This window comes from Castor canadensis, chromosome 7 (assembly GCF_047511655.1).
Source record: "Castor canadensis chromosome 7, mCasCan1.hap1v2, whole genome shotgun sequence".
NCBI classification, from domain to species: Eukaryota; Metazoa; Chordata; class Mammalia; order Rodentia; family Castoridae; genus Castor; species Castor canadensis.
This window is the reverse complement of record NC_133392.1, coordinates 153,658,357-153,801,928: the sequence shown is the minus strand read 5'-3', so window position 1 is coordinate 153,801,928 and position 143,572 is coordinate 153,658,357. Positions and strand designations below refer to the sequence as shown.

The window sequence follows — 143,572 nt, the reverse complement described above, 5'->3', positions numbered from 1 at the left end:
TCAATCCCATTTTCCTTAATGCATTTTGTTCTTCACATTTCCTTATTCCCATTGCTGTGCCTGTGGTTCCCCATAACCTGAGCATTCTGGATTCCACCCTTTCTATCACAAAGCCATTCTGTCTTTTAGAGTGGGTCTGAGGTGCTCACTTTAGCTGACAACCTTGTGTACATTAATCACTAACCATCCACACACACGTGGTGCCATAGGTGCCTAGAGAGAAGGAAGCATAGAAGGTGGTGATCAGCCTGGCTCTTAACTGCTGATGTCACAAGGTCTTGGGCTTCAGCCTCACTGATGCAGAGCTCAGGGCCTTTGCTTTCCCTACAGTCACAGGACATTTACACTGGAATCCAGGTGGATCTGCCATGGAGGTGAGGAGGGTTTGCATCAAAGTTCATTTCTGACCATTTCTCTATGAACATCCATGAAACGCCAATGCCCTCCTACAGCTCTCCAGCCTGAAGCCACATCTGCACATTCTGATTCAGATTTCTGACTGCTTAAGACACATGTCCTAAGGTCCCATCTCTGTCTACTTAAACCTGTCCCACCCAAATCCAAACCCTCCTCCATCACCTTTCCTATAAACACACCCATTGGGAAGAAATTATGTTTTGTATTCCTTGACCAGATCCCTAGGCATTGACCTTCACTTCCCACTACCCAGAAGAAAGCTTTTGATACTTGCAGTGATCTAGGCAGGCAGCTGACAGCAATGTAGACTCCCGTCCATATTATAGACACATCTGTTGCCACTTTGAGGGCTGAGTTCAATACTGAACAAGACCATCTTGGGTTGCCTTAAGGCCCTCAGTGTATCCATGAGCTCAGCACAACGTTGTAAAACTCTCTCTGTGCGCACTGCCCTGAGCCTACCATACTGCTCCAGAGGATCAGTATATAGCTCCTGGCTCAACTGACTCAGCATGGCAGTGTGGCACAGCAGGTCCTTCAGGACAGTCATGGAAATGTGGTTCCTAAAGAAGATGAATGTGGTGAACTGGGAACAGTGGCTCAGGACAGGCAGTAAGGCAGTGAACTGGGGGGTCCCAGAGCCAACAGTCTCCAAGTCCAGGGTGTTCAGGGTGTCTGCAACTCTCTCTAGGAGAACTTGGATGGGCTCAGAATGCAAATAGCTCAGTGAGACTGCTCTCAGATCCAGGTGTTTCAGCTGGTGATGCTCAAACCTGGACAGACACTTCACATCTGAATCTGCGAAGTGGCAGTAGAGTTATTGACAGGAACTCCAAGGGGGTCTTCAGGCGCCTGAGGACAGGCCAAGAAGTTAGTTCTGGCTAATGGAGGAGGGTGAGGATTGCGGTCAGAGATCACGACCTTTTCCACCAACACCCAAGGTGGATTGGACCATCTGGACAAGGTCCTCAGTCACCTGAGGACAGACCAAGAAGTTAGCTCTGGCTAATGGAGGAGGGTGAGGATTGAGGTCAGAGATCATGACCTTTTCCACCAACACCCAAGGTGGATTGGACCATCTGGACAAGGTCAATACCAAGGATGCCACATGTTAAAGTGTGTGCTCTTTATCCACCCCATCTGGGCTGAAGGCTTTCACCATCACTGTGACTGGCTCACTGCCTCATCTACACAGCTCCCTTTCCTCACTGTCACACACAATGCCCCAGCTGTGATCAATGGAGACCTGCAGGAAGGACAAACCCAGGCAAGATATGGAAACCTGGCTGGGTTGCTTCCTGAGCTGCTTACTTCCTCTGCATCCCCAGCACAGCATCTGTCACTGTCCACTTACTCACTCCTGGTCCACACCCAAACCCTAGTGCCACACACTTCCCATCCCTCCCTCTCCTGCTTGACCTCAATCCCTGCATTCACAGGAGGGGTCTTAGATAGGCTCCTTCCTGCTCACTCTGCTGCAGGGCTCAGAGCTCCCCTGGTGACCTGTGCAGGTATAAAGTGCTTCCCTCCTTCAGTGCCCCCTTCTCCTTCCTATTTCCACCACCTGAGGTCAGACATGTCTCCTGGGAAAGAATTCATAGCCTACCCTCCCTACACCTGAACCCTACACTGTCTTCCTAACCTTCCTAGCCTGGTAACTTTTTCCAGGCCAACTACCATGATATATTCCCTTAGTTTCCTTCCTTTCTTTCTTTCTTTTTCTTTCATTCTTTTTCTTTCCCTCTTTTTCTTTCTCTCTTTCTTTCTCTCTCTCTTTCCCTCCTTCCCTTCCTTCCCTCCCTCCCTCCTTCCTTCCTTCCTTCCTTCTTTCCTTCCTTTCCATCTGTATTTATTCTTATCTTTTTTCCTGAAGTGTTGAGCCTCAATCTCAGAGCCCCATGCTCAGAAGTGTAAGTCTTCTCATCTGGGCTTCATGGGCAGAACTCTCACTTCCTTTTTTCCACCCCCTTCCTTCTGGTTCCTACTTCTAACACCAGTGGGAGGACACAGCTACAGCTCCTTCTGCCAAACACACATCCGTCCTAAACAGTCTTCCATTCCCAGAAGGACTTTTCTAGGTGGAGCTCAGCAATGCCCTGGCCTTTCTAATTTCTTCCTTTGCTCCATTAGATGTCTCTGGCCCACCACTTTCCCCATGTCTCTATGTCCTCAGCTCATAGACCCCAGTCCCCTGCCTTCCATGTTCCCTAAGTCACACTGACCATGGGTGAACCTGCTGGCCAAGCAGCATGTCAAGGCTATCCAAGGTGAGCTTTATGGTCTTCAGGTCTAAAATCTTAATCAGGGTCCCTAGGAAGGGCTAGGCCTGCATCATGGCCTTCAAGGTATCAGTATTTCTTCATAAGAAGGCCTCCATGGACAGCAAAGGGAAGAGTTTCAAGAGGAGGTCCTCTAGAACAGAGATGGCTAAGGCCAAGTTCCTCAGCAGGCTCTGCCCTGCCAGCTGCAGGAGGGTGGGTGGGGTCTTCATGCTCATTCTGAAGGATCTGTAATGAGAGGCTCCTGCCAAGCATCCAGGAAGACATCTGCTTCATCCCAAGGTCAAGAAAACCCCTAATCGCCTTCCAAGGACCCATCTCAGGATCCGTGTCATTGCTCTGGAATGGTGGAAGAGGCCTCAGTTTACCCTATTTACGTTCAGCATCTGAAAGCCACAAAGCCAAGCTCTGTGAAGTCGGCAGCAGGATGAGTGTCTCATCAGCACCAACATGGGCACAAGTTCACCATTGCCCATGCATCTCCTACACTGCCTATGCAGGTTCAGGTCCCCCAGGAAGTGACACCAAGAAGCCATAAGCTCACCCCAGTCTTTTTGTTATAAGGTTTCTGATCGTCACTCAAGGTCCTAAAACCAAGGCAAGGGAGACCCTTTGTGACCATCCTCCCATGGAATATGCCATGTTCAATCATAATTAACCTGGTTGGGAAGGAGGGAGGTTTCTCAATAAAATGGCACCATTCATTCTCTTTACCAATCACTGAGTAAGTGATTGTAGAAGAATATGAAAGGCAGCATGTGGAAAATGCTGAGTCTGAGGTGGAAAGCCTGAGCCTAAGGCAAGCTCTGAAAGGTAGATTCCTATGCACCAGCCCTGCTCCTAGGAGCACTGAGGTCAGGGAGAGGAGCCTGGGAAACCTGGGTCAGAACAGGGGACCCCTTTAAAGTCTGCACAGGCTGGGGAGGAGCTCTGTGAAAGAGGATTGCCTGGCTTGCAGGAGAAGTGGAATTGGTGCCCATAAATAAATAAAATAAATAAATTGAATATATAAGACACTGTGCCAAATGTAAGAATCAGCTTAGGTTGGGTCTTTTCTGTCAAAGAATTTAATCAGTGGCCTCCATTGTTACAAACATGAGTCTCACTAAACATTTCCCATATGCTCCTTCATAAGCTCTGCTTAACGTGATAAAAGTTCCTATCAAGAACAAAGAGTTGTTTTCCATTGCTGGGCAAGTTCCTGTTTTCACTAAATGCCCTGATACCAGAGCTGATAACCTAAGACAATTATTGCTTCCCTGAACTTTTAAACTTCTTAGTCTCCAAAGCCCTTTCATCGATCTGTCCCCTTTTCAATTAGCCAACCATGTAGACTGTGCACATGAAAGTTGTCCAATCCAGTTGAGGGACAGCATTGTGTTAGAGATAAAACTCAAGTGGACTTCCTCCCCGGTGTTCTTGTTTCCCAGGCTCTTTGTCAGGTGCACACCTTTCTGCAGATGTAAATTTTGCCTTGCCTACTGACTTCTGAGTTGTGTCATCTCTCTCATCACACCCCAATATCTTAAAGATATTTCTAACAATGTGGGCTGCGGATATCCCCTCCTCATGGGAGACGCATCCCGTTGCCTTCTTGTTGTGGCCTTAGGGCCAGGGGAATCCAGTATATCTGTGACCAACAGTGAACATGAAATCGAAAGTCAACTGGCAGCACAGGGAAAAGGGGCCAGCCCAAGCCAGAACCACAGTGGACCAGGTTAACTCTGTGCATGGACCAAGGTAGGAAAGTTGAGTACTACTTTGGTGGTCAGGACATCCCAGAGGCTGTGTGAGTGTGACTGGGACTTGTCTCAGACACAAAGCAAGTGCCAACTCCAGATTTCCTACCCGAGTAGCCTGAAAGGGAGCTGGTGAAAGACAGAAGAAGCATTTTGGGTAGAATATATGAAAACTTCAATATGGGGGGGGGTTGAATGTTCTCCTGGGAATATGGGTAAAATATAAGAAACTTCCAATATGGTGAGTTAAATATTCTCCCAAGAATAAGACAGCTAGGATTCCAGGATGGGAAATAAAAATTCAACTTTAGGAAAGGAGATCCCCAAGAAACTAGCCTCATCTTCAATTCCTCCAGATAGCCCCCTCGGTCTCACATGTTACTCTATTAGGTCACAAATCTTAGGACAAAAGATTTTAAAAAGTGATTAAATATTCCTCTTTCATTTGTACACAGGAGCCAATCTTAAGAACTTCTGTTTTCTGGCCTAAATTTGGCCCCCAAAAAAACTGGGTATGCCAATTACTTATAGTATACGCAAATGATACAAACCAGTAAGCCAGGAGGAAATAGATTATGCCCTCTCCTGGCAGAGGGGATCTGTGACTTTGTTCCCACTTAAAGTGTCCCCAAAAACCCTGAATCAGAAGAGAAAGAAAGCAAGGGGGAACCCCTTAATTTCCTTCCTCCCCCTTATGGACTCGAGGGCCCTGCCCTTGAATCTTCTCCATATACAAGGCCAGGGAGCCCATAGGCAAATTCACCCAGGGAGGGAAAAGAGGTAGAGAATGAGGGCCTGTGGGGAACAGCAAAAGTCTCAGTCCCTCCCTTACCAGGCACTTCCTTCTCTGGACTGAGAAGAGAATTAAAGCAATGTAAACAATATATCCAAACTTTCCCTTTCCTCACATCCAGGGAAAATTGATCCCAGACACTATATCCTCTCTGGGAGTTCCCTTAGAGGTGGGGGAATTGGGTTTGTTAATACCCCTCTCACTAGCTTGGAGATGACAAATTGAAAAAGGAAATTGAGGTCTCTGCTGGAAGATCTGCAGATCAACTTGACCAGTTCCTTGGCCTACAGATTTACACATGGGCTGAACTATGTCCATTCTGAGCATCCTGTTCTCTGGGGAGGAGTAAGAAATAATAAGGAGAGCAGCCATGATGGTTTGGGAATGCGAGTATCCTCCTGGTCCTCATGTCCTCCCCGCAGATGTAAAGTTTCCCAATCAGGAGCCCCAAGGGATAATAATGATGCCATTCATCAGGGTTACATGAGAGATCTCAGAGATTTAATTATAAAGGAAATCTGGGAAGCAGCACCCTGATCTCAAAATATAGCCAGTGCCTTTGATGTCCAAAAGGGCAAAGAGAAAAGCCCAGCTGAAATGTTAAATACAGATGAGCAAATACTCAGGACTAAATGCACAGGACCTCCTAGGTCAGGGTGTACTAATACTGCATTTCATAACAAATCGCTGGCCTGACATAACAAAGCAAAGTTACAAAATTGAAAAGCTGGAAAGAAAAAAATATGAAAGAACTATTAAGGGAAGCCCAAAAGGTTTATGTAGAAAGAGGTGAGGAAAAGCAAAAGCAAAGGGCCAGGATAAAGCTGTCTACCATAGAGCAACTGATGCTTCAAGGTAAAGTGCGTCTACAGGCCCAGGAACAGTGGGCTCCCCAAAGAGGACACCAGAAAGGGCAACACCCCAAGGGAAAACCAAGGGAAAAAGGGAGAGATAAATGGTACAAATGTTATAAGGAGGGACACTTCAAGAGAGAATGGCCAAATTGGAAAAAGGAGGAACAGGTGATACCAGTCTTGTCATTTGATGAAGATGAGAGGTACCAGGGGCTCTTTTATTTTATGGGATCCTACCAAGAGCCCTTGATAAATCTAGAGGTAAGGTTTGGACTAAATGAAATAACCTTTTTAATTCATTCCAGGACAGTCATTCATCTTTATAATTCCATCCCCCTTGTATGCAGTTGTCATCTGATGGATTATTAGTTTCTGGAATGAAAGGAGAGGAATTCCATGTCCCCTGATTCAGTAAACTCCCATATGATATAAAGATAGACAAAAGTAATCTTTCTCTTTGTTCCTAAAGCAGGGACCAATCTCTTGGGTCAAGACTTAATGTAAGAATTGGGGATAGGATTAAATGAGTATTGAAAAGAGATTCAGGTATCTCTCAGTCTGTTATCCCTGGAGGAAGAACAAAATTCTTCTGGAGGTTTGGACCAGGGATGGAAACAGAGGAATACTGAAAGTTCCTCCAATTCACATTGAAATGAAAAGTAAGGGAGAAACTGTCAGGAGGAAACAATATGCAATTTCCCTGAAGGGAAGGCCGGAATTGCAACCCATCATTGAAAAACTACCCAAGGATGGCCTCCTTGAACACTGTATGTCCCCTAACTACACCCCAGTCCTTGCAATTAAGAAGTTTGACAGCTGCTATGGATTAGTCCACAATCTAAGAGCAATCAACCAAATTGTCCAAAGTAGACATCCAGTGGTCCCAAATCCTTTACCCTCCTCAGCAAGATACCACATGATCATAAATGGTTTAGTGTGGTAGACTTAAAGGATGCCTTTGGGGCCTGTCCTTTAGCTGGGAAAGCAGAGATCTCTTTGTCTTTGAATGGGAAGAGCCCCAAACAGGAAAAAAAAACCCAACAATATAGATGGACAATTTGGCCTCAGGGACTCACAGAATTCCCAAACCTATTTGAACAATTCCTTAAATATTGAAGACTTTTAACACCTCCCCCTCACAGATTAAGTTACTTTAATATAAAGATGATTTGTTAATCTCAGGGTCAAAAAGAAAAGGGTAACAGAGGCAACTATTGGCTTGCTTATTTTCTGGGTCACCAGGAACTGAGAGTGTCAAAGTCCAAACTACAGTTTGTAGAAAGGGAAGTTAAATACTTGGAATATCTAATTAGCAAAAAAAAAAAAAAAAAAGGAGACCGAGCCCAGAACAAATTTCCATAATAATTAGTGTGCCCCTACCAACTACCAAAAGGGAACTGAGGAAATTTTTGGGCCTTATTGGGTACTGTAGATTATGGACAGATTCGTATGCCCTTAAGACAAAGGACCTTACCTTAAACTTTTGGATGAAGAACCTGACCCTCTTCTTTGGAAACTGGAAGAATTATAATCCCTAGACAGCGTATAGTAGGCCCTTGTCATTGCTCCAGTGATAGCTCTGCCCTCTGTAGAAAAGCTGTTTCACCTACTTGTAACTGTTGATAAGAAAACAGCTTTAGGGGTCCTACTGAAGGGCCATGGAGGCCAAAGGCAGACAGTTGCCTCCCCCTCCAAGATCTTAGATTCAGTCTCATGGGGGTGGCCAGAATGTATTCAGTCCGTTGCAACCACTGCTTTTCTAACAGAGGACAGCAGAAAATTGACCTTTTGGGGAGCCCTAATTGTAAGTATGTCTTACCGAGTTAGGACAATCCTTAACCAGAAGGTAGGTTGATGATTAACTGACTCAAGGATTTTTAAATATGAGGCCAACCTGTTGGAGAGGGATGATCTGCTACTCACCTCGGTTGATTGCTTAAGCTCAGCTGAATTCCTAGTGAGAGGGCAGTCCTCAAGTCCTATTGAACATTGCTGTCTAGATAATATAATATATAATATGCCAGACCAAGATGAGACCAGACCTACGAGAGACTTCATTTGAGGCTGGTGATAAGGTCCTTATAGATGGTTCTTCCTGGGCAATAGAGGGAAAGAGACATAATGGATTTCAGTGATAGATGGAACTCTCTTAACTGTAATTGAATTGGACTGACTACCTAATAATTGGTCAGCTCAAACTTGTTAATTATTTGCACTTCATCAGGCCCTAAATCTTTTGGAGAAAAGGGAAGGAATTATCTATATGGGCTCCAAACATGCATTTGAAGTAGTATGTTCAGAAAAATTTGGACCAAATGAGGTCTGATTAACAGTGAAGGGAAAGATATTGTTCACAAGGAACTTATCACCCGAGTCCTAAAAAGCTTAATGAAACCCGAAGAAATAGCAGTAGTTCTTATATCACGACATGAAAAAGGGCATAATGTGGAGGCCCAGGGAAATAGGGTGGCTTTTGAGGCTGCTAAAGAAGCTGCCTAGAAATCCAAGGCACCCATTTTCCATCTTACCCCATTTGTACTGTTGAGGGAGTTTGCTAGCTGAGATATGGGAATCTTGAGGCAATTAGCAGGAAGCAATGTTTTATTGTGCCAGCACAGACTCAGCAGACTCATGTTCAAAGGCTGAGCCCTGAGAACAAAGGGGATCTCACCTTATATATCCTTGCAAGCAGGTTACAGAAGCAAAAAGCAAGGTCTAATCCATATATGGTTATATTTAATTTTATTAGCTACTTTACCCTAGTGCTATGTGACTTTCTCCTCCCTGGTGCTACGTGATCTTCCTAATGTTTATATTTCTCAGGTTTTATCTTTCTGCTATGCCATCCCTACCTCCCTGCTGCTTTCTCAGGACTCAGGCCTAGACTGTTTTCTTCTGATCCTCTTCCCTGCTACAATACCTTCCCTTCCATTACCTGCAGTTGTGTCTTCAAGTGGAAAAAGGATTATCAGAACTGGGGGCTTCCAAAACTCCCAAGGGAGGATGGATTTTGCCTGATGGTACAGAAATGATCACCAAACCACTAATGAGAAAAATAATGCCTTATCTACATAAAGAAAGTCACTGGGAACCTTAGGATGTGTTTTGTAATCTTAAGGAAATATGATTATGTAGCAATATATACCATAACTAAACAAATAACTGACAGTTGCCTGACCTGTAGAAAGGTCAATAAGCAAGATTTAAAGAAACATCTCTAAGGAGAAAGGAGGCCAGGATTAACACCATTTCAAAGTGTTCAGGTCGATTATACTGAGATGCTCAAGGTAGGGCACATAAGATATATCCTAGTAATAGCAGATCATTTGACTAATTGGGTGGAGGTGAATCCACTGTCCAGTGTCACCACCCATAATGTGGACAGGTATTAATAGAATCCATAGTTCCAAGATTTGTATTAGTGAAAAATGTAGACTCAGACAATGGGAATCATTACACTACCACCATTGTCAAAGATCTTACTCAAGCTGTAGATATGTCACGCTCCCTGGTGCCCTCCATCCTCTGGAAGGACAGAAAGAATGAACCAAACCCTGAAGAGACAAATAACCAAACCAATACTAGAGAACGAACTTCCATGGACCAAATGCCATCCTATAGCACGCCTCACAATTAGAACAGCCCTTAGGAAAGATATTGGCCTGCCTGCATATGAGATGTTATATGGGTTATCCTATTTAGGAAGGTCCTCAGATCTCCCCAATATGGTAACAAAGGACTAATTTCTCAAAAACTATATACGGAGTCTCTCCTCAATTTTACTTTCTCTTAGGCTACAAGGCCTTTAGGCCCAGACTCTTCCCCTTGAATTCACAGCTCACTAAAACAGATCTGGAGACTACGTCCTGATAACAACTTGGAAGGAGCGCAAACTCGAACCCACTTGGGAAAAACCTTTTCAAGTCTTACTTAGGACTGAGAGGACTCTCTGAATGGCAAGACGAGGTTGGACCCATTATACCAAAGTCAAGAATTCTCCTGATCCTTGCCAAGGAGAACAATGGATGGCCACTCCACATGTGGATCCTATGAAACTGATTATAAAAAGACTATTAGAGCCTGCCTGATAATCTTAGGTGCTATCTTCTGTGCTCAGGCTTTACTACCTATGTCGTACGAAGATCATAAATGGCCTTTGCTATCCAAGATAGGATGCACCCTATAAATTTGGTTATAAATATTAGTAAATCCCTAACCCTCGGGTTGTCTGCTTTGTTGCCTGTCTAGCTCTACCATGTGGAGATTTAACAAAGGAGATTATCCCAAGAGAACAAATATTTGTGTCCAGAAGGGAAGACCTCTAATGGGTGAGGACCTTGTCTGGCCTGGGATGATGTTTGCTGGACCATCTAACTTCATGGATGAACGCTTATCACAAAACACCTAGCCATTTAAGTGGCCTATCTCCTCTAAAACCAAAGTCTAACTAAAGGTATTCCACCCCCAAATTGCCCACATCTCCAGTGTAATCCTCTCCTGCTGACCATCCTTAACCCAAAGGCTGCATGGGAGAGGCCACAGGTTGTGCCTCACATTTATGAAACAGGAGTCTGAATCTCCAGGTTTGACTTTGTAGGCAGACTCCACATCCAAATCAGAGAACCTTCTCAATCCTTCTGTGCATCCTCAATCCCCACCCTACTCCAGAGGAGGATAACAGGGAAAAGTTACTACACAATCTTAAAAAGGTTCATATAATAATAGTAACTGACTTAAGACCAAGCTTAGAGATAGAGATTGGATATGGGGAGACAAATGCCTGCTTGGAATGGATAAAATATTCTGTATGCTCCTTAAATAAATCCAATTGTTACACTTGCATTGCAAGTAGACTAGAGACTCAGGTGGTCTCATTCCTGCAAGGATGATCCTCAGACCCTAATGGTGTGGTGTGCATGATATCTCTTTATCAGGAGGATTCGATCAGGGAAAACGAATCTTGCAAGACCTCATTACTGAAGAAAAGCAAAAGCAAAAAACTAAAACAATGCTATCTACCATAAAGCAAGTGACCCATAATAAGGTGGCCCCTGGATCCAGGGCCAAAGGACTCCCCCAAAATAGCACCCTAAAAACCAATAGGCCAAAGGACAACAGAAAGAAAAGGGAGAAAATAAATGTTACACATGTGGAATGGAGAGGCACTTCAAGAGGGAATGCCCCAGTTGGAAAAAGAATGGGAGGTGCCCTTCATGGCCTTTGATGAGGATTAGGGTAGTCAGGGGGTCTTTTTCTTTAGGGGGTCCTACCAAGAGTCCTTGATAAACTTAGAGGTGGGACCCAACAGGGAGGAAACAACTTTTCTGGTCGACTCCAGAGTGGCCCATTCCTCCCTAACCTATGTCCCACAGAATATGCATCTGTCTAATGAGTGTCTGCTAGTTTCAGGAATAAAAGGGGAGGAATTTAATGTCCCTCTATTTAAAAAGACTCAAATAAGCTACAAAGACGAACAAACAAAGAATCATCCTTTTTGGTCCAGAGGCAGGAACCAATTTGTTAGGTCAAGATTAAATGACAGAATTGGGAATTGAAGTAAAAATAAACCAAAAAGAAATTCAGATTGCTCTTAACCTCCTGTCCACAGAGGACAAAGAGAAAATTTCTCCCGAAGTTTGGACCAAGGAGGGAAACAGAGGAGGACTAAAAATCACTCCAATTCATATTGAACTCTAAAATAGAGAGGAAACTGTACAAAAAAAATGTGCCATACCTCTTGAGAGGAAATTGGGATTCAGCCCATTTATAGCCCTCTCTGTCCCCCTATATCACTCCAATTTTACCAGTGAGAAATCCAGATGATTTTTACCAGCTGGTTCAGGATTTAAGGACAATTAACCAGATTTTCCAGAGTAGGCACTCAGTGGTTCCTAACCCCTACACTCTCCTCAGTAAGGCACCCGGTGACCACGAGTGGTTTAGTGTGGTTGACCTGAAAGATGCCTTCTGGGCCTGTCCACTGATGGAGGAAAGTAGAGATCTCTTTGCCTTCAAATAGGAAGATCACTAAACAGGTAGAAAACAGCAATATGGATGGACTGTCCTTCCCCAAGGGTTCACAGAATCACCTAACCCATTTAGGCAAATTCTTGAGTAAGTATTAGAAAAATTTGAAGTTTTCCCGTCAAATCAGGCTTCTTCAATACATAGATGACCTACTGGTTTCAGGAGACAATAGAAACAGAGTCACTGAGGCCTATAGGCCTGCTAAATTTTTTAGGACAATAGTGGTTGAGCATGTCAAAGAACCAACTACAAGTTGTGGAAAGTGAGGTAAAATATTTAGGGCATTTAATCAGTGAAGGAAAACAAGTTAAACCCAGAATGATTACATGGCAGAGTGGACATGCCTTTACCAAATACCAAGAAAGAACTTAGGAAATTCCTGGGGCTAATTTGATATTGCAGTTTTGGATTGATTCCTATCCACTTAAGACTAAAGATTTATATTTAAAGCTTCTCGACCCCCTCATCTGAAAGCCTGAGGAATTACAGTTTATAGATTTCCTAAAACAAGCCTGGATTACTGCTCCAGTGTTGTCCCTATCTTTCTTGGAGAAACCATTCAATTTATTTGCCACTGTAGATCAGGGAATTGCCCTGGGAATTCTTACTCAAGAACATGGGGGACAGAGACAACCTGTGGCTTTCGTGTCAAAACTCCCTGACCCTTTTTCAGGGAGTGGTCAGAATGTGTACAGGCTGTGACAGCCACTGCTCTGTTGGTGGAAGAAAGCATAAATTTGGCTTTTGGAGGGTCCTTAATAGTGAGTACACCACATCATGTCAGAAGTATATTAAATCAAAAGGTGGGAAGATGGCTAATGAATTCTCAAACCCTAAAGTACAAAGATACCTTCCTGGAGAAGGATAATCTAATACCACTGATAGCTAGCTAAATCCTGCTGAGTTTCTGATTGGAGGGACATCTTCCTCTCCCCTTGAACACCACTGCTTAGACCTCATTGACTATCAGAAAATAATTAGGTCTGCTTTACAAGAAGCCCCCTTCTCAACAGGTTCCTGACTTTTTGTAGATGGGTTCTCCCAGATGGTACATAGAAAAAGACACAATGGGTATTCTGTGGTAGATGGGAAACAATTTCATGTCTTAGAATCTGGCAGACAACCAAACCATTAGTCTGCCAGATATGTGAATTATTGGCCCTAAATCTGGCTTTAAAAATCTTACGGGAGAAAGAGGGAACCATTTACAAAGACTCCAAATATGCATTTGGAGTGGTACACATATTAGGAAAATCTGGACTGAAAGGGATTTAATCAACAATAGGTAAAGACATAGTCCATAAAGAATTAATCCTCCAGGTACAAGAAAATTTGATGCTGCTCAATGAGATTGCTATTATCCACATACCTGAACACCAGAGAGGGAATGGCCTATCAGACCATGGACATAGAATGGCTGATGAAGCTGCAAAGGAGGTTGCCTTGCAATCCAAAGCACTTACCTTTCATCTCACTCTGGCTCTTCCCCCACCCCCATCAGCCACTCCATGGTTTAACCCTCAGGAGGAAAAACAATTAGTAGAATTAGGCAACTGAAAATACGGAAGGAAAATGGGTCCTATCTGAATATCAAACCGATTATGAGAGAAATAATGGCCCAGCTGAGGGCCTCAGACCATGTGTGATGTGACCCTAAGGATTTATGGGTGCTTGGGAGTACATACAGTGGCCAAACAAGTCAGCAAAAGCTGTGTTGTCTGCAGGAAGGTCAATAAGCAGACCTAAGGAAAACAACCTTCCAGGGGAAGGTCTCCAGGGTTGAGGCCCTTTGAGTGTTCAGGTGAACTATGCAGAAATGCCTACAGTAGGGCGACTCAAATATTTACTAGTTATTGTAGATCACCTAACAAATTGGGTACAGGCAATAATGCTGCCTTGTGTAACTACCAATAACCTTGCTAAGGTATTATTAGAAAGCATAATTCCTTGATTTGGACCGGTGAAAACATAGATTCAAAACAATGGGAGACATTTTACAGCCACCACAATCAGAGAGCTTACAAAAGCATTAGATATAAATTGGGGCTATCACACTCCTTGGCATCCATCCTCATTGGGAAAGGTAGAAAGAAAGAACCAGACTTTAAAGAGACAAATAACAATACTAAGGTCGGAAGCAAAATTCCTTGGACTAAATGCCTCCCCATTGTGCTCTTGTGCATCAGGACTGTTCCCAGAAAGGATATTGGGCTCTCCCCTTACGAAATGTTATATGGTTTGCCCTACTTAGGAAAATGTCTTTCCTACTATGGAAACAAAGGATCAATTCCTTAAGAAGTTATAGACTGGGTATCTCTTCTACTTTTCTTTCTTTCAGGTTGTGAAGTCTTTTAGCCCAGACTCCTCTAGAATTCCCAGCTCACTCTCACCAACCAGGAGACCACATACCAATAAAAGTATGGAAAGGAAGTATGTTGGAACCTTCTTGAGAGGGACCCTACCAAGTCCTGCTCACAACTAGAACTGATGTTTGGACCACCAAATGAGGTTGGATCCACTGCACCAGAGCCAAGAGCACTCCAGTTTTGGTCACTGCAGAGAAAGAATGGTGGATGGTAGTCCCACAAACAACCTTACAAAAATAACTTTAAAAAGACCTAAATAATTCGTCTATTCATGATGAATGCTTACTCTGTTGAAGGGATCGTCCAAGGATGCACTCCAGATAAACTTTTTCCTATCAACCTGATCATAAACATGACCAAGTCCCCCAACACACGGGTCATAAGGTTTGATGCCCATCAGGCCCTGCCCTGTGGGGACTTAAATTATCAGAGGCAGTTATCACAAAAGGACAAATTCTTATGTCCTAAATGGGAAACTAGTACAAATAGGAGGGGCCCATGTCTATCCTGGAGTGATGTCTGCTGGACTATTAAATATCAGGGATGGACTGCTGACCCTAGTTCTAGGTACTTACCTGCTTTGGCAGTCTTAAAACCAAAGTTACTTCTGACTAAAGGCACTCCACCAAAACATTGCCAGAACCTCCAATGTAATCTCCTTATATGAACCATTCTCAGCCAAAAAGTCTGGGAAAATCTTAGAGTCACTCCCAGATTTATAGCCTTGGAATCTCGGTGTCAGAAGACCTCATTGGCAGATTCAAGATCCAAGTCACAAAATCTCCTATCTCTCCTGCAACTACCTCCACAGGTCACTCTCCTCCAATCCCAATGCCAGACCCCTGGAAGGGTTCCTTAAATCATCATGAAAGGTTGTGATAAAGGGATTACAGACCTAAGATAGACTTTATAAATAGAAATAGGATATAGGGAGATTCCTGGATGGAATGGATTAAATATTCCATATGCACTCTAAATAAGTGTAGTTGCTTTGCTTGGGCTGCAGGGAGACTGAAAATTTTGGTGGTTCTATTCCCAATTGGTTGGACCTCAGACATTATGGGAAAAGACTACATGATCTCTCTATACCAGGATAGTACGGTGTGGAGGAACTCATCCTGCAAGAACTTCTCATTTCTATTTCCAACAAGCAAGGGTCAAAGCAGGGACCCAACCAAGATTGTCTGGTTACCCGTACCTGGTACTAACCATACCTCCTCCCTCTGCAGGTGTGTGTGGGGTACAGTATTCAGTTTTCATGGGAAAGTTGTCTGGATGCATTGAAGATTGACTAATAGAGGAGATGACAAACAAGTCGGCACTAACCATCCCCCGAGCAGAATTCTGGTGATACTGTGGAGAACTGTGCTTGGTACTCTACCAGTTGATTGAAGTGGGACCTGGACTTTGGTCCAATTGGTCATCCCTTTCACCCTGGCATTTCACCAACCCAGCCAGTTGGGAGAAAGCCTCCCATTATGAATGAAAAGGATCAGTGCTGTGACTGATCCTGGTGGTTCTTTAGACCCCACATTTATATAGATGCAACTGGAGCCCTCCTGAGGACCACCAAATGAGCTTAAAGCTAGAAACCAAATAGTGGCAGGATTAGAATCAGTCTTTTTCTGGTGGTTTACCATTAATAAAAATGTAGACTGGATTAATTGTATCTATTATAATCAGCAAAGGTTTGTCAATTACACCAGAGATGCTGTTAAAGGAATAAAAACAACTAGATTCCACTAGCCAAATGGCATGGGAAAACAGAAAAAGACTAACCTTAGACATGATCCTAGCAGAAAAAGGGGGAGTCTGTGATGGTCAGTGCTGTACTTTCATTCCTAGCAACACAGCCCCTGACAGTACTATTACTAAGGCCTTACAGGGGTTGACTACTTTAGCTAATGAATTAGCGGAGAACTCAGGAATAGACGACCCTTTCACTAATCTGCTAGAACAATGGTTCAGAAAATGGAAGAGTATAATGGTGTCTATTTTCACTTCTGTCATCATTATACTGGGTGTAATGGTGACTGTAGGATGTTGTATTATTCCCTGCATAAGAGGACTTGTCCAGAGATTAATTGAGACTGCTGTCACCAAAGAAACTCCTGTTTCCTATCAAAACAACCTCTTCCTTTTGGACACCACTGAATGTAAAAGTCAGTTAATGTTAATAGAAATTGAAGAAAAACATAGATGAGTACAGAAAAGACAGGATTTAGACCTGTCTTTTCTGACAAAGTAACTTAACCAAACCATTGCCATCTTGAATCAGTGGCCATTTTAGTTTCATGGACTTAAAATTTCATTTCTTTAAGTTTCATATTCCTGGAACCTTGAGTTTCATTTCCTTCCTGAGCTGTAAATGTCATCCCCTCCCCTACCCCAGACAATAGCCAATCATGAAGAGTTGTGAAACCAAGCATGGAGCAATCCCATGAAGGGCAGGATTGCATTAGAGATAAAACCTGAGTGGACTTCCCACTTGGTGTGCTTGTTTACCAGACTTCCTGTTGGTTGTACTCCCTTCTGTAGAAGTAAAACTTTTGCATTGCTGAGTGACTCTTGAGTGTTTCTTCAGATTGCTCTCCAGGAATCCCAAGACCCCAGATCCTATTCCAAACATCATTCTCAAAGAAAACAATTGATATGTCAGTGAAATGGTCACTGTATGCTATGCCAGGTGGTCATGGGCCACTTTGGGAGGCAGAGGGAGCAATGCTGAGAGTGGAATTGGAGCCAAGATCTAGGTGTAGCCTTCTTTGAAGGGGATCAGGACTAAATGGCACTGAGAGATCAGTGTGAAGGCTGTGCTGTTGGGTGGAGTGATCATAAGGGGATCCTGTGAAAGACCAAGGACACCATAAAACATGTGAGCTTTCTTGAGGGATCAAGGGATCAGTAATGGAAGACTTTGTCTCCATAGATGCAGAGATTGAAAGGAGAGACATGCACAGGACTGCACAGTCTGTTAATCCCACATTGAGCTCAGGGCAGGGAGGGAGATATAGACTGTGGTTTCCCCAGGAGGTCAAGGATCAGCTCAGCCAACTGACTGAAGATAAAGTCAAAGAATGGGTACTGGAACTCAAGATAGGGAGCAGCCTTGACTTCCAGACATGGGGAATCATTCATTTCAAAGTCTGAGAGCCACTGAGGGCACAAGATGTGGTCCCTTGGGATGCTGGAGAGTAAGAAATATGGAGAAAGTTGTGTCCTTGTCACCACCTGCCCACCACCTGGAGACTTTTCCTTCCAGTCAGGGTTCTTCCTATAAGACATGACTCCCAGGCAACTCTGAGCCCCAGTCTGCCTCCAGGGTCCCTTAGCCTGTGACAGAATCATTTGAATCAGGATGAAATTTAAAGCCTATCAGATGAGAGGTACAGGAGGCTGTTATTTTGGGCCACACTTATGTTCTAGACCCCCAACAGAATAGACAACAGAACAGTCACTTGCTTGAAAAGTCCAACAGAAACTCAGTTGATAGGGGAATCTGGAGACAAAGACAACACTGCCCAAATTCCCAGCAGGCCAGTGGCAAGGGCATGACAGTGAGAAGTGTTGTCTGTTTCAGTCCTCATATCTGTTTTTGTGCAACCAGACATTTCATACCCACCTGGGGATGTAGCTCCATAGTAGAGGGCTTTTCTAGTATGGGCAAGGCCCATATTTAATAACAGAGATAATGTTTTTAACATGGTCGAAGGAATTTATGAAGCTGGGTGGTGTGACATCCCGCAACTGTAACTCAGCACGTGAAAGTGAAGGCAGGAAGTATTTTTGTTGTAGTTTTTGTTTGCTTGTTTAATATTTCCAAAATGGGTGAGGTAGCAGGGGCCTGTAGTCCCAACTGCTTGGGAGGCTGGGAGAGAGTATCACTTGAATGATACCAATTAGTCTTTTTTTTTGTATTTATCATTTTTAATATTATTGTACTTGTGGTTCATTGTGACATTTACCAAAATTCTTAAAATATATCATATTTTAATTCACCCCCTGCATCATTTTCCTTTATTCCCCTTTCCCCAACTCCTGGAACAGTTTCAACACATCTCATTTTTCTATTTTCATACCTGAGCACATAATATTTTCATCATACTTACCCTCCTACACACTTTCCCTTCATCCTCCACCATCCCACTGGTGCCAACTTTAAGACAGGACCTGTTTTACTTTTCCATTCTTGATTTTGGAACAAAGACATTTTTGTTTGTATAAGATAGCTGTACAGGGAGCTTCACTGTGACATTTCCATGTATATATGTATTATAATATGAATTGGTTCATCCCTTCTATTTTCCTCCTTTCTATGTTAATTCTTTTCTTTTCAATCACCTGGTGATTTCAACAGGTTTAAAAATTCTATCTTCATTCTTGTGTAGAAAGTACATCAACCATGATCACCATCTTAACTTCCTTCTTTTACCCTCCTCCTGCAGTATGTGAACTCACCTTAGCATGACCTGTTTGTTATAATATTGCTTGTATTTGTATTGGGCCTATATTCCACATATGAGAGAAAACACGTGGCCTTTGGCTTTCTGAACCCATCTAAATTCACTTAAAATAATGTTCTCCAATTCCACCAATTTATCTGCAAATGACAAAATTTCATTCTTTATGGCTGAATATAAGTCCATTGTATATAAATACCACATTTTCTTAATCCATTTATCAGTTGAGGGGCTATTTGGCTGTTTCCATAGTTAGCTATTGTGAATAGTGCTGCAGAACACACGGGTGTGCAGGTGTCTTTAGTATAAATTGATTTATATTCCTTCAGGTATATCCCTAGAAGTGGTATTGCTGAATCACAGGAAATGAGCCACAGTACACAGGAGTATTCCATCATTTAATTCTATTTGAAAATATAGTAAGTACATCAAGTGACCACACGACTGCATCATGATGGAAAGAGAGGGATTATTTTCTTCCTTGCAGAGCTGGGGATGGAACTCAGAGCCTCCAGCATGCTAGGCTCTGCCACTGAGCCCCACCCAGCTGAGCATCTCAGTTGCATGACTGGATAAACACCATTGCTTTAGGAACAGCAGGAACAGCAGAACTACAGAATCTCTTACACCTCTCCATCCTTAATCCTTTCTACAAAGTAGCCAGACAGAACACACCAAATCTACTGCATGCCTAAGGCTTGGGAGCATGAGCCTCAGTCCTTTCCTTCCCACCAGAATCACCTGAAATAATCTGATGGGAACCAGATTTGGTTGCTCCATCTTCCTGGCCCACACCCGACAGAAATAACTGTGAAATCACTGATCTGCTTAAGTTCTCTGTTTCTGCATTTTTCAGCGTTTTGTTTGTTTGTTTGTTTGTCTTTGGAGATGGCATTGGCTATGTTGCCTAAGCTGGTCTGGAACTCCAGGATTCATGTGACCCTCCTTCCCCAGTCTCCAGAGTGATGGACCGCAGGGTAATTTAATAGGCCTGCATCTCAGTGTTCATTGCTCCCTCCCTTCCTTCTGTCTCTTCTCTTCTCTCTTTCTCTTTCTTTTCTTTATTTAGACTGTCTCACTAGGTAGCTCAAGGCTGGCCTGCAACACCCCATCTTCCTGCCCCAGCCTCCCAAGGACTGGGATTGCAAGCATCTATGCCCTGCTTGTTTGTTGACATGGGTTTTTGGCCAGGGTGGACTCTAACCAGGATCCTCCTGATGTCTGCCTTCCAAAATGGAACTATAAGTCTACCTGACCACTAGAGCACTTTTTTTTTCTCTCTCTCTCTAACTTATGCTGTTCCCAGAAGAGACCAAAGTTCAGCTTGGCTTATGTTTGTAGCTAACCAGAGTCAAGGAGATTTTTCCAGCCTTGTTGCTCCTTTTTCTTTTGCTTATCTGTCCTCCTCTCTTCTCAAGTTGAGACAAATAATGACACAGCCTGACTGTTGATCACCACTATTAATGGAGCTGGGATGAAAAGGCAAATAGCTGTGATGGTCACCAGCAGGGACTGTGGGGCTCAGAGTCACATAGCAGCAACTCCTCAGATGGTGTGGATGCCTCTAGATGTCTGAGCCTGACCTCATCATTCAGTGAGCCTGGGGCAACTGGGAAAAATGTGAACCCCAAGGACGCACAGGCCCAGGGTGGCACCAAAGCAATGAGGACAGTAGGTAGACCATGAGGACACACAAGGCCCACGGGTGGGAGTTGGGAGCACCATAGTCATGGACAGCCATGGCCATCTGTGAAATGATGCCTGTGAGCCAAGATTCCCAGGAGTCATAATTTACCAAGTGAATAAATCCACAGAGAGGCCTGTGGATCTAAGAAGACCCTTGAGTTGATTCTTTAGGACTTGGGGTGAGGCCAGGGCTGGGTGCCTACACCTGTAATTCCTGCACACAGGAAGCAGAGGCAGGAGGATGGTGAGTTACAGCCCAGCCTGGGCTGCACAGTGCTAGGTAGCAGTTTAAGATCAAAATAGCCCACTAAGGCTATGGGATGCCAGAAGAAATATTTGAGGCACATGTCCTGAACTGGGTATCTGGAACAGTAGATCTTTACTCAACAAAACAAAGACCCAGCACTGTAAATGATATCCGTGGAGTGAGGAGGACCCAACAACTTGTTCTCTGTAAACCCGTGCACCTACCCCAGCCTCCTGTCCTTCAGCCAGCCTCATGGCTGATCCTAGGAGGGGCCTCACCCTCCAAGCCCCTTCAACATCTATGAAAACTTGTGCTAAAAATAAAATGCTAACATTAATTGTGCTAAAATTTGTGGTGAAAATAATTGTCTACCTAGAGACAACCCAATTTCAGTGTATTGAAAGCATATTCCTGTCCTAGTAAACTTTAAAATGACTTTCACTACATTTTCACATCCTGCCTGAATTCTTCTCTAGTTGAGAGCAAAGACTGACATAGATAATTGGAATAATTTTTCTGTGACCCAAAGGGAGACTCTGTCCCAAATAAATAAGTAAATAAATTTTGGGTGGCATTGCCTGATTTGTCAGAGGAAGCACACCTCTTCAGGGTAATTAGAGCACAGGCTTTGAAACCTGAGTTTTTGGATGCAAGACTCAAGCTCCTGACATTCCATATGCCAGGTCTGGCCACTCACCCCTAAATGACAAGTAAAGAAGCATGGTGAGGACAGAGAAAGGAAATTTATTACATGGCTCGGGAGATGCCATAGGAAGGGGCAGAGTAAGCACTCAGCTCATCTTCAGCCATCTTCAGGGTACAGAGAAGAGCTGTATGTCTAAGAAGACGAAGTGGAGGCAGGGGACAGAAGGTATGCATAGTTAAACAGTCCCAGTCACAGGTGTGCTGTTGTTGAACCTTATCTGGTTCTGGAGCTATTATCTGGTTTTATTGTCAACTGGCAGGTGGTCCACCCTGAGGAAGGTTTACCATTGGGGTAGCTAGCTTCTTGGTCCCTTGCATGAAGATGTTATCATCTGTCTTTTGGAATCCAAGGTGATTGCAAAGTGACTACAAAGAGAATGGCTTATAGCAAAGACAGATACAAGATGGAAGAGAGATGCTATGCTTTTCTCCTGTGATTAGTTAATTCATGGGGTCAAGAAGGAGTCAGTGCTTTTCAGCAAAGGCAGTTTGAGTGCCTCTTACAGCTTCCCCCTGTTAAGCAGGGAGAAACCCAAGAATGCACCTAGTTCGGAACACCACTGAGCCCCAATACCCAGCTCAGAGGCAGTGCCAGCAGAGAATGTAGAGGATCAGTAAGAAGAGTGAGGGGCTGGAGTGGAGGTCAGGGCCTAGAGAGCTGTGGTCACAGCTTATGCCCTGTGGGGGCTGAAGGAGACACCTGGGAGCCCTACAGTCGTCCTCTTGGTCTGGGAGCCTTTTCACTGTTAGTTTAGGAATCAGTCATGGACCCATAGTCACTGGAGCCCACAGTGGATAACAGCTTCATTTGGCCATCTGAGGCCAAGAACTTCCTGCACCCAGATGCGGAAGGAGTTAATGACACAACCAAATTTTCCAGGACTGACACCCCGTGTCTACAGACATGGGCTTGAGCTCGTGGCCCCCAGTGCAGCACTCATTACTCATCCTGCTCACCCTCACATCTGCTTTTGGTTTGATTTGCATTAATAAATCTGCTTCTGCTTCAGTCTCCTCTGTGTCTCTCATTGAATTCTTTCTCTGAGGAGAGCCAGAAGTTCTGGCCCCCAACCCAGCAATCTGGTGACATTATTTGGTGAGCCAAGCCATGACACCTCAGGAGATCCTACTGAGGAGCAGGTGACTTTATTTTTCTCTGATTCTGGTAAGCCTACCTGATTTTTTATTCTTAATTTTATTTATATTTATTTTTTGATCATGCTGGGGCTTGAACTCAGACCTACATCTTGAGCCACTCCACCAGTACTTTTTTGTGATGGTTTTCTTTTTGAAATAGGGTCTTGTGAACTGTTGGCCCAGGCTGGCTTCAAACCGTGATCCTCCTGATCTCTGCCTCATGAGTAGCTAGGGTCATAGGCCTGAGCCACTAGAGCCCAGCTCTGATTTCTTTGTTGATAGAGGGGGTAACCTTTTTAGTTTTCTTCTTTCTTTGAGGACAGGATCTTGAAAAACTTGTGCAACAATGTCACTTTACTCTTCTCTGTGTGGGAAGAGCAAATAATTGTATCCTGAACTACAACCACAGGGTTAACATGTAAAGATTTGGGCCCTTTGTGTATTTCCTCTCCTTTCTGACTTCTTGCTTATGTTAAGACGGTTTGGCTGTCTCAGTTGTTTGGAAGTTTTGTTATCTTAGCCTGCCCTAGCTGGAAAGAGACATTCTGTAACTCTTACACTCATTTAACACCAAAGGGGAGAAAAATGTGTAAATGCATAGTTTTAAGAATTCAAGTGACAGCAAAGTTTGCATAATATCTGCACTCATGTGTAGACAGGTGAACTTTATTTGTTTCATTGTGTCATGAATAGAGTTTGGGCTAAAAAAAAAAATCAGGTAACAAGGATCCCATGAGTACATGAGAGGTAACGCAGGTTATAATGAGGAGAACATTTTGGATAAGGAAGGACTTTCTATGCAAATGAGTTCTTGTCCTAAAAACACAGAATTGCTCCTAAATGGAAACATGGCAAAACCAGAAGTAAAACCATGCTGCAGAAATGTTGAGTTAGGGTTTATGCTGGGATAGGATTGTTGAAGTATGGAAGGCCATGGGGAGGCATAAGAAAGTTACATCAGGAGGACTTTTCCAGTAAAAAGTTTTCTATATGGTAAAATATAGATTTATATGAAAGTAAAGGATTGTTCCAAGACAGGAATGGAGAGATAAGGACAAAAGCAGGAAGGTCAAGGCATGTCTCAGAAGGATTGTGGTAGGATTTACAGTGAGAAGTAATTGATAAAAAAAAAATGATATCTTGGTTAATTCATTAAGGCTCTCCAAAAACTTCCCTTAAAATCCCAACAAATCTGGAAATGGAGAGTGTGGAGTCAATTTCCTCTCTGAGACGGCCCACTCTCCTCCAGGTGGGCAAATTCCTCATTTTCTCCAAAAACTTTACACTCCCTGCAGGGTGCCCCGAGGTCAACTATAGACTTTGCAAAGGAGCCATGTGACTCTGTAGTCTTATAAATGATAACAATTGTTCCCCTCGGGAAGGGGATGCTACTCCTGCAGTAGGTGGTTCCTGTGTGGAGCAGGGGATGTGAGAGCTGTGGAGCTTTTGCCCAATTAAAAATGCTGTTAAAAAAAATTAAGGTGGCGGGAGGGGAGAGATGGCACAAACAATGTATACACATGTAAGTAAATGTAAAAATGATAAGTGAAAAAAATCAAGGCAACTTTAAAAAATAAGTGTGGCTCATGCTTAATATCCTAGCTATTCAGGAGGCAGAAGGAGGATCGCAGTTTGAAACTAGCCTAGGCAAGTACTTGGAGAAATCCTGTCTGGAAAATACCCAATGGAAAAGGGCAGATGGGGTGGCTTATGTGGTAGGACACCCACCTGGCCACCTAGAGGCCCTGGGTTCAAACCCTAGTGTTGCCAAAGAAGATTTAGTGTGGCAATTCAAGCTCTATTATTTTATTCTTCTAAATATTTATTAAATGAGTAATACTATCATTCACTGATGTTTACATTTATTTTTGAAAGTTTCATTTCTTTATTTTTATTAATGTAGTCTGAGAAAGGATTTCTCTATATCCTTCAGTCTGGCCTCAAACTTACAATCTTAATACCTCAGCCTTCTAAGTCTGGGATTACAGTCATGTGCACCACACACAGCTTAATTTTTCAGTTATTACTCAGTCATTTTTTTTTTCGGTTCAGGATGGATCCCAGGGCCTCACACATGCGAAGCAAGAGCTCTACCACTGAAAACACCCCCGGAGCAAGAGTCCTTTTTCTTGATCCAGCAAATCAAGTAAAACAATATTTTCATATACTACTGCATTCTGTGAAATCTAAATTTCCTTGATAATTTTCACAGTGATTTACACCTTTATAAACTCTAAAAATCATGACTCCCATTTCGTGCATGATGAGCAAGGAATGTTTCTTCCTTCCCCCCCTCCTTTCCCCCTACTTGCCATACTAAAGGAAATCTTCGTTAAAATTAAAAAAAAAAATCACACACAGGATGGATGCTCAATAGTCTCCCAGAACAGCAGTTCTGTAAACGACCACGGGAAGCAGTGGGTCTGGAAAACACTCACGCCTCTGTCCTGAGGGTCCAGCAGAGGGCGCACGAGGCCCACAGCTTGGCTCTTTTCTGATCACTGGAGGTCCGTCCTGGTGCTGGGTTTTTTTGTTATTTTTTCAGTCCTGGGGATTGCACTCAGGACTTTCCATTTGCTATGCAGATGCTTTACCACATTAGCCACACACTCACGAATCCAGTTTTGTGCCCCCACTGCCCACCCCTGCTGCCTGCTACAGTTCTTCAGTTGGGATGAATCCTGACCAAATGGAGGCCCCATGTGGAGGCTGAGTCCCATTCTGTGCCTGACTCCCTGCTGTCCTCCCTGTTAACAGGAATGGAGGGTGAATTGAAGGATGTGGGAGCCTTCGTTCCTGCTAGGAGGATAAAGAGGGAAAAATAAGTTCTTCCCTGTCCGTGACTCCTCCCTCCTGCTTCAGATAGAAACCTTAGCACAGGGGAGGAATATTTGTCCACAACGCAGGCCTTGTGAGCAAGGAGCAACCAAACGGTTAAAAGTCTGTAAGAGCATGGTATCTGAAATATGGCTTACACCCAATTCCCCTTTCATGCATTTTGTCTTTCCCTTTCCCCGGCCCCCAAGGATGTGCTATGGTCCACCACAGCCTACGCATCATAGATTCCAAACCTTTCTATTCCCAAATGGACAGTGTCCTTTTGAGTGGGTCTGAGCAGCTCACTTCAGCCAACAGCCTTGTGTGCATAACCACTGACCAGCCACAACCCTGGGATGTACAGATGCCCAGAGAGAAGGAAGAATGGAAGGCAGTGGTCAGAGTGGCTCCAGTTGTTGATGCCAAGAGTTCTTGGGCTTCAGCCTCACTGATCAGACAGCTCAGTGCCTGTGGTTCTCTACAGTCACAGGACTTTCCACCCTGTACACTGGACACCAGGAAAACAGACCGGGCAGATAAAGAGTGTTTACATGGAGGTTCAGGTTCCATTCATTTCTGACCATTTTTATATAGATGATTGTGCAGGGTGACACTCACGCACCTCTCCAGCACTATGACACATTGACACATTCGCTCTCTTTTTTTTTATTCATATGTACATACAATGTTTGGGTCATTTCTCCCCCCTTCCCCCCACCCTCCTCCCTTAACCACTGCACCCCTTCCCTCTTCTCCCCTACCCTCTTGCTTCGAGGCAGAAACTATTTTGCCCTTATCTCTAATTTTGTTGAAGAGAGCGTATAAGTAATAATAGGAAGAACATCTACACATTCTCATTCATTATTCTGACTGCAGAAGAGGTCCCATTGCTCTCTGTACTCTTTTCTCCTTTCATCTGAGCTGACTCTTTCCCCTTCATTTTACCCACTCCTATTGAGCAGTGGTCTGAAACCATGGGTTCGGTGTTCCTATGACCAGATCTCTAGGCATTGACTTTCACTTCCCAGTGGCCAGGAGAAAGACTTTGATATTGACAGTCAGCCAGGCATGCATCAACAGTAGTTTAGACAGTGCTCCATGTTACAGACCCATCTGTTGCCACATTGACAGCAGTGTTCAGTACCAAACCCCATCATCTTGGGCTTCCTTATTGCTCTATGTGTATCCATGAGCTCAGCACAATCTTGGGAAACTCTCCCTGTGAGCACAGAACCCAGCCCATCATGGCTTCCCAGAGGAGCAGAGTACAGCTCCTGGCTCAACTGGCTCACCCTGGCAGCAGTGTGGTGCAGCAGGTCCTTCAGGACAGTCATGGAAATGCGTTTCCCACAGAAGCTGAAAATGGTGATCTGGGAACAGTGGCTCAGGGCAGGCAGGCGGGTGGTGATCTGGGGGATTCCTGATCCCACAGTCCTCCAAATCCAGGGTCTTCAGGTTGTCTGCGACTCTCTCTAGCAGACTTGGAGGAGTTTGGGACCCACATAGCTCAGCGTGACTCTCTTAGACTCAGGTGTTTGAACTGGTGGATGCTTGGGCACTGGGACAGATGTTTCAAGTCTGATTCTGTAAGCTGACAGTGAGTTATTGACAGGGACTCCAAGGGGAGCTTCAGGCACCTGAGGACAGACCAAGAAGTTAGTTCTGGCTAATGGATTGTAGGGTGGAGGAGGGTCAGGAATGACCTCATGTGGGAGAGCACAACCTTCCCCTCCCACATCCAAGGCGGACCTCACCATCTGTACATGGTCGATGCCAAGAGCGTGTTCTCTACTCTCCCCATTCTAAGCTGAGGCCTTTCAGCATCACTGTGTGACTGGCTCACTGCCCCATTTCCACAGTGCCTTTCCTGACTGTCACACACAATGCCCCAGTTCCGGCCAGTAGAGACCTGCAGGAAGGACAAACCTGGGCAAATCTGGAAACCTTTCTGGGGTTCCTACCTGTGTGGCCCCCTCCTCCCTGCATTCCCAGCATAGCATCTGTCACTGTCCCTTTGCTTCTCTGCTGCCCTCACCCTCAGCCCCAGTGCCATTCACTTCCCACCACTCCCTCTCCTGCCTGAGCACAACAGCCACCACCATTCAGAGAAGGGGACTTAGAGACAGGATCCTTCTTCCTCAGATAGCTTTAGAGCTCAGCACTCCCATGGTGACCTATGCAAGTGTGAGGTGCTTCCCTCCTTCAGTGTCCCCCCTCCTTCCTATTTCCATCACTTGAGGAAGACACACCTCCTAGGGAAGAACTGATAGCCCACCATTCCTACACCTAACGTCACAATGCTAGCATGGTGACTTATTCCAGGCCATCTGTCCTCACCTAAGCACTGCTGCAGGTGGCTATGGAGGAAATAGAGCTGTTGGAGGCAGCCGAGTTTGCCCACGTGAGAAGTGAAGGTAGGGACAAGCTGTTCATTCTGTTCTGGAGAAATGCACGCCAGCACAAAGATTTGAAGTTTGTGTAGATTTCTCATCTGGCCCAGGTAAGGAGCAAACACACCCAGGATGCACAGGGACCAGGGACAATGCACACCAACCTCCTCCATCCAGTCCAGCTCCAACAGGTCTAGGACCCTGTAGATGGGCCATGCCCTGGAGCCCCAGGTGCACAGTTCCCAAATCTGCATCTTCCTACAGCACAGCTGTATTGAACTTTTCCTCTGTTGGACCCACTCAAACAGGAGTGTTTGGAGTTCATGCATGTCATCGAAGTCCAGGTTAAGGTCAACTATCAGCCTCAAGGGTTGCTTTATGGCCGTCCATGGAGGGACCTCCACTGCTTGGCTCCTGCTCTTGTTCTGTGGGGTACAATGCCTAGTCATGGTTCCAGAAAACACCTTTCAGAAGTTCTGGTGAGCAGACCACAAGTCCAGCACCTGCAGTTTCCACCTCCTGAGGAGAAACAGGGAGAGTCTGAGAATCTTCTCAGCATCCCAACATCCACTGTGCTTCTGTTCCCTGTCCCAGACATCTCTGCTGCCTTCTGAATTTTGTGTCTGTGTTAGTTTTCCTTGTTTTGTTATTTCATTAGTTCTTATTTCTCTTGAAGTGCTGAGGCTCAAGGGCCAGGCCTCAGGCATGCTAGGCAAAGGCTCCTCCTCTGGTACTTGGCAGAACTCTCTTCCTACCCTCCTCCCTGTACCTCTTGAATCCAGTGGTCCCTATGTGTACCACATTGGGAGGAGACAGGGACAGCTCCTTCTGCCATCTCTGCATCCAACCTAAGCACTCCTCCACTCCTGCAAGCTGGTTCCCAGGTGGAGCTGAACAATGGCCCTGGCCTTTCTAATCTCCTTGTTTGCACTATGAGATGCATCTGCTCACCTTCCTTCCCACTCTCCAAGTCCTCAACTCAGTTCTCCCATGATCCCAGGGCCCTCCCTTCCATGCTGCCTGGGTCACACTCACCTGGGTCAAACCTGATGGCCAAGCAGCATGTTGATCCCATCCAGGGCAACCTATAAGGTGTCCAGGTCGCTTGTCTTCTGAATTAGAGCCCCCAGGGGGAGGCAGGGGAAGGGTCAGGCCTGAACCATGGCCCTCAGGGCCTCAGTACGTCTCCTGGTTAAGGCCTCCATGAAGAGAGGAGGGAAGAGCTCCATGGGCAGTGTCTCCAGAGCAGAGATGACCAGGGCCTCGATCCTCAGCAGGCTCTGCCCTGCCAGCTACAAGAGGGTGGGTGGGGCCTTGCTGCTCATTCTGAAGGATCTGTAATGAGAGGCTCCTGGAAAGCATCCAGGGAGATGCCTACTTCAAGCCAAGACCAAAGAAATCCCCACTCATCATCCAAGGACCAACTCAGGATACCAGTGTTTGCTCTGCAATGGTTGGAAGAGAACTCAGTTTACCCCACTTCCCCTCAGCACCTGAGGGCCACAAACCACAGCTCTGTGTCAGCTGGTAGCAGGATGAGTATCTCACCAGCACCAACTTGTGCACATATTCGCTACTTCCCATGCATTTCCTATCACTGCTCCTGCAAATACAGGCCACCCTGGAAGAAGAAAACTCACCCCATCTTTTTTGTCATAAGGTGTCTGGTCATCACTTGAGGTCCTAAAACAAAGGCAAGGGAAGTCCCATATGCCCGGCCTCCCTACATTCTCTGTTCCTTCTATGTTACCCTGCCCAGGAAGGATGGAGGAGACTGGAGAAAATGGCACCATAGGTTTCCCTTTTCCAATCTTTGAGTAAGTGACTGTGGAAGCCATGGAGCAGGGGAGGCAGCATGTGGGAAACACTGACTGAGGTGGAAACCCTGAGCCTAAGGCGAGCTCTGAGAGGGACATTCCCATGTGCCAATCCTGCTTCTTGGAACACTAAGCCCTGGGAGAGGAGCTTGAGAGGCCTGGCTCAGAACAGGGCTCTTCCTTTAAAGTCTGCACAGGCTGGGATGGAGCTCAGTGACAGAAGGTTGTGTGGCATCCAGGAAACGCTAGGTGGATCCCCATCTCCACTAAATGAAAAACTAGCAGGGCTCCAGTGGCTCACAGCTATAATCCTAGCTACTCAGGAGGCAGTGACTAGGAAGATGGAAGTTTGAAACCATCCCTGGACAAATAGTTTACCAGAACTTATCTCAAAAGAGCCCAATAGAAAACAGGGCTAGCAGAGTGGCTCAAGTAGTAGAACAACTCCCTAGCAAGCCTGAGGCCTAAGTTCAAACCCCAGTAACAAAAAACCAAAAACCAAAAAAAAAAAAAAACCAAAAAACAACATACGAGGGATTCCAAGATGGTGGCTAGAGGGAGGAAGCAGAAAGCGTGCTCCTAAAGTCAAACCTTGGAGAGACACTGGAGATACACATTACAGGAAAAACCACCCAGAAGAGGCAAAACTTTGATTCCTCTACATCTCCAGCATGCGCAGAGCATCTCCACTTCATGTTAAACGGAGAAACCAGGAGGGCCCCCAGGCTGCCACCAGACACCAGTGCCCAGATGGCTTGGGAAGACACGGACCACAAAGTGAGCTAAGTGGTACACGGTACTCCCACAAACAACCCTGGACCAGATCAGCATAGTCCCCTGGACAGACCGACCCCCACCCAGGGGAAAAAAAAAGAGAAACTGAGTAATAAGCAATAGGAAAAATAAAGACACATAGCAAAGAGGGTGGGGCACCCTGAGTGCGGAAGAGGGGGAGAGGGGAATCCCTCACAGAACTGTAAATAAACAAGCCGGGCCTGGCAGGGAAGACAGGAGCAGAGGCACTGCCCAGCAATCAGGAGCAGGAAAGCTTGTAAAAGCAGTGGTAGGAGGAAAACTCCACAGGAGAGGGGGGAGACCCACTTCCCACATGAACTGTAAATAAACACACAGGCCTGAGAACACAGGTGCAGTGTCACCTTTCCCAGTGTGCTTGGAAAGGGGAAAGCTTGTAGCAGAGGCTCCTGCACAGGAGAACTCTGAGTAAACAAAGCCTGCGGGGCCAGGTGAGTGCTAAGTTCACCCCTGAGATCTGCATAAATAACGCCTCCAGCAACAGCAGGCTGACAGCAGCGGGCAGGCAAGCCACAGCTGCAGATACCATTCTCAGACCTGTCTCCAGACTCTTTTTTTCCTCTCTCCCTACCTTTGATGAGAAAACAACCAAACTACACCTGCATGCTGAAAAACTTACTGAAACTGTATTGCATTTGAACTTGGGACACTGTGGGTTTTTTTGTTTTGTTTTGTGTGGTTCTGTTTTATTTTATTTTTCCCCTTTGATGAGACAACTACAGAACAACATCTGAGGCACCATCTCCAGGATTGGAGGCTGAGGGACGAACACCAAAATTATTAAGACTGAAACTTTATTGCAATTGAACTTGGAGATTTTTTTATTTTTATTTTTTATTTATATATATATATATTTTTTCATTTATTTATTTATTTATTATTTTCAATCTTCTCTCTGTCTCTCTAATGCCTTTTCAGCTTATGGTTGAATAGTACACTGTCTCTCCCTGTTTATATCTTTGAAACTTTTTTTGTTTGTTTCTTTTTTTTATACTTGTTTATTTGTTCTTCCCTTTTCCTTTAACTTCTTTGCTTTCCATCTCCTTTCATCCTTCCTTTCTAAATATCACTAGTCCTATTATTATAAGCCAGAAAATACTTAACTGCACACAGTACAGGGACAATAAAAACACCAAGGGCAAGGAAGGGAAGACAGAAAAAACAGGGAAACCAGTTTCCCCACAGCAAAAAATTAGTACAGGAACCAGAGGGGAATGAAGAAAACAGATACTCAGATCCAGACTCCAACAAAATGAAGATAAACTATGCCAAAGAACCCAATGAAGCCCATAAGAATAATCTAAAAGAAGAAATACTACAGGTACTCAATGAGAATTTTATAGAGATGATACTGGATAGGGTCAACCAAAATGTACAGGAGACACTCAAGAAATTCCAAGACAACAAAAATAGAGAATTTGAAAAAGCAAAAGAAGAAATAAAGGAAACCATAGAAGCACTGTATAAACACCAAAGTGAAGCAAAGAACACGATTAATAAAGAGATAAATGAACTCAGGACAAAAATAGACAACATTAAAGAGGAAACGACCCAGGATATGGAAAACCTCAGAAAAAAGAATGAAACAGAATTGCAAAACAAAATGGAAGGCCAATCCAGCAGAATAGAACAAACAGAAGACAGAATCTCACAACTCGAAGATGAAATGGTAATTAAAGGAAAAACTGAATAACTATTAATTACACAATTCAAGACCTGTGAAAAGAAAATGCAAGAACTCACCGACTCCAGCAAAAGACCAAACCTGAGAATCATGGGCATCGAAGAAGGAGAAGAGGTGCAAGCAAAGGGAATGCGTAATATATTCAACAAAATAATAACAGAAAATTTCCCAAATCTAGAGAAAGATATTCCCATACAGATGCAAGAGGCCTCCAGAACACCAAACAGAACAGAAAAAATAGAAATATCCCATGATACATCATTATTAAAACAATAAGTTCAAAAACTAGGGAAAGAATATTGAAGGCTGTAAGAGAGAAAAAACAAGTAACATACAAAGGTAAACCCATCAAAATCACAGCAGACTTCTCAACAGAAACATTAAAAGCAACAAGAGCTTGGGGAGAGATCTTCCCGGCACTGAATGAAAATAGCTTCAACCCCAGGATACTCTACCCAGCAAAACTATCATTCAAAATAGATGGAGCAATAAGTCTTCCATGATAAGCAGAAACTAAAACAATATGTGACCACAAAGCCACCACTACAAAAGATTCTTCAAGGGATTCTGCACACAGAAAGTGAAACCCAACTTAACCATGAAAAGACAGGCAGCACCAAACTACAGGAAAAGAAAAAGCAAGAAAATAGAGAGTAACCTCAACTTAGGTACACACAATCAAACCTTCAAACAACTAAGACAACTAAATGACAGGAATCACCACATACCTATCAGTACTAACACTTAATGTTAATGGACTTAACTCACCCATCAAAAGGCACTGCTTGACAAAATGGATTAAAAAGGAAGATCCAACAATTTGTTGCTTACCGGAGACCCATCTCACTGACAGAAATAAGCATAGGCTAAGGATGAAAGGCTGGAAGAAGATTTACCAAGCCAGTGGCCCCCGAAAACAAGCAGGAGTAGCAATACTTATCTCTGACAATGTAGACTTCAAACCTACATTGATCAAATGAGATAAAGAAGGACATTCTATACTAATAAAAGGGGAAATAGACCAAAAGGAAGTAATAATTATAAACCTATATGCACCTAATGTCAACGCACCCAATTTCATCAAACATACCCTGAAAGACTAAAAGCATATATTAACGCCAACACAGTGGTTGTGGGAGACTTTAACACCCCATTATTATCAATAGATAGGTCATCCAAACAAAAAAATCAATAAAGAAATCCAAGATCTAAAATATGCAATAGATCAAGTGGACCTAGTAGATGTCTACAGAACATTTCATCCAACCTCTACACAATATACATTCTTCTCAGCAGCCCATGGAACCTTCTCCAAAATAGATCATATCCTAGGGCACAAAGCAAGTCTCAGCAAATATAAGAAAATAGAAATTATACCATGCATACTATCTGATCACAATGCAGTAAAAGTAGAACTCAACAACAAAAGTAAAGACAAAAAACATGCATACAGCTGGAAACTGAATAACTCATTACTTAATGAAGAATGGATCATCGATGAACTAAAAGAGGAAATTAAAAAGTTCCTGGAAGTCAATGAAAATGAAAACACAACCTACAGGAACCTATGGGACACAGCTAAGGCAGTCCTGAGAGGAAAGTTTATAGCCATGAGTGCATATATTAAAAAGACTGGAAGATCCCAAATCAATGACCTAATGATACATCTCAAACTCCTAGAAAAACAAGAACAAGCAAATCCCAAAACAAATAGAAGGAGAGAAATAATAAAAATAAGAGCTGAAATCAACGAAATAGAAACCAAAAAAACCACACAAAGAATTAATGAAACAAAAAGTTGGTTCTTTGAAAAAATAAACAAGATTGATAGACCCCTGGCAAACCTGACTAAAATGAGGAGAGAAAAAACCCAAATTAGTAGAATCAGGAATGCAAAAGGGGAGATAACAACAAACACCATGGAAGTCCAGGAAATCATCAGAGACTACTTTGAGAACCCATATTCAAATAAATTTGAAAATCTTAAAGAAATGGACAGATTTCTAGATACATATGATCATCCAAAACTGAACCAAGAGGAAATTAATCACCTGAATAGACCTATAACACAAAATGAAATTGAAGCAGCAATCAAGAGTCTCCCCAAAAAGAAAAGTCCAGGACCTGATGGATTCTCTGCTGAATTCTATCAGACCTTTAAAGAAGAACTGATACCAACCCTCCTTAAACTGTTCCACAAAATAGAAAGGGAAGGAAAACTGCCTAACATATTTTACGAAGCCAGTATTACACTTATCCCAAAACCAGGCAAAGACACCTCCAAAAAGGAGAAGTATAGGCCAATCTCCTTAATGAACATTGATGCAAAAATCCTCAACAAAATAATGGCAAACCAAATTCAACAACATATCAAAAAGATTATTCACCACAACGAAGTAGGCTTCATCCCAGGAATGCAGGGGTGGTTCAACATATAAAAATCAATAAATGTAATAAACCACATTAACAGAAGCAAAGACAAAAGCCACTTGATCATCTCAATAGATGCAGAAAAAGCCTTTCATAAGATCCAACACCATTTCATGATAAAAGCTCTAAGAAAACTAGGAATAGAAGGAAAGTACCTCAACATTATAAAAGCTATATATGACAAACCTACAGCCAGCATTATACTTAACGGAGAAAAACTTAAACCATTCCCTCTAAAATCAGGAACCAGACAAGGATGCCCACTATCTCCACTCCTATTCAACATAGTACTGGAATTCCTAGCCAGAGCAATTAGGCAAGAAGAAGGAATAAAAGGAATACAAATAGGTAAAGAAACTGTCAAAATATCCCTATTTGCAGATGACATGATCCTATACCTTAAAGACCCAAAAAACTCTACTCAGAAGCTCCTAGACACCATCAATAGCTATAGGAAGGTAGCAGGATATAAAATCAACATAGAAAAATCATTAGCATTTCTATACACTAATAAAGAACAAACTGAAAAAGAATATATGAAAACAATTCCATTTACAATAGCCTCAAAAAAAATCAAATACCTAGGTGTAAACCTAACAAAAGATGTGAATGACCTCTACAAGGAAAACTAAACTTCTGAAGAAAAAGATTGAGGAAGACTATAGAAAGTGGAGAGATCTCCCATGCTCATGGATTGGTAGAATCAACATAGTAAAAACGTCTATACTCCCAAAAGTAATCTACATGTTTAATGCAATTCCCATCCAAATTCCAATGACATTCACTAAAGAGATTGAAAAATCTACCATTAAATTTATATGAAACACAAGAGGCCATGAATAGCCAAGACAATACTCAGTCAAAAGAACAATGCTGGAAGCATCACAATACCCGACTTCAAACTATATTACAAAGCAATAACAATAAAAACAGCATGGTACTGGCACAAAAACAGACATGAAGACCAGTGGAACAGAAAAGAGGACCCAGATATGAATCCACACAACTATAACCAACTTGTCTTTGACAAAGGAGCTAAAAATATATGATGAAGAAATAGCAGCCTCTTCAACAAAAACTGCTGGGAAAACTGGTTAGCAGTCTGCAAAAAACTGAAACTAGATCCATGTATATCACCCTATACCAAGATTAACTCAAAATGGATCAAGGATCTTAATATCAGACCACAAACTCTAAAGTTGATACAGGAAAGAGTAGGAAATACTCTGGAGTTAGTAGGTATAGGTAAGAACTTTCTCAATGGAACCCCAGCAGCTCAGCAACTAAGAGATAGCATAGATAAATGGGACTTCATAAAACTAAAAAGCTTCTACTCAACAAAAGAAATGGTCTCTAAACTGAAGAGAACACCCACAGAGTGGGAGAAAATATTTGTCAGCTACACATCAGACAAAGGACTGATAACCAGAATATATAGGGAACTTAAAAAACTAAATTCTCCCATAACAAATGAACCAATAAAGAAATGGGCAAGTGAACTAAACAGAACTTTCTCAAAAGAAGAAATTCAAATGGCCAAAAAACACATGAAAAAATGCTCACCATCTCTAGCAATAAAGGAAATGCAAATCAAAACCACACTAAGATTCCACCTCACCCCTGTTAGAATAGCCATCATCAGCAACACCACCAACAACAGGTGTTGGCGAGGATGCGGGGGAAAAAGGAACCCTCTTACACTGCTGATGGGAATGTAAACTAGTACAACCACTCTGGAAAAAAATTTGGAGGCTTCTTAAAAAGCTAGACATCGATCTACCATTTGATCCAGCAATACCACTCTGGGGATATACCCAAAAGACTGTGACACAGGTTACTCCAGAGGCACCTGCACACCCATGTTTATTGCAGCACTATTCACAATAGCCAAGTTATGGAAACAGCCAAGATGCCCCAGCACTGACGAATGGATTAAGAAAATGTGGTATCTATACACAATGAAATTTTATGCAGCCATAAAGAAGAACGAAATGTTATCATTCGCTGGTAAATGGATGGAATTGGAGAACATCATTCTGAGTGAGGTTAGCCTGGCCCAAAAGACCAAAAATCGTATGTTCTCCCTTATATGTGGACATTAGATCAAGGGCAAACACAACAAGGGGATTGGACTATGAGCACATGATAAAAGCAAGAGCACACAAGGGAGGGGTGAGGATAGGTAAGACACCTAAAAAACTAGCTAGCATTTGTTGCCCTTAACGCAGAGAAACTAAAGCAGATACCTTAAAGCAACTGAGCCAATAGGAAAAGGGGACCAGGAACTAGAGAAAAGGTTAGATCAAAAAGAATTAACCTAGAAGGTAACACCCATGCACAGGAAATCAATGTGAGTCAATGCCCTGTATAGCTATCCTTATCTCAACCAGCAAAAACCCTTGTTCCTTCCTATTATTGCTTATACTCTCTCTACAACAAAATTAGAAATAAGGGCAAAATAGTTTCTGCTGGGTATTGAGGGGGGGGGAGAGGGAGGGGGTGGAGTGGGTAGTAAGGGAGGGGGTGGGGGCAGGGGGGAGAAATGAACCAAGCCTTGTATGCACATACGAATAATAAAAGAAAAAAAATCTAAGTAAAACAAAAATAAATAAATAAAATAAAATAACAACAACAACAAAAAATAAAAAAAATAAAATGATGATGGTGATGATGACGACGACGATAATAATAATAGTAATAAAATGCTTGTCCAGAAGGAGCAAGGCCATGGATTTCACTGCAGGTTGCAAAAAAAGTGGTTCACATTCTGTATTTAATATTTTATATCTAAAAGCAAAGTAGAGCTATCACTCTATGGAATGCGAGACTGCTCTGTTGAAACTGAGGATTGCTCTCCTGAGGCCAGACGCAGCAGAGCAGCAGGACACGGGTCATCCCCACAGGCTCCATCCTGGACCACAGCTCACAAGGACCTGCAGAGCCCACCCCAGTTCTAAAAACCACAGCAGGAGAACACCACCCCGACAATGTCAGGGACCCCATTGCATTTTTAACCTATAGAACCCTTGCTGCAGTGGATGATGGGAAGGGTGAGGGGCATAAACCTCTCTGCTCACTCTCTCTACAGCCCAGAAACACGCAATGCTCATTTCACTACTCTCACTTTCTGCTGCATGACAAAAACCTGACCCAGTGTTTAACATGCATATTTTTCTCTTCATTCTGGATTTAAAAGTAATTCTTATTAAAAAAATCTTTTCTGAAACATCAGTCTGTGTTGGATTGTGTGTGTGTTTTTGTTGATGCAGGATCTGCCTGTAAAGCCCATGTTGCCATTGAACTCTCCATCCTCTTCTGTCTGACTCCGCAGTCCTGGATTGCAGCTGTATTCTGTCCATCCAGGATTCATTGTTCTCTTTTGAATCATCAAAAATGAGGCACAAGTATAGAGACATATTTAAATGAGCATTTAAATAATTAGGTAAGTATTGAGTTTGATCTCATAAGTTTCTGAAAAGGGAGACCTCCAGGATTTTATCTGTTTTTTTGTTTTGTTTTGTTTTATCTTTTCTTTTCTTTTGGCTGCTCTAGGGTTTGAACTCAGGGCCTTATATTTGTTAGGCCGGCCCTCTATCACCTACTTCATGTTCCCAGCCCTTTCTTGCTTTAGTTTTTAGATAGCTCACTGCTCTTCTTACTGGGGGCTTGCCTCAAACTAGCATCCTCCAGAGTTTCTCCTCACCATAGCTGGGATTGCAGGCCAGACACCATTCACAGACTGAAATTACAGTAAACAAAGAAAATAACCATCCAGTTGTATTGCACTAGGAAGAGGATATTCCTTCCTTGCAGAGCTGGGGATGGAACTCAGAGCCTCCAGCATGCTGGCAAGTGCTCTGCCACTGAGCCCCACCCAGCTGAGCATCTCAGTTGCGTGACTGGATAAACACCATTCCTTTGGGAATAGCAGAACTGTGGAATCTCTTACACCTCTCCATCCTTAATCCTTTCTACCAAGTAACCAGAGAGAACACACCAAATCTACTGCATGCCTAAGGCTTGGGAGCATGAGCCACAAACCTTTCCTCCCCATTAGAGGAACCTGAAGGTATCTGAAGGGAACGAGCTTCTGTGGCTCCATCTCCCTGCCACACCTTAGACAAAAATATATTGAACTCAAAGATCTGGGCAATGCTGGTTGCACATGCCTATAATCCTAGCTACTTGGGAGGTTGAGATTGGGAGGATCAATGGCTGAGGTCAGCCCTGGGAAATGTTTTATGAGACACCATCTCCAAAATAACCAGAGCAAAATGGACTGGAGGTATGGCTTAAGCAGTGGAGTGCGTGCTTTGCAAGCCCAAAGTCCTGAGTTCAAACCCCAAGCCTACAAAAAAAACCCTTTTTTTAAACAGTAAAATAAGGTTTTGTTTGAAAGTTAAGGATTATTCCAATATGGGAATGGACAGATAACCACAAAAGCAGGAAGGTAAAAGCATGTCACATGGGCTGGGAATGGACAGATAACCACAAAAGCAGGAAGGTAAAAGCATGTCACATGGGCTGGGAATGGACAGATAACCACAAAAGCAGGAAGGTAAAAGCATGTCACATGGGCTGGTGGAGTGGCTCAAGTGATAGAGCTTCTGCCTAGCAACTATGAGGCCTTGAGTTCAAACCCCAGTACCACAAAAAAATTAAAAAAAAAGTAAAGGAGAAAAAAATAAACAAGAAAATGCAGGGTAAGGCTTAGAAGGACTGTGGCAAGATTCATGAGATGTAATTGATTAAAATCCCAATGCTGTGTTGATAAGTTGATAAAAGTTTTTCCCAGTCTCCTTTAAAGTCCATCACAAGTGGTAACAGCCAGCCTCTCTGAGATGGCCGTTCTCCCCTGTGGAGGCACGTTCCTCCTTCTTTTCATAAACTTTCCTATTTCTTCAATCACATCTCATGTCAGCTCTCATAGGAACACAAGAACCAAGGCCCCCAAATAAAACTCCAGGGAAAACTCAGGAGGCTGAGAGAGGAGATACTCAAGGTTGAGGCCATTCAGCAGTCCACAACAAGACCCTGTCTCAAAAACAAAGCAAAACAAAATTCAATTACCCATTCATGACATTTTAATTTGATCCATGGACAATTGAACTAATACATATTTCCTAAGGATATATAAGAAAATTTATAACATGGATATTTTGGGGCAGGAGGCAGATCAAGGCTCAATGATAGGGGATGGTGTTGCAGCAGGTGTTAGGAAAATCTGGAGCAAGTAGAACCAACTGTTTACATACAAGTAAAGCTGGGTGTGAGCACCTACGTTATTTTATATACTGAGCGTATTCTTCTGTGCACTTGGAATAGTTCCTTAAAATGACACTGAGCCTCGGTAAGGGACCAGACACAGAGACAGGGATTGCCGAGACCTCTGAGGAGAAGCTGTGTGTGCAGGAGAAGAATGACATGGAGGTGAAGGAGGTTTCTTTTCACTCTCTTTGCTTCTCTTTTAAATGGAAGACTGTGGAGAGTCTGTTCATACTGATGAAATAACCTGTCAGAGAAGGGGAACTGAAGGTTCAGCACAGATGGAGCTGAGAACAAGGAGAAAACTTTGAGAAGTCAAAGAGAAGCTTCAGCGTGTCAAGATCCTTAGGACCACGGGTTCAATAACAGCAACAAATCAGAAGAAGCTAGATGTCCACAAACAGACACAGAGCTCACCTGAGTCCTCAGCTATGGGATGCTCTGTGCCAGCCAATGAGAATGAGGACAGACCTTCAATCCTTCCACTTAAGTGGGAAAAGCACCATGACCATCCCACAGTAAGACACCCTTTCTAGGAGGATGGATGAAATGTAGGCTTCCATGTGCATGGACAAATGGAGAGGAAGTCAGAAAGGTCTGGAATGAGGCAACTAAACCAAACCCTCTAGAGAAGGGTCTGGGATGAAGGGAAGGCCAGGGAAGGTGTTGCTCTGTGTGCATTGTGGGACTGTTTGACACTGACGATGTCCTGCATTTCTGGGGAAAACGTATGGAAACAAGTGAGGTTCAGCTCATGAGCCCTTATGATGGCTGGACGTTGACACACGGGCAGTGAGAGCAGCAGCCTGAGTGCTGTGTCTTCCACGTTACTTTTAGCCAGCTGTGGTCTTTCCAAGTTCTCCTTTTAGTGGCTGTCACTGATGATAGAGGTTTCCATGTGACCTGCAGGTGATGAACACTTACTACCACTTCCCAGTTGCCATGCTCAGATGTGGGAACTGAGTGTGGTGGGGACAGTCCTTGGATTTCAGTGGCAATTCTGATTGATGAAATTGTCTCAAAGCAAGCCACAGCCTTGCTGTCCAATGCAGCACTGGAGTTCCTGGATGTTTACCCAAACCTGAATGGTTATGGCTGCTTCCTATATTGCCAGCATTTGGCATGCACCAAGACTTCCTTTAGTAGGGAAATGAGTAACTGAACCATGGTTCAGCCAGACAATAGAAAATCATCAAGCTAAGAGAAGACAGGGGGATCCTAAAGCAAATTACCAAGTGAAAGAAGGCAATCTGAGAGGACTCTTTATTCTGTAACCTCAAAACTATGGAGATAGCATACAGTGGTTGGCAAGTGTTGGCAGGACTGATGGTTGAACAGCTACAGCTCAGGGTATTTTCAGGACAAGAAACTATTCTAGAGGATCCTGTAATGTGGGTTCTTTCATTACATTTTTTTTCAAAACTCATAAACTGTACAACTGTAAGAAGGAGCTCCAAGGTCATCTATGGACAAGGTTATTTATGAACCTGCAAAGATGCATCCTTGTGGTCCATGAACAGTACCATTGTCCCATCTAGAAGACTTGCTGCTTTTGGGGTGGCTCTGCCTGTGTGGAGCAGGGGATGTGGGAACTGAGGAGCTTCTGCCCAAATATTCTGTGATTCTAAAACTGCTGTATAAAAAATAAGCAAGTAAAGCTGGAGGAGTGGTTCAAGCAGTTGAGCAAGCACAAACCCTCAAGTTCAAACCCCATACCAGAACACTCCCCCCAAAAAACCCCCGCAAATAACAAGTCATTATTAAAAAACAAGCAAAGCAATTCAAGCTCTAAAATTTTATTTTTCTAAATATTTATTAAATAAAAACCATTCTCCTTCATTTCTGTTTAAAGTCATTTCTGAAGTCTTATTCATTTTTTAAATTTTTGATATAGGGCCTTATTTTGTTCCTCAGACTGACCTCAAACTCACAATCTTCCTGCCTTAGTCTTCTGAGATCTGGGAATACAAGAGGGTGCCACCACACATAAGATGATTTCTTAATTGTTGTTCAATCCTGCCTCTTCTTTTTTTATGGGTGAGGAAGGTGCTTGGGATGGAACCCAAGGCCTCCTGTGTGCTAGCAAGCACTCAATCACCGAGCTACATCCTCATAGCAAGCCTCCTTTGTTTGAGCCAGCAAAGGAAGTTAAACACTATTGCAAAATCCTGCTACATTCTTTGAAAGTCCTAAATTTAAAATTTTCAAAGCAATTCATGTTTTTTTTATCTCCAAACATCAGAACATGTGTCTTACCCCCATTTCCTGTGTGGCAAGCCAGAATTGTTTCTCCCTTCCCCCCCCATGTCATCCAGCTTTACACTGTTATACTAAATTAAACCCTTGCTGAAACTTCAACCAAAATCACAACACAAATACTCAATAGGATTTCATAAGAGCTGGTAAACGACTACACAAAACAGTGGTTCTTGTAAAACTCAGAGCACCTGTCCTGAGTCTCCAGCAGAGGGCGCACAAGCCCTTGCCTGGGAGCTTCCATCTTCTGAACCCTGAAGGTGAATCCAGGTGGTTCTGTCTTTCTTTGTTTCCTGTACAGGGCTTCCCCTTTGGTGTGCAGAGACTCTACCACATTAGCCACGTGCTCACGAATCCAGTTGTGCCCCAATGTCCACCCCTCCTGCCTGCTGAATCTCTGCTCTTTGGACAAATCCTGATTAAATGGAGGCCCCGTGCAGAGGTTGAGTCCAGTTCTGTACCTGATTACCTTGTCTCCTCCCAGTTAACAGGAAGGGAGGGTGAATTGAAGCATGGGGTAGCCCTTAGGAATAAAGGAAGGAAATTTGCCTCTCTTCCTGTCCCCATACCTGGGATTGAATCCAGGGAAAAACACTAAGCCAAATGAGACATGTTTCTAGCCCATGTGGGATTTTTAAATTTTTGTTTTGAGATAAGAGTCTTACTCACTTTGCTCAGCCTGGCTTGGAATTGAGGATTGTGCCTGTGCCTTCTGAGTGCTGAGATTACAGGCATGCTCCACCCCTTCTGACAGGTGCTCTTACTGAGTACTCACTGTTTGCAAGTCCATGCCATACCCTAAACACACATCACCTCATTTGCTTCTCCAGGGTCCCTCAGCTGGTAGCCATCACTGTCCTCATTGAGAGGCAAACTAAGGCTCTTCCCTCAGGCTTCCTCCCACTCTCCAGTCCCCTGGTCCTCAACAGCAGCCATCACACAGGGGCCCTTTGTTGAGCACCACCCAGCCAGGGAAGGTCCATTTGCCCACAAGCACTTTCTTCTGACCCTTCTGATAACACAGAGGATGTGGGGCGGGGCACAGGAGGGAGAAGATTGAAGGGTTTGTGTGAATGGGGTTTAAAAATTTAGAGGCAAGATTGAGTTTCCCTCCTTGGTCTGGTGAGAGGTGCTTTCAATGGGATCGGCTGAGCAAAGTGTTAAAGGAGAGGAGAGACTCCTGAGTCTGTGGTGTCCATGTGTGCATGTCTGCTTCCACAGTGGGAATCTCTTTTATTCCAGTTAGGTAAGTTTAGGAGGAAAAATCTGTGGAGAACTCTCTGCCAAGACGATTTTATTGTTGTCTGTGGTGAAATAAAATTATCAGAAGACATGGGACGGAATTGAAAAGTTAAGATCCTGTAAGCCCACCAAGAGTTATGTTGTACCAGAACCCGAGGCCTTGGACTCCACTTTCCAGAACTCAGAGGAAAGCTTTTGACATTTGCAGCCAACTAGGAAGCCATCCAATAACAACGTAGAAACCCCTCCATGTTATAGACGCATCTGTTACCCCATTGAGGGCAGAGGTCAATCCCAAACAAGACCACCCTGGGTTCTCTTCTGACTCTCAGTGTATCCATGAGCTCAGCACAATGTTGAGAAACTCTCCCTGTGCACCCAGCCCCCAGCCCACCACAGCTCTCCAGAGGACAACTGGTTCAGCATGGCAGTGTGGCGCAGCAGGTCCTTCAGGACAGACATGGAGGTGTGGTTCCCATAGAAAGTGAAGGTGGTAAGATGGGAGCAGCGGCTCAGGCAGGAAGGAAGGCAGTGAGCTGGGGGTCCCTAATCCCACAGTCCTTAAGTCCAAGGTCTTCAGCATATCTGCAACTCTCTCTAGCAGAACTCAGGATGCACATAGGTCAGGGTGACTCCTCTCAGACCCAGGTATTTGACCTGGCGGATGCACAGACACCTGGACAGATGCTGTAAGGTGGCAGTGGGTTACTGACAGGAACTCCAAGGGGGTCTTCAGGAACCTGAGGAGAGAACAAGTAGTTAGGTCTGACTAATGGGTTGTTATTTGTTCTGGCAAATGAAGGATGGTCAAGAACGATCTTGACGTTGGAGAGCTGACTTTGAGGTTGGAGAACACATTTTCCACTCACACCCAAGTGAACCTGACCATCTCAACATCATTGATACCAAGGATGCTGGATGTTAAAGGGTGTGTTCTCTGGTCACCACATCCTATGCTGAGGCCTTTCTAAAATGTTGTGTGACATGCACAAGAAAGCAATGCAAGTCAACTCCCTGTATAGCTATCCTTATCTCAACTAGCAAAACCCTTGTTCCTTCCTATTATTGCTTATACTCTCTCTTCAACAAAATTAGACATAAGGGCAAAATAGTTTCTGCCTGGTATCAAGGGGTGGGGGGGGAGAGGGAGGGAGAGCAGGGGTGTAAGGGAGGTGTGGGGGGAAGGGGAGAGAAATGACCCAAACATTATATGCACATATGATTAAAAAAAAAAAAAAGAAAAGAGAATGTTGTGTGACTGGGTAACTGCTCCCTCTCACGTCACCTTCTCCTCACTGTCACACAAATGTCCAGCTCTAGCCAATGGAGACCTGCAGGAAGGACAAACGCAAGATCTAGAAACTTCAGTGGAGTTGCAGCACACTGCTCCTTCTTCCCAAGTATAGACTCTATCACTGTCTCCTTGCTTCACTCTTGCTCCTCACTACCAACCCCAATGCCACACCTTCCCACCACTCCCTCCCTGACCTGAGTACACCACCACCATTTACAGAAGGGGACCTAGGACAGGCTCCTCACAGCTGTGGAGCTCAGTTCTGTCATGGTGATGTGTGAGGTGTGATGTGGGAGGTGCTTCCCTCCTTTGGTGTCCCCTTCTCCTTTTTTCTACCACCTGAGGAAAACACACCTTCTAGGGAGGAACTCACAGCCCACCATCCCTATACCTGTCCCCATACCTGTCTTCCTAGCATGGTGATTCTCTCCAGGACAGCCATCAGGATGCATCCCCTTTGACTGTTCTTCAGAGACTTTTCCATGGAACAGGTGACCATGCAAGAAATAGGCCCCACTCACGCAGATGTGTTGGAGGCAGGTCTGTTGCTGAACTGAGAAGTGAAGGTGGCCACAAGCTGCATGTGATACTCTGGAGTAATGTATTCTGACACAGATTTGTGAGATGCAGAGTTTGCACAGGTTTCTCATCTGACCCAGGTGAGGCGCAAACATGCCCTGGGTGTACAGAGACCAGGGACAGTGCAAGACCACTCCTCCATCCAGTCAGGCTCCAACAGGCCCCAGACCCTGTGGATGGACCATGCCCTGATGACGGAGGTGCACAGACCTCAAATTTGCATCTTCCTACAACACAGGTGTATCAAGCTTTTCCTCTGCTGAACCTACTCAAACAGGTACATTAGGAGTTCATCCAGATCATAGTGTTCAAGGTTAAGGTCAACTGTCAGCCTCAAGGGTTGCTTCACTCCCATCCTTGGAGGGAGCACCACTGCTTGGTTCTTACTTTGGCCTTTGTGGTGCAATCCCCAGCCATGGCTCCAGACCACACTTTCCAGTTCTGGTGTGCACACTGCAGGTCCAGCACCTGCTGCCTCCGCCTTCTGAGGAAAAACAGTGAGAGTCTGAGATTCTTGTCAGGGTCCCAGCATCCACCTGTGCTTTTAATCCCCATCCTCCTATCTTGGACTCACTGTTCCCTTTTCCAATTTCATGCCCATCTAAATTTTTCTTTCTTTCTTTCTTTCTTTCTTTCTTTCTTTCTTTCTTTCTTTCTTTCTTTCTTTCTTTCTTTCTTTCTTTCTTTCTTTCTTTCTCTCTCTCTCTCTTTCTTTCTTCTCTCTCTCTCTCTCTCTCTCTCTCTCTCTCTCTCTCTCCTTCCTTCCTTCCTTCTCTCTCTCTTCCTCTTCTTTTTTCTTGAAGTGCTAAGCATCAATCCCAGGGCCCCATGCCCCCATGCCCCCATGCCCCCTAGCCCAAGGCTACTTGGCAGGGTTTCACAGGAAGAACTCTAAATTCCTAGTCTCTATCCTCTTCCATTAGATCCAGTCTTGTCCCCAAGTTTATCGCCTTTGAGAGAACACAGGTACAGCTCCTTCTGCCATCTCAGCCTCCATCCCAGAAAGCCTTTCCTATGTGGACCTCAGCAATGGCCCTTGTCTTTCTAATTTCTTCCTTTGCTGCATCAGATGCCTCTGGTCCATCAGTCCCCATCTCTTTGTGTCCCCAACTCAGTCTTCCATAGAACCCAGCACTCTGCTTTCCAGATTCCCTGAGGCACACTCACCTAGGGTGAACCTGTGGCCAAGCAGGGGTCAATCCCTTCTGAGATCACCAAGTGTCCTGTCTTTATCAGGGTACCCAAGGGACAGCCAGGGAAGGGCCAAGCCTGCACTATAGCCTTCATGACCTTGTGCATCTCCTGGCTAATGCCTCTATGGATAGAGGAGGGAAGAGCTCCTTGGGCAGTTTCTCCAGAGCAGAGATGGCCAGGACCTCGTTCCTCAGCAGGATCTGCTCTGCCAGCTGCAGGAGGCTGGGTGGGGTCTTCATGCTCATTCTGAAGGATCTGCAATGAGAGGCTCCTGGCAAGCATCCAGGAAGAGGCCTATTGCAAGCCAAGGCCAAGAAAACCTGACTCAGAACCCAAAGACCCAATTCAGGAACTGAGTCATTGCTCTGCAATGGAAGAAGAGACTGAGTTTACCCCATTTTCCCTCAGCATCTGAGCCACAGCTCTGTGACAGCTGGCAGCAGGATGGGCATGTCATCAACACAAACGTAGGCACAATTTCACTATTGCCCATGCATTTCCTTCCACTACTTCTGTGAGTTCAAGCCCTCCTAGAAGGGACACCAAGAAGCCATAAGCTCATCCCAGCCTTTTGAGTCATAAGGTTTCTGGTCATCCTTAAGCTCCTAAAACAAAGGCAAGGGAAGTCCCATATGCCAGGTCTTCCTACATTCTCTGTTCCTTCATTGTCACCCTCAGTGGAAGCACTAAAAGACTAGAAAATGGCACCATTCATTTCCCTTTTTAAGTCCTTGAATTGTGGAAGCAATGGAGCAGTGGGAGGCAGCATGTGGAAAATGCTGACTCTGAGGTGGAAACCCTGAGCCTAAGGCAAGCTCTGAGCAGCACATTCCCATGTGCCAGTCCTTCTGCTAGGTGCACTGAGCCCTGGAGAGGAGCCCGGGTCAGAACAGGGCTCCACCTTTAAAGTCTGCACAGGCTGGTGTGGAGCTTTGTGAAAGAGTCTTGCCTGGCATTCAGGAGATACTGAGTTGATCCCCATTAAATAAATAAATACTTAAAATAAAACCCTGGTGCAAAATACTGTGCAGAATGTTTTAAGCTTTCTTCTCCCCCCTCCCCCACATTTTTCTTTAATTCTTGTTCCTAATATGACACTTGCTCTCTTAATAACGTTGACTGGTCTCCTCCCGCCTTAGCCTCTTAAAAGCTGGGGACACAGGTGAGCCACTATGCTCAGTCCCAGCTTTCTTTAGAAACTTTAGTTGCAAGGGAGGTGTAGAGCCCCATGAGGTCACCAGTGCCTGCAATCAGAGCATGGGGGCACCTAAGGCTGGAAGATTAGGAGTTAGAGTTACAGGTCAGTCTGAGCTGCATCGTGAAAACAAATCTCCAAAATATACATGAATGAATAAATAAATACAAAAATATATAAATAAACACAGAATTTATCATGTAAAATCACTACAGCACCTAGCCATATAGTATAGTTTAAGGGACTACAAGGTACTATTTAAATTGTCAAGTAATAAAAGTGCAGTGAACTTGATGATGCTATTTTTGAAAGCAAGACATAGTCTTGTTTCAACAGTTTACAAATGAAAGCCGGGCATGGTGCTCAGGACTGTAATACCAGCCCGAAGAAGACAAAAACAGGAGAGAATCATGATCTTAAGGGCAGTTGGGGCTATACAGCCAGATACTGTCAAAGAATGAAAACAAATTTTAAAAATGACCTGAACCAGAGCACACTCAAGATATTCGGGATGAGGACAAAGCTGAGCTTGGAGTCAAGCCAAAGTTTCAGGATGGGGCATTGCTCAATGGTAGAGCACCTGCCCAGTAAGCCAGAGGCCCTGAGTTCAAATTCTAGTATGGCCAAAAGAGAACAAAGTCTTAAACCTGTTCATCTGAAGATGCAGAAATCATAACACTCTCAGTGACATCCTGGTGCAAGGGCACAGCTGACCCTGGCTGAGGGAGGGTCTGGGTGTCCTCATGGACATGAGTCATTTACCAGATGTGGACAAGGTGTCCAGGGCTCACTGACTCCCAGCAGGGCCAGGCAGTGACTCCAGGCTACAGGATTCTGCTTCTCTTCCTTTGGTTCCTCTGAAGCTTTATGGACTTTCTACAAGCACCTCTGCTTTCTCCAATAACCTCCTGAAGGTCCAATCAGAAAGTGGCATCTGGTCACATTCCTCAAGTTCCACACAGTTACTAGTGGTTAGTTGTTCAACTTTCTCTAGAAAATTGACTGAGTCAGATTTCCCTTCCTGAAAGGGAAAGACTCAGGAATAATGTGAGGTTTGAGGACCCACTCACTGATCCAGTGTACCCCACTGGTGGTGATTTTCTACTCTGTAACTGTCATAATCTTGAATGTGAGACAGAAAAACATTCAGTCCTGACATCAGTGAAAGGAAAACCTGAAAATATTACTGTTTAGGGTTATTTGGCCATGTCAGCCTTATGAATATGTTCCAGAGTTAAAACAGCTTGGCAGAGTGCAGTGGCGCACACTACTGGAAGATTGAGTATTGAAATTACATTGAGCCAACACCTTGGAAGTCAGCCTGGTCATCATGCTGAGACCCTTATCAAATAAATAAATGAATAAACAAATGTATAAATAGGTAGATAAATACATAGATACATAGCTAGCTAGCTAGCTAGCTAGCTAGCTAGATAGATAGATGAGGTTTCCTGCAGTAGAGAGCACCCAATATTATATGAGTTAGCAGAAAATACATTTGAGCAATAAATTAGAAACATTCAGAGATCGTCTGTATGCACCAGGACACTGGTCCTCTCCACAGGCTTTTATCAGGGACCACGGCTCACAAGGACAATCCATGGTCCTGCCTAATGTCTAGACACTACAGCAGGTGAAAACCCACCCCAAAAATATCAGGTGAGCCCATTGTACAGAACTCTTCCTGCAGTGGATGATGGGAAGGGTGAGGAGCATAAGTCTCTCTGTTCACTCTCTCTCCAGCCCAGAAAGATGCAATGCTCATTTTACTACACTCACTTCTTGTTGAACGAGCTCCATAATGTGACTCAATACAGACCCAGTTTTTAACACATCTGTTTCTCTTGATTCTGGATTTAAAGATAATTCACATTAAAAAGCATTTCTGAAACATCTCTGTGTGGTTTGCTCTTTTTTTATTGTTTCTTTGGGTTTTTAGACAAGGTCTCCTATACAGCTCATGCTGTGCTTGAACTCTATCCTTTCTCTCTGATTCCTGAGTGCTGGAATTGCAGGCTGTCCTGCCAAGCCAGGTATAACTGGTATGTTTGGAAACACAGAAAATGAGGTACAAATATACAGATACCCTTAAATGATCATTAAATAATTTAAATTGTACTAAAGCAAATGTTATAAATATCTGAAAAGGGAGCACTATAGCATTTTAATCCTATGAAAATAAAGTGAGAGCAGCAAGTGACAAACTGTTGTATTAAAATAGGAGAAATTTTTTCCTATTTCAGTGTGAGGATGGAACTTGGTCTCCTGCAATCTAAGCAAGTGCTCTACATCTGAGCTCCATCTCCAGCCTGAGAATCACTTTTACCTTATTGGAAAACTACCATAGCTGCAGGGTGTGGTGGCACACACCTGTAATCCCAACACTCTAGAGGCACAGGCAAGAGTACTGGGAGTTGAAGTTCACCCTAGGGGCTGGCAGAGTGGCTCAAGCAGAAGTGTGCTTGTCTGGCAAGTGTGAGGCCCTGGGTTCATATCCCAGTACTGGAAAAAAAAATGAAGTTCACCTTGTGGTTCATAGGAGATCCTGCCTCAAAAAAGAATGAGAGTGTGGGGTGGAGAGAGGGAGAGAAAAGGGGAGGGAGGAAGAGATATCCACAGTGGTTGGATATTCCAAGAATTCTGTTCCACCTATTTTATCTCCTTTTATGGTTCTTTCTATTTGTCACCATGCAATTGTCAACTGTCATGGAACTGTAGATTTGGTATGCAGATTTTTAATAAAGAACATTTAGGTTTCTGCAAGTCACTCTGACTGACTTAAGGAGTCCTAAGAGTATCAAGAAGTTTTGTCTACCCCATTTGAACAGGAACTTCTGGCTTCAGGCATCTTGTCCTCAAGATAAACTAGATTGGGTTGGGTAGAAATTCACCTAGGTCACCTAGGCAGGACTCAGGGTAACATATCTACAAAACTCAAAGAATCCCAATTAGACTGAAATTACAAGAGAAAGATGAGACCCAGAATACTTATGGGATCAAAGTTTAATTTTCTATTCAGAACAGTCTTTGATAATGATAAATTTTTATTTACGTACTAGAGGAACCACAAGAAGTAAATTCAGCATGTTCACAAATTATAAATTAAATTAAAAGATACTAAAAAGATGGGCATGGTGTTCTATTCTATAATCGCAGCACTCCAGAGGCAGAGGCTGGAAGAATGCAAATTCAGCATCAGCCTGGGCTACATAGCAAAACCCTGTCTCAAAAAAAGGAACACCAAACAAAAGAAAAAAGAAAAAAGAAAAAAAAACACAGCAAAAAGAGAGAGAGAAAAAAAGGAACAAAACAAGGGTGAGAAAATGCTTGCCTTACATGCTAAAGACACTGAGTTTAATTACCATCAAAACTAAAACAACAAATAAAAAAGATTCCATATTCATTCAAGTGCTGGGGGTAAGACCTTATACATAGAGCACTTGTCTAGCAAACATGGACTCCTGAGTTCAAACCCCAGTCCCACTAAAAGGAAAAAAATACTGAAAAAACAAGTCCTATCTCTAGAGAAAACAAACAAACAATAAAAACAAGAGAGGAAGAAGGGAACAAAAGATTTCAAAAAAACAAGGGCTAAAATGAAGAAGAAAAATCTCTACTTCTCAATAATAACCTTGAATGGAAATGGATTGAATGCCCCAGCTAAAAGTTTAAAGTGAATGGATTTGTATTTTTTAAAAATGGTCTGGATCACCTGCTGTTTAGAAAGAACTCATTTTGCCTGTAAGGACATGCTTATACAAAGGGAAGGGATGGAAATAAATCTTCCATGCAATGGAAATCTATTGAAAACAGGATGACTAACCTCACATCGGATGAAGTAGACTTTAAATTTAAAACTAAAGATAAAGGTTAAGAAGGTCAGATACAATGATAAAGGGGTTACACAAGAATGAAGATGTAATATTTGGAAATATCTGTGCACCTGATACAGGAGCACACAATATAGAAAGCAGATCTCACTAAATCTAAAAACAGAGATGGACTACAGCACAATAATAGTAGTGGGCTTCAATATCCCACTCTACTAGTGGACAGATCACCCTTAGAGGAAAATCAACAATCATCACACTGAAACTACACTCTAGAGCTAATGGACATTCATAGAACATTTCCCCTACAGCTGCAGAATACACATTGTTCTCAACATCACATGGGGTTCCTAGGAGGATGAACAGATCATGGACTGTCATTTTCTTTATTTTAAATGAAGAGATTGGAAGGATGCAGCAGCTTGCTTGGCAAGCATTCTGTCATCTGTAATCATGAGCAGTTTGGCACTTCTGAATCTTCTGAAGTTACAAAGCCCTGCCACCTCTTAAGGTGTATTAGACAATAAAACAGTCACCTGAGGGTAATACAGTCTTCTCATTAAAGGTGAGTGTGCATCAAAACCTGCTCAGGAGGTGGATCTGAGGTCTTACGAAAAGCTTCAGATATGAGGGACTAGTGCTCACTGAGACAGGCAAGTGCTTAATTGCTCAGCCTTTGCCTGAGTCAATCCACTGTGACCACCAGACAAGGGAGGAAGAAAAGAAGTCTTGTCATCCACGGTCACAGTTCTGTATTGAGGGTAAACTAGAACTCTGAAAAGGGGACTTGGTTTTCACAGGGAAGTAACCATGCAGGACAGACAGCTTGTACTAAAAGTAGCTCATCTTTTGAAACATATCTTTTTTGCCAATGATTTGAACTAAATAACAACTCAAACCACCAGCTCATTAACAGTCAAAAATAAAACTATAAGGGCAGAAATCAAGGACAGGAGGGGAAAGCCACTGAGTATATTTTGTGTAGAATGGGGAAGGAGGAAAACATTGTCATTATGGCTTTAGAATGAGAGCACTTCAGAAGGTCCACACTGCTTCACATTAAAGCTGTGGTGACAGCAACAGCACCAGCAACTAATTTAGCCTCCTACCTACATTCACACTTCCCCTGTCTGTTGTGTGCTATCATGAAGCCCAAGCTCCCAAAAGCTTCAATGGAAGCAGCTGCTGATCCAAGGAAAGGCTGGTGTCAGGTAGAGCCCTGTGGTAGGTCAAGGGCAGCCAGCTCCTGATCAAGGTCCACTGCTCCCAGGAGCCGTTGGCTTCAAAAAGGACATTGGGACCTGGATAGGGTTCTTCCTTGCCCCAGAAGTCATCAGCCTTGGGGTTCTCCTGTTAGTACACTTCTCTAGGCAGGTTACCAGCCGAGCCAGAGGCCTCCATGGGACTGAATGCATCCAGCACTCTGTAATAATGGCATTCCCAGAGGTGGCCAGGGTCATGGGGCATGGCCAGGATGTCCAGGAAGACAGCAAACTGTTTACCAACTCCAACTATTGGCCCTTGTCCAGGTGTGGCTAGAAGATACAAGGACCCTTGTATCTAGACACAGGGCCTCCTGCTCCTGGTTCTGCAGCAGAGTCTGGAAGTGCTGATTTTGCAGAGGGCCCCTGTCCTCTGCCCACCACCTGTCTCCAGCTGGTCCATGCAGCTGATGTGCACAGTGCCAAGGAGCACCTTGAGCACCACGTGCATGCCCAGGTAGTCATTCAGCAGGATGCATACACTGCTCTGAAGCAGGAACACTCCCAGACTGAACCCATCAGTATCCCGCAGGTTCATGTAGGTGACCTACAGCAGGTAGGGTGGCAGTGACTGAGTCATGGCCATGCTTGAGGACATGCAGAGATCCTTCATGCAGATCTAGGCCATCAGGTTCTTCACTTGTGAAATCAGGAAGCATCTGCATTCCACAGCCATAGGCCACGCCACAGTGGACAGCAGTGTTGTGGTCCTTGCTGCCTGGGAAGGTGACCCTCCACTGGTGGGCAACCTGCAAGATCGGGGGAGCAGGGCTGTCTGAGGGAAGCTTTTTGTCTGTGCCTCTGTATACCACAGTCAGACCCATCTATTCCTCCATCCTTGAGAACTCCTCCTATCTAAACTGTGTGGTCTCCTGCAGCTGCCCTGGCCAATCCCACTGTGAGCAAAGACCCCAGACCCCATAAGTATCCATCCATTTGGCGCAGGCCTGGGCCAATGCACAGGCAACTGCTCACTAGGGTCACCCTGTCCATACCCCCTTATTTATGCATTTATTTATTGTTAAATGTATTTGGGGTTACTTCCCAAAATGTTTGCATTTCAGCTAAGGCTATCTATGGTCACAGGCATAGGGCTTTGGCAATCGTTTCACAATGGGTCAGTTTGTGTTTTCTAACAAGAGACAATCTAACCACCATTAAGGCTAGGGCTAAAACTTTTGGCCAAAGCCACCTGTCCATTCATCTTTTAGATAATTTTTTTGTCAATATAATTTTGCCCAGTAGACATTTCAAAAGATTGAATGTGGTAAGGTTACTGCCATTTGATTCATTAAAATCTTTATCTTTGATAATAATTTGCCCAGTGAGTCTCGTGCTGCTTACAGAAGGGTGTGGCAAGTGCTAGAGAAACGCATGTCTCAGTCATCTTATTACTGATGGGCAAGAATTTCCACAGAGGAAAGCCTTCTCCATCCTGGAAGAGACAAATCACCCCAAGAGTGGATGAAGTAAGTCCCTTCTGGAAATAAAATGACTGAAATCAATTGTATATGGTCAAATCGTCCAGCAGGGGGCAGAAACGCACAGCTTGAAAGAGTCTCTCTGGGATCCTGAGTCTGACAAACCAGATGGGAGTTCCAAACAGTATTTTCTGCTTTAGAACCATGAATCCAGCACAGTATTGGGTGCCAGATAATACAAACCATCTGCAAATTTGCATTTTTGTAGCTCTGAACTGATTACACATGTTTGCCATGCAGTAAACAAGCAGTGTCTGTCATATACCAGGCTCCATGCTCAGATGTGGGCTACAGGGTGACAGACACACAATCCCTGTTCTTTAAGGTAGAATCTGTTTCTAACAAGAGAGTTGGCAAAGGAAGTAAACCACATTCTTATCACATCCTCTAGAAACCATCTTCCTAGGAGTTCATCAGATAGATAAGCCTGCGACCCTATGTGTAATTGCAAAACTTGAAAAGGACCAAGCTTCCTTCCCTTAAGTGGGTGAATGCATAAATAAACTGCAATCCATCCAGACAATGGAATATTACCAGGCCTGGAAAAGACATGGGAATCCTTAAGTGCATGTGACTAAGAGAAAAAGACAATTTGAAAATGCTGCTTAAAGTGGGACATTCTACAAACAGCAAAAGTATGAAGACAGTAAAAGGCCATTGGTTGCCAGGAATAGGGGCAGGAATGAGTAGCCAGGGCATAGAGGTTTTTTAGGGCAGTGAAGAACCTGGCTGCCACAGAGAGGACAGGGAATTGTACTGAGGCAGACTATCCCGGGATGCTTCACAGTCATTGCCAACTCATCTCACAGTTGGCCCAGGGTCCTCTTGTGGAGACCCTGAGCACCATGGACCTCCAGAGTGGTGGAATGCACATCTCTAGGCTTCAGTGGCCCAGCTGGACCGTGTAGCACAGCAGGTTCTCCAGGACAGCCACAGACATGGGACTCCTTATGTACTTGAATGTGCTGAGCTGTAGCAGTTGGTCAGGGCGGGCAGAAGGGCAGTGAGCTGGAGGTCCTCGATCCCAGAGCTCCCCAAACACAAGGTCTTCAGTGTAAATGCAACTCTCTCTAGGAGAACTAGGAGGGGCTCAGAGCTGAGGTGGTCAGGGTGACACTACTCAGATTCAGGTGTTTTAGTGTGGATGCTCAGACATTGGGACAGATGCTTTGAGTCTGATTCTGCAAGCTGGCAGTTAGTCACTGACAGGGTTCCCAAGGGGGACCTCAGGCACCTAAAGAGAGAACAAGTAGTTGTTGAACTTGGTGAATGGGGTGGGGAATGACATCAAGGTGGAGAGGAATTCACAGCCCACCCACCTTAGATCTGATCCCCACAGCTGGCACAGGACATGGGTCCTTCCTAGGCCATTCAGCCCCACTTAGCCTCTGCCTTTACATGGTGATTACATTTGTGAGACCTGGCTTCAACGCTGAGTTGTGAACAAGACACTGATGTTCTGGTGCCTCCGTCTCTGTGACAACCTCAGTGCTGGGACACAGCAAGTGGCCACGAAATTTACTGTGATAATACAAGACCTCCTTGGGTCTGCAGGTCAAGCTCTCCATCCTTCTCACCTGAGCACCTGGTCCAGGTGGCTTTCCAGGAAGGAGACAGAGTCCAGGGAAAGCACCTGCAGGCGGGCCAGGTTGAGACACTGAGAGGTGAGTTGGACGACCAGCTGCTCCTGTTCATCTGGGGAGATGGAGGCAGGCACATGGATGTGGAGAGAGTAGTGTGAGGAGATTTCTCATCTGGCCCAAGCAAGGAGCAAAGGCAGCCATGGACAGCTGCCAGGGGCAGTGCACTTGCTCTTCTTGCGTGTAATCCAGCTGCAACTCTCCCTGAACCCTCCTGATGCATTGGGTGTGAATTGTTGAACTCTTCACCTTCTTACAGCCCAGCTGTTGTAAACCATTTCTTTCCTGGACCTACAGAAGGAGGTAGGAGAGAAAGGCATCCGGGATTCTTTGCTTCTACTAACACCTGCAAAGGCTGCCTTGCTCTGCTCCTGGGACCATTCTGCTGTGTTGGCCTCCATTGCCTCTACCTCTTGGCCTCTGGTGAGCAGGCATCAGCCATGTTTCCAGACCCTATCTTCCAGAACTTCTGATGCACTTGACATAAATCCAGCATTTGAGCCACTCTGCTACTCCAAGGGGCAGTGTTTTGGAGAGGAATTCGGAGGCTGTGTTCCCTGAGGAATGTGGAGGCTTTTTGTTAGCAGGGTAGTAAGCTTAACGGTTTTGCTTTCAAAAGTGACAGGGCATGTTCGGGGGGATTGGGTGGAGGAGAGTGGAACCTTGGTTTTGCAAAATTTGGGGAAAGAAAGTTTTCTGAATTTCACATTTTGCCATACTAACTCTGCCACTGCCTTTTGTGTGATTTTTCGTAAAATGTTCTTCTTTACTTTTTTGGGGTCTGGGGAGGGGGTGTTGTTAGGATTTGAACGCAGGGTCTTGAACTTGTTACAAGGGGCTCTACCACTGTCTGTAGCCCTTATGGGTTAGTTACTTTTTGGGTAGGGTCTTGCTTTGTTTTCATGGTTGGACTTCAACTTTGACCTTCCTATCGAAAGCTTCCAGTATTGGGATGGCAGGTGGGGTCAAATCTTTCAATGTCTCTCTGTTTTCTTCTTCTGTAATGGAGTCACACTGTACCCTTTCCCAGCTATTCGTAACTCTGGGAGTGAGGAATGTGGACTGAAGGTCCTTGAGTTGTCTGCCCAAGGTCACAAGGCTCCCATCCATTGTTCTGGGTTGTTCCTCCACACCTGCCCCTCTCTCCCTCCATCTCTCTCACTGCTCTATGGGATTATTTTTGCACCACTGGAAACCTCACCTCCATAGCCCCATCACAGCCAACCTACCAGAATCAGTCTCTCTGTACTTGAGGAGAAATGAAGGAGAGAGCCCACTTTTCAGTGTCCTGGTGGGACGAGGCCCTTCGCTCCTCCCCCAGGGGCTGTGCCCTCTGCCCCTCAGGCTCCTCCTCTGCACACAGCGACCACCAGGGTGCTTGCTGTCCTCACCACTTTGGCTTTAGTTTTGCAGGTGGATAGTTGACCATGAGCAGCCAGGAGCAAGATGGACCAGAGAGGGCTTGAAAACCCTGGGGAGAAGGGAAGAGAGACACAGGACAATCAGCCGTCCCTGTCCTCTCTTCTCATCTCCTGCTGGCACTGCCAGCTAAAGTCCCTGCCATCTTGTGCTGGGTGCTTGTTATGTGCCTGGCAGGGCCCCAAATCTAACAACATCTTTGTATTCAGCAACACGTCTTTGTCCACCTCAGTGTCATTTTGAATGGAAATTCAGTTATACAAATTGTAGGTGATGAAGGATTCATTGCAGATTTCAAACACTATAAGAGAGGAATTCCTGTTCTCCCTTCAACCCCTGCCTCCCTGGTTACTATTTTCAGCCACAATCCCTGAATAAAAACTTCAAAAGCTACCGTGAAAGTCATGTGACAGTAATATAGAGCATTTGGATGTCAGAAAAGAAAACACGCTGAGATGTAGGTCCCCACGTGCACCTGTTCACAAAGGGAACCTCAAATAAATCAGTACAAAATTCTGCTTTGAAAATTGTTTTATAGAATGTGATTAGGCTTTTAGTTAAAAGAAGCATTAAACTTATAAAATTATAAATCCACAAAGTCTACATTTTATCATTTTAGGGTTACCCAACAAACTAAGTTATGAATAGATATATTTCCAGTCAGATGTTCCATTTCTAAGTGTTTGATTAAGAATTTGTAAGGGGATTAGGAATTCAGCTCAGTGGTAAATCGAGTGCCTGGCAAGCATAAGGCCAGGAATTCTGTCCTCGGCACTGAAGAAAAGGAAAAAAGAAAACAAGAAATGGTGGGGGACTGGGAATTCAGGTCCATGGTAGAACACTTGCCTAGAATGCACAAGGCTACAGTGTCTGTCTCCAGCAGATAAAAAAATTAAATGCCATGAAGTGAAGCAGAAATTAAAGTGGTTTGGATGATGCAAGCCACAGCCTTGCTGTCCAGTGCAGCACTGGAGCTCCTGGGTGTTTACCCAAACCTGCATGGTTATAGCTACTTCCCTCATTGCCAGCATTTGGCATGCACCAAGATTTCCTTTTGCAGCAAAATTAATAACTCAATCCTGGCTCAGCCAGACAATAGAAAGTCATCAAGCCAAGAGACGACAGATTGACCCTTAATGCAATTACAAGTGAAAGAAGGCAATCTGAGAGATCACTTTGATGCACGGATGACACGCGCAGGAATTTCAGGTGCTCAGGGTTCTTGAGCCTGCTCTGAGAATGAAAGCACAGACAGACTCTAACAGCAGAGGTCGGAAAGATTTTATTGCAGAGAATTTAGTTGGAGAAAAGAGAAGAGAAAGGTTGCATATTGGAGAATGCAGGGGGACCTGGAAACCAGTGATCCTGTGAGTCAGGGTGGGGAGTGGGGTTTATAGCCTATTTGCATTGCCTGATGGCGGAGATGCCTTTCAGATGCAAACAGGCATTTCCTAGGGAGGAGAAGTGTCTCCTTGACCACTTATCGCCTTTTGGGACCTCCCGCAGTCCGTCCTTCAGTCCTTCATTCCCCCCTCTCAATGGTTGCCTTAACTGCTGTTAGGGATAGGGATGATGAAGTCTGTTCAGTAACTGCTTCCTGCTGACAGGGGGCGATGAAGGAGCCCACAGCATTAGGGCTGACCACGAGAGGGGTTGTCAAGGGGACCTCGGTAGTAGGTCGTTTTCATCTCCACCAGAGGCATTTGTAGTTTGATGGATTCTAGGCGAGAAGAAACAAACTTGACAAGTAAGTTTAAAATGCAAGGCCCAAACACAAGCAAGAGGATAAGGGCAACTATAGGCCCCAGAAAGGGTAGGAACCAAGTCCTGGAGGGGAGCCAGGATTTTATTTGTTCCCATACCTGAGTAGAAACCTGAGTTTCAAGAGATTGCTCCCGGAGCCATTTAGATTGTTGGAGAATATGATCTGCATTTCCTCTACAATGCCCGAAGTGTTTATATATGTGCAACAAGAGGTATTGGCAATGGCACATACCCCCCCCCCCTTGCTTGGCCAAAAGAAAATCTAGGGCCAGGTGGTGGTCTATGACCATACAGGCAAGAGACAACAAAGACCTTTGCATGTCCTTAATGGCAAGGCCTACCTGGTCTGAGGTGTCCTCTACCACTTTGGTTAGGTTTTTTGCAGTTACATGATTGGCAATTACCCCATAGCTGATTTCAGCAAGGGCTGTAACTAACGCTGTTATCCCTAAAACTATTAGAGGAACCTCTCTTATTTCTATGGGAAGCTGTTCCTATTGTAGTTAGCATTTCTCTTTTCTTCCAAATGGCTGCATGAGCATGCAGGATCAGGAAGGCATACTTAGAATCTGTATAGATGTTGACTCTCTGTTCTTTTGACAGTCTTAGGGCTTCTGTTAAGGCCACTAATTCTGCCAATTGAGTACTGGTATTAGGAGGAAGAGGACCTGATTTGAGGATACCAAATTCTGTTACAACTGTAAACTCTGTATGTCTGACACCATTCTTGACAAAGGAACTGCCATCAGTGTATAATTCTATATCTGGGTTTTTTAAGGGTTGATCAGTTAAGTCAGGTCAGGCAGCATAATTTTCTGTAAGTACCTCCTCACACAAGTGCTCAGGATTTCCCTCTGCCTCTGGTAGAAGGGATGCAGGATTTAGGCTCTGACAGGTCCTTAAAGTTATTTCTGTCCCTCCCAGAAGCTGGGCCTGATATTTAAGTAGATGGCTGTCAGATAGCCAAAGTTCTCCTTTTGAGTTTAAAATTCCTCCTAGGTCGTGTGGGGTATAAACCATTATGGGGTGGTTTAGGATAAGTTTCTGAGCTTCAGGCACTAGAAGACTTACTGCAGCCATTCCTCTGAGGCATCCTGGCCATCCCTTGGCTACCTGATCTAACTCTTTGCTTAAGTAACCTACTGGCTGGGGATTGATGCCCTGGAGCTGAGTCACCACGCCTAAGGCCAGTCCTCCCTTTTCATAGACATATAATTGAAACTTGTCTTGTATTGGGAGACCCAGGGCAGGAGCTGTCATAAGAGCCTTCTTTAACTTGTGGAATGCATTTTCTGATTTGTCATCCCATTCAATAAAGGGCTGGGTATCCTTCTGTGCTTCCTTAAGGATTTGATATAAAGGCCTGGCTAGATCTGCATATCCCAGGATCCAAATTCTACAGTATCCAGTGACACCCAAAAAGGCCCTCAATTGTTTGAGTTTTAGGTAGAGAAAATGTCAGGATTGGACGGATTCTATCTTCTCCTAGAGACCTCATTTCTTTCTCCAGGACAAGACCTAAATATGTAACCCTAGACTGACACAATTGGGCTTTTTCTTTAGAGATCTTATAACCTCTATCTGCTAAGAAGTTTAGTAAGGACTCAGTGGCTCATGAAATGACAGGCTCATTTGGTCCACAGAGCAGGAGGTCATCTACATATTGTAGCAGAGTAGCTTGTGGGTATTGCCATTCTGCCAAGTCTTGGGTTAGAGCTAACCCAAAGAGGTGGGGGCTGTCTCTGAATCCCTGGGGGAGGACAGTCCAAGTGACCTGTCCAGACTTTCTTGTGGGGTCCTCAAAGGCAAAGATAGGTTGACTTTTAGTGTGTAAGGGAATGCAAAAGAAGGCATCTTTTAAATCCAGGACAGAGTAGTAAGTAGTACCCGGAGGTATTTGGGCTAAAAGCGTATAGGGATTTGGAACTACAGGAGAGGCACTACTGCTTTGTTGATCAGGCAGAGATCCTGGACTAGCCACCATTTGTTAGGTCCCTTCCTGACAACAAGAATAGGAGTATTATATGGGCTGGAGCATTCCATATAAGACAGTCCCTGTCTCTTTAAGTCTTTGATTATGGGAATTAGCACCTCCTTAACTTCTGGCTTTAAAGGATATTGTTTTTGATGGGGAAACCAGGAGGGGTCCTCGAGATGAATTAGGACTGGGGTAGCTGTTTGTGCCTATCCCACAGTGTGTCCATCCGTCCACACCGTGGGGTCTACTTGTTCCTCTATTAGGGGCAAGCAAAAGTACTCTCCTGGGGGTAAAAGTAGCTGTACCCCCAATTTGGATAGAAGGTCTTGCCCTAGCAGAGGAGTAGGGGCTTCTGGGACAATTAAAAAGGAGTGACAGAAATGGAAATCTCCCCAGGGGCATGCTAAAGGCTGAGTGAAATAACGCTTTAGAGGCTGGCCTGATATGCCTCGAACAGTAATTTTCTTGGAGGACCTGGGTCCGGGAGAGAAAGGAATAGCTGAGATGCTGGCTCCAGTATTGATAAGGAGGCTGACCTTATGCTTAATTTGGGGCTCTTCTGCTTTTACAGAGGTTACAGAAGCCTGTATGGGAGGCCCTGGGACCCGTCATTGGGTGGGACTCTGACCTCAGTTCCCCTGAGAACCAGGGACAGTGTGCCTTCCAATGTTTTCCCCGACAAATGGGGCAGGGTCCTGGAGGTAGCTTTCTCCGGGGGCACTCCCTCCTAAAATGGCCTGTCTGTCCACATTGAAAGCATGTCCTCGGGTTTGGACTTTGTCCAGGAGGAGCCTCTCTGAGCACTGCGATCAGAGCCTCCTGCCACTTATCCTTTCTCTTTTCCCTTTCCAGGTCCTTCCTTTCTTTTTCTAAGTCCCTGTTATGTGGCTACATGGACCAATTGGTCCAGATCTCTGCTCCCTTCAGCCACCAATTTCTGAAGCTTTTTACGGATATCTGGTGCTGACTGTGTTAGGATTTATCTTTTAGGATGATTTCCTCTTTCTGTGACTCTGGTATAATGTTGGTATGCTTTTGTAAAGCATTCTTAAGTCTTTGTAGGAAAGCTACTGGAGTTTCTAAGGTCCTTGCTGTACAGCTGTGACTTGGGAGTAATTAAGAGGTTTTACCTTGGCTCTCCTTAGTCCCTCAAGAATGCAGTGGATGAAGTGGTTACAACTCCATTCATCCTTGTCATTTTCAGGGTCCCATTTAGGGTCATACCTAGGCACTGCCTGATCTCCTGTTGGAATTGGGAATTGAGGCTCCCTTCTAGGTATCCAATGTCTTTGTCTTTCTTCCCCCTCCTCCTCCTCCTGTGAGGGCCCAGTAGGAGACAGGCCTGTAGGGCCACTTTTATCTAAGTCTCCAGCTGTGACTGCCTGATCTAGAATCAGATGTTTCTCCAGAGAAGTGAGGGTCTGAGATAGCAATAGCGTTACATCTTTCCAGCTCAGTTCAAAGTTTTGGCTGACTTCTCTAAATGCCTGGATGTACTAATCTGGATTTTCAGTGTAATTTCCTAAATCCTTTTTTATTTCTTTAAGTTTGCTCACTCTAAAAGGAACATGAGCTCTGTCCCCTCCAGGAATTAACTGGAGGGGGTAGTCCTGTGGACAGTGTCTAGTGTGTGAGGTGGCTGGGTAAGGGGGAACAGGGGAAGCTGATGGAGTATTAGATGGGTTTTTTTTGCTCATGGGAGTTTGGGGGCTTTTTGCAAAGGATTACCATGGTCTGGGTATCTAGCCTGCATTTGTTTAGCCATTCTGGGTGGTCTCTTAGGAAAAAGAGCAATTGAACGTACGGAACTTCGATCCATTTTCCCTCCTTTTTACAGAACATATCTAATTGAAGAATGGTATTATAATTAATGTTCTCTCCTTCTGACCATCTTTCCTCATCTCCCAGAGGATACTGTGGCCAAGCCTGGGTGCAGTAAAACTTGAGTCGCTTTTGTTGAAGACTTTCTGGATCAAGATCTTTCTAATGTTTTAATAAGCGGGCAAGGGGAGATCCTTCCTGGATCCTTGAGGCTTGATTTTCCATCTAAAAAGGGAAACAAGGGAAAATTGGTCACCTTAACAGAGGTTTCTCCTTTTATCTAAGCTTCCCCAGATGAGGAGAAACTCTAGTGGGAGAGGGCGTCCCGCTCTCCCTTGCTCCTTCCACTGCCACTCGTGGGTAGAGGAGGATTTACAGATAGATATCTCAGTTGCACCCACCCCCCTGAGATGATCTTTGACCAATCTCTCATCTATTTGACTTGCCTGTTTGCCCTGTGACCCAGGTAGGCCTAGTTCTCTTCTACCAGCTGAATGCTTGTAATTAAAAAACAACTCTATCAAAGTAACCAAGAGGGCTTGCGTGGCCAGAAGGAGGCCTTTAGAGGCATGGATGGGGACTCTTGATGAAGTAGACTTTTATTCCCCTATATATCCTGTGAGGCATATATGCTTTCTATGAAAGGAGAGAGAGAATCTGGAGGCTTTTGCTCTGGTAAGGGGCAAAAATGGAGACCTGAGGTTTTTGCCTTTTAACTGTTTTTTTTTTTTTTTTTCTTTTCCTGAGGGCAGTTTGCAGAACCTGTTTAACTAATCTGATGCTTGACAAAGACAGTCAAGCCTAAATTGGAGACTAGCACTTTCTGATGCCTGTAGGGATTTTTCCCAAACTCCCTGAAGAAAGAAGCTCACTGCTATTTACAGCAAAGGCAGGGAGGGGGACACTCATCCTGAACTGCCTGGGAAAGGGGAAGGAGAGGCTGAGGGTTGAGGAAAAAGAGAGTTTCCAGGCTCAAAGCATGAGGGATTATTGATCATCCCTGCTGTCCAGGTCGATCCTGCCAAAGGCAGTACTGGAGCACTGGAAGCAAGAGGTGACCTGCACTCTCGGGCCACGGAAACCATGAAGAAAGCATGAGAGATCTGATTGTCTGTTTGCCACGGACATGGCTGGAGAGGTCCAAGACTTAACCACCTTTGGGGCCTCAGGACGGGTCAGGAAGTTGTGTCTCCAGCCTTTGGGTGACACCGGGGAGTGCCCCGGCCAGAACACCTTTTGTGGCTTGAAGACAAACTTCCCTTTCCACCGGCTGTTCTCGGACCTCCCCTTAAGCTGGTCAGATCTTGAAAGAGAGTGTTAGCGTTTAAGGAGAGGAAAAAAGAAAAAGCCTTGGTGCACTGAAGTCGAGTTCTGCTCACGTAGCATTGGCAGTGCAGTACAAACCCCTGCCCGGCCTCTGAGTTTCCCAGATTGCCTGCCGTACAGCTGTAGTGGGCTTGGACCTTTTCCTCAGTTTCCCAAGGAAGAAACCCTCCTTAACAAGACAGAGAGAGAGGGAGAGAAGGTCGACCTGAGAGTTCCACCGTAGCTAGGCCGTGGTGGGGGGTCTCTCCTGGAAAACAGACTCCACCGGAGTGCCGGACGCTCACGGTCACATTCCTAGGCAGTCTTTCCCAGTTTGGCACAACCTATACCGACCTCAGGTGAAGGCTGGTCCCTTCGTGCGTCGCCAAATATGATGCACGGATGACATGCACAGGAATTTCAGGTGCTCAGGGTTCTTGAGCCTGCTCTGAGAATGAAAGCACAGACAGACTCTAACAGCAGAGGTCGGAAAGATTTTATTGCAGAGAATTTAGTTGGAGAAAAGAGAAGAGAAAGGTTGCATATTGGAGAATGCAGGGGGACCTGAAAACCAGTGATCCTGTGGGTCAGGGTGGGGAGTGGGGTTTATAGCCTATTTGCATTGCCTGATGGCGGAGATGCCTTTCAGATGCAAACAGGCATTTCCTAGGGAGGAGAAGTGTCTCCTTGACCACTTACCGCCTTTTGGGACCTCCCGCAGTCTGTCCTTCAGTCCTTCAACTTTACTCTGCAAATGTCACAACAATGGAGACAGCATACAGCCCAGTGGTTGGTAGGTTTTGGCAGGATGGAGGGGAGAGCAGTCAGAACCCAGGGGATTTTCAGGGCAATGTGGGATCATTCATTTCATGTTTTTCAAAACTCATAGACTGTACAACTGCAAGAAGGAACACCAAAGTCAACTATGGACTTGCAAAGATGCTCGTCGTGGTTGGTCTATGAACGGTAACATTTGTCTCCATCTGGAAGACTTGCTGCTCCTGGGGGAGACTGTGCCTGTGTGGAACAGGGGATTTGGGAACTGTGGAGTTCTGTCCAAATATTCTGCGTTTTTAAGAGTGATATATATAAAAAATCAGGTTGAGCAGGAGGTCTGGCTCAGGCAGTTGAGCCCTTGCTCAAGTCCTTGAACATGGAGTTCAAACCCTAGTGCCCCCCAAAAATCAAAAGTAGCCAGGCGCAGGTGGCTCACATGTATAATCTTAGCTACTTAGGAGACAGAGATCAGGAGGATCACAGTTTGAAGCTAGCCTGGGCAAATAATTCTCGAGACCCTATCTTGAAAACACCCAACACAAAGAAAAGAAAGGTGGAGTGGCTCAAGATGTAGGCTCTGAGTTAAACCCCAGGACAGCAAAACAAAACAAAATTAAACAAAACTAAACTAAAAACCAAGTCTATGTTGAAAAATAAGCACAGCAATTCAAACTCTAAAATTTATACTTCTAAATATTTATTAGAATAGAAACATTCTCATTCATGCTGCTTAGTCGCTTTGAAAACTTTATTTGTATTTTGAGATAGGGTCTCCCTATTTACCTGAGGCTGGCCTCAAATCACATTCTTACTGTCCCAGCCTTCTGAGTGCTGGGATAACCGGTGAGCACCACCACACACAGCTCAACTTCTTTTAATTACTCGTTCTTTTTTTTTTTATATATATAAGGGAGGGGATGCTTTGAGTGCAAACCAGGGTCTCAAGCATGCTAAGCAAGCACTCAACCACTGAGCTACATTCCCAGAGCAAGTCCCATTGGTTTTGAGCCAGCAAAGGAAATTAAATACAACTTTAGCATCCTACTGCATTCTTTGAAAGTTCTAAATTTCCTTTATAATTTTCAAATCAATTCATATCTATGTTATCTCTAAGCATCCCAACATGAGTCTTACTCCTATTTTCTGCATAGTGAGCAGGAAATGTTTCTTTTTATTCTCCATGTCACACTGCTTTATTCTATTATGCTAAAATAAATCCTTGTTTAAACTTCAACCACAATCACAACACGAATGCTCCATAGGATTTCATAACAGCTTGTAAATGACTACACAAAAAAGTGGTTCTTGTAAAACTGGGAACACCTGTCCTGATCTTCCAGCAGAGGGCACACAAACCATTGGCTTAGAACTGTCCTCTTCTGATCACTGAAGGTGAATCCAGGTGTTTCTTTGTTTCCTGTACAGGGCTTCCCCTCTGCTATGCAGATGTTCTACCACATCAGCCACACGCCCACGAATCCAGTCATGCCCCCACTGTTCACCCTGCTGCCTGCTTCGTCTGTCCTCTTTGGATGAATCCTGATGAAATGGAGGCCCCATGTAGAAGCTGAGTCCCATTCTGTGCCTGACTCCCTGCTCTCCTCCCAGTTAACGGGAACGGAGAGTGAACTGAAGGATGGTGTTGCCATGAGGGATAAAGAGGGAAAACTTGCCTCTCCTTCTGTTACCCTACCTGGGATTAAATCCAGGGAAAACTAAGCCAAATGAGACATACCCTCAGGCCTTGTGGGGTTTTTAGTTTTGGTTTTGCGATAAGAGTCTTGCTAACTTTGTCCAGGCTGGCACCTGGATGCACCTCCTGAGAACTGAGATTACAGGCATGCTCTACCCATTCTCACAAGATGCTCTTACTGAGCACTTACTATTTGCAGGCCCATGCCACATCCTAAAACACACATCACCTCATTTGCTCCTCCAGGGTCCCTCAGCTGGTGGATATCACTGTCCTGAGAGGCAAACTAAGGCTCTTCCCTCAGGTCCCCTCCCAAATCCCCAGGCCCTGGGTCTTCAGCAGTAGCCATCACACAGTGGCCCTTTGTTGAGCACCATCCAGCCAGGGAAGGTCCTATTAGACCACAGGCACTTTATCCTGATCCAGGACAAGATAATGCAGGGGATGTGGGGGCAGGGTGGAAGGTCTGAAGGGGTTTTGTGTCAATGGAGTTTAGAAATTTAAAGGGGAGATTGAGTTCCACTCCTTGGTCTGGTCAACGGTGCTTACAGTGGGATCAGCTGAGCAAGGTGTAACAGGAGAGGAGAGACTCCTGAGTATGTGGTGCCTCCATGTTTGCCTCCATGGTGGGAACCTCGATTTCAAATGGCCAAGTTTAGGAGGAGAAATCTGTAGAGAACTCAGCCAAGACTGTGTTATTGCTGTGGTAAAATCAAGTTACCAAAAGACGTGGGACAGAACTGAAAAGTTAAGATCCTTTAAGCCCACCATCAGTTCTTTTGTGGAGAAAATCCTTTAGCAGAGGGGATGAATATTTGTCCATGTATGCAGGTCTTGTGTGCAGGGGACAGACAAATAGTTGGGAGTCCTCAAGGGTGTGGCCACTGAAAAGTGCCTTATACCCCCACCCCTTTTTTGTAGTATTAGGGTTTGAACTCTGGGCCTCATGCTTGCTAAGGAGGTGCTTTATCTCTTGAGTCACTTCTGCCAGCCTTTTTGTTGTGTTGGGTATTTGGAGATAGGGTCTAGAGAACTACGTGGCCTGGCAGGCTTTGAACTGCAATCCTAATCTCAGACTCCAGGGTAGCTATGACTACAGGCATGAGACACCAGCACTGGGTCCCATTTTCTTTTAATGTATTTTGTCCTGCACATTTCTCCAGCCCCCATGGATGTGCCCATGTTCCCCCATAGCCTGAGAATCATGCATCCCACATCCCACTCCTCTATTCTAGTCCTTGGAGTGGTTCTGAGCAGCTCACTTCAGCTGACAGCCTTGTGTGCATAACCACTGACCAGCCACACATATGGATGTCACAGATGCCCAGAGAGAAGGAAGAATGGAAGGCAGTGGTCAGCGTGGCTCCAATTGTAATGTTAAGAATTCTTGGGCTTCAGCCTCACTGATGAGAGAGCTCAGTGCCTTTGCTTTCCCTACAGTCCCTACAGTGTAAAGGGCTTTCCTCCCTTTACACTGGAAGCAGATTGATTGACTATGCTGATGAGAGGGCTTGAATCAAATTATAAGGTTTTCTTCATTTTTGACCATTTCTCTATGGAACACCCATAAAAGTGTGACGCCCTCATGCACCTCTTTAGCCTGAGGACACATCTACACACTGATTTGGGTTTCTGACTACTTGAGACACATGTCCCAAGACTCATCTCTCTGTCCCACACAAATCTGAATCCCCTCCATCACTTTTACTTTTCCCAGGCCCATTGGGAAGAAATTATGTGTTCGGTGTTCTTTGACCAGATCACTAGGCATTGACCCAGCCTTTCTAGTACTCAGAAGAAAACTTTTGATATTTGCAGCAAACTAGGCAGGCATCTGACAGCAACAGAGACTCCCCTCCATATTATAGAAGCATCTCTTGCCACATTGATGGCAGGGGTCAATACCAAAAAAGACCATCTTGGGTTGCCTTAAGGCTCTCAGTGTATCCATAAGCTCAGCACAATGTTGAGAAACTCTCCCTGTGTGCACAGCCCCCAGCCCACCATAGCTCTCCACAGGAACTGGGTACAGCTCCTGGCTCAATTGGCACAGCCTGGCAGTGTGGTGCAGCAGGTCCTTCAGGACAGATATGGAGATGTCATTCCCATAGAAACAGAAGGTGGTGAGCTGGGAGCAGTGGCTCAGGGCAGGCAAGAGGGTAGTGAGCTGGGGGTCCGTGATTTCACAGTCCTCCAAGTCCAGGGTCTTCAGTGTTTCTGCAACTCTCTCTAGCAGAACTCGGAGGGGCTCAGGACTCACATATGTCAATGGGACTCCTCTCAGACTCAAGTGTTCCAGCTGGCGGATGCTCAGGCACCTGGACAGACACTGCAAGTCTGATTCTTCAAGCTGGCAGTGAGTTATTGACAGGGACTTCAAGGGGTTCTTCAGGCACCTGAGGAGACAACGAGTAGTTAGGTCTGGCTAATGGATTGCAGGTATTTGGCTATTAAAGGAGGATCAGAACTTCAGGTCAGAGAGCACGACCTTTTCCACATGGAACTGACCAATTGCAACATGGTTGACACCAAGGATGGTGCATGTCAAAGAGTGTGTTCTGTAGTCAGCCCTTTTTAGGCTGAGGCCTTTCACCATCATTGTGTGACTGGCTCACTGCCTCATCTCCACAGCATCCTTTCCTCACTGTCACACACAATGACCCTGCTCTGGCCAGTGCAGACCTACAGGAAGGACATACTCAGGCAAGATCTGGAAACTTTGCTGGGTTGCTTCCTGTGTAGCTCACTCCTCCTTGCATCCCTAGCATAGCATCTGTCACTGTTCCCTTGCTTCACTGCTGCTCCTCACCCTCAACCTCAGTCTCACACACTTGCCACCTCTCCCTCCACTGCCTAAAGTCAACACCACCACCTTTCACAGAGACAAGCTCCTTCCCGTCCACAGCTCCAGAGCTCAGTGCTCCCTTGGTGACCTGTGCAGGTGTGAGTTGCTTCCCTCCTTCAGTGCCCCCTTGTCCTTCTTATTTCCACCACCTGGAGTATGAAACTCCTCCTATGGAGGAACTCACAGCCACTGACCCAACACCTGACATCTACAATTGTCTTTCCTGCAGTCACAGGACCTTCCTGACCTTTCCACTGGAAGCAGGTTGATTGGCCATGGAGGTATACAGGTTTTACACAAAGTTCAAGGTTCCCTTCACTTCTGACCATTTCGCTATGGACCATCCACGAAAGGGCAACACCCTCACGCACCTCTCCAGTCCGAAGACACATCTACACATTCTAATTTGGATTTCTGACTGCATAAGATACATATCTGAAGGTCTCAACTCCAGTGACCCTCTCCAGGTCATTAACCATGATGTGTCCTCTGACTTTAAAGGGCCATGAGAGAACACAGCACAGGATAGAGTAGGAAAAGTCAACAGTTACATACATAGCGCATACATCACACTGACATCACCTGGCAAACAGGATGTAATCTACCTTCTGTATAATGCAACATGAAAAGACTTGCTCTGCTCTACAGAGACTTCCCCATCCATCCTCACCTGAGCACCTGGTGTAGGTGGCCATGCAGGAAATAAGCCCTGCTCATACAGAGCTGTTGGAGGCAGCCAAGTTTGCCGAACTGAGAAGTAAAAGTGGTGACAAGCTGCTCGTGCTGCTCTGGAGTTATGGATTCTGACACACAGGTATGAGAGATGTTGAGTTTGTGCAGGTTTCTCATTTGGCCCAGGTAAGGAGCAAACATGACCAGGGCCTGCAAGGTCCAGGGACAATCCATGACCAACTCCTCCATCCAGTCCAGCTCCAAAAGGCCCAGGACCCTGTGGATGGACCATGTCCTAATGACAAGAATGGACAGTCCCCAAATTTGCATCTTCCTACAGCACAGTTGTATCAAGCTTTTCCTCTGCTGAACCCACTCAAACAAGTACAACTGGAATTTATTCAGGTCACAGGGCTCCAGGTTAACATCAACTATCAGTCTCAAGGGCTGCTTCACCCCTATTCTTGGGGGGACCTCTGCTGCTTGATTCTTGCTCTTGGTCTGTAGGATGCAGTCCTCAGGCATGGATTTAGACCACATGTTCCAGAAGTTCTGGTGCTCAGACCCCAGGTCAAGCACCTGCAGTTTCCACCTCCTGAGGAGAAACAGGGAGAGTCTGAGAATCTTGTCAGGGTCCAAACATCCACCTGTGCTTCTATTCCCCATCCTCTACCCTGGACATCTCTGTACCCTTTTCAATTTCATCCTCATCTTAGTTTTCCTTCTTTCTTTTTTTATGCCTATCTTCAATCCCCTTATTTCTTGAAGTACTGAGCCTTAATCCTAGGGCCCCATGATCACTAGGCAAAGGCTCCTTGGTTGGGCTTCATAGACAGAACTCTCACTTCCTTTTCTCCATCCCCTTTCCATCAGTCCAGCCTGGTTCCCACTTGTATCAGCAGAGGAAAGACACAGGTACAGCTCCTTCTGATATTCCGACATCCATCCTAAGTAATCCTCCATTCCCAGAATACCTTTCCTAGGTGGAGCTCAGCTTTGTCCCTGGCCTTTCTAATCTCCTTGTTTTCACTATCATATGCTTGGTCCTTCCTTCCCACTCTCCATGTTCCATCTCAGCTCTGCCATGATCCCAGGGCCCTCCCTTCCACGAAGCCTGAGTCACACTCACCTGGGGCGAACCTGCTGGCAAAGTAGCTTGTCAATCCCATCCAGGGCAACCTGTAAAGTCTCCAAGTCTCTTGTCTTCTGAATCAGAGCCCCTAGGGGGAGACAGGGGAAGGGCCAGGCCTGTACCATGGCCTTCACAATCTCATTGCGTCTCCAGGTGAAGGCCTCCATGAATAGAGGAGGGAAGAGCTCCATGGGCAGTGTCTCCACAACAGAGATGTCCAGGGCATCATTCTGCAGCAGGCTTTGCCCTGCCAGCTGCAGGAGGGTGGGTGGGGCTTTCATGCTCATTCTGAAGGATCTGAAATGAGAGGCTCCTGGCACTCATCCGGGATGGCACCTGCTTAAGGCCAAGAAAACCCCTATTCACCTTCCAAGGACCCAACTGAAGACCCAAGTCATTGCTCTGCAATGGTGGAAGAAAATTCAGTTTACCCCATTTCCCCTCAGCACCTGAGGGTGACAAATCCACAACTCTGAACAGACAGTAGAATAAGTGTGTCACCAGCACTAACATGGGCACAAGTTCACTATTGCTCATGTATTTCCTACCACTGCTCCTGTGAGTTCAGAACCCTCTGGAAGAGACACCATGAAGTCAGAAAGCTCACATCAGCCTTTTTGTCATAAAGTTTCTGGTCATCACTCAAAATCACAAAACTAAGGCAAGGAAAATCCCATGCGCCCTGCTTCCCTACATTCTCCATTCCTTGTATGTTACCCTGCTGCCCAGGAAGGATGGAAGAAACTGGAGAAAATGGTGCCATACATTTCCCTTTTCCAATCCTTGAAGAAGTGATTGTGGAAGCCATGGAGCAGGGAGGCAGCATGTGGGAAATGCTGACTCTGGGGCGGAAACCCTGAGCATAAGGTGAGCTCTGAGAGGGACATTCCCATGTGCCTGCCCTGCTCCTAGGAGCACTGAGCCCTGGGAGAGGAGCCTGGGAGGCCTGGGACAGAGCAGGGCTCCTCCTTTAAGGTCTGCACAGGCTGGGGTGGAGCTCAGTGACAGAGGGCTCCCTTGTAGGCAGAATGCCCTAATTGGGTCCCCATCTCCACTAAATAAGCAAACAAATAATTTGGTGCAAAATATTGTGCAGAATATTTTAAATTTTCTCCCCCACCCCTTTTCTTCAGTACTTAATCCTGTTGTGACAGTGTCTCTCTCTATAGCTTTGGCTGGCCTCCAACAATTGACCATCCCACCTCAGCGTCCCAAATGCTGGCATTACAGCTGCCCCACCATGCCCAGTCCCAGCTTTGCTTTTAAACTGACTTGCAAGGGAGGTGTAGAAACACTTGTGCCTGCAACCAGACCATGGGGGCTGCTGGAGCGGAGGATTGTGAGTTAGAATTACACTTAAGTCTGGATGATGAGTGAAAACAAATCTCCAAAGTAATTAGATGACTGTACATCAAGAGGTCCCTGGTTCAAACCCGAGTGCCTCTTTCAGTAAAAGGGAAAAAAAACCCTACAAAATACTTAGATGAATGAACAGATGGATAGAAAAACAAAGAAAAAATAAACAAATTATAAAAATTGAATATGTAAAATCACTAGAACACTTACTCAGAGAACTGTAATTTAATGGACTAAACAGTAATATTTAAATTGTTAAGTAATAAAAGTCCAGTCACATGATGGTGCTGTTTTAGAAAACAAAACAAAAGCTTCTTTAAGAAATTTGCAAATGAAAGCCAGGCTTGGTGGTGCAGTAAAGCAATCCCAGCCCTCAGGAGATATAAACAAGAGAGAATCACAATTGCAAGGCCAGCTGGGCTACATCAAGAAGTTTGAAAATTACCTGAGCCAGCGAACACCTAAGGTATTTGTGTCAGCCATCCTTGGCTCAGGCCTCTAACCCTAGTTACTCTGGAGGCAGTGATCAGGAGGGTCGAGGTTTGAAGCCAACCCCGGGAAATAGTTCCAGAACCCTAACACAAAACACCCAACACAGATCCACTTTTGGTTCATCAGCGTTGATGCCTGAGTGTTCACACCTTTGCATGACACGCACCACTCTCAGACCTCGTGTTGTTATGATGTACACCACCATTCTGACATAAAAAATAGAGATATGGAAGCAAATAAATGAATAAAATAAAATACCCAACACAAAAAAGAGCTGGAGGAGTAGCACAAGTGGTAGAACAAAGCCTACCAAGCATGAGGCCCTAAGTTCAAATCAGCACTATCAAAAAAAAAAAAAAAAGATACCTGGGATGAGGAAAAAGCTAAATTTGGAGTCAAAATCAAAGTCTTGCGCTGGCAGCATGGCTCAAGTGGAGCGCACCTGTCTAGCAACCTAGAATCCCCAAGTTCAAACACCAGATCCTCTAAAAGGGAAAGAAGTCGTAAACTGTTTATCTGAGGATGCAGAAATCATAAGGTTCTCAGTGGCACCCTGGTGCAAGGCCACAACTGACCTGGCTGAGGGAGGTTCTGGGGTGTCCATATGGAGGTGACTTACCGGATGTAGACTCTCTGACTCCCAGCAGGGACAGGCAGTGACTCCAGGCTCCAGGACTCTACTTCTCTTCCTTTGGTTCTTCTGAAGCTTTCTTGACCTTTTTACAAGCACTTCCCTTTTCAACTACTTGTGTCCAATCAGAAAGCAGCATCTGATCAGATTACTGAAGCTCCACCCTGTTAATCCTAACTGGCTGTTCAACTTTCTCTAGAACAACTGAGTGAGTCAGATGCCCCTCTCTGAAAAGGAAAGACTCAGGAATGGTGTGAAGGTCAAGGACCCACCCGTTGATCCAATGCACCCCTTTGGTGGTGATTTTCTGCTCTGTGACTGCCATAATCCTGAATGTGAGACAGGTAATCATATAGCCTGTTCCTGATATTAGAAAAAGCAAAATTGGGGCGGGGGGGGGGGTGGCGGCAGGAGGGAGAAATGACCGAAACAATGTATCTACATGTGAATAAATGAATAATAATTTAAAAGTCAGCCTTATAAATGTGTCCCACAGTTAAAGCAGCTCAGTACACCTGTAGTCCTAACCTCTTGGGAGGTTTAGCAAGGAAGTTCCCTTGAGCCAACACCTTGGAGACCAGCCAGGACATAATCCTGAGTGCCTTCTCTAATTACTTAATGTATCCAGCAAAGGAGAGCATGACATTTCAAGCTTCAACAGAAAATACATTTGAGCAGCTTAAATAATCCAGAGATAATTTCTAAGTGAAAGAACACCGGTTGTCCCCACAGGCTCAAATCCTAGACCACAGCTCACAAAGACACTGAAGGATCCCACCACAGATCAAAACCACAGCTGGAGATAACCTACCCCCAACAGTGTCAGGGGAGCCCCATTGTGTGGAACCCTTGCTGCAGTGGACAATGGGAAGGGTTAGGGACATAAATCTTTCTGCTTACTCTACAGCCCGGAAACATGCGATGCTCATTTCACTACACTCAGTTCTTGTTGCATGAGCTCTGTAATGTGATGTTAACCAGACCCAGTGTTTAACATGTATCTGTTTCTCTTCATGCTGGATTTAAAGATAATTCACCTTAAAAAACATTTCTGAAACATCAGTGTGTGTCTTGCTCTTTTAGACAAGGTGTCCTATGTATCTCAAGCTGTCCTTGAACTCTGTCCTCCTGTCTCTGCCCCCCAAGTGCTGGTATTGCAGGAGTGTCCTGCTAAGCCAGGCCTAAGTACTGTGTTTGGAATCACAGAAAACGAGCCACAACAAATATACAGGACACTTAGATGAGCATTAATTAATTAAAGTTGTATTAAGGTGAATGTTATAGTATCTTAAAAGGGAGTGCTTCCCATTTTCATCCTATTTGAAAACATAGTGAGACCAGCAAGTGACCAACTATTGTACTACAGTAGTAGAACTTTTTTCTTTGCAGTGTGGGGATGGAACTGAGCCTCCAGCAATCCAAGCAAGTGCTCTACCCCTGAGCTCCATCCAGCATGAGAATCACTTTTACATTATTGGAAAAACACCATAGATGCAGTGTATGGTGGTACACTTCTATAATCCCAACACCAAAGAGCAGAGTCAAGAGGACTGGGAGTTTCATTCCAGCCTGGGATCACAGGAGATGCTGCCTTAAGTAAATAAAATAAAATAAAAAAGGAGAGTTAGTGTGAGAAAAAAAAAAAGCAGAGAGAGGGGAAACTAACTTTTTTTATGGGTCTGGGAGCATGGCCCTGAGTTGAAGGACTTTATCCCCATTCCTGGGAGTGACCTGTGTCATACGGGAGGGAGGTGGTGGCCACTCTCCTGGGAGGGCTGAATTGCTGAGGGGGCCTAGGCAGAGGACAGTTTGCAGGAGCAGTGACCTCCTGGCCAAGGCCTCGTCCTCAGTCATGGGTCTTGGCACCTTCTCCTCTTCGTCTGGATTCTCAACTCCACATAGGCCTGGCCTTTCCATGGCAATGCAGCATCCTTTCTACAGGCACGGCTTTCCTTTTCTTGTTCCCACAGGAGGAACTGTCTCCATGATGTCATCCTTAGTCACCTTCCCAGGGAGCCAGCCCATGTGCACTTGGGTGGGCTTGGGAAAGGTCTCCCCTCCTACCCACTTTTCCTAGGTTTGGATTTGGAGCTAGAGTGCCTCCTGTCGTCTGACCTGAAGAAGGGGTGGAGAGCTGGAGGATCTGGGGGACCCACTGGAGCTTCCTGAGAGGGGACTTGGAGTAGGAACTGGAGTCATGGCTGCAGTAGAGCCAGAGGGTGAACTGGACAGAGACCTGACGCGGTGGCTTCCGTCTCTATCCCTGTTGGGGCTTCTTGCTCCACTGCCTTGTGGCCACTTTATCTTACAGAATCCACGGACTTCTTGTCAGGGTGTCCCCATCTTCCTCCTTCCACTACCTCCTCCTGCTCACTTCTTTGTGAAATTTTTGTGCCCAGAAAGGCAGGATAGCCAGGCGCTGGTGGCTCACGCCTGCAATCCTAGCTACTCAGGAGCCAGAGATCAAAAGGATCACAGTTCAAAGCCAGCCCAGGCAAATAGTTCCATGAGCCCCCATCTCAAAAAACACTTCACAAAAATGGGACTGGTGGAGAGGCTTAAGGTGAAGGCTCTGAGTTCAATCCCCAGTAGCACAAAAAAGAGAAGAAAAGAAAAAAAGAAAGGCAGGGTATCTTTTCTGTAACAGATTGGGTTGGTGTACTGTATTCTTGGTAATAAAGTAGTCATACAGTTTGGGGATTCTGAATTTTAAATATTCATGACATGTCAAAAGCGCAGTAAGGATGGAACCCAGGCACATACACGGAATGTGTGATCTACACAGGAGTAGACAGGCACGTCAAACTGCTGTGTGACTCTAGGTGACTTGTTTTCTTCTTGTGTTTTCTGTGTCCTGTAATGTATGTGATTAACTCAAAAATAAAGATTATGTTTAAGCAAAAAGTGAAGGAAAGAGAGAGAGAGTGAGAGACAGAGGAAGGGAGGGAGGGAGGGAAAGGCTTTTTGTTTACCTTTTGAGACAAGCCAACGCAGGCCTCAAACTCTCAATCTGCCTGCTGCCTCTTTTTCTTCATGGCAGGGATTACAGGTGTGCCCCAACAGAACACCTAGCTTGAGAGTAAACCTAAACCATAAGTAAAGTTGTGGATTTCTGCTTAGTAGAATGAAGAGGGAAAAGATGCATTTATGGAGCTCTTACTGTATGCCAGGTCTGTTCCAGGCCTTCAGTGTGCTTGGTCGCATTGCATCCTAGGAAAATTTCATGTAGTACGTGAAGAGAGAAAATGAGAACAAACCCAGTTCTGCGGATCTTGATTGGATTTCTTTGCTGTTTTAGAATCAAGCAGCAGATCAGTACAAAAATGGTTCAGAATGCTCCATTCTGAGCTGAATGTCTGGAGTTTTAATGGACATTGTTGGGTGCCTCTGCTTGCTTAACTTTTCCTTCTGAGAGAAGCCCTTCTGTTTTTGCATTTAGGAGGAGGGAGGCAAGGGGTGGGTTGTGCGTGGCTCATTCCTCTTTCTATGTAGCCATAGGGTCTTTGCTCCAGGGGCGCCACCACTTTGTACTCCAGATTTCCCCTGCAGACACTCAGCCAGCTCACTGCTCATTTACTCTTGGACCTTTGTGTAGAAGAGTATGGCTGTTGTATTCCTTCAATGGCTTTCTGGTTCGACCTTATCTGAAGAAGGGAATTATTTAAACCAAGATTTAAGCCAACCACTGGGTGTGGCTCAGTGGTAGGGTGATTGTCTCAAAAGTTTGAGGTCCTGAGTTCAAACACCAGTGAGGCAAAGAAAGAAAGAAAGAAAAAAACAAAAGAAAGGCAAGGTATATTCAAGTGTTCTCTGGAATGGTTGGGAATTTTCTAGGAATTTGGGTACACCTGTTTTCTCTTATTTGAGGGAGCTTCCAAGTGTCACTATGGCAATTGTCAACTCTTGTGGCACTGAGGGTGTAAAATTTAGCATGCAGATTGTTCATAATGAAGTTAGAGGTTACCAGAATTCACTCTGGAAGCTCCCTTAGATCCAAGCATTTTCAGCCAGCCCACCTGAGAGGACCTTCTGTCTTCAGGCCTCCTGTCCTCAGAGATAAACATGATGAAGGCCTGTTCAAGCCACAGTTCTGCAAGAAAAAAAAAGTGTAAATTTATTTAAGTGCTAGTGGCTCAAACCTGTAATCCCAATTACTCAGGTGGCAGGGATTAGGAGGATCTCTGTTTGAAGCTAGCCAGGGAAAAGTATTTGTAAGACCCTATCTCAAAAAAACCCTTCACAGGAAAGGGCTGGTGGAGGTGCTCAAGGGTTAGGCCCTGAGTTGAAACCCCAGTACTGCAAAAAAAATAAAAAAACCAAGGCCACATCCAGCAACAGAAATTCTAAACCAAGTGCTGGTGGCTCACAGCTGTAATCCTAGTGACTCAGAAGGCAGAAATCAGGAAGGTCGTGGTTCAAAGCCAAATAGTTCAGGAGAGTTTACCTAGGAAAAACTCAACACAAAAACAGGACTGGCAGAGTGTCTCAAGTGGTAGAGTGCCTGCCATCAAAGTTAAAAGTATAAGGCCCTGAGTTCAAGCCCCAGTGCTGCCAAAAAGAGAAGGAATATACATAATATTTTAAAGATGAAAACTTTAAAAACTTTAGCTAGAGTGAGGCTAAAGAAAGAAGACTCAACAAAGTTAGAGATGACAAAAGGGACATTACATCTGATATCACAGAGGTACAAAGGACCATTAGAGACTATTATGGCTACTCTAAGACAGCCCATCAGAAGTGCTGCAGGGGATGGAGAGCTGTCTGGACACGTCCACCTCTCAGGACTGCGTCACCAACAAAGAGAAAACCTGCACAGATCGATAATGAGTCCTGAGACTGAGTCAGTAATCATAATCCTCCCATCAGGAGAAGCTGAGGACCACATGGCTTCACTGCTGAATTCTTCCTAACATTTGAAGAAGAACCAACAAGCACATTTCTTCTTAAACCAAAAACAAATTGTAGTGGACTTCCCCCAAATTCAATCTCCAAAGGAATTATCACACTGATACCAAAACCACACAAGGACACAAAACAACACAGAAAGAAACCGCAGGCCCCTATCCATGATGGACAAAATACAAAACTTGTCAGCACTATGTTAGCAGAGAATCCAACACATCAAAGGGGGCGAGAATTGTTTCTTTGTAAGAAATACTGAGAATAGTGTGATGTTAGAGTTGAATCCAAATTCTACACTTTTTCTTGACATGGGCAAGATTTTCAGAGCTTTTGTAGGATCACAGTGACACTAAGAAGCTCCCATGACCTCCCTGCCCCACACAGCCCAGCCTTCCCCAAGATCGACACCTGCACAGAGTGCTACAGGGGTTAAAGAATGAACCAAGCTTGTTGCAGGAGGGCTCAGACCGAGACTGAGAGGGAACCTAAGCTTTCGGGAAGCAAGTTTATTAAGCAAGCCGGCAGTGACTCTGGAGGACTCCAGTCCAAAGTCTAAGCCCTGAGAACAAAGGGGTTTTCCTTATATCCCATTTAGAGCAGGTTACAGAAATGAGGTGGGGGTACAGCTTGTCCCATGCATAGTCACATGTTATTTATTAGACTCTAACTTGTCGGGCAAGGTGACCTTTCTCTGGTCTTCAGGTGACATTCCCCAACTCAGGTTTTCCTTTGTTTCACTGCAGCACTCATTATGTCCCTGCCCCCTTCCTGCCTTCCTGCCACAAACTGACACAGCCTTGTCACCAAACTCCACACTTTACATCAGGCCTCACTCTTGGTGCTGTGTATTCAATGGGTTTTACAACTGAGGAATGACTTGTCCCCATCATGATAGTATTCTAAAGAGTGATGTCAGTACCCGAAAAACCCTCTGTACTCTGGCTACTCACGCATTCCCCTCCCCCCATTCCTGGCAACTGATGGTCTTTTACTGTCTCCATACTTTTTCACTGTTTATAGAACGTGTGGCCTTAAGCGGCATTTTCAAATTGTTTGTTTCTCTCGGCAGTTGTCATGTTTGTTCTTTGAGGCAGAGGAAAATTAACTCATCTCTGCATTCATCTCCTGACATGGGTATTTTTGTTTATTGGTAGCACTGGAATTTGAACTCAAGGCCTGTGCTTATTAGGCAGGCACTCTTTACCACTTGAGCAATCTTTCAAGCCCCATAGATTTGTTTTTCCTAAAGAAATGATACCTTTTTGTTTCTTTCTCTCTCTCTTTTTCTCCTTTTGTGAGGCAGGATCTACTATGAATCACAAGCTACACTGAAACCTCCAATCCTCTTGTCTCTCTCTGCTCCCCTAGTGTTGGGATTACAGGTTTGTGCCACCACACCCTATGGCTATAGTGGTTTTTTTTTTTTTTTTTTTTTTTTTGTGGTACTCAGGGCCTACACCATGAGCCACTCCACAAGCCTTTTTTTATGATGGGTTTTTTGTGATCGGGTGGGTCCTGCAAACTATTTGCCCAGTCTGGCTTCAAACTTCCATCTTCCCAATCTCTGCCTCCAGATTAGCTAGAATTACATGAGCCACAAGCAAATGGCTGCTGTTTTTCCAACAATATCAAAGTGATTCTCAGGCTGGGTATGGAGCTCAGCGGTAGAGCACTTGCCTGGATTGCTGGAGGCCCCAGTTCCATCCCCACATTGCAAGGAAAAACCTCCTAGTGTAGAACATAAAATGATTGGTCATTTGGTCTCACTGTATTTTCAAATAGGATTAAAAGTGGGAGCACTCCCTTTTCAGATACTTACAACATTCATCTTAGTACAACTTTAATTATTTAATGCTCATGTAAGTGTCTTGTATACTTGTTGTGCCTCATTTTCTGTGATTCCGTACACACCAGTTAAGCCTGACTCAGCAGGACAGTCCTGCAATCCCAGTACTCAGGAGGCAGAGACAGGAGGATAGAGTTCAAGGACAGTTTGAGGTACATAGGAGAGATTGTTTAAAAGAACAAAGCCACACATTGATGGTTGAAAAATGCTTTTTAATGTGAATTGTCTTTATTTTTTCTATTTTTATCTTTTGGCAGTACTGGGGTTTGAACTCAGGGGCTCACACTTGCTTGGCAGGCATTCTGCCTCATGAGCCAGTTAGCCAGCTCTGTTTTGTGTTGAGTTTTTTCTACATAGGTTCTCTTGAACTAATTGCTGGACTATCTTTGAACCACGATCCTCCTGATTTCTGCCTCCTGTGGAGAGTAGCTAGAACTACAGATGTAGCTAATGTGACTCATCTTTAAATCCAGAATGAAGAGAAACAGATGCTTTTTACACACTGGCCTGGTTTTCATCCACATCATAGAGCTCATGCCACAAGAGGTGAGTGTGATAAAATGAACATTGCACGTTTCTAGGCTGTAGACAGAGTAAGCAGAGAGCTTTATGCCCCTCACCCTTCCCATCATCCACTGCAGCAAGGACTCTACTGGTTAAAAAAACAATGGGCTTCCCTGACATCGTTAGGTGGGTTTTCACCTGCTGTGGTTTTTAGAAATGGGGCAGGTCCTGCAGGAACCCTGTGAACTGTGGTCCCAGATGAGAGCATGTGAAGAGGACCAGTATCCTGGTACATAGAGATAACTTCTGAACATTTTGAATTATTTGCTCAAATGGATTCTCTGTTGGTTCACAAAATGTGTTCTCTACCGCTGAATGTATTTATTTATTCACTTATTTCTTTGAGAAGGGTCTTAGGGTGATGCCCAGGCTGACCTCCAAGGTGCTGGCTCAGTGGACCCCCTCCTCAACCTTCCAAGTAGTGTGCACACTGCACCTGCCCAGATGTTTTAACTCTGGAACAAATTCATAATGTTGACATGAACAAACATCCCAAAACAGTGATATTTTCAGATTTTGCTTTTGCTAATATCAGGAACAGACTAAATGCATCCTGTCTCACACTCAGGATTATGACAGTTACAGAGCAGAAAACCATCACCAATGGGGCACTGTGGATCAATATAGGTCCTTGAGTTTCACACCATTCCTGAGTCTTTCCCTTTCAGGGAGGGTCATGCCACTCAATTCTAGAGAAAGTTGAACAGCCAGTCAGCATAACTGGGTGAAGCTTTAGTAATCCAATCAGATGCTGCTTTCTGATTGGATAGAGGTTGTTAAAAAGGAAAGGTGCTTGTAGAAGTTTCAGAGGAGCTAAAGGAGAGAAGCAGAGTCCTGTAGCCTTGAGTCACTGTCTGGTGCTGAGATTCAGAGACCCCTGGACACCTTGTTCACATCTGGTAAGTAACACCCTTAGATAAGGACACCCAGACCCTAACTCAGCCAGGCTCTGCTGTGACCTTGCACCAGGACGCCACTGAGAATCTTATGATTTCTGCCTCTTCAGATGAACAAGTATAAGACTTTTTCTTTTTTGGAGGTACTAGAGTTTGAACTCAGGCCTCATGCTTGCTAGGCAGGCTGTACCACTTGGGCCACTCCTCCAGCCCTTTTTTGTTTTGGGTATTTTTTTTTTTATGTCACAAGGTAATGTGTCAATGTTCCAGCTATGTTTTAGGGTCGCACGTGTCATGCAAAGGGGTAAACACTCAATTATCATGCTTATGCCCCCCAAAAAGAATCTCCTGATCTCTGCCTCCCTGATCTACAGGCATAAGCCATAGATGCTGGCACCCAAATATCTTGAGTGTGCTCTGGTTCTTGCCATTTTTAAACTTTGGTCATTGTTTTTGGTTTTGGAGAGAGTGTCAGGCTACATAGCCCCGGCTGACGTTGAAATCATGATTCTCCCCTGTTTGTTTCCTTAGGGCTGTAATTACAGTTCTGCCCCACCATACATGACTTTCATTTGTAAACTTCTCGTTCATTTGTTTTGTTTTCTAATACAGGACCACCAATTTGACTGGACTTTTATTACTTTGCAATTTAGATATTACTTTGTAGTCACTTAAAAAATTACAGTATGTGACTCTGTGCTCCTGTGATTTTACATGTTAAATTCTTATTTATTTATTCATTCATTTAATTATCTTTCAAACTGGTTTTCACTACTCAGCCCAGACGTAACTGTAATTCTCATGGTCCTACTTTCGTTGCCCCAAAGGTCTGACTGATTGCAGGCATGGACATCCCCCCAGGATCTGTACCTCCTTTGAAATTAACATTTAAAAGCCAGGCTGGGACCGGGCATGGTGGCTCAGCTGTAATCCCAGCTTTTGGGAGGCTGAGGCAGGAGGATCAATTTTGGAGGCCAACTGCAGATATAGGAAGAGACAGTGTCACAACAGGAGGAAGAACAAAAGAAAAGGAAAGAAAAGAAGGAAGTCTGAAAGCATTTTGCACAGGATTTGGTACCAGTGTCTTATGTATTAAATCTATCTATCTATCTATTCATTTATTTATGCATTTATGGGGATGAGGATACATTGCACCTCTCCTGAAGCCAAGCAAACCTTTTTCTCTGAGCTCTACCCCAGCCAGTGCAGATTTTAAAGGTGGAACCCTGTTCTGACCCAGGCCTCCTAGGCTCCTTTCTAAGGGCTCAGTGCTCCTAGGAGCAGGGCTGACCCATGGGAGTCTCTTCCACTATTGCAGAGCAATGACTCCTGTCCTCAGTTGGGTCCTTGGGGAGTAAGTAGGGATTTTCTTGTCCTTAGCCTGAAGCAGGCATCTCCCTGGATGCTTTCCAGGAGCCTCTCATTACAGATCCTTCAGAATGAGCCTCAAGGCCCCATCCATCCTCCTGCAGCTGGCAGGGCAGAGCCTACTAAGGAATGAAGCCCTGGCCATCTCTGCTCTGGAGAAACTGCCCATGGAGCTCTTCCCTCCTGTGTTCATGGAGGCTTTCATCAGGATACATGAAGGCCATGGTGCAGGCCTGGCCCTTCCCCTGCCTCCCCCTGGGTCCCCTGATAAAGACAAGAGACCTGGACACCTTACAGGTCACTCTGGATGGGATTGACATGCTGCTTGGCCAGCAATTTTGCCCCAGGTAAGTGTGACTCAAGAAATCCGGAAGGCAGGGTGCTGGGGTCTATGGAAGACTGAGCTGGGTGCATATAGAGAGGAGGGAAATGGTGGACTAGAGGCATCTGGTGGAGTCAAAGAAGATATTAGAAAGACCAGCTGGGCATGGGTGGCTCACGCTTGTAATCTAAGCTACTGAGAGGGCAGAGATCAGGAGGATAGCAGTTCAAAGCCAACCTGGGCAAATAGTTTGCAAAGCCCTATCTCAAACAAAACAAAACAAAATCACAAGAAAGGGACTGGTGTAGTGGTTCAAGGTGTAGGCCCTGATTTAAAAAAAAAAGGTATTTGGGAGCCAGGCCAGAGGTGCTGTTGAGCTCCACCTAGGAAAGGATTTCTCGGAGTGGAGGGTTGCTCAGGTGGATGCAGCAATGTCAGAAGGAGCACCTGTGTCCACCCACAGATGCTACAGGTGGGGACCAGACTGGATCCAATGGGAAAGGAGAGGAGAAAGGAAGCAAGAGTTCTGCCATGAAACCCAGTTGAGGAGCCTGGATGTAGCAAGCAAGGGGCCCAGAGACTGTGGCTCAATACTTACTAAGATGGAGACAAAATTGAAAGGACACAGGATGTCCAGGATGGAATAGAAGCACGGGTAGATGTTGGAATTCTTGACAAAATTCTCAGTTTCTCCCTATTTCTCCTCAGGAAGTGGAAACTGCAGGTGCTGGAGCAGCAGACCTTGCACCTGAACTTCTGGAACATGTGGTCAGCACACATGGCTGACGACTAGGGCCTACAGGTCAAAAGTAGGAACCAAGCAGTGGAGGTCACTCCTAGCACAGGGGTGAAGCAGCACTTGAGGCTGATAGCTGACCTTAGACTGGAGCTCAGTGACCTGGATGTGCTGCAAATGTACTTGTTTGAGTGGCTCCCACAAGGAAAGGGTTGATACAGTTGTGCAGAAGGAAGATGCAGATTTGGGGACTGTGCACCTGTGGCTCCAGGGCATGGCCTACCCACGGGGTCCTGGGCCTATTGGAGCTGGACTAGATGGAAGAGGTGGTCCTGCATTGTCCCTGGACCCTGTGCTCCCTGGGCATATTCGCTCTTTACCCGGGCCAGATGAGAAACCTACACAAACTCCTGATCTCTCAAATCTGTGTTGGTAAAACATACCTCCAGACAACTACAAGCAACTTGCAGCTACCTTCACTTCTCAGTTTGGCAAACTTGGCTGTCTAAAAAAGTTCAGTATGAGAACTGCTTATTCCTCCACAGCCACCTGCAGCAGGTGCTCAGCTGAGGACTGCTGTGTGGAGCAGAGTCAAGACTTCCCAATGTATATATCCTGGTGGATGGCCTGGCAAGAATCACCATGCTAGCACTATGGCAGGCAGGTGTAGGGAGGGTGGGCTGTGAATTCTTCTGTAGGAAGTGTATCTTCCTTAGTCTATCTTGTAATATGGACACTCATAGCCCATCAATACCAATGAGGACACTTCAAGGTGGATGATCTGGAAAGAGTTACCATGGTAGGAAGCCAGCTATAGGGGGATGGACATGAATTCTTCCCTAGGAGGTGTGTTTAAGCTCAGGTGGTGGAAATAGGAAGGAGAAGGGGGCACTGAAGAAGGGAAGCACCTCACACCTACCTGTGTCACTATGGGAGCTCTGAGCTCCCCAGGTGTTTGACCAGGAAGGAGCCTATCTCTAAGTGCCCTTCTCTGAATGGTGGTGTTGCACTCAGGGCATGCAGTGATGGGAATTGTGTGGCACTGGAGTTGACAGAAGGAGGAGTGAAGAAAGGGGACAGTGACAGATGCTATGCTGGGGATGCAGGGAGGAGTGAGCCACACAGGAAGTAACACCAGTGAGGTCTCCAGATCTTGCTTGGGTTTGTCATTCCTACAGGTCACTGGCCAGAGAGGAGGCATTGTGTGTGACAGTGAGGAAAGGGTGTTGTGGAGGTGGGGCCATGAGCCAGTCGCACTGTGATGGTGAAAGGCCTCAGCCCAGGATGGGGTGACTAGAGAATGTGCTCCTTAACGTGATATCCTTGCTATTGACTGCGTTCAGATGGTCAGATCCACCATGGGTGTGGGTGGGAAGGTGGTGCTCTCTGACCTCAAGGTTATTTCTGACCCTCCTACATTAGCCAGAACTAACTGCTTGGTCTGTCCTCAGGTGCCTGAAGACCCTCTTGGTGTCCTTGTCAATAACTCACTGCCGGCTTGCACATCCAGGTGTCTGAGCATCTGCCAGGTGAAACACCTGGATCTGAGAGGAGTCCCACTGATCTCTGAATGTCCTGAGCCCCTCCAAGTTCTATTAAAGTTGCAGACACACTGAAGACCCTGGACTTGGAGGACTGTGGGATCTGGGACTCCAGCTCACTGCCCACCTGCCTGCCCTGAGCCACTGCTCCCAGAATACCAGGTCCAATTTCTTTGGGAACTACATCTCCATGTCTGTCCTGAAGGACCTGCTGTGCCACACTGCCAGGCTGAGCCATTTAAGCTAGAAGCTGTACCCTGCCCCTCTGAACAGTTATGGTGGGCTGGGGTTGTGCAAACAGGGACAGTTTCCCAACATTGTGTTGAGCTCATGGATACACTGAAGGCTATAAAGCAACCCAAGATGGTCTTGTTTGATATTAACCCCTATCCTCATGGAGCAGCCTCATGTTGGCTGCTTGCCTAGTTCATTGCAAATATCAAGCTTTCTTCTGGGTACTGGTCAATGGATAAAGGCCAATGCCTAGGGAACACAGAACACATAATTTCTTTCCCATTGGTGTGGGAATAGTAAAGGTGATGGAGTGGGGTTCAGATTTGAGTGGAACAGATTGAAGTAGGAAGAAATGGGATCTTAGGACATGTGTCTTAAGCAGTCAGAAATCTGAATCAGAATGTGCAGATGTGGCTTCAGGCTGGAGAGGTGCATGGGGGCGTTGCTGTTTCATGGATGTCCATAGAGAAATGGTCAGAAATGAAGAGAATCTTGAACTTTGATGCAAATCCTCCTCACTTCCATGGCAGATCCACCTGGATTACAGTGTAAAAGTCCTGTGATTGTAGGGAAAGCAAATGCCCTGAGCTCTGCATCAGTGAGGCTGAAGCCCAAGACCTTGTGACATCAACAACTAAGACCCACGCTGATCACTGCCTTCCATTCGTCCTTCTCTCTGGGCACCTGTGGCACCTTGTGTGTGTGGATGGTCAGTGGTTAATGCATACAAGGTTGACAGCTGAAGTGAGTACCTCAGACCCACTGTAAAGGATAGAGGGAATGGAATCCAGGCTATGGGGGACCACAGGCAAAGCCATGGGACTGAGGAAATGTGAAGGACAAAATGCATTAAAGAAAATGGGATCAGATGTAGTGGCTAGCACCTTTAAACTTAGCTACCCTGGAGGCAGAGATCAGGATTGTGGTTCAAAGCCAGCCCAGACACAAAGTTTTAGAGACCCTATCTCGGAAATACCCAACATAAAAAAGGACTGGTAGAGTGACTCATGAGATAGAACTCTGCCTAGCAAGCACAAGGCCCTGAGTTCAAACTCCAGTGCCACACACACAAACACACACTCACTCACACACAAAGGGGAGTATCAGTCACATTTCAGTGGCCATATTCCTTGGAGATCCCAACTGTTTGCCTGCCTACCTGCACCCAAGGCCTCCAATACATGGACAAATATTCACCCCTGTGCTGAAGGTTTTACTGTGCAAATGAACTGATAGTGGACTGGAAGGATCTTACCTTTGCAATTCTGTCTCGTGTCTTTTGATAATTTGATTTACACAGATAGCAATAACACAGTCTTGGCTGAGAGTTCTCTACAGATGTTTCCTCCTAAACTTGGCCAATTGAAATGGAAGAGATTCCCACCATGGAGGCAGACATGCGCACACAGACACCACACACTCAAGGGTCTCCTCTCCTTTTACACCTTGCTCAGTTGATCCCATTGGAAGAATATTTGACCAGACCAGGGAGGGGAACTCAATATCCCCTTCAAAATTCTAAACCCCATCCACACAAAACCCCTTCAAACCTTCCACCTCCTGTGCCTACAAATAAAACTAGTTACAGATAACACAACTGCTCACTGCAAGAGTGGGGAGTGGGCCCTTTTTAACCCCAACTTTCAATCCTAACAAGGCTAGAAGTAAAATTCTCAAATCTGCAGCCTAGGTCACCCACACCTTCCATTCCTCTAGAAAAACAGCATAGATGTAGCAAGTCCTGGCTCTGCTGTTTGAGGAGGGGCTGAGATAGGCCACAAGTAGCACAGCCAGAACCCCAGCTCTGGACCGTGGTGGTCCTGTGAGGCAACAGGTCATGGCCTGTTCTTTCCTCTATTTTACTTGAGAAGATTGGAAGGAAGCAGGATATGGGATTCAGCAGTGGGCCCAGGGTGTTTTGCATTCAGTCGTCTGCATGCATGAGTGATTCAGCACCTCTGAGTCTTCTGCTTAGAGAATAGTACTTGTCATCTCTTCAGGTTCATTATGACAAAAATCTTAAGATTCATTGTAATGAGAAAAACGTCACCTAAGTGTAGTGGACTCTGCATTAATAGAGAGTCTGAACCAAAATCTGGTTCATGGGACAGATCTGAGGTCTTATGAAGAGGATCAGATGTAAGGCACCAGTGCTTACTGAGACAGGCAGGTGCTGAATTGCTTAGTAGCCACTGCCTGAGTCAGTCTACTGTGGCCACCAGGCAAGGGAGGGAGACAGGGAGTCTTGCCCTCTACCTGTACAGTTCTGTGTTGAGGGTGAGCCCAGAACTCTGCAAGTGAGATTTGATCTTCACTGGGAAGGAGCTAAGCATGACAAATAGCTTTCCTTAAAAGTAGCTCATTTCCTGAAACCTAGTCTTTACCAATGACTGGGACTAAAGAAGCAATTCAATCCACTGGGTCTTGCTTGGTAAATAATACCTTAAAACTATAAGGGCAGAAAGTCAAGGGCAGAAATAGAAAATCATTTAGTGTATTGTAGAACACTGTCATTATGGCTTTAAGGTAGAGCACTTCAGAGGGTCCACACTGCCTCACATCAAAGCTGTTGTGACAATGACACACCAGCAAACCACCCAGCCTCTTCTCAATCCCCTGTGTGGTGACTGCTGTCCTGTGGTGCTGGCTTCCCAGGGCCTCAGTGGCAGCAGCAGCTGATCCAAGCTGCTGGGGGCAGGGAGAGACCTGGGTTGGGGCAAGGGCTTCCAGGTCCTGATCAGAGCAGGGAAGACTGAGGCTCACTGCTTTCGGAACCAGTGGTTTTAAAGGATGGCCTTGGGACCTGGATAGGCTTCTTCCTCACCCCAGAGGTCATCAGCTTTGGGATCTCCATGAGCTACACATCTCAGGGTAGGTGACAGGTGGAGCTGGAGGCCTCCTCGGGCCTGAGAGGATCCAGCATCCAGTAACAGTGGCATTCCTGGTCATGGTCAGAGTCATAGGGTGGGGTCAGGATGTGCAGGAAGCCAGCGGTCTTGGCCACAGCACTGACCTGGTGCTGGTTGTGCATGTGTGTCATGAGGATGCAGGCCTTGGTCTGGGAGCACAGGACTTCACATCACAGGGCCTCCATTTCTAGGGCCTGCAGAGTGGCTCGCCACCTCCAGCTGGTCCACGCAGCTGAAGCACACGGTGCCGTGGAGCACATTCAGAACTGTGTTCGTGTCCAGGTGGTCCTGTTGTGGGGTGCCACACTGCTTGCAGCAGGAACATGCCCAGGCTGAAGCCATCAGTCCCACAGATTCATGTAGGTGACCCAGGGCAGGTGGGGCCACAGTGGATGCAGTGTGGTCCTGCCTGGGAAGACGTAGAGGTCCTGGGTGTGGACACAGGCCACCAGACTTTCGGCATGCTTAAAGTTCTCCATGAAGTCAGGCAGCATTGGCACCCCTGAGCTCCAGACCAACCAGTGGTGGGCAGTACTGTAGTCCCTGCTGCCTGGGATGGTAATGCTTTCCTAGTAGATGACCCTCTCTGATCAATAGAGCCAGGCTGTCAGGGTGCAGGCATGGCTGTGCCTCTGTGCAACACAGCAACCACATCCCATTCTTCACCCCTTGAGGACCCCTCCTATCCACTCTGTGTTGCTGTGGCTGTCCCCATCTGTGAGCCAAGTCCCTAGGCCCCACAACTACCTGCCCATTAGACCAGAGCCTCTACCAACTTCAGCAGCCAGGCTCAGCAACCCACAGCCCATCCATCTATTTATCCATCCATCCATTCTTCTATCTACTTGTGTATGTATGCATGGATTCACCTTGAGCAGGCTCTCATTATACAGCACAGGCTGGCCTCCCACTTGTAATCCTCCTGCCCACTCATCCCAAAATTGGGATTATAGGTGTGTGCCTCTGGACCCAGCTAAACATTTATTTGGTAATAATGTCCATCATATAAAATAAGGCGAATTCATTTCATTTTACATTTTATAAATCCATTGAGAAGTTTTGGGTCCCTCTGGAACCTCTCCAATTTAGTTAAGTACAAAAAGGACTTAATGTAGGCTTTGATCTAGGGATAGTTGTCAAAAGATTTAAACACTCCATGAAAGTGGCATCATGGATAATTATGAAATAAGTCATTCATAAATCAAAAGTGTGACAATTAACAGATTTTAGAAGGAAATGTACAATGTGACCCACCTAGTAAAAGAAACACATGCCTTCAATTTTTAACAGAGATCAGAACAGGCTAGATCAGGGAAAATGAGGCACGGGAAACAGGAGCTAGGGACTCAGAGATCAAATTACAGCAATGATTTGTTTGATTAGAAGCACACAGGCACCAATTTCTTTGCTTTAAATTTCACACTCCCTCATTAATCTGCAACATACATTTAACAATAAGTAAATGAAAGTTCTCTCCCTGTCATGCCACCTTGCCTGAAGAATTAGTACACATTGGGAACAAAGCAAGGATGTCTAAAGACACTCATCTGGGGAAAACCATTTGTTGATGTGACTCCCAGGATCACAGAATTGTTTGCTGTGAAGGAAAAAATAATCTTAAGTAAGGGTGCCTGGATTAAAAGAGTATCTGATGAAACACATCTTCATAAATATCTTATAAAATAGAATTACTGCTTACAATTTACTCAATTTTAGTAAAAATGTCTAGATTACCTTCAAAAAGTCTTATGACACATTTGACAAGGTTGCTCAACTTCAAGTTATAAAGTAATAAAATATCAGGCAATATAAAAAATATAAGACAGGGCTAGTGGAGTGGCTCAAGTGGTAGAGGGCCTGCCTAGCAAGCAAGAGGCCCAGAGTTCAAACCCTGGTACTGCTAATAAAAATACATATGTATCAGAGAAGCAAAGACACTGAAAAGTTAAGTTTGACAGTAGACTCTTGTCGTCAGCCATCTGGGGTTCTGAGACCACTGTTCAGGAAAAACTGGGCAACTCAGGATGCAGAGTTCAGTGATGCACTGGGGATGCTTGATGCATTTTTCTAAGACATGCCGTCTTTCAACAGATCTCAGATTTTCAGTTTATGACTTAAGTTAAACACATTGACTTTTCCTTTTCCTTTAGGGTACCATTTAGTTTTGGGAGTGAGATTCTCACAGTATTAATGGCGGGCAAACACAGATCACACAACAATTTAACCACAACTGACATTAAGGCAGGACTGACTGGGCTTCTCTGCATCACCTGAGCTGCATGAGCGGGAATTTCCATTCACATGCTGGAAATGTATTTGATTTTTATTACCTACTATTTACTCTTGCAGTAGTTGGTCAAAACCAAGTACAATAAATCCACAAATAAGGAGGGCTTAATCTACATGGGTTTTTTCCTTTCTTATTGTCATGCCTGACAACTATGAAGACTGGAGTCACAGTTTGATGGCATTATAAAATTAGCAAAGACAAGCCTGGCTGTAAAACACACCCAGTTAAATGGATGGTGACAATTCCAAAGACATTTAAGCGTTTTACTTTATCCATAATTTAGAAACCAATTGCAAAATCTTTATGAAAAATCCAGGATTTAATCAGGCACATGAACTCTTAAAACATTTGGATAACTTACTATAGTTTTGACCAAATAGTTTTCCTACCAGGCAATTAAATACTTCCATATATCATATAAATATGTTATAGAGACACAGAAACTTACATATGAATAAAACAATGATCTTACAGATTTCATTTTAAGATTTTTACTTTTGATTCAGATTAATAGTTATGCAAAGTCTTGGTTTTCAAAGAATAGTGGGATTAAATTTCTATTTCTGAAAAATGAGTCAAATTGAGGCCATGTTTTTGCTTGGCTAAAGCTTTAAGATTTTATTTTTCTTGACAGGTAATTTTAAGAAGACTGTATGACAAATACTGCTGATACAGTTTCTAGAGCAGATTTGTTTTAAAATGCAAAACTGGGATGGAGCTCCATGGTAGAGACCCTGGCTAGCGTGCACCAGGCCCTGGATTTGATCCTAAGCACTCAAAACACATAAAATGGACAAAGTGTACAAGTAGAAACCGATGGAGGGCAACACTCCTCTGAGTCTGTCCAGGTGCCACTAGGCTCCAGGCTAGAAAATCGGTACCTTTTATTGGGAAGACAGACAAAGGTACCAATCTGGACATTATGGCAAGGCCTTAAGTCCCTCAGTACCTGCCCCAACTTCACTTGAACCTGGGCAAATCTCTCACTGTCAATAGTATCCCAATCAGGCTCATAGCTTTCCAGAGGGGCAGGATACAGTGCTCGCCTTAACTGGCTCAGCCTGGCAGTGTGTCTCAGCAGGTTCTCCAGGGTGACCATGGAGATGCGGTTCCCAAAGAAACTGAACATGGTGAGCTGGGAGCAGCAGCTCAGGGCGGGCAGGATGGCATCAAGCTGGGAGTCGGTGATCTCACACTCCTCCAGGAGCAGGCTCTCCAGGGTGCCAGCCAGTGTCTCTAGCAGAGCTCCAAGGAGCTCTAGTCTCAAGTCTTTTAAAGAACAGTCCTGTAGGTGCAGGTACTTGAGCTGGCTGGTGCTGGGACACTGGGACAGGTGCCTCAAGTCTGAGAGCTTTAGTGGGGTTGACCTCAAAGAGAGGATCTCCAAGGGTGTCTGGCTCCTGAGGAGAGAGCAGAGTTAATTCTAGTGAATGGAGGTGGTGGTGAGTGGAATGACATGAACATGAACTCCAGAAGAACTTGTCAGTAAAGGTGGTTCTGACCACCTGATGAAGGTCAGGCCCCTGGAGACTGTGTGCTGCAGCCTCTGCTCACTCAGTCCTCCATTCTAGGCTAAGGACTTTCACGGTCACAGTGGAAATGGCTCAGTGACCATCTCCGCAATGCCCTTTCTTCCTCATTGGGGTTCCCACCTGAGGTCGCTCACCCTCTGTGTCCTCAGCAATGCATCTTCCCTAGTCACAATTCCTCACACCGGCTTTTCATCCTCAAGCCCAGAGTCACACACCACCCATTACTCCATCTCCTACCTGGGCTCCAAATCACCTTCCAGAGAAGGCTGGTCCCCTTCCACAGCTGTGAGCACAGAGCTCCATGGGAAGCTGTGCAGGTGTAGGGGACCTCCCTCCTCCAGTGTCCCTTCTCCTTCTTAGTTCCACCACCTGGGCTTAGGCATGCTTCCTAAGGAGAATTCACAGCCTTCTCACCCTGGGTCTGACTTCCACAGCTGGCTTCCCCTTATGGGGTCCTGCACAGAACCCCAACCCCAGTGTAGCCAGGTGCACCTCAGGGATGGCTGTGTAAGGCCAGAATTCAAGGAGGAGCACTGGATCAGTCAATGCATTCCCTTTCTGGAGCCTCCCTCACCGTCTCATGGCTAGATCCTGCCATAGGACAGATGGCCTTTCACAGCTACTGTAACTGAGAATGGCTTTGGTCAAGAAGCAGAAACAGCTTTCCATCCTCCCTCACCTGAGTGCCTCGTGCAGTTTTCCAAACGGGAAGAAGTCATGATGGACACGGAGCCTATTGGCCTCTTCCATCATTTTGAAGAGATAGATGATTAGGGAAATACGGCACGGGTTTCGTCGGCCATAAGGATATAATCCATCTCTTATCAGGTTGAAGGAAAATACACGAAGGTTACTCATCCTGCTCAAGTAAGGAACAAATTCCATCATGATCCTCTGATTCCAGATATCATCCACCTTCAGCTCCTGGATGTGCTCCAGCTGCACAGCATGCAAGACCTCCTGCACTCTATAAATGGAGCCTGTCCTAATATGGAGCTTCATACAGCACAGCTGGAGGAAATCTTTTCTCTTCTTGGCCCACCGCAGGAGGGGGGCTTGGAATTCATCTTCGTAGAATAGATCATGGATGCAGATGTCTATAAATACCCTCATGGGCTGCTTCGCTACCATCCCTGCACCGTGAATGGCTGCTCCCTGATCAGTTAAGTCCTCTGCGGAGCAGGCATTGGCAATGGCCATGTAGCCCTTAGTCCAGACGTCCTGCTGCTCTTTCCGCAAATCCAGCACTTGCAGTTTGCACCTCCTGAGGGGAAACAGGACAGAATCTAAGAAAACAGGCAAAGACTCACTCCAGTCTGCACTTTTATTCCTCATTCTGTCCATCAGCTGCTCCCCAGATTCTCTGTCTTCCTTTCATCCACCTTCTTTCCATTGAGCCAGTCTAGTCCCCACTTCCTAGCACCTGTGTTCAGATGCAAGTAGAGGCTCCTGCCATCCCTGCATCTGTCCTAAGTTGTCCTCCACCCAGGAAGCCCTTTCCCAGGTGTCCCAAGCCCCTGGCTGGAGCCCTCAGAAGCCTGTGGCCTGTTCTTCACCTCCTGCTTTACCTGACCCCAGCTAACTCTTCTCTTGATTTCAGGTCCTTGCTTCTATGGCACCTGGGTCACACACACCTGGGGCGAACCTGCCGGACAAGCAGCATATCAACCCCATCCAGGGCAATCCGTAAGGTTCTCAAGTCTCGTATCTTCATCAGGGCTCCCAGAGGGAGGCAGGGAAAGGGCCAGGCCTGTACCATGGCCTTCAGGATGTCAGTGCTTCTGCAGGCAAAGGCCTCCTTGAAGAGCTGAAGGAAGAGTCCTGGAGGCAGGCTGTCTACAGAAGAAACAGCCAAGGCCTGGTTCCTTAGCAGGATCTGCATGGACAGCTCCTGGAGTGTGGGTGGGGCCTCGGTGCTCATCCCGATGGGTCTACAGGGAAAAGAATCCTGGCAAGCATCCAGGGTGAGGCATCCGTTCAGTCCATCGCTGGAAACCACTTCTCACTAACCAAGTGCTAAACTGAGGGTAAATTCACTACTTTGGCAATGGTGGACCAGACCTCAGTTTACCCCACTTCCACTCAGTACGTGGTGCCCACAAAGCCACCACTCAGGGACAGCAAGTGGCAAGGTAAGCATCATAATAGCACAAACCTGGAACCAAGTTTAATCCCTAGTCAATCCATTTCCCACCCGTGCTCCTCTGAGGTCCAGACCACCTGGGAGGGGCCCAAGGAGCTAGAAAGCTCACTCTACCATTTTGTTCTAAGGTTTCTGATTCTAAAACAAAGGCAAGGGAAATCCCATGTACCCACCCTCCCTACATTCTGTTCTTTCTGTGTCACCCTGACTGAAAGTACTCAGGAGACAAGAAAATGGCGCTATTTTTTTCCTTCTAAAGTCCTTAAGTGACTGTAGAAGCCATGGAGCAGGGGAGGCAGCATGTAGGAGACGCTGACTGGGGTGGAAACCCTGAGCCTACGGCGAGCTCTGAGAAGGACATCCTTACGCACCAGCCCTGCTCCTAGGAGCACTGAGCCCTGGGAGAGGAGCCTGGGAGGCCTGGGTCAGAACAGGGCTCCTCCTTTAAAGTCTGCACAGGCTGGGGTGGAAATTGGTGGCAGAGGGTGGCTACCAATTTCCACCCCAGGGCTGCATGTAGGCCCTGGGTTGAATACCCATTACCATAAAACGGAAATAGAAGTGTTAACAAAACAAAAACAGAAACACAAGAAAATTAATAATCAGTGAAACAAGGAATCCACAGGGAAAAAAAACCTGGTGGAAAAATGTAAAGAATATTTTTAAGCTGACTTTTTATGTCTCAATCCTCCTCCCCCAAAAAACCTAACAGCTGAACTTACAAAACTACAAACCACCACATTCCTGAGCTATCATAGAAAGGAATAGTGAGTAATTAAACTAATTATTTCATTTGTAAAACATAAAATTCCATGCTCAGCCTGGTGGCCCATGCTTGTAATCCCTGCTACTAGGGAGGCCAACATCGGTAGCACTGAGTTTCCAGGCAAAATTAGGGTGATTTCATCCCTTAAGCAAATGCCTGCTGTGGTAGCAGAGTCTGTAATCCCAGCTACTGGGAGGCGTGGGTAGGAGGATTGGGGTCCCAGGCCAAGACTCAAATAATAGCATGAGACAGTCCCAAAAATAGCCAAACCGTCTGGATCATGGCTGAGGGGTGGAGAGCTGGTAAGGAAGGGCTGGGCCCTTGGTAAAAAAAAAAAAACTGCAGTATTGCCAAAGTATAAAATAAATAATAATTCCCATTTTAAATTAAAATCTTCACTTCAATTGATGATTTCTGTTTTAAAAAAATAACTTAAAGAAATTTAAAATGGCAGAACTGACTGCACACATTTGGTTTTGGGGCAAAGTTGCACCTAGAGTCCAAACCAAGTCTTAAAATTCCTCATCTGAAGAGGCAGAAATCCTAAGGTTCTCCCTGGCATGCTGGGCCCAGTGTCACCACTGAGCCTAGCTGGGAGGGTCTGGAGTGTCCTGTGGAGGGGAGTGACTTACCAGATGTGGACCAGGTGCCCAGGGCTCTCTGAATCCCAGCAAGGCCAGGCAGTGACTCTGGGCTGAGGAATCTGCTTCTCCTCTGTGACTCTGAAACTTTACTGGACTTTCCACAAGCACCTCCCATTTCAACTCCTCCTGTCCAATCAGAAAACAGCATCTGATCACATTCCTGAAGCTCCACCCAGTTAATCCTAAATGGCTTTTCCTGAAAGGAAAAGAATTAGGGAGAGCTTGAAGGTCAAGGAGGCCTTCCCTGATGCATTCCACACCATGGTTGTGATTTCCTCTTGTGTGACCCCTGTATTCCTACGTGTGAGCAGGAAGGTGCTGGCTCTGCTCCTGACAGTCTGGATGCAGTTCAGGGTAGATTAATTACAAGACCCGTAATTAATACGAAAGATATATATATCTGTTTTTTAAGATGGACAAAAGGACTTGGCTAAATCCACATTTTAAAAAATGCATCAAAGCCAGGCACTGGTGGCTCTCGCCCGTAATGCTTCTTACTCAGGAAGCAGAGATTAGGAAGACTGTGGTTGGAAGACAGCTCAGGCAAATAGTTTGTGAGATCTTAGCTCAAAAAAACCCCATAACAAAAAAGAGGTTGCTGGTGGAGTGGCTCAAAGTGTAGGCCCTGAGTTCAAACCCTAGTACCACAAAAAAACCAAAAAAACAAAAACAAAAAAAATGCACCCAAACCAAGCCAGGGAGTGTACTCAGTAACCCCAGCTGACTGGGACCCTGAGTTCCATCCCTAGAACTCAAAGAAAAAAACAAATGGCAGTAGACTGTCATTGACAATGACTTGGTGATGGTGTTGCTTCAATTTGAATGATTTCTCAGCTAACTCTTTCAGTCCCTGGAATATTTTCATTTTATAGTAGGATGCTACCTTATTTGAGAAAAGAAAAAAATTGAACTACTTTGGGTCGAGCTTTAGCTCTCAGGTAGAGCATTTGCTTAGCAGGAGAGATGTCCTGGATTCCCTCCTCAGCACTCAACAAACAATAGCTTGTGAAACTTTATATTTCAAAGAGAAATTAGCAATATAATTCTGTGTATTCTTTGCTTGCATTCTATGGAGTACAAGGACTGCTCTATTAAAACTGAGAAGTGTTCTGGCCGAGACACAGCAGAGCAGCAGGACACGGGTCATCCTCACAGGCTCCATCCTGGACCACAGCTCACAAGGACCTGCAGAGTCCACCCCAGTTCTAAAAACCACAGCAGGAGAACACCACCCCAACAATGGCAAGGACCCCATTGCATTTTTAACCTGTAGAACCCTTGCTGCAGTGGATAATGGGAGGGGTGAGGGGCATAAACCTCTCTGCTCACTCTCTCTACAGCCCAGACACGTGCGATGCTCATTTCACTACTCTCACTTCTTGTTGCATGAGCTCTGTAATGTGGACGAAAACCTGACCCAGTGTTTAACATGCATCTATTTCTCTTGATTCTGGATTTAAAGATCAATCACCTTAAAAAGCACTTTTAAAACATCAGCATGTTTGTTCTTGTTGTTCTTTTCTTTGTGTTTTTGTTTTTCCAGGCAAGGTCTCCTATGAAGCTCACTATGGCCTTGAACTCTATCTGCTTGCCTCAGCAATGGATTGCAGGGCTGTCCCACCAATGCCGGGTTTAATTGCTCTGTTTTGAATCACAGGAGATGCAGGGCTTGGTGACTCGTGCCTGTAATCCTAGCTACTCAGGAGCCAGAGATAAGGAGGATCACATTTGGAAGCCAAGCCTGGGGAAATAGTTCCTGAGACCCTATCTCAAAAACATCCAACACAGAAAAGGACTGACAGATTGGCTCAGGTATGAAACTTTGAATTCAAACACTAATACCCCATCCTCCTAAAAACAGAACCATAGGAAAGAAGCATGCATGGGTTTGGATTTATGGCAGGCCTGTTCCCCTGGGCCTCTCATTCTGTCCCATGCCAGAGCAAACTGTGGCTCTGAACTGTTGCCTGGCTTTTGCCTGTAGGCTGCTGTCACTAAAGTGCATTGAACAGTGGGGAGAAAGGAAACCATGGCACAGTCCACAGACACTCTTCAGTGAGTGTTTAAGTATTAATGCTGCATTTAGGTGAATTTTGTGATTTTCTGAGAGAGCTCCAGCATTTTTTTCAAAAATATACTCAAGATAGCAAGTAACCCCATTATTATATTACAGTGGGAGACTTTTTGTTCTTGCCATGTGGGGATGGAAGTTGGGGCCTCCAGGAAGCTAGGCAAGTGTTCTACCCCTGTGCTCCATTCTCAACCTGAGAATCACTTTTACATTATTGGAAAGAAAAACAAACAAACAAACATTGCTGCAGAGTGTGGTGGTACATGCTTGTAAACCCAACACTGGGGAGGGAGGGGCAAGAAGATAGGGAGTGTCACTTCACCCTGTGCTTCATAGGAGATCCTGCTTCGGAGAGAGAGAGAGGTGGGAGGGAAGAAGGAAGAAAAAGGAGGGAGGGAGGGAGTTAGAGAAGGAGAGAGAGAACAAAACAGAACAAAAAACTAACATGTTTTTTAATGAAAAACAAATCTATGGGCCTAGGAACACGGCTCAAGTGGCCGGGCACTTGCCTAATGAGCACTATAGGTGGAGATTTTCCAGGAGCTCAGCTCCACTTATTTTTCCCTCCTTCACTGGATCTTCCCACTGGTCACCATGGCGGTTCCCAACTGGCATTGCACTGTAGATTTGGGATGCAGATTGTTCATAAAGAACATTTAGGTTTCTGCAGCTCACTCTGCCAACTGAAGACGTCCTATGAGGATCAAGCAGTTCTGTCTAGCTCATCAGAACAGGACCTTCTGGCCTTCAGGCATCCTGTACTCAAGATAAACTAGATTAGTTTATCTAAACTAAATTAAATTAGTATCTAAACTAAATTAAACTAGATTTGTTTATCCAGCCAGGCCTGGGTTGGGTAAAAATTTGGCAAGGTCACCTAAGCAAGACGAAGGGTAACAGATCTACAAAGCTCAAAGAATTCCAATCAGACCCAAATTATAAGGTAAAAGTGAGACCCAGAGTACTTAGGGGACCAAACTACACCCTAGAAGAAATGGACACTGAGAGAACATTCCTCCACAACAGCAGAATCCACGTTCTTCTCAACAGCACATGGAGCATCTCCAAGACAGATCGTTTGTCAGATCACAAAACAAATCTTCACCAATTTAGGAAGAGTGAAATCATTTCAAGTACCTTTTCTGACCATAATAGGGTAACACAAAAAGTCAGTAGCAGGACCTCCACAATGTGAGCACTCGGGAGGGAGCAGCAGGAGGACCCTGAGTTCAAGTGTAGCCTGGGCAGCTGATCGAGTTCCAGACCAGCCTGAGTTATTTCGTGATACCAGAAGAGGAACTTCAGAGGGATGGAGGTGTGGCTCAGGCTGCAGAGAACCTGCCTTGCAAGCTTGAAGCCTTGAACGCAAACCTTGGCCCCCAAAAACAAAAACAAAAAAGGGGGGGTGCTGGGGATATATTTCACTGGTAGAGCCCTTGCCTAGCATGTGCACGGCTCTGGATTTGAACCCCAATACCATGTTAAAAGAAAAAAGAAGAGGAACTTCAGAAATGTACAAATGTGTTATTCCAGGTGTGTCTGAACAACCAATGAGTCATTCAAGAAAATAACATGAAAATTTAAATTTCCTAGACGTTTGGCTTGGTGACACAGGTCTGTAGTCCCAGCACATGGGAGGCTGAAGCACAAGGATCCCTTGTGTCTGCGAGGTTGCAACCAACCTGGACAACAGTGAGACATTCTGTGCATAAAGAAAGAAAGAAAACATAGTGACATTTTACAGCTAGGGTGTGGCTCAGAGGTAGAGAATTGTTGAACATGTGAGATTCCTAGTTTTGTCCTTTGCACTGCAAAACAAACAAAACACACCCGGACAGAAGTAACTGTGAAGTCACTGATCTGTTTAAGTTCTCTGTTTCTACATTTTCCAGCATTTTGTTTGTTTGTTTATCTTTGCAGACTGGATTGGCTATGTTGCCTGAGCTGGTCTGGAACTCCAAAACTCATGTGATCCACCTGTCCCAGGCTCCAGAGTGATGGACCCCAGGGCTAAGTTACTAGGCCTGCTTCTCAGCGTTCCTTTGCTCCGTCCCTTCCTTCTGTTTTTCTTCTCTCTTTCTCTCTTTTCTTTATTTAGAAAGTCTCACTAGGTAACTGAAGACTGGCCTGCAACACTCAGTGCTCCTGCCCCAGCCTCACAAGGACTGGGATTATAAATAGCTACACCCTGCTTATTTGTTGACATGGGTTTTTGCACACTGTGGCCTCTAACCAGGATCCTCCTGATGTCTGTCTTCCAAGTAGATGGAATTATAGATCTGCACCATCACACCTGGCCCCTAGGGCAATTGTTTTTCTCTCTTTCTAACTTATGCTGTTCCCAGAAGACAGCAAAGTTCAGCTTGGTTTATGTTTGCAGTTAACCAGGGTTAGGGCTATTTTTCAACTCTTGATGCTGCTTTTTTTTTTTTCTTTATATGTTCTCTCTCTCCACAAACTGAGACAAATAATGACACAGCCTGACTGTTGGTCACCACTATTAATGGAGCTGGGATGAATAAGCAAATAGCTGTGATGGTCACCAGCACAGACTGAGGCTCAGAGTCACATAGCAGCAACTCCTCAGCCAGTGTGGCCGCCTCTAGATGTCTGAGCCTGACCTCATCAATCAGTGAGCCTGGGCTACTGAGAAGAAGCTGAACCTTGAGGAGACACAAGGCCCAGGGGTGGCACCATAGCCATGAGGACAGTACTTAAACCATGAGGACACACAAGGCCCACGGGTGGGAGTTGGGAGCACCATAGTCATGGCCAGCCATGGCCATCTGTGAAATGATGCCTGTGAGCCAAGATTCCCAGGAGTCATAATTTACCAAGTGAACAAATCCACAGGGAGGCCTGCGGATCTAAGGAGACCCTTGAGTTGATTCTCTAGGGCTTTTCAATTTGGATTGAGGCCAGGGCTGGGCACCTACACCTATAATTCCTGAACACAGGAAGCAGAGGCAGGCGGATGGTGAGTTCCAGCCCAGCCTGAGCTGCACAGTGCTAGGTAGCAGTTACCCATGAGTGATGGGGATATGCACAGGGAACCTAAAATGCACGATTCTTTACGGTCTCTAGAGAAAAACATTGTCATTAAACCTTCAACTCTTAACAGACTCTGTTAAGATCAAAATAGTTCACCAAGGTCATGGGATGCCAGAAGAAAATTTTGAGTCACAAACCCTGAAGTGGGTTCCTGGAACAATAGATCTTTACTCAACAAAACAAAGACCCAGCACTGTAAATGATATCTGTGGAGTAAGGAGGACCCAACAACTTGTTCTCTGTAAACCCGTGCACCTACCCCAGCCTCCTGTCCTTCAGCTAGCCTCATGGCTGGTCCTGGGAGGGGCCCACACCCTCCAAGCCCCTTCAACACCAATGAAAACTTGTGCTAAAAATAAAATGCTAACATCAGTTGTGCTAAAATTTGTGGTGAAAATAATTGTTTACCTAGAGACAACCCAATTTCAGTGTATTGGAAGCATATTCCTGTCCTAGTAAACTTTAAAATGACTTTCACTACATTTTCACATCCTACCTGAATTCTTCTCTAGTTGAGAGCAAAGACCGACGTAGATAATTGGAATGATTTTTCTGTGACCCACAGGGAGACTCTGTCTCAAATAAATAAGTAAATAAATTTTGGGTGGCATTGAGTGATTTGTCAGAGGAAGCACACCTCTTCAGGGTAATTAGAGCACAGGCTTTGAAACCTGAGTTTTTGGATGCAAGACTCAAGCTCCTGACATTCCATATGCCAGGTCCAGCCACTCACCCCTAAATGACAAGTAAAAAAGCATGGTGAGGACAGAGAAAGGAAATTTATTACATGTCTCGGGACATGTATGGGAAGTGGCAGATTAAGCAGTCAGCTCATCTTCAGCCATCTTCAGGGTACAGACATGAGCTATAGGTCTAAGAAGATGAAGTGGAGGCAGGGGACAAAAGGTATGCATAGTTAAACAGCCCCAGTCACAGGTGCGGTCTGGTTGAACCTTATCTGGTTCTGGAGTTGTTATCTGGTTTTATTGTCAACTGGCAGGTGGTCCACCCTGAGGAAGGTTTGCCATTGGGGGTAGCTTCTTGGTCCCTTGCATGAAGATGTTATCATCTGTCTCCTGGAATCCAAGGTGATTGCAAAGTGACTACAAAGAGAATCTCTTATAGCAAAGATAGATACAAGATGGAAGGGAGATGCTATGCTTTTCTCCTGTAATTAGTTAATTCATGGGGTCAAGAAGGAGTCAGTGCTTTTCAGCAAAGGCAGTTTGAATGCCTCTTACAGCTTCCGCCTGTTAAGCAGGGAGACACCCAGGAATGCTCCTAGTTTGGAACACCACTGAGCCCCAGTTACCCAGCTCAGAGGCAGTGCCAGCAGAGAATGTAGAGGATCAGTAAGAGGGGTGAGGGGCTGGGGTGGAGCTCAGGGCCTGGGGAGCTGTGGTCACAGCTTATGCCCTATGGGGGCTGAAGGAGACACCTGGGAGCCCTACAGTCGTCCTCCTGGTCTGGCAGCCTTTTCGCTGTTAGTTTAGGAATCAGTCATGGACCCAGGCTGATGGGCAACCTGTGTGGTCTCTGCTGGCCTAGAACTCTTGATCTACTGACCTGAACCCTTGAATGATGGCATTATAAGCATGCTCCACCATGCCTGGCTCTGCCTTTGAAACCAAGGTCTTTCTACAGTGGGCTCTTCTCTGTGCACCAGGTGCACTGTCTAAATACTAGGGAGCTTCCCATGGTCAGCTTATCTGGATTGTTCTGTCGGATACCCTTGTGGGCAAGGTAGACAGGCTCTGGAAGGGGACCCTACTCCTGCAGTACACGATCATTGTGTGGAGCAGGGGATGTGGGACTGTGGAGTTTCTGCCCAATTTTTCTAAAACTGCTATGAAAAAAATCAAGGCAACAGTAATAAATAAGTGTGACCAGGTGCTGGTGGCTCACATCTGATATTCTAGCTACTCAGAAGGCAGAAGTGAGGAGAAGAGCAGTTTGAAGCCAGCCCAGGCAAGTAGTTGGAAAAATCCTATCTGGAAAATACCCAAAGCAAAAAAAGCTTGGTGCAATGGCTCAATGGTAGAGTGCCTGCTTAGGAAGCTAGAGGCCTTGAGTTCAAACTCCAGTACAGCCAAAAAAGTTAAGTGTGGTGGGGGATGAAAGAGAGCAGTGGAGAGGGTGAATCAAGTATGATATATTGATTTATTGTACAAATCTTTGTAAGTGCTACAATGAACCTGCACCCAGTATGACAGTTAAGTGTGGCAATTCAAGCTCTAATCTCTTATTCTTCTAAGTACTAAATAAGTAATTTTAGAACTCAATGATGTTTACATTTATTTTTGAAAGTATCATTTCTGAATTTGACTAATGTATGTTGGGAAAGGCCTCCTCCATATCCTTCAGGTTAGTCTCAAATTAATCTTTTCTTTTTTTTTTTTTTTGCAGTATTGCAGTTGGAACTCAGTGCCTTTACGTTGAGCCACTCCAGCCCTTTTTAGTGCTGGGTTTTTTCATCATAGGGTCTCGTGAATTATTTGCCCTGGTTGGCTTAGATCTGCAATCCTCATGATCTCTGCCTTTGAGTAGCTAGGATTACAGGCAAGAGCCCCTGGTGTGCAGCTTCAAACTTATAATCTTTACACTCAGCTTTTTTGAGTCTGCAATTACAGGAGTATGCACCACACACAGCAAATTTTTCAATTACTACTCAGTCATTTTAAATTATTTTTCGGTGCTGGGAATTGAACCCAGGGCCCTCACACAAGAGCTAAGTAAGAGTCTACCACTGAAAACACATCCAGAGAAAGTGTCCTTTTTCTTGAACCAGCAAACCAAGTAAAATGCTCACCATCTCTAGCAATAAAGGAAATGCAAATTAAAACCACGCTAAGATTCCACCTCACCCCTGTTAGAATAGCCATCATCAGCAACACCACCAACAACAGGTGTTGGCGAGGATGCAGGGAAAAAGGAACCCTCTTACACTGTTGGTGGGAATGTAAACTAGTACAACCACTCTCGAAGAAAATTTGAAGGCTACTTAAAAAGCTAAACATTGATCTACCATTTGATCCAGCAATACCACTCTTGGGGATATACCCAAAAGACTGTGACACAGGTTACTCCAGAGGCACCTGCACACCCATGTTTATTGTGGCACTATTCACAATAGCCAAGTTATGGAAACAGCCAAGATGCCCCACTGCTGACGAATGGATCAAGAAAATGTGGTATCTATACACAATGGAATTTTATGCAGCCACGAAGAAGAACGAAATGTTATCATTCGCTGGTAAATGGATGGAATTGGAGAACATCATTCTGAGTGAGGTTAGCCTGGCCCAAAAGACCAAAAATCAATCATATGTTCTCCCTCATATGTGGACATTAGATCATGGGCAAACACAACAAGGTGATTGGACCTTGATCACAAGATAAAAGCGAGAGCACACGAGGTATGAGGATAGGTAAGACACCTAAAAAATTAGCTAGCATTTGTTGCCCTTAACGCAGAGAAACTAAAGCAGATACCTTAAAAGGAACTGAGCCCGATAGGAGAAGAGGACCAGGAACTAGAGAAAAGGTTAGATCAAAAAGAATTAACCTAGAAGGTAACACACACGCACAGGAAATCAATGTGAGTCAACTCCCTGTATAGCTATCCTTATCTCAACCAGCAAAAACCCTTGTTCCTTCCTATTATGGCTTTTACTCTCTCTTCAACAAAATTAGAAATAAGGGCAAAATAGTTTCTGCTGGGTTTTGAGGGGGTAGGGGGGAGAGAGAGGGGGTGGAGTGGGTGATAAGGGAGGGGGTAGGGGCAGGGGGGAGAAATGACCCAAGCCTTGTATTCGCATATGAATAAAAAAACAATAAAAATTAAAAAAAAAGCAAAGCACCAAAAAACAAAAGCAAACCACTATTTTAGTATACTATTGCATTCTGTGAAAGATCAAAATTTCCTTTATAATTTTCTTTTTTTTTAATTATTATTTTATTATTCATATGTGCATACAAGGCTTGGGTCATTTCTCCCCCCTGCCCTCACCCCTCCCTTACTACCCACTCCACCCCCTCCCTCTCCCCCCTACCCCCTCAATACCCAGCAGAAACTATTTTGCCTTATTTCTAATTTTGTTGAAGAGAGAGTATAAGCCATAATAGGAAGGAACAAGGGTTTTTGCTGGTTGAGATAAGGATAGCTATACAGGGAGTTGACTCACATTGATTTCCTGTGCATGTGTGTTACCTTCTAGGTTAATTCTTCTTGATCTAACCTTTTCTCTAGTTCCTGGTCCCCTTTTCCTATTGGGCTCAGTTGCTTTAAGGTATCTGCTTTAGTTTCTCTGCGTTAAGGGCAACAAACGCTAGCTAATTTTTTAGGTGTCTTACCTATCCTCACCCCCCCCATCGTGTGCTCTCGCTTTTATTACGTGCTCAAAGTCCAATCCCATTGCTGTGTTTGCCCTTGCCTTTATAATTTTCAAAGTGATTTATATCTTTATAATCTCTAGAAACCCTAACACAGGAAAATTTGCTTCCAATTCCCACATGCTGAGCAAGAAATGATTTTCCCTTTTTTCCCACTTCTCCCTACTCTGTCTTGCTGTACTAAAAGAAATCCCTGCTAAAATTTAAAAAGTCATACACACTATGGATGCTCAATAGTCTCCCAGAACAGCAGTTTTGTAAATGACCACGGGAAGCAGTGGTGCTGGAAAACACTCACACATCTGTCCTGCGCGTCCAGCAGAAGGAACACAAAGTCCACAGCTTGGATCTTTTCTGATCACTGGAGGTGAATCCTGGTTCCAGATTTTTTTTTTTTAAAGTAATAGGGATTAGACTCAGGACTTCCATTAGTTATGCAGAAGCTCTACCAATTAGTCACACACCCATGAATGGAGTCGTGCCCTTACTGTTCACTCCTGCCTGCTAAATTTCTGCTGTTTGAATGAACGTTGATTAAGTGGAGGCCCCATGTAAAGGCTGAGTCTTATTCTGTGCCTGACTCCCTGCTCTCCTCCCAGTTAACAGGAATGGGCGGGGGGGAAGAAAGGGGGTAAGGGGGAATGAGGGGAGGGGGGAGAAATGACCCAAACATTGTATGCACATATGAATTAAAAAAAAAAAAACAGGAATGGAGGTGAACTGAAGAATATGGAGAACTTGGCTCCTGCTAGGAGTGATAAAGAGGTAAAAATAAGAACTTCCCTTTCTGTGACTCCTCCCTCCTGCTTCAGATGGAACCCTTAGCCCAGGGGAAGAATATTTGTCCATGTAGTACAGGCCTTGCATGCAAGGGGCAACCAAATGGTTAAGAGTTTGCAAGAGCATGGCGTCTGAAATATGTCTTCGCCCAATTCCCTTTTCATGCATTTTGTCTTTCCCTTTCCCCAGCCCCCAAGGATGTGTTATGGTCCACCCCAGCCTGAGCACCATGGATCCCAAATGGACAGTGTCCTTTCGAGTGGGTCTGAGCAGCTCACTTCAGCTGACAGCCTTGTGTGCATAACCACTGACCAGCCACACGCATGGATGTCACAGATGCACATAGAGAAGGAAGAGTGGAAGGCAGTGGTCAGCGTGGCTCCAATTGTTGATGCCAAGAGTTCTTGGTCTTCAGCCTCACTGATGAGACAGCTCATTGCCTGTGGTTCTCTACAGTCACAGGACTTTCCTCCCTGTACACTGGACACCAGAATAACAGACCAGGCAGATAAAGACTGTTTGCATGGAGGTTCAGGTTCCATTCATTTCTGACCATTTTTATATAGATGGTTATGCAGGGTGACACTCACGCACCTCTCCATTGAGCTCAGCACAATGTTGGGTAAGTCTCTCTGTGACCACAGAACCCGTAGCTCTCCAGAGGGACAGGGCACAGCTCCTGGCTCAACTGGCACAGCCTGGCAGTGTGGTGCAGCAGGTCCTTCAGTACAGACATGGAGATGTGGTTCCCAAAGAAGCTGAACATAGTGAGCTGGGAGCAGTGGCTCAGGGCAGGCAGGAGGGCAGTGAGCTGGGAGTCCCTGATCCCACAGTTCTCATAGTCCAGGGTCTTCAAGGTGTCTGCAACTCTCTCTAGCAGAACTTGGAGGGCTTCATATCGCACAGAGATCAGTGGGACTCCTTTCAGACTCAGGTGTTTTAGTTGGTGGATGCATGGGCACTGCGACAGATGTTCCAAGTCTGATTCTGCAAGCTGGCAGTGAGTGATTGACAGTGACTCCAAGGGGGTCTTCAGGCACCTGAGGAAAGTCCAAGCAGTTAGTTCTGGCTAAAGGACTGTAGGGTGGAGGAAGGTCAGGAATGACCTCAGGTCAGAGAGCTCAACATTTCCCACCCACACCCAAGTGGACCTGACGATCTGTACATGGTCGATACCAAGGATGCCACATGTTAAGGAGCGTGTTCTCTAGTCTCCCCATTCTAAGCTGAGGTCCTTCCCCATCACCGTGTGACTGGCTCACTGCCCCCTCTCCAGAGCGCCCTTTTCTCTCTCTCACACACAATGTCCCAACTCTGGCCAGTGGAGACCTTCAGGAAGGACAAACTCAGGCAAGGTCTGGAAACCTGGCAGGTGTTGCTTCCTGTGTGGCTCACTCCTCCCTGCATCACCAGCATAGCATCTGTCACTGTCCCCTTGCTTCACTGCTGCCCTCACCCTCAATCTCAGTCTCACACACTTGCCACCTCTCCCTCCCTTGTCTGAGGGCAATATCACAGATTACAGAATGGAACCTAGTGACAGGCTCCTGCCTGCTCACACAGCTGGGAAGCTCAGAGCTCCCATGGTGACCTGTGCAGGTGCGAGGTGCTTCCCTCCTTCAGTGTCCCTTCCCCTTCCTATTTCCACCACCTGAGGAAGACACACCTCCTAGGGAGGAACTCACAGCCCACCTCCCTACACCTGCCCCCCTCCCAGTGCTAGCATGGTGATTCTCTCCAGGCCATCCACCATGTGTCCCCTCTGACTTTGAGGGGCTATGACCATCCACACAAAAGGATAAATTAGAGAAAGCCAGCACTTAGATATCTAATGCACACATCACGCTGACATCTCCACTGGCTGGCACACAGCAGGCTTGGCTCTGCTCTGAAGAAAGCTCCCCATCCATCCCCACCTGAGCACCTGCTGCAGGTGGCCATGCAGGAAGTAGGCCCTGCTTACACAGAGCTGTTGGAGGCAGCTGAGTTTGCTGAACTGAGAAGTGAAGGTGGCCACAAGCTGCTCATACTGTTCTGGAGAAATGCATGCCAGAACAAAGATTTGAGAGATGCGAAGTTTGCGCAGGATTCTTAGCTGGCCCAGGTAAGGAGCAACCATGGCCAGTGTGTACAGCATCAAGGGACAATTCATTTCCACCTCCTCCATCCAGTCCAGCTCCAACAGACTAAGGACCCTGTGGATGGGCCATGTCCTGGAGCCGCAGGTGCACAGTCCCCAAATCTGCATCTTCCTACAGCACAGCTGTATAGATCCTTTTTCTCTGCTGGACCTACTCAAACAAGTATATCTGGAATTTATCCTGGTCATGTAGCTCCAAGTTAAGGTCAACTATCAGCCTCAAGGATGACTTCACCCCGTCCTTGGAGGGATGTCCAATGCTTTGTTCTTGCCCTTGGTCTGTGATATGCAGTACTCAACCATGGCTCCAGAAAACACCTTCCAGAAGTTCTGGTGCACAGATTGCAGGTCCAAAATCTGTAATTTCCACCTCCTAAGGAGAAACAGGGAGAGTCTGAAGATTTTTTCAGGTTCCCAACATCCACTGTGCTTCTGTTCCCCATCCCAGACTTCTCAATTTCATGTCTGTATTAGTTTTTCTGTATTTCTTTTTTCTCTTCAAGCGCTGAGGCTCTAGGCCCAGGCCTCAGGCATGCTAGGCAAAGGCTCTTCCCATGGGCTATGATGGCTGAACTCTCTCCCTACTCTCCTCCCTGTACCTCTTGAATCCAGTGGTCCCTACTTGTACCACATTGGGAGGAGGCAGGGACAGCTCCTTCTGCCATCTCTGCATCCATCCTAAGCACTCCTCCACTCCTGCAAGCTGGTTCCCAGGTGGAGCTCAGCAATGGCCCTGGCCTTTCTAATCTCCTTGTTTGCACTATGAGATGCTTCTGCTCACCTTCCTTCCCACTCTCCATGACCTCAACTCAGTTCTCCCATGATCCCAGGGCCCTCCCTTCCATGCTGCCTGGGTCACACTCACCTGCTGGCCAAGCAGCGTGTCAGTCCCATCCAGGGCAACTTGTAGGGGTCCAGGTCTTGAGTCATCATCAGGGCCCCCAGGGGAGGCATGGGAAGGGCCAGGCCTGCACCATGGCTTCATGACATTAGTGTGTCTCCTTGTTAAGGCCTCCATGAACAGAGGAGGGAAGAGCTCTGTGGGCAGTGTCTCCAGAGCAGAGAGGGCCAGGACTTTATTCCCCAGCAGGCTATGCCCTGCCAGCTGCAGGAGGGTGGGTGGGGCCTTGCTGCTCATTCTGAAGGATCTGCAATGAGAGCCTCCTGGAAAGCATCCAGGAAGATGCCTGCTTCAGGCCAAGGCTAAGAAATCTCTTACTTACCATCAAAGGACTCATCTCAGTACCCGAGCCATTGCTGTGCAATGGTGGAAGAGAACTCAGTTATGGCTGCTTCATTCCCTGCTAGCATTTGGCATGCACCAAGACTTCCTTTACTAGGTGAATGAGTAACTGAACTGTGGTTCAGCCAGAGGATAGAAAATCATCAAGCCAGAAGAAGATAGGGGGACCCTTAATGCAAATTACCAAGTGAAAGAAGGCAATCTGAGAGGACACTTTATTCTATAAAACTCAAAACCATGAAGACAGCATATAGCCTAGTGATTGGCAGGTTTAGGCAGGATGGAGTGATTCGTAGTCAGAGTCCAGGGTATTTTTAGGGCAAGAAACTATTCTGTAGGATCCTGAAATGAGGGTTCATTCATTACATATTTCTCAAAACTCACAGACTGTACAACTGCAAGAAGGAGTTCCAGAGTCATCTATGGACCTGCAAAGATGCATCCTTGTGAAGTTTATGAATAGTAACATTTGTCTCCAACTGGAAGACTTGCTGCTCCTGGGGGTGGCTGTGCCTGTGTGGAATAGGGGATGTGGGAATTGTGGAGCTTCTGCCCAAGTATTCTGTGATTCTAAAACTGCTGTATAAAAAAATAGCTATTGAGCTGTAGGTGTGGTTCAAGCAGTTGAGGCCAAGTTCAATCCTTTGAACTTGGTTTGAAATCCCCAAGTTCAAACTCCAACCCAGAAAAAGAAAACATAACCATTCATTTTTAAAAAACAAGCAAAGCAATTCAAGCTCTAAAATTTTAGTTTTTTAAATATTTTTTGAATAAGAACTATTCTCCTTTATTTCTGTTTAAAGCCATTTTGAAAGTCTCATTTGTGTATTTTTGTTTTGAGATAGGGTCTCAGTATACCTCAGGCTGGCCTCAAACTCACAATCTTCCTGCCTCAGTCTTCTCAGAGCTGGGATTATATGTGAGCACCACCACACATAGGATGATTTCTTAATTTTTGTTCATCCTTCCTCTTCTTTTTTTTTTTTAATGGGGGAGTGGGTGCTGGTGATGGAACTTAGGGCCTCAAGCATGCTAGGCAAGAACTCAACCACTGAGCTACTTTCCCAGAGCAAGTCCCATTTTGAGCCTGTAAAGGAAGGTAAACACACTTAACAACCTACTGCATTCTTTGAAAGTTCTAAATTTCCTTTATAATTTTCATAGCAATTCACATCTTTATTATCTCTAAACATCAAAATACAAGAGCCTTACTCCAATTTCCTTCATGGTGAGCAGGAAATGTTTTTACTTTTTTCCCCATGTCATCCTGCTTTATCTTGTTATACTGAAATAAATTCTTGCTAAAACTTCAATAAAATCCAAACACAAGTGCTTCATAGGATTTCTTTACAGCTGCACGAAACAGAGATCTTGTAAACTTGGAGCACCTGTCCTGAGCCTCCAGCAGGGGGCGCACAAATCCTGCCTTGGAACCTCCATCGTCTGATCACTGAAGGTGAATCCAGGAGGTTCTTTCTTTGTTTCCTGTACAGGGCTTCCCCTTCACATCAGCCACACGCCCAGGAATCCAGTTGTGTCCCAGTCCACCCCGCTGCCTGGTAAATCTCTGCTCTTTGGATGAATCTGATTAAATGGAGGTCCCATGTAGAGGCTGAGTAATTCTGTGCCTGATTCCCTGCTCTCCTCCCTGAGTGAACTAAAACATAGGGTACCAATGAGGGATAAAGAGGGGAAACTTGCCCTCCTCCTCCTGTCCCCATACCTGGGATTGACCCCAGGGCAACACTAAGCCCAATGAGACATGTCCCTAGCCCATGAATGATTTTTAAATGTCTGTTTTGAGAGAAGAGTTTTGTTGACTTTGTCCTGCTGGGCTTGGAAGTCAGAACCCTGCCTGTGCCTCCTGAGTGCTGAGATTACAGGTTTGCCCCACCTCTTCTGACAAGATGCTCCTAGTGAGCACTCTCTGTTTGCAGGCCCATGCTATGCTCTAAACACACATCCCCTCATTTGCTCCTCCACGGTTCCTCACCTGGTGGAATCACTGTTCTCACCGAGAGGCAATCCAAGTCCCCCAGACCCTGGGTCCTCAGCATCAGCCGTCAAGCAGAGGCTGTTTGTTTAACAGCACTTAGGCCAGGTAAGGTCCCATTTGCCCACAGGCACTTTATCCTGACCCAGGACAGGGTAACACATGGATAAGGAGCAAGGCACAGGAGGGGGAAGGTCTGAAGGGGTTTGTGAATGGAGTTTAGAAATTTAAAGGGGACATTGAGTCCCCTCCCTGGACTCATCAAAGATGCTTCCAATGGAATCAGCTGAGCAGATGTAGAAGGAGAGGAGAGACTCCTGAGTGTGTGGTGTCCGTTATCACACATCTGCCTCCATGGTAGGAATCTCTTCTATTCCATTGGCCAAGTGGAAGAGGAAAACTTTGTAGAGAACTCTCAGCCAAGACTGTTTTATTGCTATTTGTGGTAAAATCAAATTATCAAAAGACACTGTACAAAATTAAAAGTTAACATCCGTCAAGCCCACCAACAGTTATGTTGTACTAGATTGAAGTTTGACTTCAATTCCCAGTGCTCAGAAGAATGTTTTTGACATTTACAGCCAACCAGGCAGCTATCCAATAGCAATGGAGAATCCCTTCCATGTTACAGACGCATCTGTTGCCACATTGAGGGCAGGGGTCAATCCCAAAAAGGACCACTTTGGGTTTGCTTCTGGCCCTCACTGTATCCATGAACTCAGCACAACGTTGGGAAACTCTTACTGGGCACCCAGCCCCCAGCCCACCATAGCTCTCCTTGCTCAACTGGCTCAGCTTGGCAGTTTGGTGCAACAGGTCCTTCAGGACAGACATGGAAATGCGGTTCCCATAGAAGCTGAACATAGTGAGCTGGGAGCAGTGGCTCAGGGCAGGCAGGAGGGCAGTGAGCTAGAGATCCTGATCCCACAGTCTTCCATGTCTAGGGTCTTCAGCCTGTCTGTGACTATATGTAGCAAAGCTTGGAGTTGCTCAGGATGCATCTCGGTCAGCCCGACTCCTCTCGGACTCAGGTGTGTCAGTTGGTGGATGCTCAGGTGACTGGACAGGTGCTGTAAGACTGGTTCTTCAAGCTGGCAGTGAGTTATCGACAGGGACTCCAAGGGGGTCTATTGCAAATGAGGAGAGAACAGGTGCTTAGTTCTGGTTAATGGATTACAGTTTGTTCTGGCTAACGGGGAGGGTCAGGTATGACCTTGAAGTTGGAAGGTCAACCTATTCCACCCACACCCAAGTGGACTTGACCATCTCACCATGGTAAATACTGAGGATGCTCCACTTCAAAGAGTGTGTTCTCTAGTCACCCTATTCTAGGCTGAGGCCTTTCACCATCACTGTTCATTGCCTCATCTCCACAGCTCCCTTTCCTCACACACAATGCTGGAGCTCTGGCCAGTGATGACCTGCATGAAGACAAACTCAGGAAAGACCTGGAATCCTGGCTTGGGTTGCTTCCTGTGCAGCTCACTCCCTCTTGCACTCCCAGCCTAGCAACTGTGATTGCCCCTTGCTTCACTCCTGCTCCTCAACCTCAACCCCAGTGCCACACAATTTCCTCCACTCCCTCCCCAACCTGAATTCGTACCACCATTCAGAGAAGGTGACTAGAGACAGGCTCCTTCCTGCCCAAACAGCTGTGGAGCTCAGAGCTCCCGTGGTGATCTGGGTATAAAACCACTGAAATCAGCAGTAGATGGTCAAACCATCAAATAGGGGGCAGAAATGCACAGTTTGAAAAATTCTCTCTGGGTTTCTTAGTCTGATAAGCCAGACAGGAATTCCAAACAGTATTTGCTGTGTAAGAACCATGAATCCAGCACAATATTGGGTGCCAGCTAAAATAGACTATGTATAAATTTGCATTTTTGTAGCAAAGGTTTTGTTACAAAGGTTTGCTTGTTTACTACAAGCAATGCCTGTCATGTGTCAGACTCCACACTCAGAGAGTGACGACATGCAGTTGTGTCCTTTAAGGCATAATCTCTAACAGGAAAGATTGCCAAAGAAGTAAAACACCCTCCAGAAACCATCTCCCTAGAATTTCCTCAAATAGTTTTGTAATTGCAAAACTTGAAAAGGACCAATCTTCCCTCCAGTGGGTGAATGCATAAATAAACTGCAGTCCATCCAGACACTGGAATATTACCAGGCCTGGAAAAGACATGGGAATCCTTAAGTGCATGTGACTAAGAGAAAAAGACAATTTGAAAATGCTGCTTAAAGTTTGACATCCTATAAATGGCAAAAAAGTATGGAGACAGTAAAAGGCCATTGGTTGCCAGGAATGGGGGGAGGTGTGAATAGCCAGAGCACACAGGGATTTTAAGGAAGTGACAGTCCTCTGTAGGACCCTGTAATGGTGGGGATAAGTTATTCTTCAGTTGCCAAATCCATAGAATACACAGCACCAAGAGCGAGGTGTGATGTAAAGTGTGGAGTTTGGTGGCAAGACTGTGGCAGTTTGGTTCATTACTGTTAGGTCCACGCTGATGGGAAGGCCAAATTAGAGCCAAATAACAAAGCAAGCAGGCTTTAAGCAGGCTTTATTGAGAGCGTGATCTCAGGCGAGGTTCACCGTCCCCAAAGACCAGGGCCGGAGAAGTCGCGCTGGAGAAATGGCAGCCTAGTTTTTATATCCTGAAGTTAAGAGCTTAAAGTATTATGGGGCATCGGGATAGGTCAAGGTTTGGTGGGGAGGAGCTCGGGGTAATATGGATCTGTAGGATAGGTCAGGACCCATTACCTGCCAGCAGGAGTTGCCATGGTAATCATAAAGGGAAGGAGGGGATGGAGTGGAAAGTGAGCAGGGAGTCCCTGATCGCCATGGGGTGGCTGCCCACCGGCCAAACAATTACCTGTAAGACCTGTAGCACTCTGGTGCAGGTGTTGATCCTGGGGAAGGCTGGGCTGTGTGGGGCAGGGAGGTCATGGGAACTATGTATCATTGTGACCTTACAACAGCTCTGAAAATCACATTTATGTCAAGAAGTGTAGAATCTGGATTCAACTCTAACATCACACTATTCTCAGTATTTCTTACAAAGAAACAATTCTCGCCCCCTTCGATGTGTTGGATTCTCTGCTAACATAGTGCTGACAAGTTTTGTATTTTGTCCATCATGGATAGGGGCCTGTGGTTTCTTTCTGTGTTGTTTTGTGTCCTTGTGTGGTTTTGGTATCAGTGTGATAATTCCTTTGGAGATTGAATTTGGGGGAAGTCCACTACAATTTGTTTTTGGTTTGAGAAGAAATGTGCTTGTTGGTTCTTCTTCAAATGTTAGGAAGAATTCAGCAGTGAAGCCATGTGGTCCTCAGCTTCTCCTGATGGGAGGATTATGATTACTGACTCAGTCTCAGGACTCATTATCGATCTGTGCAGGTTTTCTCTTTGTTGGTGACGCAGTCCTGAGAGGTGGACGTGTCCAGACAGCTCTCTATCCCCTGCAGCACTTCTGATGGGCTGTCTTAGAGTAGTTGTAGTAGTCTCTAATGGTCCTTTGTACCTCTGTGATATCAGATGTAATGTCCCTTAGTTGAGTCTCTTTTTTTCTTACTCTAGCTAAGTTTTTTTAAAGTTTTATCTTTAAAAATATTACCTATCTTTTTTTTCCTTTTGGTGGTACTTGGGTTTGAACTCATAGCCTTACACTTGTTAGGCTTGCAAGGAAGGTTCTCCACCGCTTGAGCCACTCTGCCAACCCTGTTTTCTTGCTGGTATTTTGCCTGGGTAGTTTTTCAACAGCTATCTTCCTGACCTCTACCTCCTGAGTAGCTAGGATTACAGACATGAACCACTAGAATTCATGGCCTGGAACTCTTGAATTTACACTCCTCCTGCTTCTGCTTGCCTCCATTGCTGGGATTAGAGGCTTGGATCAACATGTGCAGCTCTTGTGAGAAGCTTTAATTTCTAATTTGTGAGCGTGCTGTAGTTTTCTTCTTGTGGTTCTTCTGGGGCTTACTTTTTTTGTGGCTTACTTTTTTTGTGGTACTGGGGCTTGAACTCAGGGCCTTCACCTTCAGCCACTCCACCAGCCTGTTTTTGTGATGGCTTTTTGGGATAAGGTATTGCGTACTATTTTCCTGAGCTGGCTTTGAACCACCATCCTACCGATCTCTGCCTCCTGAGTAGCTAGGATTATAGGCATGAGCCACCAGTGCTAAATAAACTTACACTTTATTTATTTATGATACTGTGGCTTGAACTCAGGTCCTCATGCTTGCTAGGCAGGTATCCTACCACTTGAGCCACTCTGACAGGTGGGACTTAGATAAAAATTTTATTATCAAAGACTGTTCCGAGCATTTAACTGAATGTTGTCACATAAAGACTGTGACGTGCACAGATGAATATAATAAAAAAGGAACAAAAAGAAATTATGATATATCCTCACAAGTATTGTGACTTTTGGAGGAAAATGAAAATATATGTATTTCAAAAAAAAAAAAAGACTGTGACGTTCACCTCTCCCTTAAAATTTGGATCGAATTTGGTTTCTCTGAGCTTTGAGGATTTGTTAGCCCAAGTTTGTCTGTGACATAGAGGGATTTCTTTTTTTCTTTTTCATTATATAATTTTTTTTTATTCATATGTGCATACAATGCTTGGGTCATTTCTCCCCCCTCCCCCCACCCCCTCCTTTACCACCCACTCCGCCCCCTCCCTCTTCCCCCACACCCTCACTACCCGGCAGAAACTATTTTGCCCTTATCTCTAATTTTGTTGTGGAGAGAGTATAAGCAATAATAGGAAGGAACAAGGGTTTTTGCTGGTTGAGATAAGGATAGCTATACGGGAGTTGACTCACATTGATTTCCTGTGTGTGTGTGCTCCTTCTAGGTTAATTCTTCTTGATCTAACCTTTTCTCTAGCTCCTATCAGGCCCTCATCTTGTTTATCTCTGAGGACAGGAGGCCTGAAGACAGAAGGTCCTCTCACGTGGGCTGGCTGAAGTGCTTGGATCTAAGGGAGCTGCCAGAGTGAATGCTGGTAACCTCTAACTTCATTATGAACAATCTGCATACTAAATTTTACACCCTCAGTGCCACAAGAGTTGACAATTGCCATAGTGACACTGAAGGATCCCTGAAAGAAGGGAAAATAGATGGACCAGAATTCTTAGAAAATCCCCAACAATTCCAGAAAAAACATGAATATTCATTCCTTACCTTCTTTTTTTTTGCTTACAGAGGGTTTGAACTCAAATTTGCTAGGCAGGTGCTCTACTCCTGGAGCCATGCCCCAGCCCTCAAGGTGTGCTCTTGGTTTAAATAATTCCCTTCTTCAGATAAGGTGCAACCAGAAGTCCAATAGAAGGAATCCAACAGCCATCCTCCTTCCACACAAAGGACCAAAGAGTGAATGAGCAGTGATCTGGCTGTGCATCTGCAGGAGAGCTCTGGAGTACAAAATGGTGGAGTCCCTGGAGAAAGGACACTGGCTGCATGGAAAGCAGAATGAACCATCCCCACCTCAACTCCTGCCTCCCTCCTCCTTAGCTCAAAAATAAAAGGGCTTCTCTCAGAAGGAAAAACTAAGCAGAGGCACCCAGCCGTGTTCATCAGAAGTGCAGACATCCAGCATCCCTGCTGCTGAGCACTCCTGCAGTCCACAAGGTCAGACACCAGGTGCCTTGGAGGCTTTGGCAACCCCATGGCAACCAGAGTGTGTGCAGAGGGTTCACTCAGCACCCTGTGGACTCCGCCAGCCTCTGAGTTCCCAAGAGCCCCCAACAACCCACCCCCCAGTGAGAATGTTGTGGAAATATTGACAGAAACCAAGAGACACTCGGAGGAGTGGAGAACTCAGATTTTATCTTAAGCCAGAGGGCTCAGACGTGTACCATGTCTGAGCCCCGAACAAAGGATTCACAGGATATTTTAAAGGCAGTGCAGTGCATCAGGTTACAAGGAATGTGCTCAGGTTAATTGGGGCTAGCAGTGGGTTAGAGACCCAAGGTTGTTTAGATAAGAACAGCAGGGGAGTCCTGGTTTGGAAAGTTTATTTACAAGTGGAGACAAAGGAAGGTGGGAATGAGTGCTGATCTCTGCATGGTGCCCTTTACCTCAATCCTGAACTTTCTTGCATGGCTTTAATGGGCAATTCCTCATGCCTTACAGCCTTGTCTGAGGTTACAGCTTTTAATTGGCAGTTTACCATGTTTTATGGCCCTGATTCAAGGCTATCTTGCTCTTCAAGAACAGCACACTGCCACTCTCTGGGACCAGTCAGCACCCATGTTCCCCAAACCATGGCAAATTGATCCTGGTGCAGATGCGACATGTGCTACCTGGGGGAGGCAACCAGCTGTTACCACCTCCAGGAGGAGTCCATGCTTGACCTGGTGGAAGAGCAGAAGGAGCCCTGCAGTGTAGACCACTGAGGCAAGCACAGGATCTCTGACAATAACTACAGCTGAAGAATCTGTATGCAAGCTGGTGGTGATGTGGCCTCCTGTCATGCCGGTCACAGGAGGCTGAGGCAGGAGGATGGTGAGTTTGAGGCCAGCCTGTGCTACATAGGGAGACCTGTCTCAAAGAAAACCAAACAGAAACAGGAATAGAGAGAGATAACTGGCAAACCAACTCCACCCTTGGGGGTCTGGCTGTTGTACAAGAAGTGGGGAGGGATAGGCTGAGGTGGCAGGATTAACCTGAGCTCAGGAGTTATAGACCAGCTTCCACAACAAAAGGAGACTGTCAAAACCAAGTGAGCAAACAAACAGATGGCTCAGTCTCTGCTTTCCTGACTGCAATCCCCAACTGCTCCACCGAGCGTCAAATGAGGGAAAAGTCTAGATCCAACCAATGGAGCTGCCTCTGGCCTCACTTCTGTTTCCTGTAGCCTCAGCCTGCCCCTGGGGAGGAACAGAGCATTCTGAACCATCTGGCATTCTTGCTCTTTGGTGGGGGAGTGAGGGCTCTCTTGATGTCAGGAACAGTGGGAGGGAAGGCCTCCTGGTGCCATAAAATAGCAGAGCCTGGAGCCTGATGCCCACTGGGGCATGTGGTGGCAGGCTTCTGGCTCTGAGTAGCAAGTTGAGGGTACCCATGGAGCAGGAAAGCTGGTGAGCTTGAACCATCTGTTGCCCACAAGGCATTGGTGGCCCTGGAGCATGGGCTACTTGCACTGGGGCGTGGACTTCCTGGAGCCACAGCAGCTGCTGCAGGTGCAGGGGAACTAAGTCTGCAGGTAGCGCTAGCCCTGAGGCTTGCTTGCTGACACTGAGCTATCCAGCAATTGCTGGAGGCATGGGGGGACCAAGTCTTTGGACATCAGGAATTCTGGGGCCTGCTTTCCAGGCGTGGGTAGTTGAGAGTCCTCAGAAAACTAGAGCTAGAACTATCATTTGATCCAGTGGTATTGCTCCTGGGCATCTACCCAAAAGAATGTAAAACAGGATACTTACTGTAGAGACACCTATACTCCGATGTTGTTCACTGCAGCACTATTCACAATAGTCAAGCTCTGGAAACAACCCAGACGCCCTACAGCTGATGAATGGATCATGAAATTGTGGTACATATACACAATGGAGTACTACTCAGCCACAAGGAATAATGACATGGGGTTTGAAGGTAAATTGATGCAAGTGGAGAAAATCATGCTAAGTGACATTAGTCAGGATGAGATACAAAAAAAGACACATTTTCCTTCATACGGAGAAGGTAGATCCAAAGATAAACATATACACAAAACCAAACATGATCATATGCAAACTCAAATGTAGAACATGTTTGTAACAGTGGAACTGCTCTATGGAACTCCGGGGAAAGAGAGAAGGAAAAGAGAATGACAGGGCGTCAGTAATATTGCATGCCATAAGATGTGAAGGTGGAGGATATAAGGATGTGTATTGAATACTGTTGAAAAATGAGGGGAGGGGGTAATGGGATAAGGGAGAGTATGTGCAGGGATTGAACAGACCAAAGTGAAGCACACCACAGAGGGCATACATTGAGACACCCTTTAAACATCAACTTAAATGTCAATCACGAAAATAAGGACTGAAAAATAGGCACAGTGTGTGTGTGGAGGGGGTACTAGTGGGAGGGGGAGGGTGAAGGAAGAAGATTAAGGTGACAGTATATGGTTGATGAACTTCAAATACCTAAATAACTAAATACCTAAAGAACTAAATAACCTCTGCAATTGCTTTAGGTGGGGTAGAGGGGTTTGAGGGGGAGAGAAGATGGGTCAATGTAAATAATGTACTATATAATTCTAAGCAGAGTCATCACAATGAATCCCCCCTGCATAGTGAATATTTCCAATAAAAATTTATAGTAATAAAAATATCAAACATCAAAAAGTAAAGGAGAAATTAAAGCGATTAGGATGAAAGCCAACACTACATTTTGAGGAAAATCACAGCCTTCCATCTGTTCATCTGGGCTACACAAAAAAGAAAGTTTCCCATGACATCCTGTCTGCCTGTCACCATTTGAGACTGGTGAAGGGTAGGTAGATGGGTGTCCTTTCCGAGGTTGGTGACTCACAGATGTGGGTGAGGTTGGCAGGAGCCCAGGCCTCCCAGCAGGCCAGGCAGTGACCCCTGCTCAGCATTCTGGATGTTTCCTCAATAATTTGTATGTATCTTTCTAATCATATCTCACCTTTTCAACTCTTAGATTCCAATCAGAAAGCACTATCTGATTAAATTCCATGCAAAACATAGTTAATCCTGGCTGGTTTTTAGCTTTCTCAAGGGACAGTGAGTTAGATATCCATTTTTTCTTTATAGTTCTGGATGGAACTCAGTGCCAGCCACTTGCTAGATGAGCACTCTACTCCATCCAGATGTCCATTTCTAAAAGAAAAAATGAAAGATGGGGTAAAAGTCAAGGACTCCTCATTGATTCTCTCCACATGTTGATAAATTTCTGTCTGTGACCGCATTACAGTTCTTAGTGTGAAGTAGGGTTTTATCTGTCCTTGAGAAAAGAACGAAAAATAAACCTGAAAATGTCATTGCTGGGTGATTTGTTGAAATTATACAAATTTTCCAGAATTACATCAGCTTTATGCAGACATTGCTGTCATCCTCAAAAGAAACAATAGCAATCTCAATGTGCTGAAAGCAAACTGGGTGCTATGCTAGGAACAGCAGGTCATGAGCCCCTCAGGGAGGCAGAGGGGCAGGGCTGAGATGAGACTGGTGCCAAGATGTATGCCAAGGCCTCTTTAAAGAGCATCAGGACAAAATGACACTGAATGGTCAATTTGGAGGCTGTGCCATTGGGCTGGGTGATCTTAAGTGACCCTGTGAAAGACCCAGGACACCCTAAAACATGTGGGCTTTCTTGAGGCACCCAGGGGTCCAGAAAGGAAGACTTTGTCTCCATGGAGGCAGAGATTGAAAGGAGAGACACGCACAGGACTGCACAGTCTGTTAATCCCACACTGAGCTCAGGCACGGAGGGAGATGTACACTGGTTTCCCTGGGAGGTCTAGGGTGTTTCATATGAGATCCCCCTAGCCAACTGGTTTGAGAAGATGAAGTCAGAGAATGGGTGCTGGGCCCAAGGCAGGGAGCAGCCTTGAATTCCAGACCAGGGAAATTCTGACATTTCAAAGTCTGAGAGCCACTGAGGGTGGAAGCTGTGTTTGTCCTAACAGAGTCACAGGCCCACACAGGGGAACAACCTGGTCTTGTGATCAGTGCCCACAGCCATGATGTGAAAGGGGGATTGGGTGGGCATTTCACATGCAGTACTCAGCCTTAAAGACCATTTCATCTATTCTGGACTGTGGGCTCAGGTCCCCAAATACTCAACAATCTTGGTCCCCCACTCTGATTCTGGTGTAAAATATTGTAGAGAATATTTTTCAGCTGCCCTTTCTTTTTCTTACAGTGATGGGAATGGAACCCAGAGCCTCATGCATTAGGCCTCCATGCTCGACCACTGAGTGAAACCTTCAGACGCCTCCTTGGTTGGTAGTGTTTAAGAAAGGCTTTGTCTATGTAAACCAGGGTGACCTGAATTTCAGAAAAGGGAAGGGAATTAGATATAATTTGAGGGCCAAGGACTTGTTCACTAATTTATTCCAGGTTATTGGTAATGATTTACTCTTGGGTGATCCTCATTTTACCAAGTGTGAGGCAAGAAAGTGTTTACTCTGCCCCTGACAGTGTGGGGACACACAGGTCAGTGGTAGATCAATGGTATTGTCCATACTGATCCCATGTTTAGTAACAAAGAAACTGTTTGTTTAGATTGACAAAAGCACTTGGCTAACTCTAGATTTTTAAATGCATGCAGATCAGGTAATTGTGAGAGTGGAGAGATACCTGTGTTCCTTCCCCAGAATGCAGAAACAAACAGGACTTTCATAATGGACTGTTATTGACCATGACCTCCCATGTGAATGATTTCTACGCTAACTCTTAGAAGCACAGAAAGCTTTGCATTTTATAGGAAGATTTCCAAATTTGAGGAAACACTGGAAGTACTTTGGGCTGTGGTGTAGCTCTCTGGTGAGGCAAGGACTTTACATGGGAGACATCCTTAATTTGATCCTCAGCACTAAACAAACAATAAATGAAAAACTTGCGGCATTTTATATTTCAAGGAAAATTTAGCTACATAAGTCTTTCATATAATCTGTGGTAGAATTCTATGGGTCACGAGGCTGCTCTATTAAAACTGAGGATTGCTCTCCTGTGGCCCAGAAGGAGCAGATCAGAGGGACACAGGCCATCCCCTCAGGCTCTCATCCTGGACCACAGCTCACAAGGACCCTGCAGAGTCCACCCCAGTTCTAAAAACCTCAGCAGGAGAACAGCTCCCCAACAATTTAGGGGAGCCCATGGCATATTTCATGTGTGGAACCCTTGCTGCGGTGGATGATGGGAAGGGTGAGGGGAATATCTCTCTAGTCACTCTCTCCACAGCCCAGAAACAAGCAATGCTCATTTACTACACTCAGTTCTTGCATGAGCTCTACAAGGTGGATGAAAACAAGACTCAGTGTCTAATACGTATCTGTTTTTCTTGATTCCGGATTTAAAGATAATTCACATTAAAAAAAAATCCAGGAAACATCAGCCTCTGTGTGGTTTGTGTGCATGTCTGTGTTTTCCTTGAGTCAGGGTCTCCCTACCTTGCCCATGCTGGCCTTGAACTCTGCATCCTCCTTTCTCTGCATCCTGAGAGCTTTGAATGCAGGTGCAGCTCGCCAACCAGGCTTAATAGGTCTGTCTTTTATCACCAAAATCAAGGAACAAAAAAATGTACACTTTTAAATGAGCATGTATACAGTTAAAAAACTACTAAGTTTGGCATCATTAAGTTTCTGAAAAGGGAGTCCTGCAGGATCTTATCTCTGTTGTTTCATTCTGTTTTCTTTTGGCAGTCTTGGGCTTGAACTCAGAGATTCACAATAGTTAGGCAGAGGCTCTACCACTTCTACCAGGCTCCCAGCATTTTTTGCTCTAGTTATATTTTAGATAGGGCATTTTATTTTTTACTGTGGGCTCCTCAAATGGGCATCCTCCAGATGTCCTCCTCAGCATAGCTGGGATTACAGGCCTGCTTCCTGCCCAGACCAGCATTTTCATTCTATCTGAAAATGTAGGAAATGCAGCAAGTGGACATGCCATTGTATTGCACTAGGAGGAGAAGGTTTTTTCTTTCTTGCAGTGCTGGGGATGGAACTCAGGGCCTCCAGCATGCTGAGCAAGTGCTCTGCCATTAGCCACAAGTCAGCTGGGCATCTCATTTGCATGACCAGAAAGCATTAAGAATGGTAGAACCATGGAAACTCTTTTCTTTTCTATCCTTAAACCTTTCTAAAAAGTAACCAAAGATACACACCTAATATATCGCACGCCTAAGGCTTGGGAGTATGAGCTCCAATCCCTTAATTCCTAAAGAGGAACCTGGAATAATATGATGGAGACTAGTTCCTATAGCTAGGATTACAGGCATGAGCCACTGGTGCCCTGCTTGCTGGGGAAATTTTAATCCCATTTTCCATTCTCCTTTCGCTTTATGTCACAGAAGGATTGTGGTAAGACTTATAATAATATATAATTGACCAAAAACCCAATGGTGCCTTGGTTATTTGGTAAAATTCTCTACAAAAACATCACTTAAACTCCATCACAGCTGGAAACAGCAAGTGTGGTGACTTCTTCCTCTCTGAGACCACCACTCTCTGATGTGGAGGTGAGTTCTTCCTTCTCTTTATAAACTTCCCTATTCTTATAACCTTTGCTATTACTTCCACCACTGTTTTTTTTACTTGTTGGAAAACTTTTCTCATGGTAACCCAAGAACCAATGACCCTAAAATAAAACTCCAGGGAAAAACTCAAGAGGTTGTGTCTGGAGGATCTCAAGGTGAAGCTATCAACAGTTCATGGTATGACTTTGTCTCAAAAACAAAGCAAAACAAACTTAATCTACATATTCATGGCATTTTAATCAGCTTTTGGATAATTTAATAAACCTTTCCTAGTGATAAATAAGGAATTTTAAAACATGGATATCTTGGGGCAGGAGGAAAGACAGGCTTTAATGATAGCAGATCATGTCGAAATAAGCTTTAGAAAATCTGGAGCAAATAGAACAGGTAATGATATTGTTTTTTTATTTTCTGAGGCATTTCTTCTGAATTTGAAGAATGAGATGCACTGACAACCAAGAGTGAGCATAACGATATGAAGTTTATTTAAACAAAAAAGATAGAAGCACCCACAGGCAAGAAGGGACCCGAAGAGAGATGCCACTGGGTTGCAATGTCTAGGGTTTTTATCTACGTGGTTCTGGGTGTTCCTCAATTTTTATGCTACTTAGGTGTGCAAAAGGTAGTCTATCTATTGGTCAAGCATCCTTAATGTAGGAAGCTTCATATAGGATTCTATGCACATATATACATATAGGGTGTGAGTAGCAATCCAACCAGATTGCAGTCCATGGTAGTGCTCATTCATGTCCATCCTCCCTTCCCTACCTCTTCCCAATTAAGTCACTAGGAGGCTGGACAAGATGTTTTCCCCAGAGAGATTAGCCATTGAGTCTGCTTCATATACTGCTGGCTGTTTAGGTCACATGGACGACTCTCATTGCTCTCCTTCTCCAGGAAGGATTTCTCCGGGGGGGCCCCTTTTGTCCTTTCTGTCCTGCCTACTGTTAGCCATCTGACTAGCCTACCTATTCATCTGCATACAAGTTGAGCTTGATGTGAGAACCCAAGGGTTTTTAATTACTGAGTACATTTTACTATGCGTTTGGAATATTTCCTTAAAATGTCATTGAGCCTGTGTAAGACACCAGACGCAGAGAAGGAAATGCTGAGACCTCTGTGGAGAAGTTGTGCTAAGAAAGAGAAGACATGGAGGTGAAGAAGAGTTTTATTTTTACTACATTTGCTTCTCTTCTTTCCCCGCAGTGGGGTTTGAACTCAGGGCCCCAGGCTTGCCAGACAGGTGATGTACCACTTTTGGTCACTCCAACAGCTCTGTTTCTGTGCTGGGTATTTTTTAAATAGGTTATTTTGAATTATTTGCCTGGCTTAGCTTCAAACTGCCATCCACCTGGTCTCTGCCTCCCGGATAGCCAGTATTACAGGCGTGAGCCACCAGTGCCCTGCTGCATCTTCTTCTAAATAGTAGATTGCAAACAGTCTTTTCACACTGATAAAAATAACCTATCAGAGAAGGGGAAATTGAAGGTTCAGCACAGATGGAGCAGAGAACAAGGAGAAAACTTTGAGAAGTCAAAGAGAAGCTTCAGTGTGTCAAGATCTTAGGACCACGGGTTCAGTAACAGCAACAAATCAGAAGAAGCTAGATGTCCTCAAACAGACACAGCGCTCACCTGAGTCCTCAGCTATGGGATGCTCTGTGCCAGTCAATGAGAATGAGGACATTCCCAGTTGTGTAGGAAAAAGCACCATGATCTATCTCACAGTATGAAGAATCATACTGTGATTCTAGAATCATAGATGAAATGGAGGCCTCCATGTGCATGGACAAATGTAGAGGAAGTCAGAAAGGTCTGGAATGAGGAAACTAAACCAAATCCTCCAGAGAAGGGCCTGGGATGAAGGGAAGGCCAGGGAAGGCGTTGCTTTGTGTGTGGGACAGTTTGACAGTGACCATGTCCTGCATCACTGGGGGAAATGTATGGAAACAAGTGAGGTTCAGCTCATGAGCCCTTGTGGTGGCTGGACGTTGACCCACGGCAGTGAGAGCAGCAGCCTGAGTGCTGTGTCTTCCACGTTACTTTTACCTAGCCCATGATCTTTCCAAGTTGGCCAGTTAGTGACTGTCAGTGATGGCAGAAGTTTCCATGTTTCTGAAGGTCATGAACATTTAATGCTACTTCCCAGGTGCCTTGCCCAGATGTGAGGACCCAGGGTGGTGGAGATACAGTCACTTCCCTATCAGGAGCAATTCTGTGTAACAGGTGAGATTGTGTAGAAGCAAGCTAAGCCTTGCTGCCCAATGCAGCACTGGAGCTCCGGGGTATTCACCCAAACTTGGATGGTTATGGCTTCTTCCTTCACTGCCAGCATTTGGCATGCACCACGACTTCCTTTACTAGGTAACATTTGTCCCCATTGGAAGAGTTGTTCCTGGGAGAGGCTGTGCATATGTGGAGCAGTGGATGTGGGAACTTTGGAGCTTCTGCCTAATTATTCTGTGATTCTAAAATTGCTTGGAAAAAAAATAAGCAGGTTGAGCTGGAGGTGTGGCTCAAGTGGTGGAGTCTCTGCCTTCAAGCACAAAGCTCTGGGTTCAAACCCAGTGTCAAACACACATAAACAAGTCTATGTTTAAAAATAAGTTTAGCAATTCAAGCTCCAACATTTTGTTTTTGTAAATGTTTATTAAATAACAAACATTCTCATTCATTGCTGCCTAATATCGCAACAGATTAATTTCTTAATTGTTGCTCCTTCTTCTCTTTTTATAAAGGGGTGTGGTAGGGATGGGACCCAAGGCTACATAAGGTAGCCTTTGTCTGTGGCTGACCTGGAGAAGCTACTTGCCATAACATTGAGTTGCACCACCTAAGCCTAGAGATGTATTCCACCTCTCTGGAGGTCTATGGTGCTCAGAGTGTGCTCCACTGGAGGACAGTGAGCCAACTTGGGGATGACCTGACCATGATCGTGAAGCCATTAAAACATCTTTTGATGGTGACATTCAGTATAATTCCCTGTCCTTTCTGTGATAACCAGGCACTGTATGAACAAGGGCTGAATCAGTGTCTTGGGTGTAGCTCTAACTAGTTAGTAGAAACATTGAAAACTTCCTTTGGACACTTGAGCACAGAAACCTCAGGTATAGATGTTTCTTACCATGGACCTAGGGGTTCTTTGGAAGGTAGCAATGTTGACCTGGGTACTTGAGGAGGCATCATGAACAAGTATCTTGTATGCATTCAGAAACAGTAATAATAAAAAAAAGAAGTAGGAATGAGTTTCCAGAGGTAGAATCTTCCTTGAGGGGAACTCCAGGGCATTACCCCTGTGGGGATGGTTGTAAAGAAATGGTCAGAAGTAAAGAGAACCTCAGTATAAGTCATTTGGTGTCCTCCATGATCACCTCACCTGGTTTCCAGTGTAAACTATAAAAACCATTGTCTGCTCAATGAGATGTGGTCCCAGGACTTCACAGCATCCAATGAAATGGGGCCATTTTGATCATCCCGTCCCATACTCTGCTTCTCTTATCCTTACTTCCTGCTGTGGCTGTTGTTTTGATTCCTACACAAAAGAAGATCAGCCAAAAATGTACATCTGAGACTCACTCTCCAAAGTCAAGTTGACTTATGAGTTACAGTGAATTGCATTCAGGAATATGCTTGCTATGTCACCCCACAGGTGCATCCAAGGTTGTAGCAGGACGTGTTTTAGGAAGAAGAAACCCCCAGAAGCTATTTTGAAAGAAAGATGATAGGTCACAGGGGCTTTTAAAGGAATTGGCATTAATAGTCTGAAAGATGGCTGTGGCTAGGTAAATGACCTTGTGCAAGGAGCTCACCTGGAATCCTGTGGTTTTGAAGAATCTCTTGCATCTGTGGGCCACAGGCATAGGGCTCCACCTTCATATCTTCCTGCCTCCATTTTGACGGGGAATGACATAGGCGAATCCATGCTGATAACTCCCACCACGTGCACACACAAGGCTGGAAAGTGTCAGGTGGATAATGAGTGCCAGCCACTGGAGCAAAGCTCCTTCTATCACTACGAACCAGATGCCAAGACTCTGGTCACTCCTAACAGGTGGATCCAGGAACTTCAGGTCTGGGTCTTTGGCCATGTGGGCAAAAGGCCTCACTGCACAGGAAAGTGTTGTCCCATTCCCAGACTGTGCTGGAGGGGACTCCGCACTGTGTATTAGCCAGAGCTCTGGGCCTCACCAACCCCTGCCTACCATCCTGGTGAGTTGAACTAAAGTAGTTGTAGTCAGGAAAGACAACCACATTCCCTTAGAGAAATTTAAATGATAGAGTCAGAAAACACATGATCAATATTTGTATTCTGTATTAAAATGCTTCACCCTTTTCATAGCTAGGTCACATCAATGAGAGACCTCAAGAAAACAGATCTCCTCTCCTGTGAAGAGAGAGTAAAATGGCCTCTTGTGAATTCCACATGTCACCACAAATGAATAATAGGTTCTCTGGGGGTAAATGAGTGACCTTATCTGTCATGTGGTACTAAAGAATGAACAACAGAGTGACTAGCACCCTCTGCTCTGGATTTAGGTGCTGGTGATGTGGCAGGGCCCTGAAGCAAGAGCCTCAGTGAACAGTCCAGAGGGTAATTATGCACACTCAGCTCATGGACACGGGTGAGAGCAATGATACAATGCATGCAGTAAGAACTCAATAAATGCAGGTTTATTCCTTTTTAAAATTCAATCTTGGGCTGGCAGAGTAGCTCAAGTCATAGACTGCTCGCCTAGCAAGCATGAGGCTGAGTTCAAACCCTAATGCAACCAAAAGTTTAAAAAAATTAAAAATAAAATTCAGTCCTTTATTTTCTTTGCTGTACTGGGCTTTAATTCAAGGTCTCACACTCTTAGGCAGGGGCTCTACCATGTGAACCTCTCCACCAGTCTAGTCCTTACTTCTCTATACCTCCTTGCAGACATCCACCCATTCCCCATCCTTCAATTCATCCTTTGTTCCTGATATGCAGCAGGAGACCAGGACGACAGGCACAATGTGGGATGTCCCTTTTACCTGCAGTGCAATGAATGATTCATCCAAAAAGCAGACCTTTGTCAGCCAGCAGTGGGGCAAGATGTGGGCACTGATGCATCTCTAGTGAGCCTCAGAGAAATTTCCAAGAGTCAGGCTGTGCTCACCACAGTTCAGACCACATGGAATGGGTTACTGCTACCAGGAGGATTCTACATGGTAGCTGTTAAAATTGCTTTTAGAACTATTGGTGTGGTTCAGGTGGTAGAGCATCTGTCTAGCATGTATCAGGTCATGAGTTCAAATCCCAGTACTGCCCCAAAAATCTGCTATTAGGTAAATGCTATTTGGATATGAGTCTTTGTGTTTCCATTTTAATAAGTAGGCTTTTAAATTCTCAAGGAAGCTTCGTACTCAAAGATGATGAGAAAATAATGCTGCTGGGTTGCTGTTTGAAAACAAACAAGATTTTAAAAGCAGATTTTAAAGATCAATGAGAGTTATTTCTTTTTTAAAATACTGAGAATAGTATATGCTAGAGCTAAAACAAAATACTACACTAACTTTTGGTCATGGATGTGATTTTCAGAGCTGTTGTAGGCTCCCAGTGACACTAAGAAGAACCTACATGTTCCCATGACCTCCCTGCCCCACATGGACCAGACTTCCCCAAGATCGACACCTGCACAGAGTGCTACAGATGTTACAACTAATGAACCAAACTGCCACAGCTTTGTCACCAAACTCCACACTACACCAGGCCTCACTCTTGGTGCTGTGTATTCTATGGGTTTGACAACTGGAGAATGACTTGTTCCCACCATTATAGGGTCCTCAAGAGCCATGTCAGTGCCCTAAAAACCCTCTGTGTTCTAGCTACTCACCCTCCCCCACTCACCCTCCCCCCATTCATGGCAACCACTGGCCTTTTACTGTCTCCATACTTTGCTGTTTGTAGAATGTCCCAAGTTAACTTAAGCGGCATTAGCAAGCTGTCGTTTTCTCTTAGTCACCTGCCCTTAAGGACCCACATGTCTTTTCAAGGCTTGGTAATATTCCATTGTCTGGATGGACTGCAGTTTATTTATGCATTCAGCCACTGGAGGGAAACTTGGTCCCTTTCAAGTTCTGCAGTGACAAATAGAGTAGCAGGTTTATCAATCTGATGAACTTCTAGGAGATGGTTTCTAGACTGTGTGATAAGAGTGTGGTTTACTCCTGTTAGACAGAGATTCCCCCTTAAAGGACAAGGACTATGTGTCTGTCACCGTCTGAGCAGGGAGCCTGGCACATGACAGGCACTGTCTGTTTACTGCATGGCAAACCTTTGTAATCAGTTCAGAGCTACAAAAATGCAAATTTTCAGACAGTCTTTTTAGCTGGCACCAATACTGTGCTGGGTCCATGGTTCTAAAACAGCAAATACTGTTTGGAACTCTTTCTGGCTTGACAGACTTGGGAACCCAGAGAGAATCTTTCAAGCTGCACATTTCTGCCCCCTGCTGGACGGTTTGGTCACATACAGTTGATTTCAGTCATTTTTTCCCTAGAAGGAACTTCATCCATCTTGGGGTCATTAGTCTCTTGCAGGATGGAGGAGTTTTTCCCCTGCAGAAAGGCTTGCCATCAATAATGAAATGACTCAGACAAGTGTTTCCCTAGTACCTGTCCCATCCTTCTGTAAGGATCAGCAGTATGAGACTCCAGCAGTATGATAAATTATTGTCAAAGAGTTAAATAAGATTTTAACCTTTTCATACTCAACCTTTTGAAAAGTTTAGTAGGCAAAAAGTATGCGGGAAACAAAATGATCTAAATGAAGAATGGACCAATGGCTTTTGCCAAAAATTTATTGCTGACCTTAATGGCGGTTAGATCCTCTCTTACAAGAAAACACAAACTGGCAGAATGGCTCCAGTTGTAGAGAGCCTCCCTAGCAAGTGTGAGGCCCTGAGTTCAAACCCCAGTACCTCAAAAAAAAAAAAAAAAGGAAGAAATTAAAAATGCACACACAGACACACATATACACACAAAGAGAGATTTCTTTACCGGGTGCTGGTGGCTCATGCCTCTAACCCTACCTACTCAGGAGGCAGTGAGTGATCAGGAGGATTGTGGTTTGAAGCCAGCCTGGGAAAATAGTTTGCAAGACCCTATCTTGAAAAAAACCATTAAAAAATGATTGGAGGAGTGGCTCAAAGTGTAAGTTCTGAGTTCAAACCCCAGTACCTCAAAAAAAAAAAGAAAGAAAGAAAAGGAAAACTGACCTATTATGCAATGATTCCTGAAGACCTATGCCTGTGACAATAGCCAGCTCTACCTGAATTGCAAGCATTTAAGGAACGTGTAGCAAGTAATAAACAAACAAACAAGTAAACACAGGGATGGCTATGGCTGAGTCTCCTCGGCAGTTGTCTGTGTTGGCTGCTGAGGTTGGACCAGGCCTGTACACAATGTGCTGTTACTTGTGGGGTCTGGGGTCCTCACCTGAGGCTAGTGTCAGTCAAGCCAGCTGCAAGGGACAACAAGCAGTGGAAAGGAGGGGTCCTCAAGAGATGGAGGATAGGGTGGGACTGACTGTGGTGTGCAAAAGCATGGAGAAGTCTGCCTTTAGACAGCCCTTATCCAGTGGGTCACCCTCCAGTCAAGTGTCACCTTCCCAGGCAGCAGGGACCACAGCATGCCCACCACAGCATAGCCTATGGCTGTGGAATGAGGATGCTGCTTGATTTCCCAGAGAACTTTAGCAGGCTGAGAAGTCTGGTGAACCAGATTTTCACCAAAGACCTCTGCACAGCCACCCCACCCGTGGTGGGTCACCTACATGTTTGTGTGCAGAACAGATGGCTTCTGCCTAGAGGTTTTCCTGCTGCACGCCTCACAAGATGTCCCTATTAAGGGTTTTGGGTCCCCCCACACCCAAGGAGGCCTCTGGCTTGGCCAGTGACCTGCACAAAGAACTGTAGCTCCTAGAGGTCCTTGAGGCTGAAGATTTATGGAAGATTTATGATGATTCAAGGAAGAACCCTATCCTGGTTCAAAGGAAGTCTTTGAAGCTGCCAGCTCCTGGGAGCAGTAGACCTAGGACATCTTTCTCTGATCACGGCCTTTCTGTCTTTGACCCACCTCAGGGCTCTCCATGCCACCAGCCTTTCCTTGGGTCAGCAGCTGCTTCCAATGAAGAAATAGAATATATTATGCTTTCCTTGACATATTTTTATAATTTTACATAACATTTAAAAAATTTTTATTTTAAAAACTAATGATTTTATGATTATTGTTTTGTCAAATTAAACTCATAAAACTAAATTCATTATAAAATTAAATGCATTAAATTTATAAATATGTCCTTGCTTAAGTAAGGAACCCTCTCTAAAAAAAAAAAAACATAAAAAGTGAAAGCACAAGAAGTGTGATTCAATTGGTAGTTATTGTCTAGGAAGTTTGAGCCCCTGATTACAGTCCCCCCAGTACTGCCATAGAAAGAAAGAAAGAGAAAGAAAGAAAGAGAAAGAAAAGAAGGAAGAAAGAAAGATAAGAATCCTGGATGAATATTAAACTTTTACTGGTCTTTTGCATCTATTCAGGCACTGGTGTAGTTTTTCACCTTATTCTTCTGATGTACAGTGTTACATTTCTCGACATTCACATGTTGAACTATCCTTGCTTCCCTGTGAAGGATTCCACTAGATCATAGATAATAATCTCCTTGATGTGTGCTGGATTCTCTTTGCTAGTATTGAGTTAATGATTTTGCCTCTAAGTTCATCAGGTATATTGGTTGGTAGGTTTCTTCCTTCCTTCCTTCCTTTTTATCTTGCTTTCTCTTTCCCTTTCTCTCTTTAGTGGGCTCTCTCTCTCTCTCTTTCATTTCTCTCTTTTTTAAGTATAAGGATTTGAACTCAGGCATTCACACTCACTAGGCAGGTGCTCAACTGCTTGAGCCACACCTTCAGTACTCTAAAGTTCATGTTCCTAGTGCCATCCTTTATGACAGACAGGAAGACAGGGAGACAAGATATTGGGGTGGCTTGGAACTCAATTATAGACAAAGCTCACCTTGAACCTGGAATCTTCCTGATTCTACCTCCTGAATGCTGACATTATGGAGTACTTGCTATTGACTTCTCATGTTATACCATTGTGGTTAGAAAAGATACTTGAAATGACTTTTTTGATTCATATACATATATACATAGGCATATATATATGAATAAATGTTCATATATATATAAATGTTCATATATATATATTCATATATATATATGAATAATTGTTGGTGGTACTAGAGTTTGAACTCAGGGCCTCATGCTTGCTAGGCAGGTGCTCTACCACTTGAGCCACTCTGTCTGCCTGATTTTACAATTCTTAAATCTGGTTTCTTTTGTGATCTACTTTATGATCTATGTTGGAAAATGTTGCATGTGTATTCTGAAACTATTGTGGCAATGTTCTTTCAATGTCCATTAGTTCTAGGGTGTAGTTTCCATCTGATATTTGTTGATTTTTCTCTCAGGGTGATGTGTCCATTGGTAAAGTGGGGTGTTGAAGCCCACTACTATTATTGTAACATAGCCTAGGCTTGTGTTTAGATTTAGTAAGATATGATTTCTATATTGGGTTATTCCAGAATCAGGTGCACAGACATTTACAATTGTTAAAACTTCTTTCTGGATTGACCTCTTTATCACGGTATAATGACCTTCTTAACCATTCTATTTTTTTTTTTAATCTAAAGTCTACTTTATCTGATGTGAGGTTAGCTATCCTCTTCTTATTTAGTTTCCATTGGATGGAAGATCTGTTTCCATCCCTTCCCCTTGTCTGAGCATGTCCTTAGAGGTGGGTGAGTTGTTTCTAAATAGCAGGTGATCCAGTCCTTTAAAAAAAAAAATCCAGTCACCTTAAACCTTCAACTGGGGAATTTAATCCATTTATGTTCAAGGTTAGTAATAATTTTTCTTGCCCATTTTTCCTTCTTTTGAAATCTTTTATTCCTCTTTTTTTTATTTTATTTTTTGTTGGCTTTCTTTAGTAATAAGACTTGCTTTTTCAGTATTTTTTTTCTTTTTGTAAGGACTGGGGTTTGAACTCACAGCTACACGCTTTCTAGACAAGTGCTCTACCACTAGAGCTTTGGCCCAGTCCTTTAATGAGTTTGGAATCTTTTTTTTAATTTGTTTTGTTGTCTTGGTGGTGGTGTAATTCAGAATGCTAGGCAAGTACTTTACTGCTGAGTGCTAGGCCTTTGTTTTGTTCTTTTTTTTATGAGACAGGGTTTCACTATGTAACCCAGGCTGGTCTAGAATTGTCTATGTAACCCAGGCTGACCCTGATTTTGCATTCCTCCTGCCTCTGCCTCTGGAGTGCTGGGATTACAGGCAGGGATCACATGCCCAGCTCTGGTAATATGTTTTAATTTCTAAATTGTGAGAATACTGCAGTTTTCTTCTTGTGGTCCTCTGAGACTTATATAAAAATTTATCATTACCAAAGACTGTTCTAAACTGATAACCAAGCTTTGGTCCCATAATTACTCTGTCTCCAGCCTTTCTGTTAAAATTGGGTCTTATTGGGATTCTTTGAGGTTTTTGCCTCTGTTACCCTGAGTCCAACCTAGGTGACTGGACTGAGGTTATAGCCAACCCCAATCTAGTTTATCTTGAGGACAGGATGCCTGAAGTCCAGAAGTTCCTGATCAAATGGGCTAGACAGAAGTCCTTGACTCTTTTAGGAATTCTTAAGTCTACCAGATTGACCTGCAGAAAACCTAACATGTTCATTATGAACAATCTGCATGCCAAGTCTACAGTGCCTTGACAGTTGACAATTGCCATGGTGACAAGAAGGAAGAAGCATAAAAAGAGGGAAAGTAGGTGGAACCAAACTTGAAAAGCCCCACTCATTGTGTTTCTTAGACAGATACCCTAACATTTGAACCTCTTACCAAGTCCCAAAGATTTTGTGAGGCAGAATGTCCTGTGAACCACAGGGTGAACTTAACTCCCAAACACCCTGCCTCTGCCTCCAAAGTGTTGGGATTGCAGGTATGGAACATCATGTCCTGTGGCTATGGTGATTTTTACAACATGTAAAAATGATTCTCAGGGTGGGGATGGAACTCAGGGGGAGAGCACTTGCCTGGATTGTTGCAGACCAAGTTCCATCCCCACAAAGCAAAGAAAAAGTTCTTCTACTGTAATACAATAGATGGTCATCTGCTGGTCTCACAGTATTTTTGAAAATGCAGAAGTAAAATGCAGGAACACTTCCTTTTCAGATACTTGTAGCACTCACCTTAGTACAATTTTAATTATTTAACGCTCATTTAAGTGTCTCTGTATGCTTGTTTTGCCTCATTTTCTGTGATTCCAAACATATCAGTTAAGCCTGGCTTGGTGGGACAAGTGTGCAATCCAGCACTCAGGAGGCAGAAGGGGATGGATAGAATTCATGGACAGCGTGAGCTATACAGGAGATCTTGTCTAAAAGAAACAAACACTCAAGAAAGAGCAAACCATGCACTGATATTTCAGAAATGCATTTCATGGGAATTATCTTTAAATCCAGAATCAAGAGAAGTAGATGTGTTAAAAACAGGTCTGGTTTTGGTCAAGTTGTAGAGCTCATGCAACAAGAACTCAGTGTGGTAAAGTGAGTATTGCATGTTTCTGGGCTGTAGAGAGAGTGAGCAGGGAGGTTTATGACCCTCACCTTCCCATCTCCACTGCAGGTAGAGATCTATACAATGGGCTCACCTGATATTGTTGGGGTGAGTTTTCACCTGCTGTGGTGTTTAGAAATGGGGCAGGGAACTGCAGTGTCCTTGTGAACTGTGGTACAAGATAAGAGCCTGTGGGACAGTCAGTGTCCTGGTGCATAGAGATCATCTCAGAATATTTTAAATTTATTGCTCAAGTGCATTTTCTGTTGATTCACATAATGTGGGGTTTTTTTTCTGCAGGATACCTTTATTCATTTTAATTATTAATTTAGTATTGACTTATTTATTCACATGTTTATATGAGAAGACACTCAGGATGGTGCACAGGCTGACCTCCCAGGTGTTGGCTCAATGGAATCCCCCTTCAGCCCCCAAGTAGTGTTCACCACTGCACCTGCCAATCTGCTTTAAATGTTCATGTTGACATGGCCAAATATGCCTAAACAGTGATATTTTCAAGTTTTGCTTTCTCTAACATTAGAAACAGACTGGATGCTTTCCTGTTTCTTCCTCAGGATTATGACAGTCAAAAAGTAGAAAGCCACCACCAACGGGGTGGAGTGCATCAATGAGTGGTCCTTGACCTTCACACCATTCCTGAGCCTTTCCCTTTCAGGGAGGGACATCGTCTCACTCAATTGATCTAGGGCAAGCTGAACAATCAATTGGGATTAACTGTGGAGCTTCAGGAATCTGACCAGATGCTGCTTTCTAATCGAGAGGAGGTTGTTGAAAAGCTTGTAGAAAGGGCAATAAAGCTTCAGAGCAACCAAAGAAAAGAGATGCAGAATCCTGTAGCCTCAAGTCACTGACCGACCCTGCAGCGATTCAGAGAACCCTGGTCACCTTGTCCACATCTGGTAAGTGACTCATGTCCATAAGGACACCCCAGACCTTCTCTCTGCCAGGCTCAGTTGTGACCTTGGACCACAGGGTCACTGAGAATCTTATGATTCCTGCCTTTTCAGATCAACAGGTTTAAGACGTTGTTCTCCATAGGTGGTTCTGGAGTTTGAACTCAGGCCCTCTATTTTCCTGGGCAGGTGCCCTACCACTTGAGCCATGTCACTCTTCTAAGACTTTGGTTTGATGCCAAACTCAGCTTTGTCCTCACCCCAAATACCTTGAGTTGTTCCTGGTGAGATGCTCATTCTACTGACAACACAAAGCCACAGCTTTGTGACAGTCAACTGCTGAGGGGAAATGGGGTAAACTGAGGTCTCTCTCACCATTGCAGAACAAAGACTTATGTCCTGAGTTGAGTCCTAGAATCCTTGAGTAGGGATTTCCTTGGCCTTGGCCTAAGGCAGGCCTCTTCCTGGATGTGTTTAGGAGGGTCTCATTACGGATCCTTCAGAATGAGCATGAAGGCCCCACCCACCCTCTTGCAGCTGGCAGGGCAGAGCCTGCTGAGGAATGAAGCCCTGGCCATCTCAGCCCTGGAGAAACTGCCTACAGAGCTCTTCCCTCCTCTGTTCATGGAGGCTTTCACCAGGAGACGCACTAATGTCATGAAGCCATGGTGCAGGCCTGGCCGTTCCCCATGTCTCCACCTGAGGGCCCTGATAAAGACAAGAGACCTGGAGACTTTACAGGTGGCCCTTGACTGGATTGACATGCTGCTTGACCAGCAGGTTCACCCCAGTTGAGTGTGACTCAGGGAACCTGGAAAGGAGGGTGCTAGGGTGTATGGAAGACTGAGTTGGGGACATAGAAGAGGGGAAAAAGGGGTGACCCTTGGCATATGATGGCATTGAGGAAGACATTAGAAAAGCAGAGTCCATTGCTGATCTATATCCAGGGAAGGACTTCTGGGAGTGGAAGATTCCTTGGTATTGCACAGGAATGGCAGGGGGAGTTGTGATTGTGTCATCCCACAGGTGGTAAACTTGAGGACCAGACTGGATCCAATAGGAAGAGGATGGAGAAAAGGAAGTGTGAGTTCTCCCAGTGAAAACCAACCCAGGAACCTTTGCCTATGGATCCAGTGCCCTGACATTGAGAGTTAACAGTTCAGGAAAAAAAGAGGAAGAAAGATAAAAATAACAAAAGAAAGAAAGAAGGAAGTGAGGAAAACTAAGATGGGGATAAAATTGAGAAGTCAGCAAGCAGCAATGTCTGGGATGGGGAATAGAAACACAGCAGGTATTGGGATCCTGACAAGATTCTCAGTCTCTCCCTGTTTCTCCTCAGGAGGTGGAAACTGCAGGTGCTGGACCTGCAGGCTGAGCACCAGAACTTTTGGAGGGCCTGGTCAGGAGCCGTGCCCGGGGGCTGCACACCACAGGTCAAGAGCAAGGACCAAACAGCAGAAGTTCCTCCAAGGATGGAAGGGAATCAACCCTTGAGTCTGATAGTTGATCTTAACCTGGAGCTTGATGACCTGGATGAATTGCAAATGTACTTGTTTGAGTGGGTCCATCAGAGGAGAAGGTTCACACAGCTGCACTATGATTTGGGGACTGTGCACCTGTAGCTACTGGGCCCTGGGTCTGTTGAAGCTGGACTGTGTGGAGGAGGTGGTCATGCATTGTCCCTGGACCCTGTGCACTCTGGTACTGTCCGCTCCTCCCCTGGGCCAGATGAGAAACCTGTGCGAACTCCCTATCTCTCAATTCTGTGTGTTGGAAAACATATCTCCAGAGCAGCATCAGGATCTTGTTGCCACCTTCACGTCTCAGTTGGGCAAACTTACTGACCATGAAAGCTCTGTATGAGCAGGGCCTATTATCTGCATGGCCACCTACACCAGGTGCTCAGGAGAGGACTGATGGAGAAGTCTCTGCAGCGCAGTCAAGCCTTTCCTTGTTACATAGACATGGGCGACACCTGCTGTTTGCCAGCCAGTGGTGATTTCAGCATGATGTGTGCTTTGATGTGTAACTGTTGAATTTTTCTAGTCCATCCACTCATGTGCTCTCCCATAAACCCTCAGTGTTAAAGGAGGTACAACATGGTAGACGACCTGGAAAGAGTCACCAGGCAAGGAAGCTAGGTGTGGGGATCAGGTGAGCTGTGAGTTCCTCTCTAGGAGGAGATTCTGAGCTCAGGTGATGGAAACAGGAAGAAGGGGGCACAGAAGGAGGGAAGCACCTCACACCTGCACAGGGCACCAGGTGCCCTAAGTCTTCTGTGATGCTCAGCAGGGGAGGGAGGAGTAGGAAATGAAATCCTAGGGTCCTGGTACAGCAGAACTGTTGGTGGGCTTAAAGGATCTTAACTTTGCAATTCTGTTCTTTATCTTCTGATAATTTGATTTACCAGGATAGCAATAAAACAGCGTTGGCTGAGAGTTCTCTGTAAGTTTTTCCTCTTAAACTTGGCCAATTGCAATAGAAGAAATTCCCACCATGGAGGCAGACATGTGCACATGGAAACCACAGATTTAGGAGTCTCTTCTCTCCTTTTATACCTTGCTCAGCTGATCCCATTGGAAGCACCTTTGACCAAGGAGGGGAACTCAATCTCTCCTTCAACTTTCTAAACTCCATCCACACAAAACCCCATTCAAACCTCCCACCTCCAGTGCCCCAACCAACCTCCCCTGTGTTATCCTGCCTGGGTCAGGATGAAGTGCCTGAGAGCAAATGGACTTTTCCTGGCTCGGTGGTGCTCTACAAAGCACTCTGGCTGCTGCTGAAGCCCCAGTATCTGCCAGGAAGCTTGAAGGAAGAGCTATAGTTTGCTTCTCAATGAGGACAGGGATTCCACCAGCTGAGGGACCCTGAAGGAGCAAATGAGGTGATGAGTGCTTAGGGCATGGCATGTATCTGCTAACAGTAAGTGCTCAGTAAGATCATGTTTTCAGAAGGGTGGAGCATGCCTGTAATCTCAGCACTCAGGAGGCACAGGCAGGATTCTGACTTCCAGGCCAAGCTGGACAAAGTTAGCAAGACTCTTATCTCAAAACCAAAATATCAAAACCTACCTGGGCTGGGAACATGTGTCATTTGGCTTAGTGTTACCCAGGGTTCCATCCCAGGTATGGGAACAGGAGGAGAGTCAAATTTCCCCTCTTTATCCCACATGGCTACGCCATGCTTCAATTCACTCTTCATGCCTGTTAATAGGGAGGACAGCAGGGAGTCAGGCACAGAACGGGACTCAGCCTCTGTATGAGGCCTAATTTAATCAGGATTCATCCACAGAGAAGAGATTTAGCAGGCATCAAGGGTGGACAGTGGGGGCACAATTGGGTTCATGGGCGTGTGGCTGATGTGGAAGAGCATCTGCACAGCAAAGGGGAAGCCCTGTACAGGAAACAAACAAAGAACCCCCTGGATTCACCTTCAGTGATCAGTGAGCAGATGGAAGTTCCAAGGCAAGGTCTTGTGCGCCCTCTGCTGGAGGCTCAGGACAGGTGCTCTGAGTTTTACCAAATAATGTTTTGTGTTGTCATTTACAAGCTGTTATGAAATCCTATTGGCATTTGTCTTGTGATTCTGCTCAAAGTTTCACCAAGGATTTATTTTAATACAACAGGGCAAAGCCAGTGACATGGGGAAAAAATGGGAGAAAGAATTTCTACTCGCTAAGCAGGAAATGGTAGTAAACACTCTCGTGTTGTGATGTTTAGAGATAATAAAGGTATGAATTGCCTTGAAAATTGTAAAGAAAATGTAGAAGTTCCCGAGAATGAATTAGAATGTTGAAGTCATGAGTAACTTCCTTTGCTGGCTCAAAACAAAGGTAACTTGTTTGGGGGATGTAGCTCACTGGTTGAGTGCTTGCTAGCACGCTTGAGACCTTGGGTTCCATCACCAGCACCCCACTTGTCCATAAAAAAAGAAGAAGGATGAACAATAGTTAAGAAGCTATCTTCTGTGTGGTGATGCTCTCCTGTAATCCCAGCTGGGAGAAGACTGAAGCAGGAAGATGGTGAGTTTGAGGCCAGACTGAGGTACATAGTGAGATCCTACCTCAAAATAAAAACAAATGAACAGGGTTGGAGGAGAGGCTCAGGGAGTAGAGCAAGCGGGAGGCCCTGACCTCAAGTCCCAGTACTGCCAAAAAAATAATCAACAAACAAGACTCCTCCAAACGGCTTTAAACAGAAATGAAGGAGAATAGTTCTTATGTAGTAAATATTTAGAAAAATAAAATTTTAGATCAAATATCATTGCTTGTTTTATAACAAAGACTTGTTATTTAGGTTTTTTTCTTTTTTTTTCAGATTTGGGGTTTTAACATGGGGGTTTGTTCTTGCTAGGCAGAGGCTCAACTGCTTGAACCACTTCTCCAGCCTGACTTGGTTACATTTTTATACAACAGTTTTAGAGTTTTAGAAATAAAGAATTTTTGGGCAGAAGCTCCACAATTCCCACATCCCATGTTCCACACAGGCACAACCTCCCCCAGGAACAGCAAGTCTTCTACATGGGGACAGATATTACCGTGTATACACCACAAAGTATATAAACCTTTGCAAAGTCCATAGATGCGCTTGGAGCGCCTTCTTGCAGTTGTACAGAGTTTGAAAATCATGTGCTGAATGAACCCACATTACAGGATCATACAGAATTATCTCTTGCTCTGAAAGTCCTCTGTGTTGTGGGTGTTCATCTCCCCATCCCAGCAAAACCTGCCAGCCATTGGGCTACTGTTTGCTGTCTCCATGGTTTTGAGTTTTATGCAATAAAGTGTCCTCTCAGATTGCCTTCTTTCACTTGGCAATTTCAATTAAGGATTCCTCTGTCTTCTCTTGGTTTGATGATTTTCTACCAATTTGGCTGAACCAGGGTTCAGTTATTCATTCACCTACTAAAGGAAGTTGTGGTGCATGCCAAATGCTGGCAATGAAGGAAGCAGCCATAACCATGCAGGTTTGGGTAAACACCCAGGAGCTCCAGTGCTGCATTGGACAGCAGGGCTGTGGCTTCCAGACAATCCCACCTGTTAGGCAGAATGGCCACTAAAATCCAAGGATTGTGTCCCTACCGTCCTGGGTCCTCACATGTGAGCATGGCACCTGACAAGTGGTAGAAAGTGCTCTTGACCTGAGGGTCACATGGAACCTCTGCCATCAGTGACAGTTACTAAAGGGCCAACTTGGAAAGATCACGGGTTGACTAAAAGTAACGTGGAAGACACAGCACTCAGGCTGCTGCTCTCACTGCCGTGTGTCAACGTCCAGCCACCACAAGGGCTCATGAGCTGAACCTCACTTGTTTCCATACATTGTCCCCAGGACATCGTCAGTGTCAAACAGTCCAACAACACAGACAGAGCAACACCTTCCCTTCATCCCAGACCCTCTAGAGGGTTTGGTTTAGTTCTCTCGTTCTAGACTTTTCTGCCTTTCTCTCCATTTGTCCCTACACATGGAGGCCTCTGGTTTCATCCATCCTTCTAGAAAGGGTGTCTTACTGTGGAATGGGTCATGGTGCTTTTCCCACTGAAGTGGAAGGATTGAAGGTCTGTCCTCATTCTCATTGGCTGGCACAGAGCATCCCATAGCTGAGGACTCAGGTGAGCGCTGTGTCTGTTTGTGGACATCTAGCTTCTTCTGATTTGTTGCTGTTACTGAACCCGTGGTCCTAAGGATCTTGACACACTGAAGCTTCTCTTTGACTTCTCAAAGTTTTCTCCTTGTTCTCTGCTCCATCTGTGCTGAACCTTCAGTTCCCCTTCTCTGACAGGTTATTTCATCAGTATGAACAGACTCTCCACAGTCGTCCATTTAAAAGAGAAGCAAAGAGAGTGAAAAGAAACCTCCTTCACCTCCATGTCATTCTTCTCCTGCACACACAGCTTCTCCTCAGAGGTCTCGGCATTCCCTGTCTCTGTGTCTGGTCCCTTACATAGGCTCAGTGTCATTTTAAGGAAACATTCCAAGTGCACAGAATACGCTCAGTAAGATGACATCAGCTCACACCAGCTGTCCTTGTATAGGAAGAGTTGGTCCTATTTGCTGCAGATTTTCCCAATACCTGATGCCCTAACATTGAAGCCTTGACCTTCCGTTGCCAATATAACCACTTTTTAAATTTTCTTACATGTAATTATGGAAATTATTAATTACATCCTTTGTGGATCTAATTAAAATATGACGCACGAGTAATTGAATTTCATTTGGTTTTGTTTTGTTTTTCATACAGGTTCTCACTGTGTACTGCTGAGTGGCCTCAACCTTGAGATCCTCCTGCTTGAGCCTCCTTCCTAGTTCCCTGCAGTGTTATTTGGAGACCTGTGTTCTTTCCCCTCAAGGGAAGATTTCCAGAAGATGGAGAAAGTAGTGAGGGTAATAGCAAGGTTTATTAAGCAGAGCAGTTTTGTTTTGTTTTGTTTTTGGCAGTACTATGGTTTGAACCCAGAGCCTCACACTTGCCAGTCAGTTCCTCTTTCACTTGAGTGCTCCATCCTCCTTGATTCATGTTGGCAATTTTTAAGATAGGGTCTCATGAACTGTTTCCCTGGGCTAATGCAAACATGATCCTCCTTATCTCTGTCTCCTGAGTAGCAAGAATTACAAGCATAAGCCACCAGCACCCTGTAAGCAGTGTAAAGATTTAAAGAGAAGGA

The 143,572-nt window shown here is 45.1% G+C and overlaps 3 protein-coding genes, 3 non-coding genes and 3 pseudogenes across 6 annotated transcripts; 3 read left to right on the top strand and 6 right to left on the bottom strand.

Annotated features, from left to right (window-relative positions):
* Window positions 1–26,600: 26,600 nt before the first annotated feature.
* Window positions 26,601–29,242, bottom strand: LOC109701622 (PRAME family member 12-like; annotated as a pseudogene).
* Window positions 29,243–43,769: 14,527 nt separating this feature from the next.
* On the bottom strand, window positions 43,770–46,730 carry LOC141424895 (PRAME family member 12-like; annotated as a pseudogene).
* A 2-nt stretch (window positions 46,731–46,732) lies between these two features.
* Window positions 46,733–71,592, bottom strand: LOC109701330 (PRAME family member 12-like). The gene is made up of 8 exons (XM_074079668.1): window positions 71,303–71,592; window positions 70,550–70,768; window positions 70,172–70,450; window positions 68,661–69,052; window positions 55,837–55,954; window positions 53,419–53,527; window positions 53,160–53,325; window positions 46,733–46,785 (listed from the first exon to the last, which is right to left on the bottom strand). Exons 1-8 carry the CDS (start codon window positions 71,590–71,592, stop codon window positions 46,733–46,735), a joined length of 1,626 nt encoding a protein of 541 aa, XP_073935769.1.
* A 1,667-nt stretch (window positions 71,593–73,259) lies between these two features.
* LOC141425406 (small nucleolar RNA U13) lies at window positions 73,260–73,365 on the top strand. Its single transcript, XR_012450451.1, has one exon. It is a non-coding gene; the product is annotated as a small nucleolar RNA U13 (small nucleolar RNA).
* An 8,868-nt stretch (window positions 73,366–82,233) lies between these two features.
* On the bottom strand, window positions 82,234–82,336 carry LOC141425404 (small nucleolar RNA U13). Its single transcript, XR_012450449.1, has one exon. It is a non-coding gene; the product is annotated as a small nucleolar RNA U13 (small nucleolar RNA).
* A 1,095-nt stretch (window positions 82,337–83,431) lies between these two features.
* Window positions 83,432–88,949, top strand: LOC109701403 (PRAME family member 25-like; annotated as a pseudogene).
* Window positions 88,950–91,867: 2,918 nt separating this feature from the next.
* Window positions 91,868–96,550, bottom strand: LOC109701493 (PRAME family member 12-like). The gene is made up of 4 exons (XM_020187068.2): window positions 96,466–96,550; window positions 94,559–94,872; window positions 93,604–94,188; window positions 91,868–92,792 (listed from the first exon to the last, which is right to left on the bottom strand). The coding sequence occupies exons 2-4, from the start codon at window positions 94,843–94,845 to the stop codon at window positions 92,168–92,170; spliced, it is 1,497 nt and encodes a 498-aa protein (XP_020042657.2). The 5' UTR covers window positions 94,846–94,872; window positions 96,466–96,550; the 3' UTR covers window positions 91,868–92,167.
* Window positions 96,551–98,357: 1,807 nt separating this feature from the next.
* Window positions 98,358–98,491, top strand: LOC141425316 (small nucleolar RNA SNORA42/SNORA80 family). Its single transcript, XR_012450383.1, has one exon. It is a non-coding gene; the product is annotated as a small nucleolar RNA SNORA42/SNORA80 family (small nucleolar RNA).
* Window positions 98,492–107,378: 8,887 nt separating this feature from the next.
* On the bottom strand, window positions 107,379–110,049 carry LOC109701578 (PRAME family member 12-like). The gene is given in 5 exon segments (XM_020187144.1): window positions 107,379–107,811; window positions 108,688–108,966; window positions 109,147–109,305; window positions 109,851–109,893; window positions 109,896–110,049. Coding segments are annotated over 5 exon segments (1,068 nt in total).
* Window positions 110,050–143,572: the final 33,523 nt, after the last annotated feature.

Coding starts and splice junctions, on each gene's coding strand:
- LOC109701493 (XM_020187068.2), bottom strand. CDS start 94,845: ATGAGCACCGAGGCCCCACCCACACTCCAGGAGCTGTCCATGCAGATC. Junction 94,189..94,558: donor GTCCGGCAGGTTCGCCCCAG/GTGTGTGTGACC, acceptor GTTTCCCCTCAG/GAGGTGCAAACTGCAAGTGC. Junction 92,793..93,603: donor AAACTGCACGAGGCACTCAG/GTGAGGGAGGAT, acceptor CTCTCTCCTCAG/GAGCCAGACACCCTTGGAGA.
- LOC109701330 (XM_074079668.1), bottom strand. CDS start 71,592: ATGAGCATGAAAGCCCCACCCACCCTCCTGCAGCTGGCAGGGCAAAGC. Junction 69,053..70,171: donor CACCTACACCAGGTGCTCAG/GTGAGGATGGAT, acceptor TTGTCTCCTCAG/GTGCCTGAAGAACCCCTTGA. Junction 46,786..53,159: donor GGACCAGCTGGAGACAGGTG/GTGGGCAGAGGA, acceptor GGCTTGCAATAG/GCCTCTTCCTGGATGCTTGC.